Source organism: Primulina eburnea, chromosome 5 (assembly GCF_022965805.1).
Source record: "Primulina eburnea isolate SZY01 chromosome 5, ASM2296580v1, whole genome shotgun sequence".
Taxonomy (NCBI): Eukaryota; Viridiplantae; Streptophyta; class Magnoliopsida; order Lamiales; family Gesneriaceae; genus Primulina; species Primulina eburnea.
Window position 1 is genome coordinate 6,769,451 of NC_133105.1, and position 124,754 is coordinate 6,894,204.

The following is a 124,754-nucleotide window of genomic DNA, read 5'->3' on the forward strand; positions in this document are numbered from 1 at the left end:
TGTAACACGCAGATATAATTTGGTAAGAATCATAAATTGTTAAAAAAACAAGTTAAATTTGTATATTCAGAATGTACAATTGCCTGACCTCAAACGGCCTAGTGATTCAGTGGAAGATCTTCTAATATAAATAGAGCTGAGAGTGAATTCAAATTACTTTACTTGTACTGTTGTACCTTAATCCTTGGAATACATGCATGCTCCTTCCACAAATTGATTATACCACTAAACCTTGTGCATGTGGTCAGTTATCAATCAACAGTCGGACATTTTACTTCAAGAATCGCAAGTACACCAATCATAAAGGGAGTAGATGCACATATACAATTGAATAAAGTAAAAAGGTCAGCAAAACTAAACATTAGTCGAAACTCTGAGAAATATCACAGTGTTCAAGTTGATCCACGGGGTTCCTAGCATCACGAGTTCAACCATTTAGATGATTAAATAAACTAATTAGAGTAAAACCCATTAGAAATTAAGAAATCGAAAAGAAAATATTTAAAGCGGCTTGATTAATGTCAGAAGTCAATCAACCAAAATCAATGAGATCAAATTGAGCTCATTCATGGAGTTGAGGGTCAATAACCTTCAAATCAATAAATAAAGTGACTCTGTAGGCTCAATTAAAACATCTCAAACAATACAGGGTACACAGTACATGGACTTCAGTGGACCGCGACCAAGTACATAAATCTTAGTTAAAGAGGATTCTGTATGTAACAAAGTTGGATCAAAATTGTCATGTGATGATTGATTCGAGGGTAAGTAACAAGAAACTTATCATCACCTTAGTTTGTTTAAGAGACGATAGATACGCAGCCATGAAGGCCGCAATACCCTCCATTATATCTTCTTGACTAACTAAAACATAATCTTCTGAGTCTAAGTCAACATTTCCACCTTCCCAAAGATCATTTTCGCTGATCATGTCCCAGGAACTGCTTTCCTCTGCATCATATACAATGTAAACCCAAGTTACAGTCAAAATTATATTTGTAAAGGTGAAAAATAGATTAAGATCTCATCACCCTTCCACGAATCTTGTTCGTGTTATCATATAAAATCATTCTATTTCAATCCACTGGTCTGAAAAAGAACGTAAAAAACTGCCTACATGTGTCTGAGAAGCAATTTTTATTCATACCAGTCATATTTTGTGGATGCGACGCCTTTTCTAGTTTCTTGAGGAAATCAGGACATTCAAGTCTAGATTTCAACACATCATAAAACTGCAACAAACATTACACATTGTATGGATGGGAATCAAAATCAGAAAGCTAATTTAAAGAAGTCAATTTTCCAAGGATAAAAAAGATAATAACAATAATAAAAGAACCTGGATCAACAAGGAGAAGCAACACGGGTGTTTTTCGAATAAAAAATCTTTAAAATTTTATAAAACTACGAGTTCTGTTCCAACTAAATAAAAAATTCTCATGATCCGCTCTGCCCAAATCCACCAGTCATCAAACATGGCATAAACCTTACATTTTTCTCTTTTAATTATCCTAAAAATTGGAACTTTTTAAGGTCAGCATCACTATGTAGCTACATATGAATGAAAAACCCATACTACTTAAAGCAAGTCCCTTTACCTCCGGCGTGTCGGTGTCGCAGTAAGCAGGGTTAGAGGAGGTGCCTGTGGAGTCTTGAGGAACACTATCGAGCTCACAATCTTCCTCTCGCCCATCATCATCATCATCATCATCACAGCCAGAAGCGAGCTGTTGGATTGCAATCTGACATTGCTGAAGCACCATCTCAAGGGTTTTCCGCTTCACACGAACCCTATCCGAGTCCATAATTAATTTCGCAAATTATGAACAAATACACATCACAAAAGGCGAGTCTCGATTGAATCCGATCACTTTGTGCTATCCACTGTCTGAAATTTTCATCATAATGATTAATTAATTAATTAATCCAATCAATCAGTTTCTTTCTCCCCTTCAGCGTGTCGTCACAGGTTGGGTTTCCATGGAGACTCGGGAACGTCCGACATTCTCCCTGCTTCAATTAGGTTAAAAAACTTTTAAAAATTAATAATTTAACGTTCTTTAAAGTATTTTTTTTAATTTTTTTTTTCAGAAAAAAAAAATTAAATTTATAATTGATTTGACTTCTTATCATAATATGCGTAAAAAAAATTTAATATAAAAAATCATATTTGTTTCATTAATCAATTCAGATCATATAAAAAATCATATTTTTTAAAATTATTATTTTTTATTGTGAATATCGGTAGAGTTACCCGTCAGATAAAGATTCGTGAAGACATCTCATAAAAGACCTACTCTTTGTGTTTTAGTTACTTTATCTCACTACACACTTCAATCAAATTATTGAATTAAAATTCCAACACTATTTTAAAATTTTTATATTAATTAATTATTGAAAAACGACAAACTTTAACATTTTATCTCAAATTTAAGTAACCGAACCAAACATATATAATATATTATTTATTCAATACAATTCAACACCCTACTCCAACATTTTAATCACCACAATATTATTTTACACAAATTCAATGATAGAATTAAACGAAACCTTGAAGAGATGTCTCAACGTAAATAACGGACTTCGTCGAGACAATATGACGACCTCCCAAAAGCATTTTCTTTCTTAAATAAATACTCAGGTAGATTAATTTTACTGGTGTATCTGCTTTGACAAAAACTTATGTGAAACGATCTCACGAGTTATATTTTGTGAAACAGATCTCTTATTTGGATCATCCATGAAAATGAATACTTTTTAAGTTTTTATGCTAAGAGTATTACTTTTTATTGTGAATATCGATAAAGTTGACCCGTCTTATATATAAAAATTCGTGAAACCGTCTCACAAAAGACCTACTCATCTAATTTTAGGTGGTCAAATTTATCTTCAAAAGAAGCTAAATCAAGATAGTAGAGAAGCGACAATTCTTCCTGGAATTAAATTTTGTAAAGTCTTTTGATAAGTCGAGGAACAGTTAGCCAATAGGTATACCCAGTTTTACTATGTGAATAACACAAGAATATGCTTCCCCCCTTCGGTATTCTCTCAAATAGGTATACCCAGTTTTACTATGTGAATAACACAAGAATATGCTTCCCCCCTTCGGTATTCTCTCAAATCAATATTATATAAATATACTCACAAAAATTCATATTAAATCGTCTTACAAATCAATTTCAAGATACATACACAAAAAAATATTACTTTTTTTAATCTAATATATTATTTTTCACTACAAATATGAATCATATCGACTCATCACACATATTTAAAATATCCTGGAGACCGTCTCATATATAACATACTCATAGATATGATGAAATAAAACTTGATAACACAGTTTAATATCCTAATTCATATAATGAATATTTTTTTTTTTGGAAAAAAAAATTATTTTTAAAATTTTTTTATTAGAATACACACACAATTCTTCCCACATAAACGAAATTATACGTCAATATTATATTATTAACTACGAAATCTGTATACTAATTACTTTTAGTCCCCGAAATATGCCAAACTTTTTCCCCTAGAATACAGTATACTTTCATAAAAACAACTAAATAAATTATAATATAATAAATAGAAATGTACGTATAAATAATTTTATAAAAATAACTCTAATATTATTAGATTTCAAAATATAGAAACTACATTTTATGACAAAATTTAATATATGTACACGTGCCACAAGCCAAAGTTCCATGGTAAAAATGTAATACAATATTGCACAATTAACAACTCCAAAGACAGCTAATGTAATGTACAATTGTACATAACCTCACAGCATCCTCACATGTAAAATATGTGGGATTTTATTAATATATATATATACTAGTTTCTAAAACACTAAAAGCTTTACACGAAGGACTTACATCCACAATTAACTTCAGCAGTGTATTGCATGGCCTTTTAATTCACCCGTTTGCAACACCTGCTCAAAAGAAGTAACAAGTTCTTCATATGACCCTTGTCATATTATGTTCCGCAATTGTATTTAATCTCATCATGTTTAATGACCTATACGTTAATGTCATGTGTATCAAATCATTTTCTTGTTTTTTTTTTGGACAAGCAGAAACTCGCACAGGAGATAGGAATGAGGGAAAAAAAGGTGAAACATGTGGAAATACAAGCTAATCCATCACATTTGAATAATGGCCCGTAATATATATATACGCCAAACTCCATTCACAAACCAGCAATTAAAATTCAGTATTTACACAGATGTGGTTAAGCAAGATGAAAGAATATGTTGAGAATGAGTGATACTTCCCAAAGACAAAAAGCATACAAGCTTCATCCGAGATAAAAATCACTTGGGCTGTGTTCAGACGGAAATATTTGATATGGATGGAAATTTGAAAAATGGGTTTAAAATCACACTCATATGGGGTAATTACCATCACATATACATAAATTAACAAAGAGGTGAATTTGAAATTCACACAACATAAATCCATCAAAGCAATCATAAGATATATATATATGTATACAGAAAGTTTCTGTAGAAAATGCAGAAGAATAAAGGGTTTCTGATAGTTACTAACCAATGGAAGCGTAATTAGCTTTGTGTGCACTCAAATGGATGAAACCTTCCTTCAGCAAACTCATGCATGCGGAACCGCTCCAGGATTTCGAAAGGCCTGAAGTGGCATTGAAAAATGAATGAATGAATGAGGACCAGTATAAGCAGAACACATTTAACAACCAAATGACTCAGCAATAAACAGTGGACTAGCATACAAATGTATATTCACTGGACTTGCTCGATTGAGCTTAATGGACTTGTACACATCTATTGATTCACACCGAACGTAATGGATATTTTACCAGCAAACATAGACCTGAACTAAGAAAACAAAAGACTCTTCTTGAGCTGACAAACAGATTTAAACAAAACAGCTTTCTCAATCTAAGCTTTTACATCTTTTTAGTCTGGTTTTAGGAGACATTTATCGAGATTGGCAGAAATCAATTTTCCAGAACCACAACGAACTCAGTCTCTGTTTTGTGTAAAATCTAAGATGATGGAATTGCTGGTAATTTATGAAGCCCAAGTTGCCATTCTCAAGAAATTTCTACTTTGTGATCGCCAAAATTTTATGCATGATGACCAAGTGAAGGGGGAAAAACACCATATAACAAACTTTAACTATCAATTGGCAGTAGAAACAAATACAATTATCATGTAGCATAAAAGACGACAGCCACTCAAGTCATTTGTCAACAGAGTAAATATATTCATCAAACATACAAAATTGCTTCCCGAGTGCGACACAATCTGCGTTGATTTTCTTCCATGGCATCTAATACATTTGAAGTCTCTGGTCCTGCTGCTCCCCCAGCTACAATAGAAGGGACAGGAGAATTTGGAGTCCAGATCTGTGTAGTTACAATTGTGAATAAGCTACAATACTTTGAAGCTCTAATAAACGAAAATGATAAATTCCCACTCACCTTTATGGTGCTGTCAATTCCACTTGTTGCGATGACACAGTCATATGGATGGCATTGTATACAGTTCACAACTGTGCAGAAAAAGAGTTGCGGTATCAGAAAACCAGGAGAGGGTAACTGGAGCAGGGGTATATCATGCGCCCAGCATCAGAGAACTGACTTTGAACTCAATTGGCAGGTAAATGCTTGACCAGAGAAAGAATAACAGCAGGGAAGAATTGAGCATGATGATAGCAACAATAGTGTAGATTCTAATTAAAAACACTTCAATCTCATAAAAGACATGTATTCAAGGTCATTATTAAATGTGTACATTGTGCACCAGCATAAAAAATGTGATCCATTGATAGCAATAAACTCAAGCAACATAAACAAACTCTCAATTAACCAAGTCAATGCGTGCCATTACATCTTCCAATTAAATAACAAAATACCGAGATCACAGAAAAACTGGAAATCTTATGAAAGTTGGGAAAAATAATATCCTATGATCACTGTCAGAGGATCACAAACATAAGCAAATAGCCAACAATACTCCATACCCAAATTAGATATTGACCAAACATAGTGTTGTTATATCCACATCATAAGAGTCATATAAGCAAATAAATCTAATTTAAAACAAAAACAAAAAAAACAAAAAGAGAACTGAAGATTTAATGAAGTTTGCAAGACTCAACACACAGAAAACCATTTCTACATGAAAATCAAAGCTAGTCGATATCAAACGATTAGCGATTCATTTGCAATGATCTTGTAAAGCTAACAGATCTTGGTGGAGATGGGGACACTACCAGCTTCATCTCCACGCAGCATCTTTAATAATCGGCCAGATTTTTTTTCCCAAATAAACCATCTTCCGTCATCACTTCCACTGGCAACATATTCACCTGAATACAATTAATAAACAATCAATTTTGTCACTCAGATAACCAAAAATCACACTAGCAAATCCAAATATTCAGAAAGAATTTCACTTGAAGCACACCTAGTTTGGTTGAAGTACTTGTATCTAAATAGGGGCAGCTTTTAGCCCACCCATCTATCCTAAACAAGACATCCCAAGAAAGGAATATCGGTGCTCTGTCGGATGTTCAAATTATGTGAGAAGAGGAACATAAACCTTCACCATTTTACGAGCATAAATCTAGCAGAACCAGATTTTTTGAGAACTTAGCGAAGTATACCTGTTTGTTGGTTCTTTATTCTCACGACCAGCCACATCTAGTTCGACTGGTATGATTTTGTCCAAAGTTCCGACACACGTTGAATCAATTTACACTGTTTAATACAAGTTCAGCCAGAGAAATTTCTGTAAATTTCGTCCAAATCTTGTTTCAATTACTCATTATGTTTTCGGTCACATAAGAAGCAATAAGCAAATTTTAAGTACGATTATCTGCAATGCCCATTTGTCAAACAGTACGCTTGTCTATTTATTTAAATCAAACTTCAAACCACACAGTATTTTGGTGTGGTCATGAAATGCCATTACCAAATCAATGCATGTTACTATTAATTAGCTTCAAGAAGGGATTCCCAGTGTTCTTTGCTGTTATCCTTTCTTTAATCCTAGCCCAAACAGTTATGCAAAATTTGACAAATTCTGCTGCTTCTCTCAGGACCTCAAACCATGAACCCCCATCAATCATATACAGAATCAACTTTATTGTCATAAGCATACTCAATGGTGTCATAATATCTTCTTAGACACAAAAATAGCAAAAAATCTTTTATGATAACAAACAATTCCTTAAGAGAAAAGTAATTTACGTTAACAAACAACTCATTAAGAGAAAAGTAATTAATACTAAATAAAAGAATATTATCCTCCACCCATTAAATAAATACATCTACAATACAGAAACCAAAAAGGATTCTTCCATCACCACCCTCACCTAAAGTATCTTCTTAGACACAAGAATAGCAGAAGATCTTTTATGATAACAAACAATTCATTAAGAGAAAAGTAATTTACGATAACAAACAACTCATTAAGAGAAAAGTAATTAATACTAAATGAAAGAATATTATCCTCCAACCATTATAATAAATACATCTACAATACAAAAACCAAAAAGGATCCTTCCATCACCACCTCACCTAAGTTGCCTTTCATATATCAAGGTCACTACCTACATAGATTTATCTTCATCAATCCGATAATTAGGCACTACAAAAACTTACGCGGTAATAATATTTTATGGCAATATCTACTCCAACAAACTTTACCAAGAGTTGCGTATATTTTAAAAGAGAGGGTAGAATTCCACTGTTGTAACTTCTGCATTCCTAGTGGCTTGGTTAGAATGACAGAAAAATTAGAAGTATTATTAATTTTTTAATAGGAAACTAAACTTTATTATTAAAATAAAAATTTTACAATAGTAGCGGATGAGTAATCCGCAAAACGAATGCTGTTACAATTGAGAAAACACTACCACACTATCGTCATGACCATAAAAATTTTCAATCACTGAGTAAGTCTGAAATAGATAAATGATTAAACTCTGTCAGCTTAGTCGTCCAATTCGCAACTCTGAATTTGATCTTCTCCCAGACGTCATCCACGATCTCCGACAAGTCTGCAAATATTTTTTTTATTTCTCTCCAGCCAAATTGACCAAAAAGTGCAGCGTACCAAGTACCAAAATCTGTTAAATCTTCTCCCAGTTGGACGGCCCGACTCCATAATGAACATGTCTTGTGCCCTTCTCGAAAAGCCCATTCAAATCCCAACTCTTGAAACGCATTTGTCCAAATACCTCTCGGAAAAGAGCAATGCACCAATATATGGTCCTGATTCTCTTCTTGCTTCTGACATAAAGTGCACCATTGCGGGCATAAGACACAGACAGACAATCTTCTTTGCACTGATTCACAAATGGAGAGTTTTCCCAAAGCGACAATTCACGAGAAAACTTGAACCTTTTGTGGGATAGGTACTTTTCAGATATTATCATAATAAGGGAATCATGGGAAATTAGAAGTTGGAAAGAAAGAATCGTAGAAAGATCGAACAGAAAACAGACCTGAAGAGTCTCCCAACCAAACTCTTAAATCCCATGTGCCCAACTCTAACCTAACTGAGTATAAGACCCCTAAAAGATCAGCGAATTCACCTAGTTCGACCTCTTTTAAATCTCTTCTAAAACTCTCGTCCCATTGAAAGCTAGAATTGACTACACTAACGACAACATCTAAAAAGTTACGGATCGGTTAGTTAATTGAGGCGCATATCCCACCCCAAAAAACATCTTCCCAAAAACGAATGATATTACCCAATTTTAACACCACACCAACCAATTGATAAAAAGCCGGGTAAAAACGAGAAATAAATTTCCAAAGAATGTTGAATTCCTGGCCAACCCCACGTCCCACCCATTATCTTGAAGACCATAAATGCTTATTATAACTTTTTTCCACGTCTCCCTTCCCACCGAACCTCTCCACCACTATTTCCCTAGTAGTGTTCTGTTCCTCAAACAAATATTCCCCAATCCCAGTCCTCCCTTGTCCTTCGGTTTACAAACCTGATCCCACTCAACAACAAGGCAATGCGTGCCCCCATCTGCTTCATCACACAAGAAATCCTTTATCAATTTTTCCATCCTTTTTGCCACCCGGCTTGGCATTTTAAACATAGATATAAAGTAAGATGACATAGCGCTTAACACTGATTGACGTATCAAAGTAAGTCGACCCCCTTGATAGGAATGCCTTTTTTCAGCTTGATAGTTTTTTTGCCATTTTGGATATCACGGGTTCCCAAAAGTTAAAAGTCGTAGGATTACCTCCCAACGGAACCCCGAGATACTTAATCTGCCAAATATCTCTTTTGCACCTAGTAGCCGGTGCCAAACCATCGACTTTCTCTTCCGAAAAATTAATCCCAACACCACACTTTTTGCCAAATTAATTTTCAAGCCCGATTGCCCGAAGGAATTGAGTATTTCCACTAATGTCATCACATGCCTCTCTGACTGAACCAAAAACAAAGTATCATCCGCAAATTGGATATGTGAAATTTCCAAATTTCCTCTCCTTATTGTGAGTCATGTTACTTCATTCAATGCCTTGGCCTTGTCTACCAACCTCCCCAAACCATCAACAACTAAATTAACAAGGAAAAGGGATAATGGATCCCTTTGTCTAAGGCCTCTATCTCCCTTTTAAATTTTCCCCTTGGCGTTCCGTTAATGAAAATCGAGAAAGACACTTGAGACATGTACCCCATAATCCACCTCCTCCATATATCTCCAAACCATTTCTTTTGTAGCACATAATCTAGAAATCTCCAATCGACATTGTAATAAGCCTTTTCCAAATCAAATTTAAAGACCCAACCTTTCTTTTTTTTTTCCATCCATATTCATCAACAACTTCATTCGCAATGAGACAACAACCCAGAATATGTCTCCCTTTAATAAGAGCACACTGGTTTTCTGCTATTGTAGTTGCCAAAACTTTCTTCAGTCTATTAGTCAAGATTTTGGCCAATATCTTATACATGCTCGTTGTCAAACTAATTAGTCTAAAATCATTTACCTTAATCGGTTCTTGGTTCTTTGGAATTAGGCAAATATAGGTTTCGTTTGTTATGCCATAAACAACTCCTCCTTCAAAAAATTCAGCAAACACCTTCATTAGATAAGCTTTGACCGTATCCCAACTTTCTTGAAAGAAAGCCAATGTAAATCCGTCCAGCCCTAGAGCTTTGGATCCATCACTATCAAACACCACTCTTTTAATCTCTACCTCTGAAAATGGAATCTCCAACTCCCCCGCTTCAAGCCTATCTATAGGGCACCATTCCAACCCATCGAAACCCTCCATCCCCGTCCAATTTTCTATACAGATTCCTATAGAAGTTAATAATGTTCTCTTCAATCTGTCTCTCCTTCGTAACCACGGACCTGTCCTCCAACTCCACTTTATCTATCGTTGATTTGTTCTTTCTGTTGGTCATTAATGAATGGAAGAATTTTGAATTCTTATCCCCTTTCCTCAACCATTTCCACTTTCGCTCTTTGATTTTCAATTTGGAATCTTCTAAAAAACAGAATTCTCAGTTCACACCTTGCGGATCTTCTTTTCTCATTAAGAGTTTCTGACCAACCTCCCTTAGCCTCTAACTCATCCAACCGATTTATCTTATTGGCCAACTCCGTGTATATGACAACTCCTCCAAATACCTCTCTATTCCATTTGGAAACCTCCACTTTAATTCCTTTAAGTTTTTTCATAAACTTATACCCTTCCCACCCCTGAAAAACCCCATTATTCCACCATGATTGGACTAGATCTTTAAATTTATGGTGTAACAACCAACATTCTCAAATCTAAATGGAGCAGGACCCCACATCGACTTTGCGGTATCAAGCATCACTAACCAGTGGTCTTATGTAATTCTGGGCAACACCGTTTGTCTGAAATTGGGGAAAATGTCCCTCCAGCCCCTGGATATGAGGCATCAGTCTAATAGGCAACAAATCGGTTCGGCCCTAAAATTTGACCACGCGTAATTTGCGTTCAAAAGTGAAGGGTCATGAAGTCCCAATTCCATATCAATTTATCGAAACATAGCATGCTCGTGGTGTTTGAAAGGCTATTCATCTTTTCTCCTGTATTTCTGACCACATTAAAATCCCCTCCCAGACACCATTTGTCACCACAAATTGAGTTCAAGCCTGTTAATTCATCCAGAATAACTCTCTTTCGCTTGGCTTCACCGGTCCGTAGATGGCTGAAACCACCAATTTATCTCTTCATTCCAACAAATTTCAATCGACACCGAGATATCCCCTATCAAGTTATTACTGACCACCACCACTTTCGGATCCCGCATCACTAGTATACCCCCAGATCTTCCAACCGAAGCTACACAAACCCAATCAACAAATCTAGAATTCCACAAACTAGCCACAAATCGTTTATCCACCTGTTCTTTCTTAGTTTCCAAAATCACCATTATCTTCGGAGTTTCCTTACGTATGACAGCTCGAACTAGTTCTCTCCTTCTTGCTGCCCCTCCTCCCTTTATATTCCAAGAGCATATTTTCATGACAAAGAGTTGGAACCCATCGAAGTCGAACCTCTCTCATAGTTGATTCCACACTTTAATCTGTATAATTCTCTACTTAAAAGTCTCGTCGATTTCCTCACCCCATTCCAACAGTTTCCATCTCTACTCTCCCCCCGATCTCCTTTGCAACACATATTATTCTCCATCTCGACCCGTTTGGAAATTTCTCTCTCGGAACTCGACAAGAAATCTACCCTCGTTGTCCCTCCTCCTGATAGACCACTAGACAACCCCAATACTGAGAATGGCGCTGGTAAAATAGAATGGAGACTAAAAGAATGATTTAGAAATGAAGAATGAATGCCGGTTAGTACATGTCCCACATTAGGTTTCTCATTATCAGGTTGAAGTGGCTTAGTGATAAACATAAGCTCCTTCGACGGTGAGAACAGCCCTTTTAGTACCACAGTCTCTTCAACAGTCTTAATTGACTTCTCTGATTGGAAAGAAGCCTGACTATCGGGTTCTAATGTATCAAGCTCAATCTCCAGCAGATCATCTTGTGAATCATCAAACTCAATTTTTACTCAGTCATCTGAATCATGTATCCCCAACTTCTGGCCATCTTCCTTGATAAAGAGATCTGAATCTGTAATCCCATCATCATTGTGACCCGAAAAATTTCCTCCACCCTGTCACTTTTATGTCTTCTGCGATAGACCTTCCCATAAGTAGGCACTCGCTTATTATTGCTTGCAGCGCCCACCCTAATGTCTTGCTCGTTGGCATCAATTTTGTTCATTGAATGTATTGGTGAACGTCTGAATTTTGTTACTTCTTTTGGATGAATTTCCTCAATATCTTGAATACTTTTCCCCCAAAATGTGGTGCCACTGTCGCGCTCTTTTATGCTGAACGTTTCTGATGTTTTGAAGTTATTTCATTGTTCCCATTTCCAAATCTTTTCCTCCTGTCTTCCGTGCTCAATGGTTGATCTAGTTTGATTTTGATCTCCGAATCTTTCTTTCCTTTGACGGCTTATGACACCGCCTTTCTTATCTGTTTCCTATGAATATTTGTGTTACCCCAACCCGCCACGTTCCTCCTACCATTCACCACTACTTGTGCATATGTTAGCCATTCATACTGCTCATAAGTTGCAGGATCGATGGATTTTACCCGAATTCTAATCTCTATATTCTCCCTTCCAACGGAATCTGCATCCTGCTTTTTATAAACCCTCCATCAATGCCCTTCACCTTAATCTTGGCTGCTTCCAAATCACGGAACTGCAATGTCCGCATTGGTCCCCAATAATTTTAAAAGTATCTTTCTACCATAAATTCCAAGGTAGCCCACAAATCCTAATTCATTCGTTGCAACATTTGTCTACCCTATTTGTCGTATTAATATCCGGTCTCCACTCCTCGAAGTTCAAAGACACCCCACTATCGAAGAATCCTCTTTTCAGCTTTATATAGTATGAGAACTCATCCGAATTTGATGGCCACCATAGTGCTTTGTTGGCTTGAAACGGGAATAGTTTTACTGATTTATTTGTAGAGTTCCCAAGAACGGTTTGAATTAATTCCCAAGAAATATTTACCCTACTTTTGGTAACAATGACTGCTTCATGCCACTCCATGTTCGTTCTTAGTCTACCACTGTACTCCGTATTTTCAGCTGCCCTCGTTTAGACTCCCTCTCTATTGTTCTATCGTCTTGTTTCACTGTGTTTATTCTCAACGTGTTGGAACCGTGATGTAGAGTATATTGTTGAGTCCTTCTTTGATAACTCCCTGACAGCAACTTACCCAAGGTATTTGATATGATCTTCCATCCCCCTGAATTGTAACCGCTGGGCACAATTGTAATTTGCTTTATGCCCCTCGTACAGAATTTGTTCACCTCAACGAATCTTCCAAATTTGCTGTTAAATCTCTGTATTGAAGACCGCATTGCTTCCCCTATATCGATGGAAGTCCGAGCTTGAATAGGGGTTATCGACGAAGTCCTTGAATCTTAGGCTTATCCAACGTGCATCCTCACGGTCGAAGTCCAGCATGTAACTCGATTCTTACGTGTATTGCTAATTTCATGCTCCTCTTTCTTGATAGTGGACCACTAGTCCACTTTATGTAATGCAAAAAATGAATTTTTAATAAAATTATTAAGCTTCTTATAAAAAAAAAAGAGTGCGAAAGCACTAAGTACAGCAGAAAAAATCCCGTCTAAAAAAACGAAACTGTTGAGGCTTGAGCTTGACAAAAGTTTTCCGGCAATCGGCAATCGGGGCCGGGACAAGTGGTGAGGGTGTGGTCGACGATGATGGAGCTCATGGGGCACTGTTTGGGGAAGAGGGTTGGGCGCTGGAACAAAGGTTACACAAGGAAGAGAGCATTTTTTTTAAAAAAATTCTCTCTCTGGGGCTAATTTGAAAAATACCGCTTCTAGTTGTTCTTGTTCCATTAGAAGTATTACGAATTGTCCTGTAATGAAATTTGCATAAAAGAACGAAAGGAAGAACCGACAGAATAATAAGGTGCATCAAAAAAATTCTAAGAAATCTTCAGTTGTGTGTTTTACAACAGCCAGGCTTATTTGAGAGTTCACTCACATAAAGATTGAATAAAAGATATAAAAAAATACCTCTTCGACCAATAAAACTAGCTTGTTTTATGTCGGTGCCGATGTTACAGTGACCAATATATCTCTGCTTCATATCTGTTATGGTCTCGGGCTGCAATATGAAAAGGACAAGAAATTCTTACGCTAATGCAGAAAGTAATTAGCAGAAAGCAACAATGAAAAATCGTCAAACAGCCTCATAGAGTTAGTTTACTACTTTAGCGTCGAGTGTTTGTCATCCACACCAGAATTCGAACATGGAACCATAACAAATTGAAGTAAACAAACAGATCCACATTCAATTCTGCTTCTGGCAAAGAAATGGAAAGAAAGGGGTTATGGAGAAAGAAAATAGTCCCCCCTCCTGGTAATAGGACTTGAAAAATTTGGACTGCGAAGGACTTTGGGCATGCAACGTGGAGAAGAGAGCTCACAAAAATTTCAAATTCAGTGTGTATCAAAAATGGGACCATGGCTAAAATGAAAGAGGAGAGATACAGGCCATCACCAAACGAAGAAGCCTGAAGACAAGTCCGCAACCGAATAACAATAGCAACTACAAATCATAATAAAGAGCTAATAAAAGGAAAATAGCTAAACAATGAAGTGAAAGAAAGGTTCACAGTAGACTTGACACATTTATAGAGTTTGCTAAAAAAGCAATTGCATAACATGATACTTGATGAAAGAACAAAATTTTAAGGTAACGGAATAGACAAGAACCTGATATGGAACTTTATCATTTTCACTTGACAATTGGAGCGACCCACAAGTATCGTTAGGTCTTCCATTTTCCAAGGCTGTAGCATCTCTCCTGCGAATTCTTAAATTCAAGTTCCTATCAAGAATAGCAGAGTCAACACTATCTCCTCCTTCACCCGATATTGATGTTTCAAAATCCAATTCTAGTTCTTCATAGTCAGAGTCTTCTCTTTCTGGACCATCTAGTAAAGCACTGTCTGCTTCTGAATGGTAGATAATATCACTCAGAGAAAGTACTCTTCCAGATTGATATTCAGACTTCGACCCTCCATCGCCATGCATGTCAGCTTCAATTTCAACTATCAAGTCATGTCCATGGCATTGTGCAAAGATTAAGAAATAGTACTTATCCTTATATTATATTAGCTGGTTCACATAATCACACAATTTTATAATCTTCTTAGATTTGCTTCTGTGTATAAATAGTCTGAAAGGTGAATTTGCAAATCATAAGTTTAACATACTATTGACAGTTTAACATACTATTGACACATAAAATGGATTTGGAAACTATGATTACTGCTCATGAAAAGATAAGATTTGCTATTGCAGCATGGAATAGATACATCTAACACCTAATGGCGGGAGACATTAAAATTATATCGAGCGTAATGGCATCTATAGATACCATATATCATTCAGGCATGTACCAAATAATACTTGAACCAAAAAATGGATATTCAATAATGTGAATGACAGAAGAATTTGTCTATCCTAGCCTAGCATGCAGAGGGCCCATATATATACTCATGATAGAGAAGTAGAAAGCGTGAGAGATGTTCAGTTCAACATGTTATTACCAAAACAAAGCTTCAAGGTGAAACGAGAAATTCGTTGAGCATGATACTTTTTGTAGAACAAGATAGTTAAGCATGATTAAGATAGAATTATCAAAAAATAATCAAAATCAGAATATAACGCTTTTTAAGTGGGGAGATCAAAATTTAATGCGATTCCACTTTCATTTAAGCTAAATTAAATGACTAAAGTTCTCTCTTCTAGTGAAGAAGTCTGGATAGATATGAATCGCAAAAAGTCAAAAACATTAAAATCAGAACAAGAAAATGCATTTTAGAAGAATCGAAAGTTTCAGTAGGAGAAATGAAAATAAAATATAACAATAATAAAGAATGTAAATAGTCTTTCTTCTTTTTGTTGTAGCTTGCGTAAAACATGTGGCAAGTAAATATTTGTTTATATATATTTTTTTGAATTTTAAATATTTCAATCTAGATGCGATATGATCAAACCATCAAACACAAGTCACTTAACTAAAAGTATTAGATATGCACGATGCATATAATATCGTCATGGATGTCATTAAGAAGTCGATTTTTGTCAGGCACTTTTGAAGCTATGCAATAGCTTCCTTTATTTGTTGCACTGGGTTGCTGGGATTTCCCCTTAAATAGTTTTCTTGGTTGTCAATTCATATATTATTATTATTATTTGTGCATCCAGTGATGATACTCTAATTATGCCAAAAAGAGAAAATCCTAATATAGGGTCACTTTCAGGTTAGATGAGATTATATAAAATTGTTGATCTCATGTCTAGCTCATGATGACCCTGAAGGGACAATTACGATATTAAAAGGCAAAAAAGAGGAAAAAGGCAAACCTGCAGCGATGCTCTTCTTTATATTTTCCACCTTTTCCATGACTTCAAAATCTGATGGAGCTAGAGCTTGAGCTGCAATAGCAAAGTCCAAAGCTTGCTTGTGCTTGTTTAACTGCAATGCCAACAAACAGAGTCAGTAACACCAATAATAGAACTACAGAAATGAGTATTGTCTTCATATCTGCAGCAAAAACAAAGTGAGTGCTTTAGTTATATGATAGTCATATTCTACATGTACATCCCAAGGAGGGGTCCTGAACCACAGAATTGCACACCGGTCACCGGACATGTGAATTCTAGAACATTTAAATCAAGGACTCCGGAAAAAAAAAAATTTGCCTGAATATCACTCAGTTACCATGGTCAAGCCTTCAGCCATACAAATTAATGCCATAACTGAAGTAGGATCGATTTTCCGGGCTTGATAGCAGTCCCTGATAGCCATGTGCACATCATTTTTCCATCTCCGCTGCAACAAGGGAAAAATGGTCGATTTAATGGAAAACACAACTCTTGCATAAATCTAGACAGGAATTGAAAGATACATAGATCATTAAGACCTTGAGCAACAAGGATGCACGGATACACAAACATTCGAGCACAATAGTCGGCTCAATCTCAAGACCAAGAAAAGCTAAAACTTCATTACAAGCCTCAATTCCATAATAAAAATCCAATTCTCCTTTTAAAGTTCTCTGTGCAATCTGGATCAACTTCCTGCACTTTTTAATCTGTAAGCACATAATTAAATTAATCATCAGCAATAAAAAACCTGAGTGATAAATCAACTTGGAGTAGAAAAGGGTTCATACCTTTGCAGAAATCTTGCTTCTTACAGGAAAACCGTTCAGAGACATGCCCCATGCAGAGGAGTGTAAATCTGTTCCACCGTGTGGGGGATAAAAGCTGATAAGCTTTGTGACGTCTTCTGACGTGTACCTCATTGTACTCCCAGAAGCTGCTAAAAAAAAACTTTCCATGACTTCATGGTATGGTATGGTAGCTGTTATGCATTAACTTTTACAGATAATTTGACCATGCTCTCACTGCATTCATCTAAATACGATAACCTATCTCTTTCATCTAGGTATCAAGAGCTTCTAACTAATAACCAAAAGCCAATGAAGCAAAAATTGAAAACTCTACACCCATCATTAGATATTAGCAAACACCTAAATACCAGCATACGATATAAACTTTTTGCTGAGAAACATCCAATATTCCCATAAAACCCAGTCATGTCACATGAATGAAACAGTAACATCACCCCATGCTCTAAATATTTAGACAACAAACAGCATATAACTTGGCGAGGATGATGTAAAGAAAAGCACAATCTTATTTTATTCAATAACTGACAATTAAGCGTAAAAAACGTACCAAGATTTGCATCCATCAAGTACACATGCTCACCACTGTAACTAAGAAGAACCTCCTCACCATTAGGACTAAAAGCGACATGAGTAAGATGCAAGCTAAAATTACCCTGGAAAGAAAGAATAAATAATATAATAGCTACGAGACAGCTTCTGTTTCTAAAAGGACAGAGAATCTTGTACATAAACTGAAACAGATCAGGTATACAACACACACACTTGTACACAAAGACGCTCACAATAAATATCATATCGACTTAAGGAGTAAGGTAAAAGGTGTACCAAACCTATTATATTTTACCCCCTTTTTAAAGTTCACCACCCATTCTGTTGAAGTTAGAAGTAAGCTAAGATAAAACTGCTCATAGAAGAGAGCAAAAAAACCATCAGCATCGAAAGATGCGCGTTCAGGGAAAAAACCAATGCACTGCATCTTAAGAAATAGAATACTTGAAGTTATAGACTTGGAGAGTGACACTATATTGTTATAAGGATAATACAGTTCAGCAAAGAAGCTTTAAACACCAAATCTGCGCTCCCACTTTCACAATCTGCTCTAAGAATTTTGAAGTAAACTGTAAATGAATGAGGCTTTCAATATAGCTGACAATCATGACACACCTGTTTACTAATGGAAGCAATAACTACCAGATAAACAACAAAAATTACAATTGTTTTGAATTAGTTTACAGAGAACAGCAGCAATGATCTCAGGACAAATTGATATACTAACAAGGTCAGAAAGATGCATCGGGCAGAAGTAATTGACGCATGGTGGCGATGTCATCTTTTTTTGACTAGAAGACATTGGCGGTAGCATTCGTCTATCATACAAACGCACAAATGAATCACTGCAAGAATTTTGCAAGGATATTATTAGATTCAGTCAATACTCTTAACATGTATATAGCAAAATTAACTATGATCTACCTGCCGCCAACGAGAAGTAAATGAGGTCTAGCATAACTGATATCACAAGACTTCAACATAAGCACATGTTTGGGTGGATCTGCTAATGATTTTTTAGCTCCACAGCGCAAATCAAGCTGCAAACAAGAAGCACGAGGCCACGTCTTACAGAGTGTGGAAGAAAACACAGTTTACTTTTTACAGGAAACAAAAAGCCAAAACCATTACATTATGGCAGATGAATGTGTGCATGTGTCTGTTTGTTGGGTTCAGAAAAGGGGGTTGACATCCTAGAATACCTAAATCAGCTGGATAACATTGTAATAAAATAAAAAATGAGTGTTTGACCGCCCAGTTGCTAAAACACAATGCAAAAGATGACCAAGGAATTCCGTTTACTTCCCTGAAGCCCTTGCCAGCATAATACTCGATTATGTACATGCAACCTGGTGATACTCTATTACTAGCACTGTACCCAACTATCTCAAGTCTCCCATGAAAAACAACAGTCCAATGAGATCACATTGAGTGAAACAATTAATTCACCGGGTATCACTCCATGTCACCAGTTTCAACAAAAAATAGTCACAAGAATCATTTGTCCAAAACGGGATGATAATTTAAATATGTCCTTGTTATTATTCGCACATTCTCTCAGATTAGAGGAATCTTTTATAGCACCAGGACATTATAGGCTCCATTTAAAGCTTTGGGGCTATAATATCTCAGCTAATGCATTTGTGTCAACTTATTTAGTTCACATCTATGCTCTTAACAATAAATGTCGAGACCTAAGTTAATAGATGTCAAGGTATTAGCAGTGTGGGTCCTGAAAACTAAAATGCAGGGTCTTAATTATAAACCTTTGCCGTGGTGTGGCACAATACACAATTGATTTACAAGATGGATTTACAAGAGACAATGACACTATTTAGGATTTTGACAAAACTGAGACATGAATAAAGCAAAAGGATTTTTAGATAGGAGAAAGACGATGTAGTAGGATGCAGCAGAAATGTAAGAAGAGGAAAACATGACTTAAAACTTACAAGGACGTTACGACATTCTTGGTGAGAGGACCCAGCAGCAGGGCATGAAGCACATTCACGAAAATCATGTTGTCTCAGTGTCCCATCTTCACTGGCACTCCACACCACATTGGGATTCCCGGCTTCCACCTAAAAAACAAAATCAATAAATTTACAAGCACAGAAGCACAGCTCCCATTGAGTCAACATGGAATAACTTTAAAAGGAAAGAAGAGTTTACAGCTAATTTTTTAACCCTCCTTGTGTGACATTGAAAAAGTGCTAATGGGTTGATTCCACCACCATCCCGTTCTCTGCCCTTTAAACGAGATAAATTGAATAGTCGCACCTGTAATAGAATAGAATTCCTTCAGCAAAAAAATAAAAAATAAAAAGTTTAGTAATACGTGATAATCTACAATGAAATATTACCTCAGCATCCCCTGCCCCAGAAACAACCAATTCATCTGAAGTTTCGGGAACAAATTTTGTACAGAATATGTTAGCAGAATGGCCGGTGTCAATGGAGAGCAAAAGTTTTCGGCTTGAATAAGACCAAATATTAAGCTGCAGCGAATACAGAACACATTGTCAAATCAAGAGCTAGATAAATTATACGACAGTACATCACTAATAAGGCCCCCAAAGGAAGTCCTACCACAATAGGAAGAATAAAAGGAAATATTCCCACAGAAAAGCTGCCCGCAGAAAACTAAACAATCATGTTCAAAAATAACATATATGCTACGTCATACTCATATTATTGCCACTGAGAGAAGATAAATCATTAGAGACATTCATGTAACAGCTTGCTCGCTATATTTTTTTATCCTAACGATGACCAACAACTAAAAAATATAATAAACATGAAGGATAGATTAAATAAGCTTGAGTTAAACGTACTGAGATAAAAATCCCCCACGGTGGCAGTTTCTTTACAAAATCTACTACTTTCAGATGGTAAGATTGGATTCTGCCAAAGGAAAAAAAACCTTTTCGAGTAACAGTCCAAAGAATGTTCTTTGGATAGAAATGGCTAACCTTATCTTAGGTGAACATTGGGGATTGTTTAAAACTTTAATGCTGATGTTAGTGGATCCAAAACAATCACATGTGCAAGGCTGGTTCCACTTTTTTTTTGCATCAATTCAATTTTTTTGTGATTTCTCATCGTCTATAATGGGCATTTCTTGGAGATTTAATGATACTCGATCCAATGTAATAACTAATTTTGACTCTATATATTTGGTGGGAGTGTGCTAAACCTCACACAATTAGGGATTGGAAGTTTGTATGCTGCAGATTCAAGCTTTAAGATTTTCTTTTCATTTTGCAATCTAGTTTTGAGAATTACTATCCTTTGTAATCCAACTTCATATTTTAATAAATCTTAGTTTCGTATAAAAAAAAAGATTAACCACGCTGAGAAGTGTGGACATCGTCCAATCTAGGTCTTTAATAATGTTAGGTGATTATTTATATACTCTATAGTAGAATCATACTCGTGCATCATCAGATCCTGATACCAACAGCGAACCTTCTGAATTCCATGCCAAAGCATTTACACAACCACGGTGCCCCTGTCAAACAAAAAAAACACCCTTTATCTAACTATTCATAAAAAATTAACCACTACACTTGTATATTAAAGTACACATAACACAAACTGCTAAAATGTCTTAAAAGTGATGAAACAAATTCAAAACACATCAATGACATTTAAATACAATCAGCATTAGTATATGGCTATTCCAGCCAATAAACATGCAGTTTCAGAACTCAGAGCTCACACATCGAAACTCTACAGGTTTCACAAAATCATGAGTTCTTAAGAAATTATTTTGACCCATAGAATCGCATCAATATGAACCCCCAAATATATTTTGGGCCATAAGGAAATAAAACCTCTCGTATACATCAAAATTTTGAGGCTAACTATCAATAATAGCGACTACCTATAAAGCTCTCAAAGGATCAGCTAGCTAAAAGATACTCTTAAAATAGTAAGTAGTTTTTTTCTTAAATCATACTACTTGAGGTATTTGGCTGCTTGTTCGGTAGACTTGTATATTCAAAAAAGAAATTGAAAACTATTACTATTATTATGTCTAAGGCTATAAGCATAGCATAACAGAGACAAATGTTTGGTATCATGGTCTATTTAGTTTTTTTTCCTTTTTTTTATTTTTTTCATCAATTCAAATTGCCGTTCAGTCCCTCATTAATTTATACATTATGGTATGACCCCCATATAAATATAATCAATTCAAATTGCAGTATGACATTTCATTACTTTCAAAAATTATAACATTACCCATATTTGAATATAAATCAAATTAATGATATAAAAATTGTACAAGCTCGTAAAGCATGCGCCGGTGCACTAGTTTTAATTATGTTTGACTGATTTGACATGAAGCCAATAGAAATGACCTAATTAAAACAAACAATTCCGAGATCTATTTTTCAGTGGTAGTGCTTTTGTAAGCTCAAAGTAGAAGTTATACATCAAAGTAAATGTAGGTGCTGACATTCAGCGCACTCTTTACAAAGCATGCAGGTCGTAAGAAGTCATTGAGAGACAGCAGAAACAAGGAGTCATTTCCCAAGTAAGAACAAAATTTTCAGGGCTGTTTGGTATTCTGTTCAAGTTATAAGAAATTTTTATTGGCTGCGCCATTAGAAATTCATGTTGGTATCTGTTCCTCCCACTCAAAGCACCATAAACTAATTGACTCATTTTTCATAGATCAGATCAATGTCAAAAATATATAAGAAGAGTGTTCATAAATACCTCCAGTTCTCTTTCTAGTGACAGCCTTCGCAAGAGTGAGGAATGTGTTTGCACATCTTTATTAAAATCCTGGACATAAAATGGAGGAAGAGTAATCGCACTATATTCTCAGCCAAGTACCGTGGTTTAAAGAATCAAAACACCATGAATGTATCTAAAGATAGGTATTTGAGAGATTTCAAGTTTCAACATATATATTCTAGTTTATGTTCATTCAAACACCAGAACCACAAATTCACACCTTTCACAAATTCCAGATAACCTTCTTCGTAAGGGTTTCAAGTGCCAGTATGCTTGTTCTTTTCAACTACACATTCAGACTACTCTAATTCATAGGGTACTTATACTTAGTCTTAAATTTCCAAAGTGGAAAAAATATATTCCAAAACAGGAAAAAGTATCATAAATTCTGGCATTTCAGAAACCCCATTTTCTCTCGAGAAACTTTAACATTTCCAAAAAGAACTCAAAGGTTCTGGTTAATACATTTCCTTTCGCAACAGATTAACCAGCAAACCCCATTAGATGATAAAATCCCTTGTATCACTGAAACGAATTGATAATCAAATCTCGGCGAGAATTCAACAATCCTATAAAAGTCATAACTCATTAAAGCATATGAAACATATAAAGAATCGTATATTTGGAATAAATTGGTGACAAATACAGAGCACTTAGACCAGAGAATAATAAACAATGAACAGCAACGAATGTGAGATTAATAACAGAACAAACATGGTGAACCCCGATTGTTCGACTGTCGATGAAATTTGTGATGCTGCCGTCGTTAAAGCAGATTGATGACTCCATTCAACAGGCAAAAGAAACAAAAATCGCCGCTGGTTTATCGTCAATTTACCCTCTTCATCAAGCCTTCGTATATTTTTTCTCCACAGTGAAAACACACACTACTCCACGCTACGCTACGTTAATGGGAGAATAATAGGCCGATCGTGTATATATATGTTGGCAGAAATGGAACACGTGTCGTCCTCTAGGTGTCTCACGTGTGAGCAGTGATTGGGCTACTAATAACGGGCTTCTGTTTGGGCTTCTGCTCATGGGCCCAAATGCAAAGAAAGGGTTTTCAAAATCAAATTGGTATTTGACGAAATTTTATGTCATTTGGGTTTAACTAAATAATTTTTTTACAAAATTAAAGAGAATTTATGAGATTTGATTATGGAGAAAATACAATTTATTTTTAATATTAACTTTATATATCCACATCATAATTTTTTTAAAAAAAAACATTAATAAAATATGATATTTATGAAATCCTGTAAAGTAAAGTCACTCGTTTTATTATAATATTTTGAGAAACTTTTGTACAAATCAAATAAAATCTTTTTATACTCAAAAGTTTTATGAGTTATTAAAAATCTTATTTTTAATATTAAAAGTTTAATTCATCAAACATTTGGTCGAAACCTCAAACTTTTTTATTTATTTCTCGAAAACATTATTTAATAACATTATGGATTTTTTTTATACTTTCTAAAAATATTTTTTCCCTCTATATCAGAATAAAGATATAAATGTTTACATAAATGTTTATTAATAAACAAGATATAAAAAAAAAGTGATATACATGTCAAATAATATTATTTTAACTGTAAAACTAAATTCTTAAATAATATTTTAAGTTTTTTGTCAAATTCCAATTCAAAACTCATTTTCTGTTGATACAAACATTTGTTCAACAATCTATTTGTATACATGTTATCAAAAGTGCTAGATTATGATATCATGTGCAATGGTCTCAGATATATATATTTCACGGATAGATCGATTCACTCATACTTAAAGTAGAAACTAATATTTTTGATATAAAAAGAATACTTTTAATTCGAATCATTATATACTACACGATATCTTTTAAATATAAAAGTAATATTTTTAATTCAAATCAGTATATATTACAATGTATTTTTTAATAACATAACTAACAAAAAAATGATATATTTACAGTGAAAAATAATATTGTTGACATATAAACCAATAATTTTCATGGATCGAGTACTTTTACTCAAATTAACATATATTACACAATATTTATCCATAATATAACTAACAAAAATTACATTTTTGAAGTGAAAAATAATAATTTAGACATAAAAAATAATATTTTTAATGGATCGAATTGGTTCAGAGATCAGTTCCACAAAGTTGACCCTCGAGACATTGGATTGGAAAAAATATAAAATACATTATACAAAATTTTTAATATGTATGTGTATGTATGTACACACGAAGAGACATACAATGCATGGAAATGGTTGCTAGTACTATAATTTAGAGTAGATATATCGTGAGACAAGTCAATTCTACTCATTTTTAAAATAAAAAGTAATAATTTTAATTGATGACTCAAATAGAATATATGTTTCACAAAATTGACTCATGAGACCATGTCACGTGATTTTTTTTGTATCATTAATTATCAATATTTGAAATAATTATTTTGATTATTTTACGGAATGTGAATAAACCTTTTTTTCTTGTATTGAATAAAATTACAAAAAATTAGTTTGTAAATAACTATTGCCAATTGATCTCCCATATTCTCAAATTCTTTAACTTCTCATCATAGTTCTTTATTTTTCATATAAAAATCTGATTAATTATGTTTAATTATAATTGTAATTAATAATTAGAAAAATCATAAAGCAATTGATTAGATTGAAAATCATTTGAGTGCAAATGACCATGCATATAGATTGTTGATACGTGGTTTTTTTTTTTCTTTTCTGTGAAACAATTTATGACACAATTAATGCATTTGTAATAACCCGGTCCAATTTCAATATGAATACACGCATCATAGTACAACATGCAAAAATAGAAGCATTGAGTTAGGATCAAATCATAGGATTCTAATCATCCGATGGAACACATTCATTATCGACAACTATTCAAATTTAAGTCTCATGTTCAAATTTAAGCTTCAAGATGCCAGTGGTCGAACTAACATAATTCCGTCGTTTTGACTCATCTCCTTACATTCCGTGGTCGAAATTCAACAAAGGGGTTCTCGACAAATTTATTGATGGACCCAAGCTAGAACTACACGACTTAAACAGCCTACCCAAATCATGTTGACAGGTTATGCTGGTGAAAGTATACCATGACAAGTTGGCAGTAAACATAACATGTAGAATCAACAGTTTCGTGCTTAAAACCATCGTGCTCATACATAAGCTTCAACATGCCAGTTGGTTATCACTAAAAGCAGGAAAAAGACTGTTTCCGTGTTTATAAATATAAGAAAGCTGTACACGAGAACCAAATTTTGCCTCTAAACGAGCGTGAAAGGTGAACCTGACCCATATGAACTCATATAAGACACTTGCCCACCATCTTTGTTATCTGAATTTTGTTATCACATCAGATAATTCTCCATAATGCAGAAAGCATGCTGGAAGAAGATTCAAAATGTAAGCATGAATCATCTAGAGTAGGTTCTTGGAGGAACTCTTGATTGAACTTTATCATCTACTGGGAAGCTTTCTGATTTTCCCCGGTCTAGATTTGGGAACACTTCCAATTTTGTTCCCCTATCATTTTGGTCATCGGACTTGTGGGATGATTCAAAGTTCTCCAGTTCTTGTATTTTTTCCAAGGATTGTTCTTTAGAGTTTTGATGCGACTGGCGATTCTCTGATCCTCCACTATGTCCAAGGTTTTGGATGGGCTGAGATGAATTCTCACCTTTGTCTAAATTTCGGAGCTCAGTTGCAATCTGTGAGCGTCGTTCCTTTAAGAAATTAAGTCGGTTTGTCAGCTTTGATAGAGCAGAAGTGGTAGAATTAGCACCCTATCACACAAACATGAATACATTTTAATAAGCAACTCGGATATAAGCTCGAAGTGCCGATAACATTGTTAATAAAACAAAATCAATGAAGAGAAAAGATTCATTTAGTGTTAAATCATTCAATGTTATAAGAAGATCCCGCTGTCCGCCATCTTCTGTTCGATAGAAATAGGCGAACCAAAAATCACATACACGAATACTAATAGGACCATAGAGATGCATGTTTAAATGAAACACAAAATTCAACTTAATCAAAACTAGAACTTTAACTACCTCATACTTCAGAATCAAAATTATATTATCCAAAATAGACATACTTTATAGTGTTTTAAAACCCGGAAGCCTGAGCAAATTCATCTGTCACCATTCTTTTTCTTTTTCTTTTTCGTTTAAACAAAAAAGCAAACATCACGATCAAAACCTACAAACAACTCAACTAATGACTCTAAAATCTGAATAGGACCATAGAGATGCATGTTCACATGCGACACAAAAATCAATTTAATCACAGTAGTTTAATCAGACATTCTGATTCAGAAAATATTATCCAAACTAGACAAATGTAAAAGTGTTTGAAATTTATAAATCCTGATTTTTTTTCTGTTTTTCGTTTAAAAAAATTTAAAAATTAGAATAAAACTCTTTGAACAGTCAACTGATTATGTTAAATACTATCGCATAAGTTTTGATTTTGTTCCCCAGAAAAAAATGTGAAGACCGAAAAGATACCATAGAAACTTCAATGAACGAGAAAAGGACAAGAGGAATTTTTTTCCCTTATTTGGTTATAAAAAAAATAATAAAAATGTGAGAGATACTTGGCTATTTCATATATTCAGTAGATTCAAAATGTTTTTCAGATCATTACTCCATAGACTCCTAGACAAAAGCGAAATTTAATGACAAGACAATCTAACTAATATTATAAAATAAATAACATGCATGAAATAAGCAGTAAAAAGAAAAAAGAAAAGAAATTGTACCTCACCCCTCGGATTAGACTTTCTAGAACTGGTCGTACCGGGTGTATTTGTGCCTAACTCTGTGTTGGATGACAAATTCAAAGCTCCAGTGGCTTTCGGATTTCGAAAGGAGTCTGTTTGCTGGGGCAGATGCAATGATTTTCTCGTGGAAAATGGAGAGTCTAATTTCCTGTCTTTGTATCCGTCTGGCTTCTCCAAATTGTACTCATGCTGTACATAAGAAAAAAATTTATGACATTTTTTTAGATTTTCTTCATAAGAATCCTCGCAAACATCACCAAATAAAGATAATAATAATCTACATTGTGCTGGGTAACTGGTGTATCAATAGAAGATTTTATAGCTTTTTTTAATAGGAGAGACAAAAGATTTATCATAGCTTTTCTATTGGAGAGATTAATTAAGAACATCAATTTATCTTAAAAACTCAATATTACATCACAAGAACAATCAACAATCACAAGTACAACTCACTGTAATAAGAGAAAATCTAATTTCAGTACCAGTCAAACTTAAATTTACATGTCTATACTATGGGATCAATGTTAAGCAACGACAGTTCATGCCACTGTGAAAGTTGCATACCTTACTTCTTGAAAAATTATCTGGCGCACCGGAGATAGTTAAGGCTCCAATATCTATCTGTTTCTTCTTTCGGCTGCAAGACAATAAAAAGGAAAAAAAGCTTGCATCTTTATAATTCAAAAGAAAAAACAGCTGTTCTATAGAAATAAATAAATAAACCTTGTTCAACAGTTGTCCAATAACCAATGAAGAGGATTTGATGGTTACTCCTTAATTTGTGCAGCTGTGCTAGTTGTTTTGATCAATAATAACATCTAACAATCTTGAACACGTAATTTATGATTGTCATGTAATGTGATTTATGATATAGGACAACAGCAAACAAAGAAACTTGTCTATTACCTAAGAAAAGGGAGTAGAGCTTGGGACAGGACGCAGGCTGCCCTTTTTTTAGTTATGGACATAAAAAAATGTTTGGTATGTCTGATGATGTTTCCGGCTTCCTTTGAAAATTTGGTTTTGAAAATGTGTTTCCAAAGTTGAACTGGGGAATGTAATGCATGTTTGTTTGGTCATGTATTATGAAGAAAACAGTTTTCATGCAGATATCAAGTCGTATTAGAATTTGTTGGATTATGTAATTTTTTCATAGTAAGCGACATTTCATGTTATTTCTCAACAAGTATTCAGTATTTTCTATTCGACGTTTAAATTGGGAAATGATGCTTACACAAATAGATTATGCAAGACTTCAATATTTATATTGATCTACTCGATTAAGCCAGTTTGAATGATGATTTTTACCTGACTGTTGGGCTTATTTAATTACTTTCAGATACAAATATTTGGCTGCTTCCGATAGGAGAAATGAAGGGTGTTTCAAACATGATTAGTGTCTTTTAGAAACATAATTGCACGTGCACCTTCAAGGAAGTGTTTATTTTTACATTTGGCAATACCATTTTGTCGAGGTATATCATTACAAGTAGATGGATGATGAATGCATTTTTGTTTGAAAGTGGCCTAATCTGTGTTTCCTATGTGCCAACCACTCAACAGATTGCTGATGTACTTACCAAAGGCTTACACAAAAACAATTTGAATCCTCTAGTAAGCAAGCTAGTTATGGAAGATATCTATAGCCAGCTTGAGGTAGAGTTGGAGCGTTGGAAGATATGATATTTTATTCTAAATATTTTATAGGATTATGTGTATCAATAGAAATAGATTTCTGATTGAATTAGTTTCCTAGATCATTTCTTTTACAGTTGGTAGTTTCCTAGAATAGTTTTCTTGTGTTATTATATGATTGTACCTTGTATCATTTCTTTTTAATAGAACAAAAATAATTATCATCCTATATTCTCTAATAGTTGTATTGAACGAAGGAGTGGTGTCAGAAAGGACGGATGCAAAAAGGCCAACAGGAAACAATCTGGCACAAGTAATGAGGGAGAGCAAAAGTATTACTTACAATTTTGATTGATCATTTGGACTTTGATTGAGCTGATTCCCTACATCATACCCGATTCTAGAGTTTTGTTCACGCTGTTGAATAAGATGCAGTTCAAGATCAGCAGCCTTCTGCTTTAAACTAAATACTTCTGCCTCTGTTCGAGCAATTTCATCCAGCTCTGTCTTAATCTACGGTAATTCAAAGTTGATTACTTACGGATTTCGGTAAAAGTATTTATCAACACGAAGAGGCACTTAACCTTTTCATTAGCAATGGATGGAACAGAATGAGGTTGTTGGGATATTCTGAGTCCAGCTTCAAGCGCTGTCCTCAGCTCTAACTCCTTCTTTAACTGCTCTTGTAGCCTTGCCACCTACAATGCAATTCCCTTGAGTCCTTACTGTGTAATAAGGCTAAGGAACCACAAATGTTTTACAAGTACAATGACAAGTGTATAACAATCATTTTCGGCAAGATTAATACAGGGAAAGAGAGAGGATAAGCTCAAAATAGTCACTCGACCTGATGCAGTCCATTATAAACATTTGGAAGTGCAAAGTGATGCTTGTTAAAAATCAGATAATAAAAAGGAGATGTAATAGTATTTTGTAAATACAGGCGCTACAAGAACTAGTAAACCAACGGATTCTCCATAACTGTGTGTTCTAGAAAACGTGCTAAAAATTGCAGTATGATGCCTGAAGAAAATAAAATTTATATTCAGCACACAAGGAAAAGGGCAACATCTTGAAGAGCAAAACCCAGGTTTCATGCAATAACATTGTGAACATACTCGGTGTATCTATGTCAAAAAAGATGAGGTAGGGCAAGAAGAATAAATTTATAAATCTTTGTGCAGAAATTACATCTTTCTCAAGAGCTAAACGACGTTCATGTAAATCACGCTTCCACTTCTCCAGGGCATCCTGCAGATGCAAGTTTGCCATTTCCTGTAACATATAAGATGTGTGCGAAGAACAATTTCAAAGATAGCTCAATCCTGAAACCGAATTGAGTAAGAATGCTTCAAGAGAGAAGACAACTAAAATTTTACCTCCTTAGAGATCTTGTTCTGCAAATCTGATTTCATGGACTCAAGCTTTCGTATTTCAGCCCTAACAATGACAAGGTAGTGTGAGCATCAATTTGAATAAATTCCCATCAATGCTAGGAAACTGTTGCAGTAGTGCCTGACAGTAGAAAAAGTGCATATGATGCATGTGATTCAATTGTCATCTTGCTATAAAGTTTTATGTACCTCATACCTCAAATGGAAGGTCTGGCATGGACCCCAATCAGTCTTTCAAGAAGAATAAAGGGATGTATCTCAAGTAAAAAAGAGATACAGAGCAATTCTAGTCGAGCGTGCATGTTAGTTATACTATTCTACTATAGCTAGTCTGCTAGTGACATCTAAATTTTAAGCAACTCAGGATTCCAGGATTTATGTCCTGGTACAATAATTTGGAAGCATCATATGAAGGAGATGGCAGATCGGTTTTCTCTGATAAATAGAGTCAAGAAGAAAGAATATGGTTCCAAAACTACAACTACCAGTTCTAATCAACTGTATGCTCGAATAGGAGTATAATGATCCAATAATATTTGCAGGAAAGACAATATAAAATTTTTAAATAACAGTTAAAAGAAAGGGTGTTGATTAAAAGATAACCCAGAATTTTTCGGATAGAATTGTTAATTTATCTTGTTCATGCTGTATAACTTTATGATTGAGTAATTCAGTTAATAAACTTCAATTTTAATTTGAATTCAATTATTTAATATTTATTGAATTATGAGAGAAAGAAAACCCTTCAATAGAAAATATTGGTCGAAGCAGAAGTCAGGTTATTCCAGTAAGTTATGAATGTTGTGCTTCTATCTTACAAACTTTGTTTTTTTGATGAGAAACATAATTATTATTAATAAATTTTCTTCATGGAAATAAATTTGATTTTGACAGATTGAAAGAAATGACCAAAGAAATTTAAACCAAAGAAATGACCAAAGAAATAAATTTGATTTTGACAGTATCATTGGTTTTTATTCGTGGAGTCTCTCATGGTCTGCATTAATCTTACCTGAAATGACCAAAGAAATTTAAACCACAAGGATATCGTCTTCAAAATAGAACCAACAAATTTTGAATTTAACTTTGAGATTAAATCTCCAGAAACATGAATAAAACAAGTCTAGTGAAAAAAATTCAATCAGATCATAAAAACAGTCAGTCCAGTTCACATGGTTGCACAAGGACTCCCGAACTTACTGCCTTTGGAAATGGTTAAGAAGGATAGTGCAATAAATCAGTGATGAAATGGTAACACCACTACATGTAAATTGAGAGGATCGTGGTTTATAGAAACTGAAAGGACACATGGATGTGCTTAATTTAGTTATTGATTGAGGATGAACCTATGACTTACTCATCTTCAAAAGGAATGTCGATAGACTCCATGGAAAGGTTCTTCTTTCCCTGAACCCAAATTCATGAAGTTAGTTTTGCTAAACATTCCCAAATCATAAAATGCAGCAATGAGATGTGAATTTAAAAATTAACAAGGGCAGGATCAATGAACCAAAATTTGAATGGCCGGTGATACAAAAACTAGATAATTTTGGGTGTGGCTGATAAAGGTAGCTGTAAAACGTATCCAGACTTAGTTTCATCATATATGCGGACCAAAGAAGCACTGGTTTACTCACAGGCGTGCGTCCCCAAACAGCAGGTCGTCGTACGCTCCGAACTGGTTCATGTGATGGTTTAGAAGAGTCTTGGAACATTGATGATTCACTAGGATAAGCACCTAATATTTCATTGGAGTCATTGAGTTGCATTTTGGCATCATCATGACAATGGTTTTGAACATCATCAATTTTCTCTATGCAACCATGTTGAAACAATTCATTCTGAGAAGAACTGAATGCATATTTTGGACTGGATTTAAGAACATCAACCACTTGATGAGACTCGGACCCTGAGCTGTGACCTCCAGAGATCTGCATCTTTAGATATTTGTCATTAGATTTGTTGAATCTAACTGATAGAGCATAAGAAAAGATATCGAGAAAAAAATAACAAAGTAACACAGAAAGAAACTGTAGCACCAAAAAACATTTCAAATTGATACTGGAATTAAGCCTAACAAGGGAAGAGATTGCAATGATGAAAACTAGGATATTGAAAAAATGACAAATACATTTAATAAAAACAACATGAACAAAATTAACTTATATCTTTGAAATTGAGACGGTCAGGCAAAACCTGAAATACCACAAGGTCATTACATTTATGAGAACTCGAGCATGTACACCAAGGAAGAGAAGTTCACAAATAACTGGACACAAAATGATAATGGAAGATGTCAACGTAAAGCAACAAAAGAGACATAGAAAAGAAGTTCCACTATTTTTGCGTAGGCAAAATTCATCACCTCAGAGAGACAAGAGGCAGATTTAATGCTGGCTTAAATGGTTGAATTTGTGGCTATCTATTAGATGTGGTTACTTATTAATAAAAGGTGGAGATGGATGTTAACTAAGTATTACCTTTTTGTGATATTCATTTTCAGAGGTGTCGCTACTAGTTTCACTTAATTCATTCTCAAAGTCTTCGTCCGAATCTGCACGGGAGTCTTCAGTTGCATCATCATCCCCATCATCGTCAAAGCTATCTTCATCATCATCTGTAATTTCCTCGCTCTCACTACCACTCTCTTCAGAATCAGTATAGGGTTCAGGGGTTACAGAACATTCCTGCAAAAGTTCTGTGTTATAACTCGTAATAACTTACAAACACAAAAGAATTCTATAAAAAGATAGTTCACTACTTCATTCCATATGCATAATTTAATTTGTAAAAGACTGGTCACTTTTAAACCTTCTATTGATGGAGAGTAATGCCACAGGCTGTTGTAGGGATTTTGGTGCAGAATATGTGTCAAAACTTGGATCCAGAGGGGCATACAATATAGATTTAAACAACCTCAAATCAAGGTAGTTTTGCAATAACTGTTTACTCCATCTCAGGCTTCTTTCTCCACAGAATATTGTACAGCAAACAATCCCTTTTGACCAATATTTCTTGTGTAAAATTTAAGTATATGAAAATGAGGCAAGTGATGTTTCAAAACAACTGAAATAACTGAAGTGTAGTTTAAAGATCTCATGAAACTAAACAGTAAACAGTCGTTTGGTTCGATGGTTTCAGCAGTGGCAGCTGTGGAATTCCAAAGGTGAGAAAATTATTACCCAACCCAATTCGATCTCTCAGGCTAACACCACGTCAATTTCGACCAAACTATATGAGATGAATGTCAGATGCAAATTATCTGAACTTTCTGCCATGTCTACGGATTGAAAAATGACTCAAATGTTAAGGAATGACTAGATGTTTGGATAACTGATCAGCTGAAGAGACTCTATAATGTTTGACTTTGGCACCAACGGGCAACAAGTAGATTGTTATAGTATAAACTATTATGGTCAAACTATGTACCTTAAGGGCCCTTGAAGTAACTTGTTACTTTAAGAATTGTTGTGTCATGTGGATACCATTCATAGTGAGACTAATACCATGAATTTCTGGTGTCACCTGTACTTGAACTTCTGCTATCCTTTTTAGAACACAAACGCTAAGCAAAATTTCAATGTGATAACAAAAATGAACAAGCACAAATAGACTCACGCAAAATTTAATGAAAAATTTCACAGAGAGTGGCAGCATCAATATTTCCACATTCAATATGCCAGAGGCAAACACAGCACGATGACGACATAACAAGGAAAATAACCATAGCATACCCCAAATATATTATCGTATTCCTCGAGTAATGTAATAACAATGGTCTGTGCATGATTAGCTGCAGCAGCTGCTTGCAAAAGTTGGACAGAACCATCACCGCCCACATCAAAATCATTTTCTAGCTCACAATCACCAGCAAGAAGGGGACGAAGAAGTAAGGGAGCCATGCAAGCTGCTACAGCTGATGTGCTCATTCTGTTCACAGCCTTGTTAGAAGCCACCTTTTGCATCATCATAAGAATTCTGACACAGAAGTGACAAAGCAGTGTGAAATGCAGAATATTTATGAAATATTGATGAGATAGTAAGCAATATTTCATGTTATTTCTCAACAAGTATTCGGTATTTTCTATTCAACTGAAAAGGTGAATATAATAATCCAACAATATGGCTTAGAAGAAAGCACATCTAGCACTAAATACAACCATTACCAATCAATAATCATCATAAAAAAAATAATAAACTGAAAGAATCAGAAGCAACACTAGAATTAAATAAAAAGGAAGCAACATTTAGCACTGAATAAAAAATACGATACGTCAAACATGCATAAACCAGTATCATTACAAATCAGAAAATTAAAATAGACATAATTGTAGGTCATTTTGGATTACCTTTGTAACAAGCGACGATTGGGCTCCGGAAATGTTTCACATATTGCTGAACGCACAACATTTACTCTCATCCCTCGCTCAGTTCCTAGTCATCATAATAACGTGGAAGAATTATTATTAATGTATCTATGCTGTGGTACTTTCCACATGCAACAACATTCAAAATTCCTGTTTCTTTGATAAAAAAATACTCTCAGAATTCCAATTTGAATGTACATTTGGAATTTGCCACCAAATTTAACTGAAAATTGATGAACAAAAAAAATTGTCCTTCTGTATTGAAATCACAATAAGGCTAATTATTGTTAGTTATAAAACCAAGGAACATTGTGACTAATTCTAAAACCAAATAAATAATCCGTAGATTTTCAAGGTCGAGAATTAGTCAAATGGTCCAACTAGACGAGCGATTTTTCTACTACGCAATTCACACTGGAGAGCCATATAATAAACCAAATTCAGTAATTTGTTTCACGGGTGCATTGTACGATTATATCCCAATGTTTCAAATTTAAAGAAATCAAGCCTGAAATGGAACTTTGGAACAAAGCTGGATTTTAGGGAATAAAGTGTCTGTTATATTTTGAAGTAGAGTATTATATAATAATAGAGTTTTTATAAAAGTATTTCTATTCATAGAATGCTCTCTTCATGAAACAAATGCTGCTTTTGAAAAGTCCGCAATTTCAAAACTCAAAGATATCTCAGTTTTGCGAGTATATTTCACTAGCAAATTGGAGAAATGAGTCTGCCATGCAATCTTTGAATGGGAAAACATTTGATTAGAAAAATTAATCTTCCATAACAAGATATACACAAATTTTCATTCAAAAAATATTTCTTGTCTATTCTAGTACTCAGATTCAACATACAAGGATAAAAAAGAGAACAACATAACAAACTTACGGCATGCTTCAAGGAGGGCCTTGCAGCAAGATGCGGGAACTGGTGATGAAGGTAACTCTCGAATAATGTACTGGCAATAGACCATTAAAACAAATTATTCACTAAAACATTATATAAAGATCTTTAAAACAGGTCATATTTTTAAGAAAATACCTTAACACAGTCAGCAATAACATGTGGATCCTCGTCCGAAGAAAACTCACATTTCCCTGAATTTTGTTTAAAGTTATATCACTGACTATTGAAAATAAATCCTTATGCAGCATATTTTAACCAAATAAATTGAATGTTTGTAAATCCAAATCCAATATAAGATATTGAATAAACACCCCAACATATCTTAGTCTTAGACTATTAAATATGTGAGATGTCTGGTGCTTATTAATGTTGTGCCCCTTCATGTGTAGGTCATGCTCTTTTGATAAAGTCTAAACATATAGAAATCTCTTTTATGTATAGTAATTGTTGCTTTGTCATTCACATAATATACTCGGAAAGAAAATGTATGAACCATATTTTTGCAAATAGCATTTTACGGTAAACAATCAAAACTATACAATAAAACAAACCTTTTTCAAACTCTCTTATTCGACGCTCCACATCGTCTACATCAGCAGCTTGCCTCAAGATGCCTTCTGCTTTAACGGCTGTCAAAAAACCATAAAAAATAAGGACCAAACAAACCAGAAAAGTCATAAAGTGGTGTTACATGTATGAGTTGTAGTGACAAATAAACACCACAAAAACAAACAAATAATTTAAGCTAGAGATGTAAAAAAGTTGAGAATAGACACCATGCTAAGCGAGGAAGAGGATCAGACCTATATTCAATACAAGAAGAACCATAGATATTCTATACAAAAGAGAGGAGTAAAGACATTCCATCAGCAGACAAATCCCAGAAAAATTTATCGTAGAATGCAAAAAAGAAAGGAAAAAAAGAAGGCACGATGTTAGTATGTTCAAGGGAAATCACTTTTACATATGCATCCTAATATCTATTTGACACTACGAGTTTCATGCAAACTAGTGGGCGACAGACTCCTCAACAGATGACAAAGTATAGCTTACCTTGGCTCACTCGAAAACAAAAGAAGATGGCAATTATTGCATCTTTCCAACACTATTGGGCCGGCTCTTATGATCATTCAATTGATATTTGTTAAAAGATAACAGCCGCAAAATACACCATAGTGAAGGACACATCCCTAGGAGATCCAAATAATAATTTATAATACAAAGTTGACAACATAGTACTATTCTCAAATGTATATTAAGACCATCGCATTGAGCTGACTAGGTCTATATTCCATGATTCGGCAGAGAACGAATAAAGTAGATTTAATTTGAACGATCTACAGAAATTCACAATCGTGTAGTGAAATTTCTAGAGGAATGTTATATTCAAAAACGAATCTCACTCTTTCTTTTTCTCCCAATAACATATACAATTTTTTCAAAACTTTGAACCTGTTTATTTGGTGGTATTCATGTGGAAACACTGGTCAAGAAGCATATCAAGAATACGCATTTATCCCATTAGAGCTCATTTGCGGAATAAAAAAAAAGTGAGAGGCTTACCATTTTCCTCGACAAATCGAAGAGCTTTTTCCAAAAAGGATGGAGTGCCATCTATATCTTCTAGAGCAAGTAAAATTGGTCGACCGATGACCAAGGATTTAACCTGTCTATCTTTAGCTACAAAAAAAGTAAGAGACAGAGAAAAAAGATCACTTATTGTTGAATATGGTGTTTATTAATAGTTAGGATTCTCAATCTCCTGTTATTAGAATATTATCATGTTAAATTAGAAGTAGATTATGGTAGGGCTAATGTTAGACTTATAAACTAGGTTGTATTCTTCATTCTAAATATCTATGTGAAAATAAGTTCTCTTCAATATATTCTATTTGGTATAAGAGATCCGAAAAAACCCTAGCCATGATCATGTTCGGCAGTATGACATCTTCAAGTAAGAATGCGCCACCTACTGCCTCAACCATTCCAGACGTTCTGCACATTTCCTCCATTATGTGTCATAAATTAACCGGCCACAACTATCTCCAATGGTCTTAGTCCATCAAGATGTTCATTTGCGGCAAGGGAAATGAGGATTATCTATCAGGTGCCTCGAAGTGTCCAGCCACTGATGACAAGACATTCAAGACCTAGAATGCCGAGAACAACACGATCACTTCTTGGCTTATTAATTCAGTGAAACCCGAGATAGGCGGGAATTTTTTACTCTACAGTACGGCCAAGGATATATAAAAAGCCGTCCGCGAGATGTATTCATCTCAAAAGAATACATCTGAATTATTTCGAGTTGAAGGATTGCTCACGTTCTGCGTCAAGGTGAAGATAATGTCACCACCTACTTTAACGCACTCACTCGACTTTGGCAGATTACAAAAATTCCACCAGGAAACGAACAGTGGGTTGCAAGTGGATCTTTACAGTTAAACATAAGGTAGACTGCAACATTGAATGGTGCAAAGCACAACTAGTTGTGAAAAGGGTACACTCAGTCATATGGAATTGATTGTAAGAAGACATTTGCGCCTGTTACCATGCTTAACACCATCAGACTGCTATGCTCAGTTGCGGCAAACCTCGATTGGCCTTTATTCCAACTAGATGTCAAAAACACTTTTCTGAACGGTGATATTGAAAAAAGGTCTACACGGATATACCTCCAGGTTTATGCATAAAGCAATGAAGAATAAAATGTGCATGCTTAGAAAATCTTTGTATGGGCTAAAAATATCATCTTGAGCATGATTTCATCGGTCTACAAATGTTTTGACTAACGACAGATATTTCTAGAATCGGTTTGATCACACCTTGTTTGTTAAAAATTATGATGGAAAAGGTAATTTTCTCATTGTTTATGTGGATAAAATTGTACTCACCGGAAATCATGAGAGAAAAATGAATTAGATAAAATGAATACTTTCAAAAAAATTTGAAATTAAGGACCTTGGACTTCTTAAAAATATTCTGGGCATGGAAGTGACAAGATCATCATGTAAGATCTCAATTTCTCAGAGAAAGTATTATCTGGATCTATTGAATGAAACCGGGATGTTAGGTTTCAAACCAACTGACACCCCAATGGACCCGAATGTCAAGATATGAACAACTGAAGATCGTGCCCCTACTGACAAGGGAATATATCAACGCTTGGTGGGTAAACTCATATATCTTTCTCACTCTCGACTTGATATTGGTTTGTCGTGGGTGTGATCAAACTGTGGAACACATAGAAACAATATATCACGTACTTAGATATCTAAAAGAAACCTCTTGTACGGTCTGCTCTTTAGAAAAACAACTATAAGGAATGTACAAAATTTACAGTTATGCATATTGGACTGGTTGTCCAATTGACATACGATCTACTTTTGGGTATTGCTCTTTTATTTGGGGAAATCTTGTGACCTAGAAAGTAGAAAACAACAAGTTGTAGCTCGCAGTTGTGCAGAAGCAGAATATCGTGCTTTGTCCAATTTTCTGAAGGAGTGTGGATTAAAATACTGCTCAACGAATTGAGATTGGAAGACAATCATTCAATAGAATTGATATATGATAATAAGATAGCCATACAAATAGCCAGACATCTAGTGCATCATGATAGAACCATACTTGTTGAGATATACAGACGGACACTTCATAAGTGAAAAGATTGAGAATAAAATAATTGATCTTCATTACGTTCCGTCTCACTTGCAGATTGCAGATATCTTGACAAAATCTCTTGATCGGCCTATCCTTTGAAGAGTTGAAGTCCAAGCTGGGCATGATAAACATATACCACTCAGCTTGAGAGAGAGTGTGTTGAATATTCTGTTTATTAATAGCTAAGATTTTCAAATTTGTATTATTAAAACTTTATAAGTTAAATAGGATTAGATTACTTTCCATATGGTAGAGCTAATGTTAGACTTATAAATTAAGTTGTATTCTTCATTCTAAATATCTATAAGAATAATAAGTTCTCTTCGGTATATTATCTATGTATTTTTCTACTTTTATATTAGTTTCATTATAAGGAAAAAGCTAACAAAATGTGAAACACTTAAAAAATCAAATGCTGAGTGCTACTACATATTTTCTTGTAACCGCACCACATCCCTTACCGGATAAAAAAAATGACGAGAAAATGCAAGTTAAGAGAGGTAAAAGGAAATAATCCCTCCATATTTGGAAAATTTCGAGCTTCTGAGGAGAAAGAATCATTAGCTAAAAATACAGAGAAATATGAACTTTTCTTTATTCTTCATCTGTCAAAAGAAATACAGTGTAGGAACATGTTCCTAAGGATGCATCACATGTTGTAGCTGACTAAATAACAAAAAGTAGTAGTGAGTAGTTTGATTGTACTTGACCTAATGACCTAACTAGACATTTGTGATGATATGAATGAAAAAAAATCTATTTCACTGTGTGGTCAAATTTTCAAAGCAGCAAAAATCTTACATTGTTCTGAAGAAGCATCAGCTGCATTGGGCTGATCATTCTTGAGTTTACCATTTGGCCCAGTAACAAGAGCCGCACTAGGTGCATTTTTAAGAGCTTCTTCAAGAGCATCCTTCCACTCGTGCAGATCTTCCAGTGTCTCTGCCTGTGTTACAAGAAATTAAGGAAATGGAAACAATAACAAGCTTAGATATACTTTGTTTTACTTCTGGAGTTTCCGAAGGTGCTTTTTTTTAAAAAAAAATATTTGTTTGAAATTATAATGGGTACGGAAATGTAAGTTTGGTTTTGTTTTTTTTTTTAAAAATATATTTACTTTAGCGGTCAAATATCGTAAATTTTGTCCGAATGATTGATTTTAATGAGATTTTGAGTATTTTAAAATTTTATATTATATTTATTGTGCTATATAATATAAAAATTTTGCATTTTTAGTGAGAAGTGAAATTTGAATTAGAAGATATGAAAATAAATTTAAAGAAAATAAAACAATAATAAGATCGCAATTTTGTTATTTTTTTAAAAAATATGAATTTTTAAAAAAAATTGTGTGATCAAGACAAGACAGTCGCACTAGATATAATGAACATTAACATCACAAATCACCATGCAAAGAATAACCGTGTCGCAAGTAGGAGTATATGATGGAAAACCACAACGAAGAGGGTTATTACAACACCTCAAAGTGTGTGACCGTGGCAGAATCCCACAAAATAGCTATTATAACAAACACTAATATCCTGAAGTCACCTCCCAAAATATAACCATGTTGCAAGTTGTAGTGTAAAATAACTCGAGCCGGCTTGATTCAAGCCGGATCAAGCTAAGGATGTTTTAGGTCAATCTCAAAAATTGCAGTGCATGAGGCTTGCAAGCTCAACATTATTGCTTAAATATGTTCAAATATTAGTAATATAATAAAAAATTAAAATTCTACGATATATCTACATTAATTGATATCGATTGCCATTAATGAGGTCAAGGTCACAACTAAACTCATGATTTAAGCTCAATAACATGTTCATGAACAAATTTTCAAGATATAATATGAGATTAAGAGCCAGCTAATTAGCTGAACTCAAGTCTAATTTTCTGTAACCGAGCTTGTGAAATTTCACAGAGTCGATCATTTACACCTATTGTCACAAGTCATAATTTCGATTTTAAATGTGTAGAATTCCAGTGAAAAACAAAGCATGGAGCTTTTTGATAAAGCTCAACACAAAAGACAAACAGATGAGGACAACTAATTCCAAAACTTTGGTCACACAAAGAAAAATAAACAGGATTTCACCTTGAGTGTGAACGCTCGTCCATCGCGTCCATCAGGGAAGAGTACGGTGAGCAATTTCTTATCTTCTTTGACAACAACACTGAGAGTGGGATCAAAAAGTCAACATCCAGTCTAACCATTAATATAGTAGGAAGACACAGATGATAAACAGCCAGACACACAAGACTCTAACATCTATGTATAAAGTGCCAACCTGCCTGAACTATTTAGATCAATCCCTCCAAGGGTTAAGTTGACTTCACTCCCTTTCTGAGGGACCACATTCTGAAAAAAAGTTATTTAACATTTGCAATTTGGATAAAAACTGTAAACATGGCATTAAATGTGAATTAAATATAAGCCATAAAAATACACTCCGTCAACAAATCAGCTTCTATTATTGTGAAATTCAAACTTCTTCATGAACAGTAGCGTATGAATTTACTAAATATGATGATACATCAATAAAAGTATTCAGGCCATCACACAGTAAAACATTAATATTGATAAATGAAACAGCAAAATATAAGACCTCATACTACAGCCACTACGTGCGTAGAGAAGCATCAGAATAAGTTCAATTTCACTCAAAACTTTCACAGAAATCTGGTTGAGCAGCTGTGTGTTAAAATATAAGAAATTTTGGACAAAAGTGGCAACTTACTGGATCACTTCTGAAGAAGACCAAGGACGTTTGAGTTAAAATAAACCACCTTTTCTTCCATGATGTCCATCCAATACCTATTAATGGCGCAAAAACATTAGGAAGAAACTGTTTGCTCTGACAAATGATGTATCGTTTTACACAAATTTGACACTAAACAATAATAGCACGGTGATTAGTATAACATTGCACAACAAGAATTTTTAGTTTAAAGATCTCATGTCCTCCGGAAAGAAGTATGTATTATTTTTTCTTGTCTGGATTTTTTTAAATGTCAATCCGCAAAAGCAAATTTCGAGGGTGCAATGAAGGGGCCACTAACTGTTGATGTATGGAAAATAGGAACTTATATTTGTGTATGGAACAAAATTGAATACCAAATTAATCTGTCAGATGAATGGGAAGCCAAGCAATTAGGCTTATGTTATTAAAAGAACTTGCTATGGATAGAAAAAAAAATGCACTGCTATCTACATAGTTGTAATGAATGTACATTTAGGCCATGATTGGTTCGAAGGATGAGGAATGATAATTAAATGACTGATAAAAAATTTCAAGATTAGGAAATGTAATATATGGTGATAAAATAGTATTTATGTTTCACACGTTTTTTTTGGATGAGATAAATTAAGGATTGTTCTATATTATGCCTAAAATACCCTTGGAATGCCCTGGATTTTTGTGGATGGAAAAGGGTATTTGTGGAATATATCATCATGATAAAATGGATAAAATTTAAATTATTGTTAATACCAAGTGGGTAGGTGAGTTTATTTTCCAACTTTTAATACCACATAATCATGGACTTGTTTAACAAAACGAGTTTGATAAAAACCAACGAAACAATGGTTACAACACTAAATCATCCCCCACAGACAATTAGTTTATTAACAAGCCAATAAAATGTCAGCAACTATCAGATGTCAAAATAGAAATGTTCTAGGAGGCCATTGTTGATGAAAATAAACACCTGGCATATATTATGACTATTTGATCGGTACCAACTACTTGACTGGATTTTAAGCATGGAATGGACAGAGAAAACTTATTCACGGGACATAGGGCAAAAATAATCAAAACAAACATCAGATTACATTTGCCACCATGCTGATGTATAAATTTACCAAACATATCAGAAGGCTTGACATTTGACATGTGCAGGTTGATGTACCTACAACATAGTGCTTTGAGCAACTCTAAATGAGCTCATTCTGTATCGTAATCAAGTTTTATTTAGTGAATTTTTTTATGGGGCATTATTTGGATATAACAACAAATTGTTAGTACCAGTGAACGGTATAAGTAACACATAAAAATAAGCCACGATAAACAAATCATAAATCTAAAAAAGAATTACATGAAACACGTGAAAATCACTGTTTCATTCAAGCTTCTAGACGCACAAACATACTGCATACTGTATGTTATCATGGATGAAACCCTGTGTACCCAAATTCACCATCAAACAGCCCAATTTAGTGACTTGGATTCAGCAAATTACATTTCAAGTCCCTTAAACGATAGGAAGTAAAGAAGCATGTTTATATATTGCCATCTGTTTTCCAGAAAAGGAAAAGGACCAAATCAAGTGGCAAACAGACCTTTTGAGGACAAAAAAAGTGGGCCACTCTTATAGACCTGCAGCATGATATGAATATAAAGCTTGGATCAGCTGTCTATTACAATAATGGTGTCAACGTAAATTTAAAAATCTTATAAATAAAAATTAGGTCAAACAAAAAGTATGATAATTAGGGAACATTGGAAGCAATGCCTAAGAGAATTCAATAAAGACTGTTGTCTTGACTCTTTGATACGAGACACATCTGTAAGGCACCGTAACATCAAAAAGTAAAATCTTCTCTCGTCCTCAGCAAACTCTTTCTAAATTACATGGTTAACCCTGAGCGACTGGCCTCTCAATTCTGGTACGTATGGCAACTAACGTAGCCTATAAATTTGTCCAGACAATCTAAATCAGTTCTCATGCAATTTAACTACCATATTTACCGCCTAAATATTTCCAGATATGTTACTTTTTCATTATAACTCATGTTTCTACCAAAATTGAATCTAGCGTGTCCATACACAATTCAAATGCTTGGATGTTTTCCACTTATCTTTGCAAGTTTACCGTTTCAAACTACCATAAGAAGCTGAAATATCTTGAAACCCGTGGCCCCACACATTCCACGCAAAAACACACCAGGCAAATAAAATTGCGTGGTACCCTCTTTGAGGTACCATAACATCCCACTTCTAAAATATGTGGACAAGCATCGGAACCCACAAATTTTTTATACCGTACTTTATAAACAAATGTACCTTATTGCCACCGTGAAAAGCGGGGCTCGGAGGTGCAGGTGGTGGAGATGGCTCGTTATTGCCACCTTCCCCCTGAAACAGAGCGCAAGGTTCCCATATTACAAAACGCAAATTACGTTAGTTATACTAAATTGGAGTGATCATGCAATGATATATCATCGAGTACCTACCTGAGATGAATCTGCAATTACGTTTGTCATTTCCTGATCACGAAAGAATCACATTACAAAAGTAGCAGTGTCCCATTGGAAGGACCCTGCCAAAAATGTATCATCGAAACATTTATCAGATCCAAACCCAAGAAAAACGAACTCAAATCCGTCAAGGATCAAACAAAACAAGGGGAAAAAAAAGATTTACCTTTCTTGCATACAATATGATCAAATCAATATTTTACGAAATGGGCAGCATGAAAATCAAGAATGCTGGAGAATAATTCAAGATCACGTGTGTTGGGGGGGGGGGAGAGAGAGAGCATTGGGCATGTAAAATTGACGCATATTTTTGGATGGAGTTTGTTTGTAGAGAAGGGACCGAAGATACAACGGAAAGCCGAGGGTCAAGCATGGGGATAGTGAAGAAGCGGGTCTCTTTCCTTGTGCTTATATTGCATTTGTTACACGTTTGAATCTTCATCGCGTGCCATTTATGTCAATGTAATAATTGCTGCAATCTCAATCGATATATAAACGAGGGTTCGCAAGAATTTTTATTTATTTGAAGTAACTTTTTTCAACAGATTATAAAAATAATAAAAGTTCAAAGTTAATATATGCTAAAATTCGATTTTTGAAGAAAAAATATTTATAAAAGAATGTTTACGAACTTGATTTTTAGTAATATGACAATAATATCTTTAAATTATATAACATTTATCGAGAAAATAAAGAATAATAAGCGAATTTTGTTCTAATTCGATAAAAAAGAAATAAAGATTGATATCCAAAAAGATAATTTTGGTCATATGAAATTTAACTTTTAAAACTCGATTCAAATATAAAAACTCATCTCAAACTCTACTTAAACAAAAACTCAATCCAAAGTCAACTCAAACTCTAACGTAAATGAAAAAATCAACCCAAACTCGTCTCAGTGATGAAAAATTACACTCAAACTCGATCAAGTGATGAAAAACTCAATTCAGTGATAAAAACTCGACCTTAACTCAAACCAAATACAAAAACTCGACCCTTGGTTCGAGTCTCAACCAGTTTCAAATAAGTTGATGTCAATTTCTTTTCATTCTTTTAAAAAATAAGAGTGAAAAAGACTAAAATACTTTTAACTCCAATCTTTTTCACTCAATTAGAAAAGTCATGATTCCTTGGATTCAAGTAAAGTGGTGGAGAGACATATATATGACATCAATTCCTTTTAATTATCTAAATTTCGGCACGTTTCTATTGCTCTCACACAACCAGGGGCGGAGGCACACTATATTAGCCCGGGTGGCCCAATTTTTTTTACAAAAATTTATATGTAAATTTTGTATAATTTTCGAATAATATGATATTAGCCCGGGTAGATCAATTTAAAATATTAAAAGATTGTAGAGATTAAAATTCTAATCCGGGCGGAGCCATGTTTCTGGCTCTGCCACTGCTGACACAACCCCGTTTGTTGACTTGGAAAGACGGAAAAAAAACCCGTTACTCACACTATGGAGATGTAGTTATATAATCATTAGTACATTTGATATCAAAATTAATTTATCTTGCTATAATATGAAGTTTGAAAATTTATATAAAATTAATAAAACTTTTAAAAAACAAATGATAATATTTTTATAAATGCAAAAAATATTTAAAAAAATTATGAAAATTATAAAATAAAAATATAAATATATATAACTGGAATTTTATGAATTTCATCGAATTCTTAAAAAAATTATATAAAAAAACTTAAAAATTTAAAAATCTCTAAGAATATTTATAAAAAAAATATGCATGAATAAAAAAAATTTAGTTAAAGAAATGAGTATATTTAAACTAATTTTTCATCATAGATTTTTTATATATTCTATTAAAAATAAATCGATATCATTTTATACACTTGAAAATAACATAATAAACTCTTCTTTTACATATAATATAATATCGATCGACTTTTAATTTTGTAAGGTATATTGCAAAATGAAAAGTTAATATAGAACACTCTACAAAATGTGCTATTATAAGGGAGAATATGTTGATAATTAGAGCCAGTGTCATATTTCAAATTTGAATATTTGAATCGAACTTAAAAAAATAGGTTCTCAATAATAGGCCGTTGTTTTTCATTAAAAAAATATTTTTAAAACATATCATGATCGTCATATTTATTTGGATCATTTTTCAACTAATAATCACATGGTATTGTTCATGAACATTTAGAAGCAAACTAGCTCTCTTAATTTACATTTATATGTTAAAACATTTTTTTTATAATATTAGCAATATCTTTTTCATTCATAATAAAATATCAATTACACTTCCATCAAGTTAAAGGTTTGTTTCAACCTGCCGGGGCAATGAACGGCCCGAATCATTCCACATGAGTGATCTGGGCCCACCTCCAATGAAAAAAAAAATGATTCGAAAAAATCCGAGCCGTTGGATCGACCCTTGCGGACAGGTAAGTGTCGAGTTAACCCAAGTTAACAATTGTCTCTCTGAACATTGTACTATTGCCACTAAAATATTTATCAATATTTATACTTCTCTGTCTTCTTTTTTTTCTTGCAATCCAAAAAATATTTTGATGACATTAATTATAGATTATATCTAAAAAAAGTTACATTCTTGTAATTAAAAATCATATATCTTATAAATTTGTAATGCATTTCTATATTAATATGTGTGTTTCATTTTTATAATTTTATAGTTCATTTTAATAAACTTGCCAAATTTATAACAAAAATACCCGATCCATAAATTGTTCAAAGAACAATTTAGGAGATTTGGCATTTCATTAAATAAACATTGCTTATCCTATTAAAAATCATCATTTTTTAAGCATAATCTACACAGCACAGCATAAATACAATGAATTTAGCAAACACAACATTCATTTAGGAATTCTTGCTGCCAAGTTTTAATGATTAAACCTTAAAAGTAAATTACCTAAATCACCGATTAAAATAACTTGCACGAAATAGGAGCAATACAAGCAATTTCAAAATTTTCAATTCTTCATCCATAACATTTCGCATAGCAATATAATCTGCAAAATTGACAAAAAAAGAGAGAAATGTCATGGATGAAGAACATCCTTTTATGTGGACCGAGTATGTGTAAATATTTAGTTAATTTGTAGGGATGTAATAATTGTTTTTATTTGAAGAGTTATCGAATCGTAGTGTTCGAATTGTTGCATAATTTAAAAAAGATTTAACTTACATTTTTTTTTACTAATTATTATTTATAATAAAACGAAAAACAACTCGGTCTCATAATTAGTATCAGATCCGAAGTATTCGATCCTTCGTATCTAATTGGACAGGCGCATCGCATATTTTCAAAGTTACATATAATGAGTCCTTCCTCCTCGTTTTCTTGTTTCAGATTGGTGTTCAATGTTATTTTATATCTCAATAATAAAAATACCAAAAAACTACTTAATTAAATTGTTTTGGCATACATTTTCTTGTAGTATCTTTTATGGTTTTATTGCAATCTTACAACTCAAAAATATAGAAATGAGTTCCGAACTTGCAAATTGGAATTTAGATCACAAAGAGAACTAATATCAGTGCAAAACGAGAACAAGAACCCAAAAAATAAAAATAAAAATTGAAACCTGGGCACAAAAAATAAGCAGAAACAATGCAATTCCAAACAATATTTTATACCCTTTTGACGTTACTTGTTTAAACTCACATTGAATAATGCATCTTTCAATTTACAAAGTTCATAAATAACGGTAACTTGTACACGAGTAACATGACATCTTATTGCTTGAGAACATATCTTCACAATATTCCAACAACACCTTTTATCCGGACGTAACATGAGAGATGTTACCGATTGTCTGTATTAATGAGGTGCAGAGGGAGGAGATTGTTGTGCATCTTTCAGATTTTTCACCGCACTATCGTAGTTAAAGAATCCCATGAACCAGAACTCGTAATTATCGACATAAATTATTTGGATGTACTTTTCGGCTTGATTTAATTTGTTAGTTGAAGAATTAACCGTTTTCAGATCATTCAATGGTATAATCACCTGATTCATAAATCATAAGATAAGAATAAGTGAGATTCTGACAAAAAAAAAAAAAAAGAACACGTGAGATTCTTGTGGAATGATTAAACTGTTACATGCAAAAATCAATCTTTGGAAACTCAAGTGACGGTCAAACATGGTTATGTAAGATAACCAGATACCATGTAAAGATCGATCTCAATCAACCAAGACCTACGATCAATGATAGAACGCAATAACTTTGACAAATGTTCAACATTTTTGTAGAAAACAAGAGCATGCTGCACCAAGAATGAAAATTACAGAAAATAGCAAGTTGGTGCTATTTTTCAGAAATATAGCCCATAAATTTATCTTACTTCAGGTAGTCAAACAGAAAAACAGGGATATGGAACCACATTGAATTCAAACTTTAAAGGTTCAAAGACAAACAAGCAGCATATGCAAATTCGAAATTGAAACATTTCAAAGAAAAACCATTTATTGTTACAATTTTATGAAACTAATGACATAATTTGACAGTATTTGCATTTCAAAATGGTAGAATTACAAATAAAAGGCATATGTGTCATAAAAAGTCACTTTGAAAGCTCACAAAGGAAACAAACAAGAGTTAAAATCCATTAATATGGGGTGGAGGCAGTACCATCCAATTCACTTTTGCATATAGTACAATTGGAGATGATCAAGTTTCTGCAGCTGTCTTATTTCATGGGATCACAAATACATCAATGGATATTCAATGATTATTTTAGTGATTCCAGGACAATCAGATAAATGAAAAAATGGTAAGATATAACGTTACTAATATTTTTAAAAACGCAAATAACACTTATTTCATTATTTTTAATTTTTTATAATCAGAAAACTAATTGTTCCTATAATATCCATGATTCAGAAAACATTTTACAATTTTATTTAAAAATACCAATTTTAGCTTTTCGTTTTAAGGAAAAAAGAACAAATTTAAACATAAATTAAACACCCACTTTTTAGCATTACTCCGATGGTTCCAATGGAAGATATAAACTTTTTATTAGAAAATAAGATAATGGGAACTTGAACAAATCAGATAGATTACATAATATAAGTTATGTATCCATTCATATTCAAGTTTTTAATTTAAGATCCCAATTAAAATTACACGTGGCATAATTTTTCTTTCAGCTTAGACTATTTAACTTTAAAAAGTGGAATAAAACAATAAGTTATATATCCTCACTTCTGACTCGAAATTTAGAACCGAAAAAAAGACGACGATTTCCATTCAGTAATTTGAAATTTTTAACACAATAAGCACAAAATTTATTCCAAACTAGTGAAAATGGAATCAAGAAAAATAAAATATACTCCGCAAGTGTGAAGGAGAGAAGATTCTCTTTCAAAGAAGATTACAATTATTCCCTTCCTCCTGTTTTTTGAGACAAAAACTTAGAAGGAATTTTTGAGAAGACTACCCGAAGACACTCCCTTTAAAGTAATAGATAGCAAGGTTTATAAATACAACACAAATTTAATACATGAGATAGTTATAAATACAACACAAATTTAATACACGAGATAGTTTCAAAGATGATTCTTATTCCTTGATCAAACAGGCATCTAGTGTCACCAAAGCCGCGATCGTTGATGGAAAAAAAGTTTAAATTCACCTTGTTGATGAAGGAAACACGTTCTTGAACTACTTTTACTCGTACATCTCATCAACGTTGCACTCCCCCAAGAAAACCTTGATGCTTCTTGGTGAACCGCAACTGCCTTCAACAATGAGAGCTCTGTCATTTGCAGCCATGTGCGCGATAATCTTATAGATCATTTCAATCTGTCACCGAGAAGTAAAAAAGAATCATCATTAAATTAAATTATACAATGAAGTAGAATAAAGGAATCACTCAAATCCAACAGCATGTAGAATACTTACATCATCAGAGGCATGACAGAGTTCAGCTATTTCTTCCAGAGTTAATGGTTCAACTGGTTCTTTACAGCTGAGAGAATGAACAAAATTTGAGAAAATATCAGGGTCTAGAAGGATAACAGAGTGAACAAGAAAAACAGAATCTTTTTGGACACTTGGGTTCAGAAGAACTAAATGTGACTCGTTAAGGAGGCAACCTGATCATTGTCTGAATTGAAAAAAGGCAAGTGTTTTCATTAGCATTTGGTTATGAAGTGGCTAATAAATTTGAAGGGTTTTCCACCCCACCAGGCTTAGTCTTCAAGGTTTGGACCTTTCTCTAGTGCTTATGCTCAACATTTGAAAAAGATAGGACCAGCTGGAATCCCATGTTTTGCAATTTATTTATCTACGATTTTGCAGTTTGTCCTTTTGGATCCAACATCCATATGTTCTCTAGCAAAAACATTGTAAGCATACCTAGCATTATTCAGTACCACAAGAACACGCTTTTGAAGAGCTAAAACTTCTCCTGCTGCCTTCTTCCCAGCTTCCACCCCTGCAGACATGTCACAAGTAGTAAGACAATTTATGAACCCACAAAATAGTTAGTAAAGGTACAAAAAAATCAAGAATTAACGACTCATGATATCCATTCATAATAAATGATAAAAATTTAAACCAACTCGGTGTCAAAGGCAAGAATTAGCTTCATCAAATTTTAGTTGATCATCGAGGGTGATTATGGAAATTTTACCTGGTTGATGATATGCATTAATATTGACCAGTGACGCATAAATCCCAACTGCTCGTTCGTAGAGTGCTACTAGAGCTCCAACAGACCTAGGAGTCACTTCTTGCACGGTTACTGTGATAGACTCCCGATCGTTGGAATATAAGGCAGATCTTGTTCCCTATATACCAAATCTCGAATGTATTCAAAGAAGATACGAGACATTGCAGCACATGCTAAAGAACAATAACCAGATCACTGTAAGGAAATACTCTTCATCTTGCATTTCCATTTTGAGAGCAAATATAAGAAAAATCAGTGAAACTGATAAAAAGCTTGACATCTTCCTAAAAATACAAGGCTATCATAGAAATTATTGCAAACCATTCAACAAAAAAATTTGACCCGAAATGCGGCAAACTGACTGAAAAGTACGAAGTATCCTTCCCTCGATTGAAAGTTAAACCAAAGAAATCATAGGTGGACACTTACCTGTAAAAATCCAAACAGGTAGTCACCGCAGGTGACCCCTGGCTCAAGCTCCCAATCATGACCTGGTGGCCTGTCTCTTAGAACTTCAATGAATGTTACAAAAAAGTTGTGGACACCATCTCTGAGCTGTTGAATGTAACTGGAGAAGAGAGAGGAAGGAATAATGAGATTTTCAAGCATCAGCAGCAGTTAAAATCTGTTCATGCTCATCATGATCCAGTAAGAGTTAATGACACATACGCGTGTTGGTCAGTGCTCCCTTTGTTTCCATAGACAGTTATCCCTTGATTTACCTTCAAACAAACCAAGAATTACACAAATGATGCATTAAAAAAAATATAAAATCACAGTGATTAGAAAATAGAAGACTAAACCAAATCTGCGTATCTTGCCATCTAAGCTTTTATGATTCAAATAAAGGCATGAAAACTCCAGAGAAGAGTTTCTAGGCCGTTTTATATTTAAAATTAAATTGCAAATACTTTCAACTTCTTCAAAGCACAATGGAGCAGTGATTGTACTTCACTACATGCATAAGTTTATACAACACAACACATCACTAATAATCACACTGAGAATACTAATAGATTTCTTGGACTAGTATTTCACCTGTATGTTTGGGAATATGGTCATACTTGATTTTTTTCCAGAAATCAACTAACTGTTGAATATGGCTTTTGCAATTAACTCACATATGTGTGCATTGGATGATTGTACTTGGATTTTTCAAGCTCAACTCATATTGAAACTCCTCATGGTATGTCTGTCTTAAGGGATAAAATTATTTTTAAAGAAATGGCCGAAATGACAAAGATAAGTTTGTAAAACTCATCATTAGTTACAAGCAATCAATTTTTTTTGTACTGACCTCGAGGTGGAGAGTGAACACCGTAAGTTTGCACCAGAATAGTGAAATATTTCAAAGTCAATTTATGACTTCCATTTTCATGTTAATAAGACAACCAGGGGAATATGTGATAAAGATTAAGTTCAAATACCTCAATAAAGTTAATAAAACCACACAGGTTGCTTCAATCTCTCGTCACTATCTGGGTTTAAATAATCATATTATATATTCAGGTTGAAGAAAGGAAGTTCTCATGTAAAGTTTCATAGCATACCCTGTTACCATCAAGATCAAATTCTTTTCCAAGAGATTCCATGACTAGCTGCTGCAAATAACGACTGAACAATAATAGACTGTCCTTGTAAGGAAGGACGACCATATCCTGAAGCGGCAATGAAGTCAAGTTCATTATTTGCTGCCGGCAAAGTAACAACATATACAACCAATGTTTATAAGTTGACCACTCTAAAAAATCTCAAACCTTAGATCCTACTCCATCAGTAGCCCAGTACCAACATAACGCTAGAAGTGCTGCTGGATTATTCCTAACCTGAACAATATAGGATGAAAAGGGTCGAGTCATGTGATACTCGTTATGTTGTAAATTTCAAGAGGTAACATAAATCGAAAAAAAACACCACTATGTGTGACAACATTTGCATCAGAAACTTGCCAAATGCACCACTATGTGTGACAACATTTATGCATCAGAAACTTTCCAAATGCCAAATGCCAAACGATTGCAAAAACCTAGTAAGCTGTAATAGGGAAGAAAGACAGTAATTGAGCAAGTTGCCATATAAATGAACTTTAAAGGAAGAACACTCTATATCTGGGACCTGCCTAAGTACATGTACAAGATATCCGACGATCATAATCCTTAAGAATAACTAGGCACCACATTTTCCAAGAGAGGTGAAATGATAGTCTTACCAGTGTGGTCCTATTAGCTTCATCCATCAATGCTGCTCCGGCAAGCATTTCTTTGATATCAATTCCCTGCGAGTGACAATGATGGAAATGCAGATGAAACTATTTAGTTTGAAGAAGATTTCCATTGGGCAAAAGGAGTATAAGCTTATCAATTGAATATTAACAAACCTGAAGTGCAGCTGCAAGTAAACCAACAGCAGACATTTCGGATGTTCTACCTCCCACCCAGTCAAACATAGGAAATCTTGCTAACCAGCCTTCAATCCGAGCTGTGTTATCGAGCAATGAGTTCTCCTGAGTAATTGCAACTCCCTGTCGACAACAGTCGCGAACATCAGAATAGTTAAATCGTAACAAAACTCAGTAATTTGAACTCACAAAAATAGATGTCATCGATAACAAAAAAAAATTAAAAAGAAAGATCTGTGAGCCGACAAAGGAACAAATTCTGTTACTTTATTAGCATGATAGGCTACTGATACTTGGAACTCTGAAAAGTGCATGAAAAAATAATGGTAAAAGATAAACCTGAGACTAAAACCTGTTTTGAAAAATCCAGGCCAGCTTCACGGAAGGCTTTCTGAACCTCAAGTAGACCATTTCTTGTTTCGGGAGTGCCTCCACTCTAAAAGATGAATGGAATGAGGCAGGTTAGCAGAATACAGACAGTGCTAACCAGGAAAGCAAGTTGACAAGTGGAAAGATAGGTGATACCTTTGAAACCACAATGACAAGTGTTGATGCTAGCTCAGAGCCAAGTTGCGCGATTTGATGATCGATTCCAGCTGGATCTGTGTTGTCAATGAATCTTATCTGCAAATGATATGATTACTCTAAATTAGGAAGTCATAACATATGACAGAAACAACCAAAATCTACCATAAAGGAATTTCAATGAGTCTAAGAAACCAGTCAAACCCCAGGGTTCTTAGAGATGCTGCTGATTGGTGAACTCCCACTAAATCATCTATCCACTGAATGTGGTAAACACGGAGAACTTTAAAGAGATGTAGACATGTAGTATAAGAGGGCATCCCAGAAAGAGAACAAAATAAAACCAAAGCACTTCCTCAGTAAAACTTTAACACGAGATAATTCATCATGTTGAAAATTGAAATTCCAAGAAGTTGACAGCAATGAGAACGAGAAGAGTTTTTTTTTTGATTGAAAACTAGATATATTTTATTAATCTGATGTTACATCAGTTGCACGGATAAGTAATCCGCAGCAACGTTACAATAGGAGTAACTTAACCCAAACTCTACAACATCATTACAATAACATAACCTCAATAGGCACAAATCTTATGACATAAGCGCACTGAATTCACAAACAAACGAATTTCCAGTCCCTAATTAAATCCGAGATGCTTAAATGACTGAACTCTTTCAAGTTTGTTGTCCAAGATGCGATTCTGAATTTTATTTTATCCCATACTTGATCGACGGACTCCGAGACATCATCAAACATTCTTCTGTTCCTTTCCAACCATATGGACCAAAATATGTAGTGAATTATCAAATACCGGAAGTTGCTGAAATGTTAGTGTATGTGAGACACAAAATCCGGATAAAAAAGATCTTTTGCTTGCCTCGGAGCGACCCAATGATATCCCAGCTCTTGTATAACTCTCGACCAAATAACACTAGAGAATGAGCAATGCAGAAGTATATGATCCTGATTCTCCTCGTTGTCCCGGCATAAGCAACACCATTGCGGGCTTAAAGCACAATTCTTCCACCTTCTTTGCACTGAGTCGGTCGTAGGAAGCTTCCCCAAGGCCACGATCCACGAGAAAATCTTAATCTTTTGCGAGACATTTACTTTCCAGATATTTTCATAAACGCCGAATGAATGGAAATTTGAAAGAGGGAAGAATGAGTTATAAAAGGAACTAACAGAAAACGACCCTGAAGGATCCCCCAACCAGACTCTAAGATCCTCACTCCCCATCTACAATCCGACACTCTCTAAGACACCCAACAAATCAGTGAAATCCCCCAACTCACCCTCAGTAAGATCTCGCCTAAACCTCACATCCCAAATGATAGAAGAACTACCCCCACTATTGACAACTGCTATGAAGTGACAGATAGGTTGATTGGAAGAAATGCAAACACGAAACAAAGACGAAAATCTAATCTTGAACGAGACCCCACCCTCCCAAATATCCTCCCAAAAGCGAATGAGATTACCCTGCTTAGGCACCACCCTAGTAAGTTCATGAAAAGCCAAGTAAGATAGAGAAATGAACTTCCAAAGACTTCTGAATGTCGCTTTGTCCGCCAACCACAAATCCCGCCCGTTTTCCTGAATCCCGTAGATGCTCTTAATAACTTTCTTCCACAGCGCCCCCCTTTCCACCGAACCTCTCCACCACCATTTCCCAAGAAGAGCCTTATTCCTGAGATGTATATCCCAAAGTCCTAAACCGCCTTTATCTTTTGGTTTACACACCTGCTTCCCACCTACCACATGGCAATGTTTTTCCCCGTCGTCACCATCCCACAAAAAATCCCTCATCATTTTTTCCATCATTGTAGCCACCCTATTCGGAACTTTGAAAAGTGACATGAAATAAGATGGCATCGCACAAATCACGGCCTTTATTAAGATTAGGCGCCCCCCCCTTGAGAGGAATGATTTGTTCCAACTTGCTAATTTCTTGGACATTTTCGAGAGTACAGGTTCGCAAAATTCCATTTTTGTGGGGTTACTTCCCAACGGTACCCCAAGATACTTAATAGGCCAACTGTCTTTTTTGCACCCAATGGATAACTCCAAATCATCGACATTCTCTTCCGTACAATTCAATCCCAACACCACACTTTTTCCAAAATTAATCTTCAATCCTGAATTGTCGCCAAACTGTTTGATTATGTCCACTAATGCCAACACATCGTTTTTAGATTTTGCGAAGAAGAGAGTATCATCCGCAAATTATAAATGCGAGATTTCCAATTTTTCTTTTCCTACTTCAAGCCCCTTTACTTCATTATCTGCCTTTGCCTTGTCAACCATCCTTCCCAACCCGTAGACAACTATATCGAATAGAAACGGTGATAATTGATCTCCTTGTCTTAATCCTCTCTCCCCTTTTATTTTTCCACACGGTTTCCCATTAATTAACATTGAGAAATATACATTAGAAATACACCCCCTGATCCACCTCCTCTATCTATCGCCAAAGCCTTTCTTGTGAAGCACATAGTCTAGAAATCGCCAGTCAACGTTGTCATGTGCCTTTCCCAAATCGATTTTAAGCACCCAACCTTCCTTTTTTTCCGTCGGTATTCTTCCACTCAAAGTGAATATTTTATACTCAATCTTAATCGATTCTTCCCAGAATACAGACTTGGAGCCAGGTAAACCATACTTCCGGTTCCTATTGAAGTTCGAATTCATATCAGAACCGAAACTAAGAATTTATAGCGCTTGAAAACAAGAAGCGCAACGGATTCGGAGCGACTAGGAGATTCAGTTGAACATTGTTAAAGAGCAAACCGAGGAGGAAAAAGAGAGAGATGAAAATAAAGATGAAGATAATGGCCGGCGTACGGCCGATGGAGCCGACCGATAATTAGAAGCGGTCGCCGGAGAAGGAAAGACGATCGGAGTTGAATGGAAAAGGGGTGAGAACGAAAAAACGATAAGCAAACAAGGAAGAGAGCATTTTCAAAAAATTCTCTCTCTAGGGCTTTTTTCTTTTTTGTCGAGAACGAGAAAAGTTCAAAGAGCAAGCAAGCTCTTTGCACCAGAAGAAAACAAAGGGCCCAATAACATTTGGCTCTGATGCATAAATAAGGTCAGCTGATGAATCCTTCACAGTTTGTACATCAGTTTGGTTAATTTTTGGTTGTCCAAATGAGCAATGATAATTTTACTACATCAAACAAGCATGTTTCGAATAGCATAGTTTATGCATAAAATTGAATATGTCATTGTAATCTATGCTGATTAATATTTAGGTTTCGACATAAGAATGACTTTCGCATTCAGAAAATTCTGATAAATCTTACAAAATGAATGCCAGTGGCTTAAGTAATGACTAGAAATTTTTACACTCAACGAGAGATTCCAAAACTCATAATAAAAATATTAAAACATGTAACACATTTCAAAAGGTTGGTTATAAGGGGATCACATGATCAAAAGAAAAAAAAAATCAGAGTCAGGTTGACAGTAAGGAGAGAGTGAGAAAAATTGCAATTTGATATTTGAGAGAAACCGCGGTGACACTAGTGAACCATTAAGTTCTAAAAATCTCATGCACCTTTAACACTTGTTAAATTAGGTAGGTTCTCACACTAACACTTCTCAAATCTCATGGATCTCCCAAAATAAGAGACAAAGAGCCTAGTTGGCTCGGGTTATAAATTATTTAAAGCCTCATAAGCAGTTTAAGAACTTATAAGAAATTTATAGAATTTTTTAAAAAGTTCCGATGTTCTAAATGTAAGTAAAATACTTTGAATATAGTTAAATCCATCAGCTTATTTTTAAGATCGTATAAGTTTTATTCATTACAAGTAAAATAGCCTCAATGTCTATCTTACTACCCCAAGCATCTCTACTACCCATATTTGATTTGTTCATCTTACCTCTCGATTTTCCACTTTATTTGATCACTTATTTTTATCCAAACATTTTTAGAGCTTAATCTTAAGATACGAATTACGATGTAAGAGCTAATAAGTTAATTAAACATCTTATAAGTTTTACATACCCGCATAAGATATCATTAACTGAAAAACTATACAGAAATAACTGCTTAAGATAAGCTAATAAGACTCTAAATTTCAGTATAAGTACATTTACTTATACTTTTTTACGATGTGATCTTCATAAAAAAACATGCATATTTCTTCACATGTTCTAATTATGACTCTTCTAGAAGGGAAATGCATTTTAAATAATACTATATCATCGTACTAGAACAAGAATATATGATTAATGTGGGTAAAGAGTTTAATCAATATTTGATATACAATGCACAAAAAAATATATGCTTTTAAGTACCTTAAGAGGAGGATTGTCAGGAGCCAATGCCTCTGCAACAAATTGAGGTCCAAGAGCTGAACCACCAATCCCAATAGAAAGAATTTGAGTAAAAGTACCTTTCTGAGGAGGCCTAATCTGCGGTAGAAATGACGTGATCTCAGATTAAAGAACAAGGTGAGGAAGAAAGGATAGTCTAGCAAGGATAAAAGATCCTAGGGTATAATAAAGGATCGATATAGACACAATTTATAAATAAATTATATCTAAAGAGCAGGTGAATTTTATTCAACGTTATGGCTCCATATTAGCTGAGGAAATAAATAAAAAATTTCTTTCCATAAAATCGAAGTGTCACAATCCAAGTGATACTGTTATACTGCAAAAAGGTAAGGAAGAGAATGGAAAGGAAATAAAATTTTATAACCTTCGTTGTTTGGGAGATTTTAATTTAATGGAAGGAGTAGAAAGGAAACTGTATCAAAGATTTAGAGTAAAATTTTCCATCCAAACGTTTTCTCTTCCCTTCTTTCTCCTCCAACTTCAAAACTAATAAACCAAACTAATCCAAATTTGCTCGATAGATATTCAACGAAGCTAAAGCTCTCAGTGTTACACCCATTGGATAATTCAAAACAGCCAGTAGTTTACCATTTATAACAAGATTTAAACATGAGCTTATCACTAAAACAGAGAAAGGCGTTTAAAAACCCAAAGCTTGAGCAGCTGATTGTCCTGCTCAATAAGATACTATACCCCTAAAAAGAAAGCAGCTATAACGAAAAAAAATGAAGGAAGATCAAGTGTTGACGACTACAAGAAATAAAAGATATAGAACATTTAGAAAAGATTCAACAATCAAGAGAAACACTTATTTGATTCTGTGAAGGACGTAAAATCAAAAATTAAACTAACCTTACCGCTGATGACTTTCTCAGCGAAATCACGGGTCTTGTCCAAAGTCTTTTCAATCTGCTGAGTCAAGAAAATTTTGGGTGCCAGCTTTGGATTCCTCAACCAATAATGACCCACCATTCTACCCTCATCTGGGTTGGCAATGGAACCCTTCTCAAGCTCCTTCATATCTTTGAACGCCTTCTGCAATCGGGGCTCCATTTCCTGGAAGAATTCATCCGTGAATCCAACTCGACTGACGTCCAGGTACAGACCCAGCTCCTTGTGCTGGTAAAGCCAATCGGCATACCTTTTCCACAGCTCCCGAGGATCCTTCTCCAGCCGGGGATTCTTCTGTATAGCCGATTTTGGCGACGACACAACGTCGTTACCTGATGAGTTTGAGACAGTCGTCGGAGGAATCTCACGCGCCACCCGTTGCGGCCTGAAACGCTCCATCCTGTCAACAAACGGACATCGCACAACAGATGGGTTCTGAAACGATGATCTCCAAGAGCAAAATGTGGTTTTTTTATGGCTCAATTTCAAAGAGAAACCTGAGACTGAAGAAGCCATTGAAATGGTGGCAGTGCCGATGAATACTAAGCACACACTAACAGGGCTGAAGGGTATTTATATTGCTTGAATTTTGCGTATAATTTTTACATTAAACTACTATACATCAATCAAATTCGGGAATCGACGCATTTTTATATGAATTTTAAAATTGGAAATGGGAATTTTGTGGCAATATTTTTGTAAGTATATTTGTTACCATGAAGATGGAGGAATACACCATAGGTTGATTGGTTGGCGATGGTTGCATGCTTACTACCGGAATATCGGCCTATTTAGTAAAATAATTTTGGTGAATTTTTTTTTTAAAATATAATTTTTTATATATATTTAAAAATACTCAAATATATTTGGAAAAAAAAGTCATTTATTAAAAATAAAATTTGACTAAGATTATCTTCCAAATATCCCTCAAATTCCTCCATATTATTTGAGTTTCAAAATGCTATAAAATTATTAAAAAAATGGAAATAACTAAGCATTGGAGTTTATTTAAACAAAATTAGCTTTGAAATGTCTCTCAATCTTATCTCAAAATACAATGTCTCATTCCCGTTAATTGTTATAATATCTTCTTTAAATTTAAAATATGATATATCAAAATCTTAACCCAAGCAGATATACAAATAATGTACAGAAGAATTTGATATATATATATATATATATATATATATATATATACTCATAAAATAGAGTACATCGGTATATTATTATAGTAATTTGAATTAATTCGCTTGATTATTTAATATTAACGTGACATAAAAAAAATTAATTAAATGGAGTAGCATTTTAAATCATAGAGATAATAAATTAGGAAGGTCAAACCCCCCCTCAAACATTGCAATTTAAATTAGGATGGTCACCCCACTCACCTGGCCTTTCTCGACGCAGAGGCAAGGTAACACCCAAAAAGTCTCACCCCATGTGATTTTTAAAAATAAGTTAGGGTTGAGCTTGGCTTAATTAGCTTTAACTCAATTCGTACGTAATTTGATATGATAACTTCATTTAAAAATGACATGCAGCCTGACTTGTAATAACGTAGACAAATAAATGACTGCTCGAAAAATTACATATAATCACATTTACGAAACAAAATTGAACATGTACTAATTTGTAGCATGTTCACTTTGATTAACTTAGAAACATGTGAAGTCAAAGAAATTTACTAAGAAAACTAGTAAAAAACAAAGGGATGTTCGATTTCAGATAATGTCATTTTAACTAATAGGGAAGCAGTTGATTTTTATGAACTGTCTACGCTTAATCCGAAAAGTAGATCGCTATATGTAACAGAACTAGACAAAACCTGAGGCCATTGGCCAGAAATGTGTGCATTAGTTTATCCATAAAAATGTAATTTATCCCATCAATATTAGTGATAAGGCAACAATACAAATACAAGGATATCATACATATACATCTATGCAAGTATTTTTTAAAACTGTTATACCCCTAGTATATTTTCTATAAGAACCAGCCTTATTCAGACCAACCGCCATCACTGCCATCTCCTGTTCTCTGCCATCTTCGGATGGAGCGCCGAGATAAAGTTGACATATTATGCAGTTGACACCAGATGCCAAGGTATCTGACACTGGAATCAGAAGATGTCTATCAAACAGGATGATATTCCATGGCTACAACAACTTTATTCAAAACTGCATGATACCCACCACCTCCTTTCCATCTCAGAATACAAAACATAACAAACAAACCATGTTCGAACAACAAAACCCTCACCGCTCAACCGTGTGGTTCATGTTTGTACGGTTCGTTGTGGATCAGTCAGCTTCTTCGTTTCAGAACAGACAATATTTCTTGTCCATACATATGCTTCCATCCCTTTGTTTATCACCTTTAAAATTCATTACTTCTACGCAAGAGCTGCAAAGCATGGAATACCTTTAATTAGCATCAGACAAAAATGAAAAAAACCGACAATAGTTTGTCAGCAAGATTGTGCATACATAAGATCAAGTTTTTAATCTCTTATAAAAAGGCAACTGACAGTACATACCTCTAAACAAGGATGATTTCCGTAGTTTGAGTGCAGTGGCTAAACTTCATTTGTCGAATAAGTTTTTAACTGTCATGAGGCCGATGCTTTGTATTTGGTATTTCTATGATCTCTACTTTTACGAAGCTGCTGATTTTCAATGGAATACACAAGAAGACTCCCATCTCTGGTACCGGCTAGAAAGCATTCTTCAGGGGTCACAGTCAGCGAACTAATCAATTTTCCCATTCCAGTATATTTTTGTAGTATTTCAAGGGAGTTCATAGAGCGTACAACAATCTGCCCCTGGTCTCCCGCAGAAACAAGAAATTCACCACATTTACTCAGCTCAAGACAGCTAAGCCGGCCATTAGATTCAACAGAAGAAATGTGCCTTCCATTAATAGAGTAGAGGTGTAAACTAAGATCATCATCTGCATACAGGACTACCAGACCATGATGAGACACAACAAGCTTGGATAAAGGGCTGCCACAAGGATGACGAAGAGATCTTACATATCTACCTTCTCGTAAAGTATGAAAAATGCAGGTTCCATCTTTTGAACCACTTATCACTAGATCAAGCTCTGCACTTGCATGTATGCATGTTATGACGTCGTCATGTCCACCAAGAATATGAAATGGAGTATCTGCAATAACACAGTCTTTCCAAGGAATTTGTGTCTGTGTATTTCGAGATCTTCTTTCTAGGCCTCTGGTTCGAAGAACTTCCCACACCATAACAGTGGTATCATAGCTTCCAGTAGCTAGCATGCTTCCGTCAGCTGTCACTGCAAAACGAAGGGAGTATAGTGAGATGATGCTATCAAATTTTGGACAAAACTAAGAAATAACATAGGTAACAACAGAGACAAACATTATGACGACAATGAAGAAAAGACTAAAACCACATTATCTATTACCAAACTCAAAATTATTCACCCATGCTAGATACTAATTCGACGCTTTTAGATGGATGCCATAAAAATGCCAAGCAAGCCACAGATGAAGTCAATTTAACTGCTCGGAGCATGCTGAACATAGTTATTTGGGACGCAACACACACCAGTTTGGGCAAATAGCAATTGAAGGCCACCTTATTGCATTATCTCCGAGGTTGGTAGCTTACCCTGATTTGCTGTCCATGAGAATACTTGAATTTTTTTTGGAACCGGAACCTTCCAAAATTTGATTGAAAAGTGGAAAAATCGGAAACCGACTAGGAGGAAAAAAAGACTCGAAGAAAGATTTGACCGAAAAAATCCAAGAAGAATCCCCTCTCCACACTCGGAAATCGTCTACCCCTTGGATCAACCCAATCACTTCCTCAATTACTTGATCCTCCCATCTTCCATCATCCCCACCATCTAGCTTCTCTTCTTCCATCCTCCAAATATCCTTCTTTAAAATCCCATTCATCTTGTAGACTAACTAATCATCTTTTTTTGTTTGATTATCTCCCGTTATAAACAATCTCAAACTTCTGCCCACCTTCCTACTTTCCACTCCACTATCAGAACATTGTGCCACTTCCACCTCCTCCTTTTGCACTGAATTGATAGTCCATCTTCTAAAATCCGCAGCCCTTTTTGGACAGTCTTTCAAGAATCTTAACTTGTCGACCTCCAAACAACAGTTCTGACCCTCTTTTTTTTTGAGTTGGAACAATATTATATTATAATGATATCAAGGTTTACAAAAGCGGATAAATAATCCGCAACTAATTAAATAGAGTACACTATGACACTGCAATTATCAAGACCATATAATTCCAATCCCTGACTAAATCCGAGAGACAATGATGTTTATACTCAGACATTACAACCAACCAACTTGCAACCCTGAATTTGATTGCTTCCCATACTTCGTCCGGCAGCACCGTCTTGTCTTCAATTATTCTTTTATTTCTTTCCAACCATATGGACCAAAATGTGCAATGAACAATCACCAACCAGAATCTCGCATGTTGTCTCCCTACTTGCCAATTCGGTTGCATTGAAAACATCTCTTTTGCCTTACAAGGAAAGCTCCACAGAAAGCCCAGCTGATGTAAGATCTTTAGCTAAATGCTATACGAAAATGAACAATGCAGTAACAAGTGATCCTGATTTTCCTCTCCCGGCAAAGACAACACCAATTCGGGCTTAAGGCGCAGTCCGGCCATCTTTTTTTGCACAGATTCACAAGTCTGTAATTTCCCCAATGCCACTATCCACGAGAACACTTGGACCTTTGTAGGTACAGGTACCTCCCAGATGCTGTGTACGAAAGAAAAAGACTGGAATTGGTGAATTGTGAAGAAAGAGTTATAGAAAGATCTCACAGAAAACAAACCCGATGAATCCCCCAACCACACCCTAAAGTCCCCCACTCCCAGCTGAATCCTCACCGTATCTAAGACCCCTAACAAACAAGCAAACTCAATTACTTCTGTATCATTAAAATTCCTTCTAAAAGTTAAGTCCCACTCCCAGATGTTGTGTACATCAGAGGGGTGTTGGGGATTATAGGAGGTGGGTGGGGGAGTCTTAGGGTTTGTTTTCTGTTAGTTCATTCTATAATTCTTTCTTCGCACTTGCGACGCCTATGCCTTTCTCTTTTGTTCGATATATTTGGCAAGTAACTGTACCATCAAAGGTCCAAGTTTTTTCGTGGATAGTGGCGCTGGAAAAACTACAAACTTGTGACTCGATGCAACGTAGGTGGCCTGGCTGCTACCTTCGGCCGAACTGGTGCTGTCTTTGCAGGGAGAACGAAGAGGATCAGGACCATCTACAACTGCACTGCTCATTCTCTTACAGCATATGGCTACATGTGATCAACGAACTGGGATTCATGTGGTCATTTCCCAAGAAGGCGAAAGATATGTTCTACTTTGAACCGGTTTGGCATGCAGGGAGAAAACATTTAAAATTCTGGTACATGATTGTTCATTGTGTTTTTTGGTCAATTTGGAAGGAGAGGAACTCAAGAATTTTTGAAGACAAACAGGAGCAGATTCCTCAAGTTTGGGAAAGGATAAAGTTCTTGGTCGCTATTTGGGCTACTGTGCTCAATGATTATAAAGATCTTCGTATAGCGGATTTGGTTAGGGATTGGAATTATGTATTGATGTGATAATGTGGGTTTAATTTTGTACTATTCTGTTTAAACTTGCGGATTGCTTATCCGTCTTATGTAATTTTTATTATTTAATCAATAAAATTATGTTTCCTCTCAAAAAAAAAAAAATAATATTCCCAATTTCATATCAAATCAAATGAGGAGACATTGTTGAAATCCTTGTGGTTTCCAATCCACGTAGCCATGTTGATCCTAATTTTTTCCCAACATTGATCTGCATTTGCTTCAATATCTTCAAAGATTCGTCGATTTCTTTCTAACCACACCGTCCAACAAATGCAGTGCACCACAGTTTGCCAAAAAATTCTTCCTCTAATACCATTCGGCTGTCCTAAATCCAAGTTGAATAGGTCTTTTGTTGACTTTGGTGTGACCCAAACCAATCGTAGCTCTTGCAAAGCTCTAGCCCACAAAGATAAAGAGAACAGACAATGTATGAGTAAATGATCTTGCGTCTCCGATTCGATTCTGCATAAAACACACCAATTGGGACTTATCATAATACCCGGGCATCTTTGTTGAATCATCTCCGAGGTCGGTAGCTTACCCAGAGCGGCCGTCCAAGAAAAAATCTGGATTTTGATTGGGACTGGATGTTTCCAAATAGCGTGGAATAGATTAAACGGTGGGAAAAGAGCATCTGGGAAAAAAGATGCATAGACGATTTGGTTAGGTGGAGTGGGGACTCGTCAGGTACTTTTTCAGTCAGTTCTTTCTATGCCTTTAAACGAGACTCCCCCCACCCACTCATCCTCCCAAAAACGAATGATGTTGCCCTCTTTGAACACTACTCGAACCAACTGATGAAAAGCTGGGAAAGATCGAGAAATGCATTTCCAAAGACTTCTGAAAGTCGATTTCTCCGCCTGCCCCAAATCCCATCCATTATCATGAAAATCAAAAATACTGCTGATAACCTTTTTCCAAAGTGTTTCTTTTTACACCGAGCCTCTCCACCACTATTTTCCAAGTAATGCTTTGTTCCGTAAGCGAATATTTCCCAACCCCACCCCTCCCCTATCCTTTGGTTTGCACACTTGCTTCCACCCTACAATATGACAATGTTTCTCCCCATCGGCCCCATCCCACAGAAAGTTCCTCATAATTTTTTCCATCTTAAATGCCACATGATTAGGCACTCTAAATAATTACATAAAGTAAGATGGCATGGCACACAAAATTGCCTTTATCAAAGTAAGCCGACCCCCTCGAAAGAAACGACTTTTTCCAGCTTGCCAATTTTTTTACCATCTTGGAGATCACCAGTTCCCAAAATACCATTGCCCTCGGGTTTCCTCCCAATGGAATCCCCAAATACTTAATCGGCCATTTTCCTTTCTTACATCCAATTGCATTTGCCAATTCCTCAATTTCATCATCTGATCTGTTAAATCCCATCAATTCACTTTTTTCCCAATTTATCCGTAATCCTGAAATACGGCCGAAGGTATTGAAAATCTTCACGACAGCCAACAAATGTTCATGTGATTTCGCAAAGAATAAAGTGTCGTCCGCAAATTGAATATGCGAAACGTGAATTTTATGTTTACCAACCCCGAGTCACTGTACAATCCCATCCTTTTTTGCCTTGTCAATCATCCTCCCCAACCCATCTACAACGAAATTGAAAAGAAAAGGAGATAATGGATCTCCCTGTCTAATTCCTCTTTCCCCCTTGATTTTTCCTCGTGGTTTTCCATTAATGAATATCGAGAAAGATACACTTGAAACGCACCCCATTATCCACTTCCGCCATCTCTCTCCGAATCCCTTTTTCCTTAACACATACTCCAAAAATTTCCAGTCAACATTATCATAAGCCTTTTCCAAATCCACTTTAAACACCCACCTCTCTTTTTTATTTTTCCGATACACCTCGACAACCTCATTTGCAATAAGACAGCAGTCAAGAATCTGTCTTCCCTTAATAAAGGCACTTTGATTATTCGCAATTGTGAAGCTCGTGACTTTCTTCAGTCTATTAGCCAAAACCTTCGCTAATATCTTATATAAGCTCGTGATCAAGCTAATAGGTCTGAAGTCGCTGATCCTGGTCACATCTTTTTTCTTCGGGATTAGGCAAATGTAAGTTTCATTAGTAATACTTTAACAATCCCACTGTCGAAGAATTCAGCAAAAACTTTCTTTACATCATCTTTTACCGTATTCCAATTGTGTTGGAAAAATGCCATTGTGAAACCGTCTGGACATGGGGCTTTGGCACCATCGCTTTCGAACACAGCTTTTTTGACCTCTTTCTCCGAAAATGGCAACTCCAACCCCTCTGCTTGCGTTAATCCTATTTCCCCCCATTCCAAACCATGTAATTGCCCCCTTCACCGTCTAACTCCCTTTCCGCCCCATCCGATTTCCTATACAAATTCCGATAGAATCTTATGATTTCCTTCTCGATTAGTGTATCCTCAGTGACTACAGACCCATCCTCCAATTCCACTTTGTCTATCATTGCTTTATTCCTTCTGTTAGTCAGCAAAGAATGGAAGAATCTCGAGTTATGATCCCCTTTCTTCATCCATTTCAGTTTCGCTCGTTGACTATCCATTTGAGCTCTTCGTATTATCAATTTTTCCAATTCACATCTTAACTTCTTCCTCTCTTCTTGAAAAATTTCAGCCCACGATCCGTTTACTTCTAGTTCATCCAAATGCATAATCTTAAAGCTTAACTCTTTAATTATGTTGCCCACTTCTCCCCATTCCTCTCTGTTCCATTTCAAAACCTCTTCTTTGATCCTTTTCATTTTTTTCATAAATTTGTAGCCTTCCCACCCGCTAGTATTACCATTATTCCACCATGTATTAATCAACTCCTTGAATTTATGATGAGACAACCAAACATTCTCAAATCTAAACGGAGCCGGACCCTACCTCAACTTAGCCGTGTCAAATATCACCGGGCAATGATCCGAAGTAATCTTTGGTAGAACCGTTTGTCTAAATGTTGGAAATATTTCAGTCCAACCTCTTGTGATCGACAACAGATTGGTTCCACCCTAAGATTAGACCAAGTAAATTTTGCATTAAGAAGTGGTGGATCAATAAGGAGTATTTCATCTATTAAGCAGTCGAAGCATTTCATACTCGTGGTGAGAGATAGGCTATTCAGCTTTTCCCCAGTGTTTCTGACCACATTAAAATCCCCACCCAAACACCACCTATCCCCACAAATCAAGTGCAGTCCGGCTAATTCATCCCAAAAAAATTCCCTATTTCTCGACTTGACCGGTCCACGATGGCCGAGAACCACACCAGCTAGATTTTTCTTGCCAACGTATCTCAACTGAGACTGAAAACTCTCCTATCAAATTATTAACGACTTCCACAATTCTGGCATCCTACATTACTACAATACCCCCCGCACTTCCCACCGACGGTAGGCAAACCCATTCAACAAATCTCGGTTTCCACACACTGGCAATAAAGCTTCTGTCTATCCTTTCTCTTTTGGTTTCCAAGAGTACCACAATATCAGGATTTTCTTGACGTATGAAGCTCTGTTCCCCGATTTATCCACCTCTTTTGTCTTCTTTATATTTTTTAAGTATTATTCACAAACACCACCACCCATCAATGAGACACGCACTACCATGATTTAGTTTCTCAGCAGAAAATTTTGAAGCACGATTAACTTCCATTATCTCATCCTTAAAACCACAATAACTCCCTCCTCGGTGCTATGGTTCTGATTCTTGAAATTTTTCGCTTCTATCTCAACAACATCAGAATTTAACACATTTCCACCATCAATGACAATGGGTCCTTTCGCTCTCCCCCAATCAGCCATCACTCTGGCTCCATTAATCAAAACCTGGACATAAGATCTTTTTTCATAGATGTCGTACACTGATATATTGACCGAATCGACAACCATACGGACACTCATTGGGCCACGTCGTGTTACAATCTGCATGAACCTATTACCGAAGCCACCAGCAAATCATCTCATCCCTTTTATTTGGTTCATAGTGATTGGGTGTCTTCTAGAATCAACAAAATGTCCACACTTGAGTAAAATGGGTTTTCTCATTCAGGATAAATCAAAAGTGAGGGAAATATTTGAAAACTTCCAACAAAATGGTTCAGACACAATTTCGGTCAAAAATTCAGGTCCTTAAAATAGATAATAGTAGAGAATACTATCATAACATCTACGTTCACATCTTTTAAATAATGGTACTGTATAAAAGCTCGTGCATTGAGACTCCTCAGCAAAATAAAATTGCAGAGAATAAAAACAGACACTCGATGGAAGTTGGACGATCACTCATGATAGCTTCAAACGTTCCCACAAAATTCTGCATTGAAGCTATACTCGCAGCAGCCTTCTTGATCAACCAAATTCCCTCTAGGATCCTCAGTTTTAAAGCCACATGTCAAATTCTCCTCGCTGCATGGATGCCCACCCAAATAATCTCATCTATCCTGGTCAAAGTATTTGGTTGTATAGTCCCAATGCAGTAAACTTGATCCAAAAGCAACTAAATGCATCTTCATAGGGTTCTCGCCAAACAAGAAAGGGTACAAGCTCTCCAACAACCAAGAAATTCTACATTTCCATGGGTGTCACCTTCTTCGAATATCAGTCCTCTTACCCCAAAACTGAAATTCAGGTGGATAACTCATCTATTGATGAAATATCATTTTTGGAAAACTTTTTTTTTATAAGAAACAAATTAAATCAATAAAAGATTCTAATTACAAAATGCGGACAAGAGGTCCACACGTGATAAAGTAAAATATTATACTCCAACCCCTATATAAATCTGAAACCGAAAATAGTTTAAACTCCACATGCTTGAAGATCCAGTATGGGACTCTAAATTTTATCTTGTCCCACCGATCTTCAAGGAGTCTTCTTGGTTATCAAAATCCTCTCCAAACCAAACTAACCACCAGCCACCAGATACAACGAACTACTATAACCAGAAAATTCTAAGTATGCAATTTCTTGTCTATAGTAGATTGACACTTGATCTTAATAATGTGATAACAAGGCAAGGCTGTCATAAGTATTGTGAAGAACCCAATTCAACATGATAGAACTAATCACGTGGAAATAAATTGTTAGTCTATCAAGAGGATCAGACTTAAATACACTTCTTCAAGTCATCAAACAACAAACATTCTAATTATCTACCACTCAAGGGGGAGTGTGAAAATAAAAGAGATTATAATTTGTAATTAACTGTCAAGATTAGTGGATTATATTAGGATAGATTTCTATTTTTACGAATTGAGATAACATTTTCTAATCAGTTTTGTTTCTGTAGTTCCTGGTTATTGTGATTGCAAAATTTATGGCTTAGATCAGGGATCAGATTTGTATATATAGGCTCACTTTGCATTCATAATATAGAAAAAATGAAATAATATTTCTATATAATATAATACAGAATTTCTCACTTACGTAGACTTTCCAAATTTAATGGGTTCCCCAAACAAAGTCAGAAAATTCTACACACAAATAAACCAAAAGTCATATTTTCTTGGAGATTACCCAAATATCCTGATTATTTTAGCCTGTAAACTAAAATCATAACTTTGAAAACCATGAGATTCAATACAAACAGATATTCTAATCAGTGTTTACACAATGAGCAAAGGCAAGTTACTAGAAGATTGCAAATGCTGTTGGACTGTTTTAACTTTTATATGAAGGAAACAAATAATCATCCCCATATATAGCATCTGACGACCAAATGGGCCATGTGGCAGACACTCATTCAATATGTTAATTCTGGTTTTGCAATATTGGGTTCAAGTGACACAAGATTTGAGAAGAAATGAACTTAAATGAAATCCTATCACATTTTTCTTGCAACACAATATGGGAGTGGAGATATACTAATGCCAAAATGGCATTGGTATTTCTTGCAATGAAGTTTACCTGCAATGCAGCTGACGACGTCTTTATGATGCCTAATACTCTGCACCATTGTTCCATCACCGAGGGTCGTGACCTGAAAACTATTTTCCCAGGTGCCACATGTTATCAGAAAGTTCTCAGATGGTGTTTGCAATGCTGCAAAGCATTGTGGTCCAAGCTCAATGTTTTCAGCCAGATGACTCCCAATTTTACAAGGTGAGAGTACATCTGCACCAATCCCAAAGAAAGGATCCTACAGTATTATACTATAAATTAACAAAAATCTAACAGACAATAATATAAAGTTCTAGTAACATGGATCAACAGTGCACCTGAGAGCCAGAGAAAGTGAAGTTCCCACCGGACTGCAGTTGAGTCGTTAACCACATCTTAACGGTCATTGTGAGGTTTTGGTTCACAAAGACAACGTTTGAGTCCAACACATTAACATACAATACTGCTGAAGGAGAATTGCTAGCAATCGAGATGACAGAAGTTAAATTAATAGAACCAGGAGCATATTTCAGAGGATGGAAAATTGGAATTGGCGGCCCTCTTCTAGGATGTTTCTTGCGGAAAAGTTGAATTGGTGTCTGGCCAAAATTAGCAATCTGGTCTTCAATTGCTGATCTTTGCAATTCATCCTCCATGTCTTCCAAGTTAACAGCACCTTCATAAGTCAAATAATAAAATACATTTGCAGCCTGTACACAAGAATCACAAAGATCAGTGTTATTAAAACTTTAAAGTGTTCACATACATTCAAGGAAAAAATATTTCCTTATACCTCAACAGCTGGTTTTCCCCGTTGTTTATAACCGAACACCAAATCAATCCAGTGGTGAAGATTTGAACTAACATATTCACTTTCAAGGGCCTCTCTGTTTTTATTAATAAATTCTTCTGGTGAACCCTGAAAATGAATTTAATTGCATCATTAATGATTTCTTTAAATCATGGTGTTGAACATAAACTTTTTATTCAAAGCTACATTTTTCACTGGGAGTTCAAAGAAATGGCATTGAATAATAAAGATGTTGAATCTAAATTCAGTATATCTCACTAGCAAATACTAATGCATAACCAGAAAATAACAAGAACATTTGATTAATTATAGCAAAAACCTGTGATCCAGAGCCTCCACACTAACAGAGCAATATGGATATAAGAAAAAATTGATAAATATGCTTATGCAAATTAAATATGATGAAGATGTATGCAAATTAAAATACCTTCGCCCAGGGTGGGAGGGAAACATCACCGATCGGTTCCCCGTCTTGTTTCACTCCGAAATGGTATGAGTTTGAATTTATTAGGAATTCGGGCATGTAAAAAAATTCAGGAATCAATTCCTTCACATCACTAGTATTTGAAAGACAGTTTTTATAAGTCCCTTCAATGCTTTGGAAAAGCCGGTCTGCATGGTCGAATTTACTGCCCTGGTTGAACATAGAGCGCATGGAAAACCTTCAGATAATATGGAAGATATATCAAGACAGAAAGCAACTAAGCTAGGACAATAATAGAGGAAACAAACTCAAGAAACAGTAAAAAGCCTGCTGTTAGATAGTTAAGAAAAAGAAAGCTATCTTCATTGCCAACTACAGAAACAAATTCCTTAAGTAATTAAAATTCTAGCACAAGCATAAACATACAAGTAAACCATAATGTTAAAATACCTGTAAATTACGATGGAGAGCGGTAAATGGCTCTAATCTAAGTAGGTAAAAAAGTACAATTCCCATGCTTGAGTAATGTGAACCGTAATAGAAACTGTATAAGAACAGGAATCACCAATTCAGAGTAGAACAAATGGACAATTAGATTAATTTTGAACACCAGAGTTGTGAAGCATCGCGAAACATGGATGCAAGTTACCTGGGTATATCAGGATCAGAGAAGTTACAATACCTATCTTCAAAAACCTGAGTACGTGAGAGAAAAGAAGTGAAACACAAAATTTACTTAAGGAAGTGCATCGGAATGAGAAATATTAATCAACCTCAAACCGCTTAGGATCAAGAGCTCCAACAGGCTTTGATAAATCTCTGAAAGTCGCTGACTTCTTGAGATCAAGAATCTCAGATACATAATCTGCTATAATCCAAGGAAGCACGGGATATTGGGTTAAATCATTATATGACCTTCCTGATAGAGTATTGAGAATCATCAGATATTCAAAGTTGGTAATTTCTCTTCTCCTCCAGTTCTCTCTGGCAGTTTCAGCCATTTCTTGAGCCAGGTGTCTATCAACAAATGAAATTACTTCTGTTTTGTCTCTATGCCCTTTTAGTAACACATATTCGTTTCTGGTAGCTACAATCAAGCTTCCAATATCTTTTGATTCCTTTTGGGATGCAAAATTCAAAAATATTGGTGCGGCAGAGTTCACAAAAAAGATCTCTATTGCTGTGTATCTCAGCAAATATCGAGTCCAATGGACAGCTTTAATCTACAGCCAGGGAAAATAGGTAAAAGGTATAACCAGAAAATCCTTTTAAATAACAAATATACAGAAATCAACAAAAATTATAGTACCTTAGATATATTCCACCATCGATGCCGTTTAATACTTTTATGTCCCTTTTGTGTGTTGTTTCCGTCGATTGATGTAATCTTCTTTTTTGCAATTTGTCTTTCAGAACTTAGATCTGAATGCAAGGGCAAATTTAGATACTTCTCTTTCTGCAATCCTCCAAATTGTTCGGGCTTGCTTGCATCGAAATTACTGGAAGAACGATAAGTTTGAAGAACAGATCCTCCTGAACCTTCCACCAAAAACTCACCAAAGAAATGTAAGAAATTCTTCATAATTTCCAAGTGTCCAGCTAATTTTCTCTTCGGTGTTACAAGAACACATGGGACAGACATGAGAACCTGCAAGCACATTAAAGAAGAAGTAAAAATCATATGCTTTATGCTCAGTACCTATGTTTATTTTTGTACCTCACTGTTCTCGGATTCTGCCAGCAAAATAGAACCTTTTCTATCTCGTACAACCTCCTTATCACCACTTTCTTTCGGTACCTCTGGATACTGAGGCTCAGATTGATTCCCAATCTCTAAGATCTTTCCGCTACTAGACTGATTCTCATTTTCATTTGGATCAGAAGAACCCTCATCTGTAATTCTTTGAATACCTTTTAGGGAAAATTTCTTTATTTTCTCCAAAGTGAGAGCCTCAAAACCAAAATTTTCATCATTACAGGAAGGAACTGCAGCATCACTAGGTACTGCAGAGGATGGGTGGCAAAGTTTGTCATTAAAATGATAATTCCTTCTTAGCTTTTGCCTACGACGCCAGGCATCTTCGGTTTTATCAAGTTTCCAATGTAAAACCGTGTTACTCGGGAAAGGATTAGCAGACCACGGACCCCTTTCATCAATCAGCAAACGAAATGTATGGATCCACTTTTCCTGTTGAAGTAGCGACTCAAAATATTAAGTATACTTGTTGAAAGCTGATAGAAAAAGCAGGGTGGCAAAGTTAACTAGCCAAGGGTGATCTGAATAAACTTACAGCAACAATTTGCTGCTCCTCATCCAAAGTGCGCTGGAACAGTGATCTTCTGCTGTCATCTGAAGGAATAATGGTATTTATAGTACTCTGAATCAGATCCTCAAAAGCCTTCTTTTGGTTAGAATCCGTGATACTAATTTCTTCCATTTTATTTCGTAGTTCATCTAGGCGAGATGATTGGTCAGCTGTCCCAGTCTTTATGTATTTGATTTCATCAGAAACCTGAACAATGCACCGTACAATCAAGAAGCCAGAGAACGATACTATTAGAAAGTATTAATTAATTTTTTCCTTAACACGTTAACTACAATGGAAAATATAAGATAACTGTATTAATAATTTTACTCAGAAACAATTTTGCAACAGCGAAGTGAGAAGATCATTTGAGTAAGCTCCAGCTACAACCAAAGCCACTTTCATCCTCAGAATTATTCAATGGCAAGGCAAAAATGACTGGCTCAACATGAGTCCACAAACCTCCGTCCAATTTAAGAAATTTACATCTTATTTCATGTTTTTATTAATGTCTGATAAAAAAAATATTGTACAGAATATAAGATTAAAAAAAGATAGAATTACAAAAAATGAGAAACAAACCGCACTAAGTAGTCGATCCTTTTGGATGAAACTGAATACAGTGTTTCCTTCCTTCAAATTACTTCCTAAATCAGATAAATCATCACTACCCATGATACTTGTTGCAAGCATTGCCTTCCCACTGTTGATTGTTTCTGCTAACAATCTATAAATGACATGAAAGCGTGCTCCATCATCATGCATCCCATACTGGGACCTAACAGCAAACAAGGCCCTATGCACAAAGTTAACTGATCATCAAGTCTGTGCAGTACATTTTAAATAGAAATATTATTAAATATAACCCAGATATAATAAATAAATATATTGGAATCCCAGAAACATTTATACAAAACTTATTGGCAAAAATTGGGAAAGAACAGTTACCAAATAAAAAGCTGAAGTCTATTCTTGCTTTGCTCGTTGTCAGCAGTCAACAGGAAAGGGAGAATAGGAATAACCCGTTGCACACATTGTGATGCTCTCTCAAGGGATGATCTACAAATGTATAGGATCGTAAGACGGTAAACAAGTCTTGAGCATCTCTCACTCCTCAATAACATAGCCTTATCAACACTTCTGTTCTGCTTTCCAACAAGCGCACTACTAATTCCCCCTGACACAACTGCGGCCATCTCTGCAGTAGGGATGTTCAAAGATTCTACCAACCCACGAGCTCTTTGGCCTAATGATGGCACCATAAGTGACGAAGATCTCGGCAACAGCGTGCTAGGTGCCTTGCCGATCAATTCCCTTATAATGATCCAAATGTTGTCATACATATTCCACCACTCATCAGCAAATTTTTCATCTTTGTCAGGCAGCATCAATGGCCGAAGAATCCTATATAAATGAAGGATACAATGTTAAAAAGAACGACTAAAGTGACAGATGATAATGATTCTAGTCAAGTTCTTCATGTGTAAATATTCAAAATTAAGTTTGTGGTACCCAGATAAGTTTTCAGCAGGTTCTCCCAGCAGTGCCTCAAATAAAACAGGGTTGAAATCCATGCTGTTTTCTAGTTCCAACAAGTTGGGAGAAAACTTGGAGCTGCTGACAGGAAACTGATAGAGAAGTATAAATTTTTAGTTTGACTACCCAAACAAATAAATTTCCAGTTGCAAAGAAGTAGCAAATACACATTCAAAAATCTATTTCAACGGCCCAAATCGAATAGGACTTTAATCTTTGATGAAATAAAATATCAAGGCCAGTGAAAATTGTTCTCACTCATGTTTGATCGGTGATAAAGTTTGTTGTTTCCTATGCGCATTCGTTTTGTCATTACGATTCGTAACTCCAAATCAATAACAGTAAATAAGGTGGAGCAAAAATATCGAGCTATCCCTCACTACAAGTTCATCTCATACAAACCGAAGAAAGAGACTATAAACATCAACAGGTGGAATATCAAGAAATTCACCAGAATAAAACTTAAGCTGAGAAGCAAAGGTAGAATTTTTTTATGTTGAGAGAGGTTTCTTCTAATAATTTTTTGAGATAAAATTTGGGTGATCTTTTCTTAAGTTTTTTTTATAGGAAACTAAAATTTATTATAATAATAGATGTCTACAATAAAGCAGATGAGCAATCCGCACGTTACAAGGGAAATGAATACAACGCTAAGAACTTATAATCATGACCATACAAATTTCCAATCCCTAAGTCTGAGATACATAGATGTTTATACTCGGGAAACTTTGTCGTCCAACTCGCGACTCTGAATTTTATGTGCTCCTTAAGTTGATTTGAATTTAAAAAAGGTGACTTGAAATGTGGACGGACGTGTATTAAAAAGGTAGAAAGTTGAACAGATAAGAAGACCTATTAGAGAAGAAAAATTTATCTAAAAAACAAACCATATCCTCATACCAAACGATCGTTTTCTAATATCCGGCATGAAATGGAATATTAAAGCATTGCTGTTAAGCAAATCCACTAGAGTAGGAAATTGGCTGCACTCATTTCCCTTTCCCCAAAATCCAACAGTATCCAAAGAACAGAGGGTTGAACACAAAAAGAAACTCAATCTCAAATACCAAGTGTATATGAAACAGGAAAAAGTACATAGAAACTAGCTCAAAACCTTAAATCCAGAAAAATGACAACATACAAAACACACTTCTGATTTACTGATTCAAGAGATCGAGAATAAATAGCCAAGAAATCAATAATGACGAAATTTTGAGACAGATGAGAACAAAAGATGATGCAACTTTAAGGTGAGTCATGTACCGGAAGCCAATAATCTATTTCAGAAAGGAGCTTTTCATCAATCAGTTTTAGAAGGTATAAAGTGTTATCCCGACTGGGCTGGGAGACAAAAATATTTTCTTCAGCAGACAAGTTTATTAGTTGCTGGATCAAGCCCTCATATAGATCACGAAGAAAAGATTGATAAGAGCTACCACCCTGCAGAACCGAGACTTCGATGAAATTCGTATGCAAATGTTTCAAAACAATATCATATATTATGTAGGAAGACTAGATCATACTTGTTCAGTTTGAAATATTAGGAAATCGGCAGTCTCCTCTAAATTTTGCCAGCCTCCCTTAATAGAACGCATATAATAACAAAGAACATGAATATACACATTCTTCACGAAGTTTTGCTCGACCATCTCAGGGTCATTATAAATTTGCCTTTTGACTTTGTAATTCTTTATCACGTCAAGCTTTGTAGAAGCAATCAACCATGTATTCCATCCGTTTTCCTGCACGAAAAGTTCAGTAAATCAAATCGATGAATTTCTGTTTGGCACCACCCACAATTTGCATACCATCATAGCTTCAATGTTTGAAGGATTTGAATCTAGAAGATCCAGTAGATCTCCCATAATTTTCATTCTCAAAGTGGCATCCTCACAACCTGACAAAAATCTGAAAATAAGGGATAGAGCCTGGGGAAGGACAAACTGAGAATTATGTTTACTACTGCTTTGCCGATCAAACTGATTATGCTTCTGCAACACCTGCACACACAATCCTTATTATCTATGAATTCTGCAGCATGTAAGCATTAACATGTTTCAAGCTGACCCTATGGAAATAAGATACTGAACCTGTTTTGGGCTAGCACCACCAAGAAGAACATCAAAAAGTGTCGCACAGAGAATCTCAGTTTGAGGAAAATCAAAAAGCCTGTCAGATATTATGGGAAAGATAGGTTGCATATCTAAGCTCATTTTCTTGTGACCTTCAGAAACAGATTTAGACCTTCCAATTGCAATGTTAAAAAACTTGGGCCCTTTCTTCTCTATTGGAAGATCCACGAGAAGTCTTCCAATGAATTGTAAGCCGAGTAATCTAACAGGCTCCATATCCCTGCATGTCAAACGCAGAAAAAGATAAAATCAGAACCACCAAACTTTCAATACTGAATTGAAAAGGAAACAGTGAAAAAATGGGAAGCCAAATTCAAGTAAACTTATTCTTCACCCTGAGAAAATAGAGGGGGGAGGGAGAAAGAGAGGGTTCTCAAGGGTCTGAGTCATTACTCTCAACGGTTTGAGTCATTAGGTTTTGTACATCTGCAGTTAAATACAGGTGGTGAGTTATTATGGATAGCGTTGTTTAGAATACTGTACTGGTGAGTCCCAGAGGAAGATTTGGTTTGAACTAATAATTTTGTCAGGAAAAAATGGTTGCATCAGTTCACTCAACCAAGACAGATCCAACGGATGATAAAGAAAAACAGTATTAATTCTTTTTATGTTTATATCAGGGGAAATTTATTTGACATCCAGTCACCTTCTCAAGTGCAGATGTTACAAGTGGAGACAGAGGCAGTGAAGGGTCTGATGTGAGGCATGGCAAATAAAAAATCGCTTCCAGGGATGGCAGTCATTGAATATCATGCTCCATGGTATTGCTTTCATACTTCACTTGATCTGGAAAGCGTTGAGATAAGTAATAGGGTCACTACTGCAATAGCAGTGGAGTGTGTTGGATTCACTTTTGAGGATAGAAAAGTGGAGCTAATAACTCGTGATTAGGCAGATGAAGGTGGCATCATAGTACGAAGGGGAGCAGCAGAAAAGGAAATGGAGTCAAAAGAGATCGTGATGGTTGTGATCCAAGATTGGAAGGGGAGATTGGCCAATAATGTTAAGAAAGGTGAAAGAGGAAGTGAAATTGGTGATTCCATTGGGAGAGGTGACGAATGGTGGTGGGGTGGGATGGGATGGGATGGAGTGGGGACGAATGTTCAGAGCTGAGGAGTGTAAACACAGGAGATTATGTTTTTCATAATTCTTCGTGGTGTAGCCGGTGTCATGGATGGGATATAAAGAATTTTGCAAATTAATTAACAAATTTGCTGTCAATTGCCAATGTCAGAGCTTCGGAGTGGAGGTCAGAAAGAATAACTCAAGATCAAGGAGTTGGATAATCAAACAGGAAGGACTCATGCAAAGTTGGTAGAAAACAAAAATTCATGATAAAAAATACTATATCAATGCGCAAGTATTCTGAACCTCTTGAAAAAATTAATGCTTGTTGTTAAATAAATTATTCGAAGTGTGCGTTATCTTTAGAAAGGATCAGTTTGATTGTAGGAGATGAAGTCAAAACCTCGGGGATTTTTTCATTAAAATCATTGTACAAATCTTTCTTTCCAGATAGTGTTTTCCCTACTTCCCCTGTATCACGTTTTTTGGGAAACACTGATCCCATCCAAGGTCCAAGTGTTCTCGTGGAAACTAGTGATGGGGAAATTACAAACTTGTGAAATGACGCAAAGAAGGTGGCTTGGATGTTCTCTTTGTCCAAATTTGTGGGTTACGATGGCATGAGGTATAGACTAAGGACCAAATTTTTATTCATTGCCATTTTTCGAGCTATCTTTGGTTCAATGCATTGGAGGAGTTGGGTCTGGTTTGGGTGACTCCGAGATCAATGAAGGATTTATTTGCAGCACATCTAGGACGGGCACTAGGTAGGAGGGATAAAAAAAATCGACGGCGTTTTTCATTGTATTTGTTGGTCAGTTTGGTTGGAGAGAATTAGAGGATTTTTTACAATCTAGAAGAACATTCTGGAAGAATGCTTGAGAGGATAAAGTTTCGGGATCCTAGTTGGATCGGGAAACTAAGAAAAATATTGGGATTATGTGTATTGCTAGTCATTAGAGTTCTCACGCTACTCTAAAACTAGGCTAGTGGACTACTAGTCCACTGTTGTACTAATTTTAACCAAAATTATTAATAAATTTGCGTTTCTTATAAAAAAAAATATTGCGCGGGCCACTTGTCTGCTTTTAGTAATTATTAGTTTTAATTAATATAATATCATTTCTTATCAGAAGAAATAAAATAAAATATTCGAGAGAAGCTGAACATGAACACAGTATCATTCTAATGTGGAATAAAACATTTCTGCCAAGCTCCAATGTATCTGTCATATGATTATACGACCAATATCTAAGAAAAACATGTCCTGCAATTTAGTATCAAAAGAAAAATCACCAATTCCTTTCTTTTGAAGTTTTTTATGCAATCAGCAACAATGAGAAAAAATTCAGAGGCTCTTCCTCCAAAATCAAATGCAAATTTTTTAAAAAAATGAAGTGCTATTTTTAGCACTAATCTTTTTTTTTTAAATAAGAAACTAGATATTATTAATAATTGAAGTGTTACAAAGCAAGCGGATGAGTAATCCGCACGAAGACTAATCTCAACCTGTAGCGATTCTCAAGAGGCTATTTGTGCTTTCAAGATTAGCACAAAAATCATCACCCATTAAAGTGAATATCACCCATGAATAAAGATAAATTACCTCCACAGAAGATTGGCAAAAATGTGACAACCACCAACTAAATTCACTTGTTCTAGAAAGGAAACAAGCAGTTGTTTCTGGGAAACAGCACGTATTATCATGTTTAATATATCTTCAACACATTCCATATCCTGACAGGTTTCAAAAAATGCCACGAACGCTTTTATATCGGATGCTGTTACTTGCTCCCTGCTCATCCAAAAAGACCAACAGAAGACAAAATAGGCTTTGTAAACAGAACATATCAACAAAACAACAAGAGTAACACTGAAACTTTTTGATTTGACGATACGTTTATGATACAGTAGGTTAAAAGACAACATACCTGAGACTCATCTCACCAAGACTTAACAAAAGCAAACGAATTTTACGTGTTTCTTCTCTGCTGAGCTTCTCTTCAACCTGATCAACTAAGACATGGGCAATCAGCTTGCTTCCCACAGCAAGATTGCGTTCCACATTTTCTGAGTAGAACTGTCGAATAATATCAAGCACGCGAGGAAGCCTACACACTCTCTTAAGCAACCTTGGATCATCATCAAATTGTTGGATAAGAAACATATACAGTTCTCTCTGCACTTTGTACACTGTGCCGACCCAAATATAAGGGTTAAGAAAGATACAAGAAATAGCATCTTTCACCAGCAATTCTGACATGCCTAGAGTGAATAATACATCATTAGACATGCAACACGCTGCATAATAGCAGTTTACACCACCAAAACAACAAATAGTATAACCAGACAAGCACTCTAAACTTTATTAAGCATGTGTCCTTAGTCCTTACCATCATTAACAACAACGTTAAACAAATGTTTCAATGCTGAAAGAGTTTCCAAATTTAGCTGTTCAGGTGGAACTGATCTTAGCAAAAATCCCAGTACCGAAAATCCAGAAAGAAGAAACATCTGCTGTTGGTTGGATAAATCATCATCCATAATAGATGCTATAAGCTTGATGGTTTTCGCAGTCAAACAACATTTAATAGATGTCAGCGACATCTCTCCAACTCGATCATTCCCATTGTAATCATACAAATCAAATTGCGTTAAAAGAGGAAAAAACACAGACACGCCGCCAACACAATAAACTATCTGCTGCAGCAGCCGTCGAGAGCATAGCTGTGTGCCAATTGATACTGTTGCTTCAAAGAACTTATCAAGCACATGATCTGGAGTTGGAGTAACATTAAACAATGCCCTGCCATTACTTGCCTAAAAAATTATGCTTGAGTCACAGGGTTAAACAAAAACAAAACACTCCAAAAGTTCACGGGAAAAGAGAGAACCTGCGCATTAAGGCCAAAGATAATTTTTGATGCAAGGACATCTTTTGAATCAAAAACTCCAGCCGTCGACTTATTGACATGTGCTGAAATTTCATTATCATGGAAGTAATACATATAACTCGGTCCTAAAGAATAGATGCTCTGCACATGTTCAGAAGAGATAGCATCACTGAACAAGTACGTGGGACCAATCTGACCGAGAAATGGACGAGAATCTTTGACAAAGTGTATGATGTTTTCCTCGAACATAGGAAAAACATGTTTTGTGCCAATTGTGCATCTAGTTAATGGTTCACTGATTTTTGCATATCTGCAATACCAAGATGAAATTTTAAAAGCCAGAAGTAGCTCCCTGGACATAAACATAAACATTACACCCTCAATAAGCTCTAATATATCAAAACACCTGCACTTTTCAGAGGACAAGAGAACCCCATCCAAATAACATTTCAGTTGGCTGCCACTTGAAAATGCTCTACCAACAGAATGTACTAAAGACAAGAAGTGCCAATTCTTTTCGACAAACTTGATGTCCATTGAGACACACTGTTGTTTCTGGTTAATTGCCTGAAAGCACAGAAGCTGTCATAATTACAGCATAGAAGTGATATAAACCATTGTCGAATTTCAACGGATACGATCATTAATAGTGTGACATTCACTAATAAATCAACACAAACAATGCAAAAATTAAAAAGTAAAATTCTGAGCTAACCTCATATATTAACTTGTCCTTCACAAGGACAGAATAGCACCCTCGTCCATTTTCTGTAAGGAAACTGAAGAGCCCCATTGCATCATTTTGAGGAAAGCTTTCTACGCGAAGCCAACATGTAAATGAAAATCCCTTGTTTACAGGCCATTGAACTGGTGTTTTGATTACAATGCCCTGAATGCAGGGTCGCGCGATAAACCAGTCAACCACTCCGACCCCAAGTACAGATAAAGGTAGGATTTGATAAGTTGAAAAACTACTTGAATAAAATTTCAACTTAAAGTATCTGCAGCAATCCTTATCTCAAACATGTTCCCAAATCCCAAGAGATCCACGTTGGTCAGAATATAACTGAAGCAACACTTCGTACAACATCACTATAATGTTCCTAGTTTTTTTTTATACGAAACTAAAATTTATTAAAATAAGATGATGGATTACAAAGGATAGTAATCCTCAGAACATGACTACATCATTAAAATATAGTTTATAAAATAAAATCAGCAGAAAACAAACTTCCAATCCCTAACTAAATACGCAATAAGTAGATGATTATACTCCTATAATGTTCCTAGTTAATCAAACAAACTATGAAATGAAAGTATAAACCATCAATAGGGGTAAAGTAGGGTCTTTCCTTTCACAAGGATGTAAAGATTTTTAGTCAAATGTCGAGTGTCAACCCTGCACGCCCAGTAAACGTAACTTTCAAAGATAATTTTTACGAGTCTACAGAACATGGTAATTGATATCAAATAGTAGGCCATATGCAGCAAAGCTGTCAAAGTGTTAAAACTCACCGAATCAATCCCATTAAGATCAAAGAAAGCTGTTGGCCCTTTTTCCTTTAGCATAACTAACATGCTGGTTAACAGTAATGAAGAGTGCTGCCGAGGCCCAAGATAATCACTACGAAGCAGTGCAAATATTTTTCGAATATCCTTTCCAGATATGCTATGTCCACCGATCACCTGAATTAGATGGGCAATGTTCCAAACCATAGTTTCACCAGTTTCTTGTGAAAACCAGTTCAAAAGGAAGTTAAGCATTCCTGCCCTAACACATGAAGCTCGATTAGATAAAGAGTCCCTTAGCAGATGGAGAAACACGCCGAGCCCATGCTGCTTCAATGAGTCACTGCTCTGCCCAATATCAAATTGACAATAAGGCACTAGTTCAAATCAACTTTACATCTTTATATGCATAAATGGTAAAAGAAAGATAAGCTTCAAAGAAAATATTATCTAAGCTCAGGACAAACCAACCTTTTGAAGAATACTGAAATAGAGCAGGATCACATCTTCATTCTGAGTAAGAAAGGAGAGAACAACAAAAGAAATGTGCCAATTACAAATCAAACACTAATATGTTGTCACCATGATCGTACATATCTAAACAAACTAATTTATCTCAACCGATTACCTTTATAACATAGTTTACTTTTAGATCAAACTTTCCATCAACAAGCATGTCAAGCAGTGAATTCAAAAGCACGTCACTAGGCTGCCACCGACAGAACTCCAACAGCAAACTCTGAAATGTCTGATAACCCTTGCCAACCAGTGCTCTAAAAGCAACCTTAAATTTGAAATTAATCCAGGGATAAGAATTGAAAAAAATATCATGCGTTGTTTGCGCACCGACAATTATTTCTAATTATACAATACATCCTCATGACACATCACATAGACAGCTGAAAGAATGTATAGGAAACATTAAACGCACATTGAAATGCCAATGTTTAACAATTCACATAAAACAGAAAGAAAGTTAGACATTACAAATTCTTGGTTCCTAAACCAGGAATTTCCCAACAGGTGAATACCCATCAAGAAGGAAGTATTCACCTGCCAAGAAGGAAGTAGAACTGTTACGAGGGTCAAGTTTCTGTTCACAGTTCACCATAGCCACATCATATCTGAAAGAGGCTGCTGGAACATATGGTGCAAGAGGCGTGATATACTACACGATAACAGCTGGTATTAAAACACTTACAGACACTCTTTCCTATACGGCTCTTCCATCTTAATCCTCTCTCGCATAGAGAATATGTTACCGCATACCTGGCTCGAGTAGGCGAAGAGGTAGAAGATCTTTTACCTTCATTCACATTATTCTGGAGGTGAAACCGAGTGTATTTTCCCAGAAGTATAATAGATTTCTAGATATGAAAATTAAAAAGTAAAAGCTACAATTAAGCTCGTTGTTCATCTTTTTCTAGATGATTAACTTTTTCTAGATGATTAAACTTGACCACAGAAAGTTGAAGGGCTGCGCCAGGACATCTAACTGCATCATTAATATTGTAATACCCGTCTAGATTGCATATGTTTTTGCACATTATATTTTTAGCTAATTGACTCTTCTGAGATAACTACAAAAGGCAATGAACCCAGGTCTAAACCCATTCAAATGGGTCGCAGGTAGGGTTAAAACCCGGTCAACGAGTCTAGAAGCGGGTTCGGGGTGGGTAACGGGGTTAGGTGGACCCGCCATATGTATTATTAAAAATCATATATATTTTTCATATTATATATTAATAAACGGCGAAACGCCTTAGATCCTAATCTATGTAGTACGAGTACTCCTAAATTTTTCCCTTAGATCCGTGTCGTATTTGATACGATACCCATGCAACATAGATCCTAACATATTTCGCAATAGTCGTCTTTCAGTCTTTATTTTGCCTCACAGACACAAGGAGATTTTGATTTTCTTCTCTCGTCCAGCTAAACCCAACGTCGCATTTGGGCTATAAAAAAAATAGAATAAGCCTATTGATAAGTTACCCATGAAAAAAATGGCCGAGGAACACAAACTTCTTTCTTGTAGGGATGGTCTCTAAGCTAAAGCCGACTTGTTTCTCTAGATCTTTGGTAAGTAAGTTATACTAAAAAATGTTCACTTTTTCCCCATCTCTGAAACGAATTTTTAAAAAATTTATAACGTTTTTTTGACTCATAAATTTTGTCAAAGGACTTCAAATGTAAATTGAACAATAGGAAAAGATTTATTTATTGTTTTTAACATGCGATTGTAGTTTTAAATCTAAAGCAGATTCATTTCTTTAACATTTACATGCCATCATAATCACTGTAATATGCTTATGCGAAACAGTGTAAAAATTTGTAATATGCCTATGTGAGGCATTCAGCATTAAATCTCGTCTATTCTTGAAGAACATAAAGCTATGTTTGGTTTTATTTATGTCGATACTCATCATGATTTAGATTGTGCATATATAAGGCGTTGATCAATGAAAACTGAGCAACAAGTAAATGTGGGAATCGACATGTTAAAGTGGAGTTTTAGCATCTGGTGGGGAAGAAACTCGGTCGATTCTTGTGCCACAGCATGCTCTGCAGAAATCTCGAACCTTGACCAAGTTTCAGCGGTGATTTAGCTTCAAATTCCAAATTTTGTAAAGGTATATAGGTAGTCCTTGCCTTGGGAGTTTCGAAATTAAACAAATATAGAAGTTTCTTTTCATTCTGAAGTAGATATAAAATGAAACTGGTTGAATTTTATTTTTCAAAGATTTATGATGAAATAACACAATTTAAGGTAGATGAGATTAAGAAAAATTGTTGCGATATATTGGTGAATTACCAATCAACGACTGAAACTAAGGAAAATAGCTTGAGCGCAAGAAGTTTAGTGGCTGCGGTATCATCTGTAAGAAAAACATGACAAATATTAAAAGAAGTAGCGTGTACAAATTGAAATTGGCGACGGCCAAGAAAATTTAGATGCGTACACGATTTTTTTTACTCTCGGCTCCCGACTTTTCTCGTTGATGGTAGGAGAAACGCCTATAAATAGAGGCGGTTGAGGTCCCTAAGCATACAATCTCATACAGAATAATACACCATCTATAGAGAGATTAGAGTATTTAGAAGGCTTCAATCGGAGGAAAATCAGAAGACTTAAAGATGATTCAATGGCTTGAGGTAACGCTCGATTTAGCTTCCGCATTTTTGTTTATCATGTTTATATACGTGCAGAAACATGATTTTTAGAGAAAATTACTAACATCATCATCTTATGTTTTTGGTCATGTTGTGAATGTCACTTTACAAAAGTATGACCAATTTGTGGCTTTAAGTTCAGATCCTATTACCTTGAATTCCAAAACTTCAGAGTTGGATACATATTTAGGAGAGAGTGGTTTGCCAAAAACCGAAAATTTTGACATTATAAGTTGGTTGAGGACACGTGGAGTCAATATCCCAACTTACAAAAAATGGCAAGAGACATTTTAGTCATCCCATTTCAACAGTCGCATTTGAGCCAGCTTTTAGTAGCGGAAGATAAGTCAGTCCTCATCTTATTAGGATTCATCTAGCTACTTTGGAGGCATTGATGTGTGCTCGTCGTTGGTTTTGGAATGAAGTGAAAGGTACTTTTTAATTATATTTTATATTACTACGTTTAACAAAATTTACACAATTTTTTTTCTTCTTTCAGGGACTACAACTGAGAATAATTTATTAGATTGTCCAACAATCCTTGACGAAGAAGAAGATGATCACGAGGAACATATTGCTACCACTAAGACATTTTCCATTTTATTTTGTTGTTTCTGGTTGTAACTTTAGGATTGAAGTAATTTTATTGATTACAAAACCACGAGGAGAATCGGGATCATTTACTTGTACATTGTTCTTTTTCAAGAGGAATATGGACAAAGGTGATGCAAGAGCTGAGATTTTATTGGATCTTTCCGAGAAGGGTAGGAGACATGTTCATTATTGAGCCCGGAATTCTAGCAGGGACAAGAGTAAAGAGATTCTGGTATCTGATCGTTCACTTCACTTTTTGGACAATCTAGATCGAGAAAAAAAACAGAATATTCAACGACTCGTCGGTCTCCGTCGATGAAGTATGGGAGATGATCAAATTCAGGGTTGCAACGACGACAACGAAGATCACAGAGTTCAATCATCTTTCTATTTCAGATGTTGTTACGGATTGGAAGTTTGTATGGTCTTGACGATAGTGTGTATTAGTTTCTTTGAATTTGTGGATTGCTCATCCGCTTTTATGTAACACTTTCATTATTATTATATAAAAGTATTGTTTCCTATCAACAAAAAAAAATGCATAACTTATAATTGTGATTTTCTTTTATTATGGATTATTGAATTATCTTTCTTTTGAGAATGTAATAAATTGTTAGGATGTGATTTTAATAATGTTATAAATTGCTTAGTATGAGATTTGCGGTTAATATATTTTGTTTATTGTGTTTGCACATTTATTGTTCTTTCTATAATCCAGTTTAAATGTTGTCATTCATAATTACAGAAAAAACAATAAATGTGCAAATGCAATAAGGTTTCACCCGCCAGGTTTTGAGGCGGGGTGAGGCCGGGCGGGCCTAAAAATATGACATGGTGGACCCGACCAGTTTCTTGTTGGCGGTGCCGATATCAGGTTTGGCCAAACCTTCGCCGTTGCCATCATCCCTAGAGATAACATGAATCCTCATTTCTTCATTCCTTTTCTTAAAATGCATTATTGGAATTTCCACACAATCAACAACCTATTTAGCATTGCAACACCAAAATCCATAACTTATTTGTTGCAATGCTCTGGATTTGACGATTATCCAACACAAGTCTTTCAAGCATACTTAGGTCCCTACTACTCGAACGTACCCCAATAAACTTATCAGAGGTCACCATCTCATAATTGCCCCAAGTTAAGCACGCATAACTTTGAAATTTTTAAGTTAAGAGCACCCGAAAAGAAGATGCAAATTGTTAATATCAGTAGATCCTATTAAATCTTTTAATGTCACTCATTGTGGCGTGAGATCGGCTCATTTATGCTCCTCAAGGCTCATACATTGGAGGAGCTCCCACCTTTCAGGTACTAACCACACATATTGTGGACCACATCCTACCATAAGAATTTTGGCTCTGGATGTCACAAAAATTAATGTTTGGAATTTATCTCCTCATTTGTTTTTTCGGAAAAACGAATATAATTGTTGCCTATCTATCAGAAAACTGATTGTTAGTAATGATGACATTCAACGTTTATTTATTTGATGCAGCATAATTCACCGACACATATTATATCCTTTAGTCAATGGAACAACTGTTAAAGGCGAGCGCCACTCGCCACCAGGTGAACCCTCTGCGCTTGGCCATATACTCAGGCACAACGGTTTACTAAAGCGAGCCAAGGTTTAACAATTGTTAAAGCAAGCGCCTCTCGCCAACCCAGGCACAACGTTTTCCCTTTAAACTCATCATTATGAGAGGGAAGCTCTTGCTGAATTTCTTGATTTGTAAACAAGATTGAGCTCATTGACTTATTTGTACTGCAGCAGGAAATTTACTAAATTTTCTTTTCAGTTGATTCATGACTTGGATTAACCAAGAAAATTGCTTGGATTTATTTGATATGTTATTTTTTTTTTGTTGATTCATGACTTGTTGAATTATGGGTCACCTAAAACTTGTTATTTACATTAAAAAATTGGCGTCATATCCAGATTCTTTTTTTAATATAGGAAACTATTTTCATTAGAATAAATAAAGATTACATATTATGTGCGGATGAGAATTCCGCAGCACAGTAACAAGACTACTAACATAAGGAACATCTCAAAGAGAGCAACATACAATACTCACGACCATCAAAATTCCAATTCCTCACTAAATCTGAAACACTTAAATGATTGAATTGATCCAAGGTGATCGTCCACGATGTGACCCTAAATTTTATTTTCTCCCATAATTGATCGATAGACTCCGACACATCCAGAAAAATTCTGCTATTCATTTCCAACCAAATGGACCAAAAAATGCAATGAATTATCATAGCCCAGAAGATTCTGAATTTGTTCGCGAACGGACACCCTGAGTTGACATGAATAGGTTTTTAGCTTGCCTTGGGGTAGCCCATTGAATTCCCAGTTCTTCTAACACTTTGAACCAAATTCCTCTCGCAAAGGAACAATGTAAAAGTAAATGATCTTTGATTCTCTTCATGATTTCGGCATAAACAACACCACTGCGGTCTCCAAACACACTACTTCCACCTTCTCTGGACTGATTCACATGTAGGCAACTTACCCAAGGCCACGATCCACGAGAAAATCCTAATCTTTTGTGGGACATTAATTTACCAAATGTTATTAAAAAAACTGAATACGGGGAAATTAGTAGAAGGGAAGAAAGAATCGTAAAAAGATCTAACAGTGAACAAACATGAAGCATCCCCCAAGGCCCCAACCACACTCTACAATCCTCGATACCCGACTGCAATTTGACACTCTCTAGTACTCCTAACAAATTAATGAACTCAAAATAATTCTCCCTCAGTAAGATCTCTCCTGAATCTCACATTCCAAATTAAAGAAAAACTACCCCCGCTATTGACGACTTCTACGAAATGACGTATAGGTTTATTAGTAGAAATGGAAATACAAAACAAAGACGGAAAACGGAATTTAAACGAAGACTCTCCCTCCCAAACATCCTCCCAAAAGCGAATGATATTTCCTTGTTTTGGCACTCCCCTAACTAGTTGATGAAAATCCTGGTAAGACCGAGATATACACTTTCAAGGACTTCTGAATGTCGCCTTCTCCGCCAACCCCAAGTCCCACCCGTTATCCTGATCCATAGATGCTCTTAATAACTTTTTTCCACGACGACTCCCTTTCCACTGAACATCTCCACCACCATTTACCAAGAAGAGCCTTATTCCTGAGAATAACATTTCCCAATCCCAAGCCACCTTTGTCCTTGGGTTTGCATACCTGCTTCCATCCTACCACATGGCAATGATTCTCCCCATCACCACCATCGCACAAAAAATCCCTCATCATTTTTTCCATCCTATTTGGCACCCTAATGGCACCTTGAACATTGACATGAAATAAGATGGCATCGCACAAATCACAGCGTTTATCAAGGTAAATCGGCCTCCCCTTGACAAGAAAGACTTTTTCCAAGTTGCTAATTTCTTATACATTTTCGAAAGAACGGGTTCCCAAAAATCCATCTTTGTGGGATTACCTCCCAATGGTAACCCAAGATACTTAATAGGCCACCTTTCTTTTTTGCACCCAAAAGTTGTTGCCATAGCCTCTACTTCCTCTTCCAAACAATTCAATCCCAACGCGCCACTTTTTCCCAAATTAATTTTCAACCCAGAATTTGTTCCAAACAGTTTTAGTATGTCCACTATCGCCAACACATCGTGTCTTGATTTTGCGAAGAACAAATTGTCATCCACAAACTGTAAATGCGTTATTTCTATTATATCTTTCCCTACTTCGAGTCCCCTAAGTGCATTGACTGCCCTTGCCTTGTCCACCATCCTCCCCAACACATCGACAACTAAATTGAATAGGAATGGTGATATTGGATCCCCTTGTCGTAATCATCTCTCTCCTTTTATTTTCCCACACGGTCTACCATTAATAAATACTGAAAAAGAGACATTAGAAACACATCCTCTTATCCACCTCCTCCATCTATGACCGAATCCTTTTTTATGCATCACGAAATCTAGAAATCGACAATCGGCATTGTCATAAGCCTTTTCCAAGTCAATTTTGAGTACCCATCCCTTCTTTTTTTTCCGGCGATATTCTTCCACAATTTCATTCGCGATGAGGCAACAATCCAGTATCTGTCTTCCTTTAATAAAAGCACATTGGTTCTCCGCAACAGTTTCACACGACTTTCTTCATTCGGCTAATCAAGACCTTAGCCAATATCTTATATAAACACGTAATCAAGCTGATTGGGCTGAAATCGTTGATCCGTCGAGCATCTTTTTTCTTCGAGATAAGACATATGTAAGTTTCATTTGTGATTCCATTGACAATCCCATCTTCAAAAAATTCAGCAAACACCTTTAGCAAATCCGCTCTGATCGTATCCCAATTTTTCTGAAAGAAAGCCATTGTGAAACCATCCGGTCCCGGAGCTTTGTTACCATAGCAATCAAAAATTGCTTTTTTAATCTCTTCCTCCTCGAATGGTTTTTCCAACTCGTCTGCATCTACCCTCTGTATAGGACCCCAATCCATCCCGCTGAGTCCCCTCCCTACCTCTTCAAAATTCCCCCCGTCACTATCCGATTTCTTGAACAATTCCCCATAAAATTTTAAAATTTCTTGTTCAATTTGATTTTTCTCCACGACCACTCTTCCATCGTCCAATACCACTTTGTCCAGATTCAATATATTCTTAGAAAGTCTCCATGGATAATTTATTAATTTTCTTTTAATCCAGATTCAATATGCTCTTAGAAAATCTCAATGGATTAAAAAAAATTATCGAGATATCATCTCCTTACCCGACGGGATCCCGAACATTTGGGTCCCAACATTTGTCGAATACAGAGTCGGTTTTTATCGGGACGGGGATTTGGTACGAGGGTTATAGGACGGGTCTCTACACGACACCACCCCTAATGTTTTCAACATCTTGTAGGTTTGAAGACAGTCAGACAAGATAATGAATTGCTCAAGTTTTCGGAAAATATACAGGTTCTTCTTTCTTGAATCAGAAAAAATGTACATTAATTTTATCGATATATTGTATATAATGGGACTTCCAGTAGATGGAGGACAATGACAGGTTGTGAAGTCAAAGGTTCAAAAACATGCCTCAAGTACCTAGGAAAATATGGGTGTCATGAGTCAAGCAGTAATGTAAAGCTAACATGGTTAAGAGACAATTTTGAGAAGCTGCGTGATAATCCTACCGAGGAGGTAATGGATCAATAATCCTAGCACCTTCTAGACATGTTCGGGACATTCTTATTTCCAGAAGAAGTGGAGGTAACATTTAAGTCATCTTTCTCCTGCTCTTGAAAAATTAAGTGAAGTGACGTCTCTTTATTTTTAAACTAAGATCATCAGATTAATATTGAATAAGTATCAGAATAGTATTTTCAATTGAGAACCTCTCATTTTAGTTGGCATTCAACATCGGAACCATGTTAGCTTTACATTAACGCATGGCCCATGACACCCTATCTTTTCCTAGATATTTGAGATATATTTATGATCTTTCGACCTCACAACTTATCACAGGTCTTCCAGCTACCGGAAGTCCCATTATGTATAATATATCAATCAAACTAAAGTATACTTTTTCTTATCCAAGAAAGAAGAACTCGTCCTAGCATTTTCCAAAAACTTGAGCAATTCATTATCTTATTTGACCGTCTCCAAATCCACAAGAAGTTGAAAGCATGTCCATTTTATTCTTTTAACAACTTATGCGTGTGGATTCTATTGACTAAAGGTAGCCATATGTGTAAATGACTTATGCAACATCAAATCAAATCAAGAAATCACGAATGCAAACATTACAAACAGACAGTTTTTTGATATCACAATAAATGTTTAAGTCGTTCTGAAAAAAATGGGATAATTGCTAGCAATTATATTGTGACACCTAGAGCCGAAATTCTCAGGGTGGGACATGGTCTACAATGGGTGATTAATATCTGAAAGGTGAGAACCCCACCAATGACTAGGAGACAGGGAGCATTAATGAACCAATCCACATCAGAATGAAATATAAAAGATTTGATAGGTATTACTCATATCAACAAGGCGCATTTTCTTTTCGGAGCTTGGAACTTGAAAACTACAAAGTTAAGCATGCTCGAAATGGGACAATTCTGAAATGGGTGGCCCCTTGTGAAGTTCTCAGGTTACGCATGAATGAATACATAAGCGAAAGATGTTGGTACAGAAGGGATAATCGTCGAATCCAGAGCGTTACATTTGAAATCTCATGTGTATCGGTAATTGGAGAAATCTTAGGCCAATATGCAATCCTACGAGCAAAGGGAGCTCAATAACCTATTGGTTGTGCTATGAAGGTCGGATCCCTAGTCAACTTGAACTGGAAAGTGCAACTTTCTCGCTCCAGATTGTTGGTCTTACAGAACATTTCCCTCAAAGACTGACATCAAGTTGGTAAACGTTTAATATGAAAGAGACAAGAAAATGAAAGGAATTTACTCATGGGATACGTATATTTGATAAGAAAAAGATAATAGAAAACTGACTTACAATATATGAAATAAATATCTGAGTTAAACAGAATTTACAGCTTTATACATAATTTAAAAGTAAAAACAGAAACAGGTACCTTAGACGCATCGTTCTTTGAAAGCAAGGAAGTCAGTGTTTGAATGACATTCAAAACCAGATTCTCTCCATTCTCCCCATCCAGATTTCCATTTAACAAAGACACAACATGCAAAAAACATCCACCCTCGCGAAACAAAGCTTGGTAATTCTGGCATCAAATTAGCAGCCATATAAAGTTAAGTAAATTGTGAACTTCTAAAATATATTGAATTTTTTTTTAAATAGAAGAATAATTTCAATACCTCTGCATCTTCTAGAAGCATCTCTCTCATTCCGACCAACAGATCGATCGACAAATCCGCAAAATTCCTAACTCGGTCCTTCAAATGTGTGAATGTCTCTAGGTACTTTGAGCAAATAAATAATTTTGATCTCTGGTCCTCCTCAGAAACTGCAACAATCTGCCAAACGGAAGAAACATTTCAGTCCGGAAAGGAAAAAAGTGGTGCCTGTCCATTTACATTTTCCTGTGATAAATTTAGAAATTACAGAACATAAGGAATTAACTGATTGTGGTACCTTCATAAGATCGAGAACATACTTGAGCATATGATTTCTGAGACCTTCTTCCCAGAACAAGTCAAACATACAGTTAATACATGTATAACTGTGCAAAATGGAAATTTTTGCATCATCTGATGTTGAGAAGTATTCGGCAAAGATATCCATAAGCATATTCATGCTTTTTGGCCAATTCTGAGTCAACCCAAGAGAATAAGACATTTCTTGGCTTTGACCAGAAGTCATAACCATGTTAGTGGTTTCAACATAAGGACTTGCACTGCAGGGTCTTTTAATGTCATGTGCCTGAACACATGCAATTTGGAGTATTCGAGGAATCGCATCAAGCGCCTTGAACGAAGAAACAGTTTTCTCAGCTGAAAGCTGCAATATATGAAGCAGGCTCTTTGCGAAAACAGCAGCAAGCTCAAGATTGCAGGCAGATTGTTCAAGGGCATCCAGCAAAACAGCACATTCAGGCTATAATCAATAATCATCAAATGAGTGGCCATAGAGGGAAAATGAAGAACAAAGAGGGAAATGTGGAGCACACACAAAGGAACAACTAAAAACCATAGCAGTTCATTGCTAAAAAAAATTTTATCATATCAGTTCTGTTACACTAGTGCATTGATGGTGTCTGCTGGAATCGTACCACCTACGGGAATGTGGTCTAGTTGTTTGGTCCAAAGAATATGAGAGTAAACTCATTTAACGAACCCAAATATAAGCTCAATATATATGTCCATGCTCGAGCACAATTCAAACATTTGTTCTCAAGCTTGATTAACCTCACAAACACATAACCCCGACAAGCTCAAATGAGCAGCTGATAGCAAAAAACATAAATTTAAAACAAAAGGAAAAAGAAATAAGAAGAGAGAATAATACACTTTCTTCGGGGTTCATCAAAAGAGAAATTTTCAGGTGGTACAAAAATTGGTCCAAGTCTCATGGTTCAACTCATACACAGAGGCTTCCGAAGGATATTGAGTTCCTTGAATTTAAGCCAAACTCAATCAGGCTCAAACAAGCTTATGTCAAATTATACGCTTTCAACAACTCCCCCAATCCCTCCTACCGCACGTAAGGCTTTTATTTCCACGAATATCTCAATAATGCATCGCAGAATATGCACACACACACATGTATGTGTGTGTGTACTCTTATAAACGAAGAAACACTAGAATATATTAGGTGAGTAATATGGAGAAAAAAATTACAAATTCAAGGCAAACTGTCAAAATAAAAGCGTGATTTCTGAAAACTTTATCAACCAAAAAATATGCACAGGTTGAAAGTTATTGGCATGACACCCTGAGTTTCCGGTGAAATTCTTTCAAGCTAACTTTAGAAACAAAAAATTCTATTAAGATCAGCCAGAACAGAACTTGTTTGATGAAAGCCAGCAATAGAGAACATCTCGTATGTCACACGCATAAAAGGGAAGATGAACCAACCAAGTTATGGGAACTCCCACTTAAACATGCCGCAAATTCCACGAACGAAATCACTTCAATTTGGAAAATTTCAACCTCACTGGTGTTTTCTCTTCCCTCATCAGAACTGGAACCACCATATCTTTCTTCGCCCACTAAAAGAATCTCCTTCCTATGCCAATTCTCCCCAAGAATTTCTACGGGAGCGGGACCAAAGTAAAAAAAATTCTCAGAGAAGATGAAGTCCCACACTCCCTCCATTCTAAATACATCAATCAATGAAGGTGAGGAAACAAGAACTTTTCTGAATGTAGAGAGAACACAATGCTGCAACGTGTAGGCAAAAATCCTGAGAAAGGAAGCACAGAAAGTAGCAAAATTAAGAATGGATGTAAGAGATTGGCAATGATGATAAAACTTTCATGACTATACAACTATTTATTGTGCCACCGGGCATGAGGGCAAACTTTTGAATTAAGTTTTTCAATACGACACATATTGAAATCCATAACAGATATTAGAACCAACAGACCAAATATTCAAGACCTCTAGAGCACAAAACCCCATATATTTTATAAAAATGGTTTTTGATAGCCTTCATTGCATATGCGGAACCAACTTGCATGTGTATACATTGGATATTAGTTTTGCACATATATTTCCTAATTTTCCGGCTAATACATGCAGGGGTGCATTAAAATATAAAACTAATCCTGATGCCATCTCCTATAAGCTCAAAGTTTTGGGACAAGCATCTAAACTTAAAGAAAATATAAACAATCAGGAAGTTGACCAATCAACCTTAAGTGGCTAGGCATTTCATTTTTATCTGAACAAGCCTTGATACACTGGAAAACTGTAAGAAGCACCCTCGTGAACCATTTTACAGCAAGTTCTGCATAAACTCCAGTAACCAATATGGAATTTTTGCTGATAGTTGGTTGAATAAAGCATAATTCGGTTTCTTTAGCTTCAAGAAGTACATGGCAAAACGATGCGCTCAACCTGGAAGTGTAATCTTCCCAATGTGCTAAGAAGGATGGATCTGATAAAAATGCACGAGAGACCTCAGCCTTAGAAACTTTTGGAGCACTTGTTCCTTTTTCTTGAAATTCATTATCTCTAACTGACAAATTACTTTGTATGTATTCTTGAATCATAAATGCGAGAGAACAAAAGCTATTTGCAAACTTGTGCACTCTTCCGTTCTCATATAGAAACTGCAAGTTGTTGAAATTTCCAAAGCTACAAGTTAGTTAAAGAAAGCAGTACTTTTAGCATTAAACATTTAAAGATTTCCACAGTCCATAGTCTTGGACTATGCATATGCAAATGAAACCTAATATAAGTCAAAAATTTTATTTTTATTTCTAGGTTAATTTAGGTGACAAAGAACTGAATGAGATGTCCAAAGCAAAATAATCACAAAGTAGTGCATCCATGACCATGAGTTGTTCTAGTCCTCTTTATGAGAACCAAGTATGCAACAGTATACGCTTAAAGGATACACAGCTTCCCTGAGAACCTCCAACGAGAGAACATGGTGATCAAAAATAACCTGCAAAGGACTTTTGATGCTGCAGCAAGAGAAGCGAAAACCAAAGGCCAAGTAAGGAATTTGAGGAATATTCGCAAGAAATCAGGATGGTTACTTTTTCAACACCTAAAATATCAGGACATCATCATTTTCATTAAATACTATCAAGCATTACATCCACAACCACAAATCACAATAGAAGAAAGTTTATCGCCAATCTTATTATTTGGGGAGAGGTTATTTTTCCCCTTTTATACTGTTGTTTGTTGAAAAGGTGCAACAAAGAATTGGCCTTATTCAGTTATTTATATAAATCAAACACTGTGTCTTGTTAATTATTCTGTGAATAAGCAGAAAGGTTGGCGCTGAATTTTTGCTTTTCACGGAATTCTACAGAATTACAGTCAAACTCTATTTTAGTAAAATAAAATGAAAGATTTTCTGAATACATGTCAAAGAGAGCAAAAAGAGACATGTACTCATTTTTTTTAGAAAAAACAAGAGGCACATAAGCTCATCATGTTGCATTAGTAGTTGCACTGAAATTCAAAAAACAATTCAAGCCTCTCATCGGATCCAAATTACTTGCACTACTATCCCTGAGTTGTTATGAATCGTACCCTTGGGATATAACAAGGCAAACACACAAATTGATAGCTAACAGTGATAACGGGTACCCAACCCATTTGGGTTGGTATGGAAATGCTAAAATGGGTATTAAGTCGTGTATGAATATTAAATTTTGTACCCGCCTAGTGTATATATTTATGTCAATATATATTGGGACATGTCCCGAGGATATGAGTTGTTTGTATTTTTGTTTGGTTGTAGTTTTGTGTGGGCATAGTTTATACTCTAATGTGTGTACAAGATATTTTATATTATACTATTTTAATAGTTATAGTTGTTATATTGTGAGCTCATTATGAAGAAAATTTAACTCGTTCTTCCCTCTCTCATTAATTTACTCTAATCGAATTGCATGTTAATAACGATTAGAAGTCACGAGCCCCACACTATATGGTATCAGAGTATAACTGAGAATGCTCTGATTTGTGCTATTGGTTTTTGTTATCTTACGTGATTTTATTGACTTGTGAGGTTGATATTTTACTCTTGTAGATGTCTACAAGAAAGACAGCACGAGGAAATGGCAAGACTCCAATTTCTGAAACTGCTCCAAGCAATGGTACTGACAAAATGGTTGGACAATTCGAAGGAATGTTCATGGATACGATTATGGCTCGATTCCAGAATCTTAAGCCACTGAAGTTCTGTGGCACTAAGAGTACTGAAAAAACAAAGGTCTATCTGTAAAAGATCGAGCACTCGTTAATATTATGGAATATTCTAAATCTCGGAGACTGAAACTTGTACTTTATCAATTAAAAGATCGTGCACAGTCTTGGTGGGAAGCCGCTGAGATTGGACTGAAGGAGGCCGGTGTTGAAGTCATATGGGATGTCTTCAGGACCTAGTTTCTTGAGCAATATTCCCTTCCATCTTATTATACTACCCAAGACAATGAATTCAATAGTCTGCGGCAGGGGATCATAGAATAAGCTTTGAACTTTTCTTCATGGCTGAAGTATGTGTCTCATGTAGCGGCAAACTCGAAAGTTAAATATAATAGGATCATGAATGTTTTACATCTTGTTATCTATACATTTGTTGTTTCTGATTTGCCTACTAGCTACGCAAAGGTGGTTGAAAGAGCCAAGGCGGCTGAATATTGATTAAGACGAGGAGGTCTTCAGTACTTTCCTCTACCCCAAGTTTTAGCACAAAACCCTGCCTTGCGTCCTACAGGAAAAAAGTTTAAAAATACAAGATCTAATGCTTCTTCATCATCTTCTGGTTCCAGTGGATCCCAACGAGGGAGTTTCTATATTGATTCTTATTGTAACCACAGCGAAGGGAAGCATACTATTGAACAGTATTGAGGCATGTTTGGTAAATGTCATAATTGTGGGCAGGAAGACCATTTTTCACGTGTTATGTCCGAACCGGGTATGGAATATTTTCAACCCCAGACAGGATTTCGAGGTGTCCCTAGTATTATGAGACATGCAATTCTCATTCTCTCTTTTCAACAATCAAACTTTCCACGATATCGAGGACCTAGTAGTCTGACTATCCAAGGCCTTCCCCAAGTCAGAGTGTATGACATGGCTGAAGATCAGGTAAATGAAGCTCCTGGTGGTGGTGTTGTGGGTATTTGCACACTTTGTGATTTTCCTGCACATGTCTAGTTTTATACAAGAACATCTCACTCATTCGTATCTCATGCATTTATTGCATCCCATGATGTTATGTATACTTCATCATATGATACTATATCAACAGCCACGCCAAAAGATTATTATATCTGAACCAGTTGTGCATCCTTGTGTAACGATCTACGAGGATGATGTATTATTTCTGAATCTGATTGTCCTTCCAATACACGACTTTGATTGTATCATTGGTATGAATATCATATCAAACAATCAAGCTACTGTTGATTGTTTTCATAGAGTGGTTCCTTGATATTTTCTCTGGAAATGTCTAAGCTTTTAATAGTGGGGACGAATGTTTTCTTATTTATGTAATTATGTTGTAGATGTGTCTAAGAAAAAACCATATTTATCTGATAATTTGTGTGGCTAAGGAGTTTACGATGTATTTCGCGATGAGATTACCCTTTTTCCTCTTCATCGAGAAGTAGCATTTAATATTGATCTTGTACCGAGTCCTAATCGCACAGAACCTATAGAATTTAAATAATTGAAAAAACAATTACGTAATCTTCTTTTTTTTATAAGAAACTATTTTTTTTATAAGAGACATATAATATTAATGATGAAAAGTGGTTTGGTACAAAAGGCGGATAAGACATCCGCTAACTCAGAAGAAAACTCATACGAAAGATTAAAAGCAAGTACAACACATCTTAAACGAGAACAAAATTCCAGTCCCTGTAAACTTGAGAGACACTCAGATGTTTGTAGTCTTTCTGAATCTTCACCCAACATGCAACTCTAAATTTGACTTTGTCTCATAGTTCTTCAACCACCACCTCCTTATCTTCAAAAATTCGTTTATTCTTTTCCATCCAAATGGACCAAAAAATGCAATGGACGATGGTGAACCAGAATCGCAAGTGTTTCCTTCCATTATGCAAGCTCGGTTCGACTGTGTACATATCCTTAGCCTTATCCGGTATAGCCCACACCAGTTCCAGCTCCTTAAAAGCTTTGGTCCAAATCTGTGTAGAGAAAGCACAATGAAGGAGATGATATTGGCTCTCTTCATTGCTGCGGCACAGACTACAGCAATGCGGACTTAACGCATTAGTTGTCCATCTTCTCTGCAACACATCAAAAGTCTGCAATTTTTCCAACGCCACAATCCACGAGAATACTTGAATCCTTGGCGGGACAGGTATTTTCCAAATATTCAAAAAATAAGGGAAAGGTGAAATATTACTCGAAGAGTAAAAAGAGTTGTAAAACGATTTAACCGAAAACCTCCCCGAGGAATCTCCCACCCAAATTCTATAATCGTCTACCCCCGTCTCCAACCGAACATCGTTTAATACCCCTAATAGCTCACTGAATTGAGCATCTTCTTCCTCATACATATTCCTCCTGAAACGTATGTCCCACTGTGGAACACTCATCCCCTCCCTACTGACGTTCTCAACAAAACATGAGATAGGTTTGTTAGTAAGACTAGAAATCACAAACAATGAAGGAAATCGAATAAGAAAAGGAACCCCCCCCACCCACTCATCTTCCCAAAAACGAATAATATTCCCCTCTTTAAGAACTCCCCTAACCAATCGTTGAAAAGCCGGAAACGATCTAGAAATACCTTTCCACGGGCTTTTGAAAGTAGAATTTCCAGCTAGACCCAAACCCCATCCATTATCTTGCGTACCATAAATCCCAGTAATAACTTTCTTCCACATAGTCACCATGTCCACTGATCCTCTCCACCACCACTTGCCGAGGAGTGCTTTATTTCTTAGACGAATATTTCCCACTCCCAAACCCCCACTGGTTAACGGTTTGCACACGGCACACCTGATCCCAATTCACCACATGACAATGCTTCTCGCCATCCGGTCCATCCCACAAGAAGTTTCTCATCAATCTTTCCATTATTATCCCCACCTTATTCGGAACTCTGAATATAGACATAAAGTAAGAAGGCAATGCGCTCAATACCGCCTTAATTAGTGTTAGTCTCCCGCCCCTAGATAGAAAAGATTTTTTCCAGTTTGCTAGTCTCCTTTTCATATTCGAAATGACTGGATCCCAGAACTCCATCTTCAAAGGATTGCCTCCCAATGGGACACCTAGATATTTAAGTGGGAAGTTACCTTTCTTACAGCCGATGGTGGTAGCCATTGCATCTGTTTCCACATCATCCATGAGTAAGCCCACCACCATACTTTTATCCATGTTGATCTTTAGACCCGAGAGCATGCAGAATTTTTTTAGTATGTCAACAATTTCCAGCAAATCATGTTTAGACTTTGCGAAAAATAACGTGTCATCAGCAAATTGCAGGTGAGAAATCTGAACTTTTTGTCTTCCTACTTCGAATCCTCTAACTTTTTCATCCACCTTACCCTTATCGATCATTCTTCCCAAGACATCTACAACCAAATTGAAAAGAAGAGGTGAAAGTGGATCCCCTTGTCTAAGCCCCCTCTCTCCTTTGATTTTACCCCTTGGCCTTCCGTTAATAAAAATCAAGTAGGAAACGCTGGAAACACACCCCAATATCCACTTCCTCCATCTGATTCCAAAGCCTTTTTTCATCAATACACAATCTAAAAACTTCCCGTCAACATAATCGCATGCCTTTTCCAAATCCACTTTGAACATCCATCGACTCTTCTTCGTTCTTCGATAAAATTCTACCACCTCATTAGCAATCAAGCAGCAGTCCAATATTTGTCTTCCCGTAATGAACGCACTTTGGTTCTCCGCGATTGTGGAATTAATGACCCTTTTCAATCTAATCGTCAAAACCTTAGATAAGATTTTATATAAGCTCGTAATCAAGCTAATCGGTCTGAAACCTTTTATTCTCATCGGTTCTTTTTTTTTCGGAATAAGGCAAATATAAGTTTCGTTTGTAACACCATTAACAATTCCGCTTTTGAAAAAATCAGCAAAGACTCTCATTAAATCATCTTTGACCGTGTCCCAATTATGTTGATAGAAAGCCATTGTGAATCCATCTGGACTCGGAGCCTTGCATCTATCACTCTCGAAGACCATCTTTTTGATCTCTTCCTCCGAAAAAGGTGCCTCCAACTCTTGTGATTGACTGAAATCTATTGCACACCAATCTAGACCTCTTAATTCTTCGGCCTCAGCTTCGAATTCTCGCTGCCCCCCTGCTCCAGTCATATACAAGCTGCAATAGAAATTCAGAATCTCATCTTCAATGTTTCTGTCCTCAGTGACTCTTGAGCCATCTTCCAATTCCACAATGTCAATCAGAGCTTTGTTCCTTCTGTCACTGAGTAAAGAGTGAAAAAATTTAGAGTTTTGATCCCTTTCTCTCATCCACTTGAGTTTCCCTTTTTGACATTGCATTTGTGTTCTTCTTAACGTGTGCAATTCCAACTTGACTTTTAATTTTTTTCTTTCATCTTTCAACGCCTCAGACCACCTACCCGCTGCCTCTAATTCGCCCAGCCTATGAATGTCACTAGTCAGCTCCTTTATCTTAAAACCCACATCTCCAAAAACCTCTTTGTTCCACTTCGATACGTCCGCTTTCATTCTTTTCAGTTTTGACATGAATTTATACCCCTCCCACCCTTGATATATTCCATCATTCTTTTTTTGATAAGAAACTATTTTCATTAGAATAGAAATTTGGATTACAAAGTATAGTAATCCTAAGAACTAAATACAAATACGGAATTAAAGCAGAGTTCCTAAATCAACAACAAACATAATTCCAATCTCTAATCACATCTGCAATAAATAAATGATTAAACTCCAGTAACGTTGTTGTCCACGTACGTCGCGACCCTGAATCTGATCTTTGCCCATAACTCGTCGAGAGACTCCGCCGAATCCACAAACAATCTACTGTTCCTCTCCAACCAAATAGACCAAAAGATGCAATGCACGATCAAGAGCCAGAATCTGGTATTCCTTCTTCCGTCTGCCATAGGCGTCTCCATGATAAGTAAGTCCCGAGCCTTTCTGGGAAATGTCCATGATATATTCCATCATTCCACCATTCCCTGACCATCTCTTTGAACTTGGAATGTGTCAACCACGCATTTTCGAACCTGAAAGGTGTTGGTCCCTAGCGCAAAGTACAAGTGTCAAAAGAAACCGGATTGTGAACAGAAGTGATTCTCGGCAGGACTTTTTGTCTGTAATTCTTGAAAATATCTTTCCACCCCTTAGTGATTAGAAATCTGTCAAGACGGCAACAAATCGGTTGAGTCCTAAAGTTGGTCCATGTGTACTTGGCATTCAGGAGTGGTGGATCGATTAGATGTAGTCCCTCAATCAAACTATCAAAGCATCTCATACTCGTAGTTCTGGAAAGGCTATTAAATTTTTCACTCGTATTCCTAACCACATTGAAGTCTCCTCCTAAACACCACTTGTCACCGCAAATCGAGTGCAAACCCGCTATTTCATCCCAGATATTTTCTCTTTCCCTCGGATTAACTGGACCGTAAATCGCGGAGAACCACCATTTAATTTCCTCACTTGCACAAATTTCGATCGAAACCGAGAATTCACCAATAAAATTACCACCCACTACCACAGCCCTAGGATCCCACAAAACTAGAAAGCCCCCCGCTCTTCCCACTGACGGTAAGCATACCCAATCCACAAATCTCGATTTCCAAATGCTAGTTATAAATTGCCTATCCACCCGATCTCTTTTTGTTTCCAGTAATACAACAACCTCTGGTTTCTCAGTTCGTATTACACTCTTTATTAATTCTCTCCTAGTTGCTGCCCCTCCACCTCGTATGTTCCATGATAGTATTTTCATAACGAAACTTTGTAACCCTTGGAAGTAGAACCTCGCTCATAGTTGATACCACAATATAACCTCTGTAGTTCTCTGCTCAAGTTCCCCACCGTCTTTTTAATCCTTTCCTCACGAATTTCACTTGAATGTGTCGCCTCATTACTACCTCCACACTTACCTCTATAACCCGTCGATTCCATGACAAGGATTTCTTTTTCGTAACCCGGCTTTTCATCGATCTTAAGATCCCCCCCTCCTAAAAAACTACTATGCAGCCCCAAAGATGAAAAGGACGCAGGAAGAAGACACTGAAGCTTAAAAGAGTGATTGAAAAAAGATGATTGAATTCCAGAGAATACATGTCCCACGATCCACGAGAAAATCTTTATCTTATGTGGGACAGGAACTTTCTAAATATTTGTGTAAGAACTGAGTAATGGAAAATTAGAAGTAGGAAAGAAGGAATCGTAGAAAGATCTGACAGAAAAAATCCCCGAAACGTCACCCAACCACACTCTAGAATCTTGAATTCCCTCCTGCAAACTGACACTATCTAACCCTTAATCTTCAGGGTTCGAACTTAAGCTAAGTTAATTTCCAAATCACAAACAGGTTCAGATACCTCGAATCAGTAACTTCAAAGGGAGGTATATTTATGTGTTCTCATATAAATATATATTCATTCTCCTTGATGGTTATGAATAAAAAATTGTTTGAATCCAAAGTTGTGAAATAATCCGAGTTGAATTAGGTTAAAAATAAGTGGAATTTTTATCATACTGATTCGATTTTGTTTTGGTTTTGACACAATTACAAGTAGAAATTCAGCCTATAATTGAAGTAATCTAAAATTTTGAGCTTGAATTGATAGTATGCATGTATCCTATGAATTACTTGGTCTTGACATAATGAAGAGTTCTTTTAATAAACTAATAATATCACAAAAAATAAATAAATAAATAAATAATAACAAGGGAAGAAAACAAATATGAACTGGTATGCTCGGTTTTAGGGAGTTAATAATTATTGTAGTGAATCATCTCTTTGTGGTAAAATTTCGTTGCAAAAGATCGAATATTACTAACAAGAAAATAGTATTGAATTGTAGATTGTGTTGATCAATATTTTGTATTAAAACCACACAAAGAAACAAAAGGAAGAAATAAGAAATGTTAAGAGAGAGTAATATAAGACAGATATATGTATCATTTGATATATGCTTAACTAAATTATGTTCTTATATGCCTTATTTGAACTATGTGGCATACATGACAAACAGAATCGGTAGATCGATGTATAAAATAAATATCGATGCACGACATATACGTTTAGCTATGATCTTTGGATACCTTGATATCATTAGATTTTGATTGATTCAGAGGTTAGAACACAATACTATGACTGGCATTATGTGGCCCGTAAAGATATAGCCATACGAGACACCCATGATTGATACTTGATAGGTCGAGATTTGGGATTGATGGCGTCTTGTCTTGTCGAGGCTATCATATAGAAATTCCCTTATACTTGCCTAAGGCTTGTTTGTTTGCTCAAACTTTGATGATTTGACAGTGATTCGATTGATTTTGATATACGCTCAATGGATGGGTGAATGACATGATACCATCACAACACGCATGCATTGCATATCATATATCATTTTACATATACATATCATATATCATTTTGCATATATTGTCGTATTTATCATGGTTGTTCCATATAGAGCGTTTGCTCACTCTCAAGGAGAGTTGTTATTGTCTTTGTTGTGGATAACGGCAGGTTCCGAAGGTTATCAGAAGACCATAGAAGGTACTTCTGGAGGGAGTCACATTTGAGTAGAGATGTTTGAGACGTACATCCCAGTTATATTCATGTCTATATATATATATACATATATATATATATATATATATATACTTGGGCATGACCCGATAATATGAGTTGTTTGTATCTTTATTTGGTGTAGTTTTGTGTGGACATACTTTATATTGTGATGGAGTAGAAGATAATCCATATTATACTATTTTCAAGAATAGTCAAGGTTGTCATATTTTGGACTTATTATGAGGAAAATTTTAACTTTTTTTTATGTTGTCATTAATCAACTCTAATCGAATTACATGTTAATAACTATTACGAGTTACGAGCCTCTCATATTGTCTGTCGGGTAGGGTATGGATTTAACTTTTAACAGGTCATGGCGGGTATGGGTCTTCCAAAATTTTAACGGGTCGGGTCTTGGGTCCGGGTCTTGGGTCCTAGTGGACCTGACCCATTGCCATTACCTACCAATAATTGCAAGAAGACCTCATCACTAGAGTAAACCATAATGAATAAATTTATGTTAGCAATATTTGTTCTTTGTCAGCTTCATGACAATGGACTGACAAATGAATTTACTAACAGTGAGTTATCTGCTTTCGTTTATAAAAATAGATAATGATAAATAAAAAAACCTCAACTGCAAAATAAAACTGCATGAGTTTATGCTATAAATTTTGGCTGGCAAAGTTCCAACAGTTGGTACTGTCGCAATAAGGAAACCCAAAAGCATGAGACGTAATGGTAAGCATGTGCTTCAAAACATCCAAAAAGATTACCTCCCATCAGGTCTTGATGAATTAACTACCAAACTGTCTATCGACGGAACTCCTAATCCATCCAAAATAACTTCCAAACCTCCGATGCTTCGAAAATGATTTTGACCACGTGGATTATTAGCCAAAGCAGATCGAAGAGCCCTGAGAGTCAAGAACTGAAGGGACATATCTATCCATTGTTCCTTCATATTCAATCTCCTCATCACGCGCATTATCTCTGATATAGATTAGAAGTGTGAATATACTCTTTTTTTTATCAGAAACTATGATTTAATATATTATAAAAAGTTGTTACAAGTACATAAAACATGAAATACGAATCAGAAAAGATATGCAGAAAAGCAATTGATTAGGAACAGCATATATTAGGGCAAACTGCAACATGAATAAACAAAAGAGTCTTTGCACTCGGTTGAAGCAGTTTTTTTTTTTTTTGAACGGAAACATTAATTTATTATAAAGATAATACCTAATACAACAGCGGATAAGCAATCCGCACAACAGTGTTGAAACCCAAGTTTGACACCTAATATTATACTTGTTCTAATATTCTCGTACGGAACTGCCTTGTTAGTCAAAAGTTTCAACTACTCATACTCTTGTAAACCTAATAAACATAATAATGTTAAAATATATATATATATATATATATATATATTCAAAATTGGAGACGTATGGAGTAGTTTCTGGGAGGTTGGTCTCACTTGTATCTTAGTAATATATAAAGTTATTATCATCAACATATGACATTCCAAAAGACACAAACATCGTGCAAATGAAAAAGAAGAATGCAACATCCTTAGATTTACAACAAACTTTGAGCCGAAAAATTTCACGAAAACAGTGTCTAGATCAACCAGGGACTGTGAACCAAAGCAAAAAATGGATAGCAAAAACAAATATGATGAATATAAGCACATAAGACAGACAAAAGATTCAAGAAACAAATTTATTCAAATTTTAATATTCAAAGGCCCAATGTTAGGCAGAAACAAATTATTCGAATTTTAATATTCAACAGCCCCATGTCAGGCACAGTCACAATAAGACCTCTGTCATTTGAATAATTGCATAGGCATCTACTACAAGTGGTATTAACTTTATGGAACATGCTAGTCGGTGAGGTACAAAAGGGCCACCATTTCAGATGAGGCTGTCAGCATGGTATAGGGACCAATTAATAGAGAATCAAAGCCAGAGAGAATAATTTGCAAAATTACACCCAAATCAATCGATAGAACACCTTTTTTTTAAGAATAACACTATAAGCGAGAAACATTATTCAAATACTTGGAATTCTGGCCCAACTCCCAAATTCTTCAGAACAGAAATAGGTTTTATTTGTTAAGAGGAGAAGTGGGTTGACAGGTATAAATACTCCCCATTTACAGTGCTGGCTTATTCTAAATTCTTTCTTTCAGAAGTTTGTCGTTGATGTGGTGTGGCAAGAAAATATCAGCGTTCCAGCTTATGTATACAGACTTCACTAAGCTAAACAATGTAGCTTGTTTGTATATCTAATTCCTAATTCTTGTTGTTCCCATTTCAGCATGCTGTAAAAGAATTGGCAACCAATACAGATCATAATCCTCAAAATTCAGTTGACATTGAGCAAATTTCAGTTAATTGGACGAGCTGGAAAACAATTCGGATGCCTAAAGAGTATGCCACACCTGATAACCAATTAAGACCACCAGCCTCCATCACTGATATCACTGTTGTTTGGTGCCAAAATAAGATAGTTTCCGCATGCGGAGATTTTAAAACAGTAGAAGGGTTTGGTGACATTTCACCAACCCTTGAACCTGATTCCATGTTGGTGCTCTCTAACTGCACTGCTTCATCCATTATAGGATGTATATCAACAAAATTGCAAATGACAGATACCACATAAACAAGAATCTTCTGCAAAATTCCAGCATTATCTACAACGGAACTTGACAAAATTTCATCCACTGAAAGTGCACTGGTAATAGTCCTGAGGACAACGACAGCAGCTGGGAAAAATAAGCAATGAGTAAGCCTTAAGCAAGTTATATGTCAAAACTCAAAGTTTCTCCAATTTCTCCAAGAATGAAAGCAACCAAAACAGATGCTAAAACTTCGAATTGTTTAAGATGACAACAATAGCGTCGTGAAAGGAATACTTCATCTGGATTAAGATTCAACATATTCATCCACATGATTCTCTAAAATTTGATTGAGAGGTTTAAGATTAATTTTTAAAAAAAAAATTGTTCATTTCATTTAATAACATCAGCTGAAACTTATAAAAAGTAAGAGAAAAATAGACAACAAATGAACTAATCAATGGAATTTATGCAGCTACAAATCAGGAATTTATTAATTAAACAAATAAAGATGTGATTAACTTTCCAAATACGAAGAAAATATTTTTTTTGATAGGAAACGATTAAATATTATTAATAATAAAGTAAAAGGAGTACATCAGTGGACTAGTAGTCCACTGTCATAACGTCTCGCAACCCAATTAAAACAAGATTTCAAATATTTCCGCTCAAATTGGAGCATATATGCAATTATTCCAATCTTGCATGTTAGTTTTTTAACAACAGCACTCACTGACCGAAAGAAGCCGGATAAATCCTAGAAATAAATTTCTAGGGACTCGTAAAGGTTGCACTCCTCGCAAGATTTTCCCCAGACCCGCATCCCACTCAATATCCTGTAACTCGTATTTGCTACGACAATCTTCTTCCATAACAACTCTCTCTCTCTCTCTCTCAGGAGAATATCCACCACCATTTTCCCAGTAACGCCCTGTTCTCCAAACAAATGTTACCAATACTCAGGCCCCCTCGCTCATTTGGTCTACAAACTTGGTCCCAAGCGACCAAATGATTTGGTCTACAAACTTGGTCCCAAGCGACCAAATGACAATGTTGATCCCCGTCCGATCTATCCCACAAACAATCCCCTCATGATCCATGGCTTCCCCTGCTCCCCGGGGAATCCTAAATAAAGACATGAAGTACATAGAAAAGCATTAAGCAGAGCTAAGATCAAAGTCAATCTACTCCCTCTAAACAGAAATGCTTTCTTCCAACTTGTTAACTTCTTGGACATCTTGGAAAGAACTGGCTCCAAAAAACGACTTTTAATAGGTTCCCGCCTAATGGAACCCCCAAATATCTAATGGGCCAAGACTCTCTCCCATAACCAATATCATTAGCTAAACCTTTTTTTTTTATAGGAAACAAAATATTAATTTAAGTGATTAAAAAGATTACAAAAGTCATCGATTATAGCAGATGACCTTCCTAATTACACATTATATCACACTAGTGATCAAGTGATACACAAAATCCCATTGTCGAATCAAATCAAAAACCGATACATTTCTAAACTCCTTGTTAATTCCAATCCAGGTGGCGACATTAAGCTTGATTTTCTCCCAGCATTTGTTGACGTCTGTTTCTTTGTCTTCAAAGATTCTCTGGTTTCTCTCCAACCAAATTGTCCAGCATATACATTGAACCACAACTCGCCAAAATTTTCCTCCTCTCTTGCCTGTTGTCCGTCCCAAATCCATGAAGAATAAGTCTTTGGTTGATTTTGGCGTAACCCAAAACAACCGCAACTCCTGCAAAGCTTTAATCCATAAAGAAGTCGAAAGTGGACAGTGAATGAACATGTGATCCTGAGACTCTGAGTCGTTTCTGCATAGAACACACCAATTTGGACACAACGCAAGCCCGGGGCATCTTTTTTGAATCATCTCCGATGTCGGTAGCTTACCTAGAGTTGTTGACCAAGAAAAAAACTGAATCTTACTAGGAACAGGAACTCTCCAGATTGCATCAAAGAGTTGAAATTTTGGATGAAGGTTGGAATAGAAAAATGAGTCATAGAAAGAACTAACAGAGAACAAACCCGACGAGTCCCCTCTCCACTGAATAAAATCATCCACCCCCTCGACTAATCTAACCGGCTCTAAAACTTCTAATAACTGTGTGAGCTGATCAATCTCCACGTCTCTCACTCCCCTCCTAAAGTGAAAATCCCAAGAGTGGTCGCTATTTGAGCCCTCGAAATGAGCATAAGAAGAGATGGGCAAGTTGTGACAAGAAGAAAGCTGAAATAAAGCAGGAAAACAAAACTTGAAAGAAGAGTCGCCCACCCAATTGTCCTCCCAAAATCTAACCTTATTCCTTCCTCTCACCTTTTTTAAAATCAAGTTATTAAAAGTTGGGTGTATCCGAGAAATAAATTTCCATGGGCATCGGTATGTTACATTTCTTGCCAAACCCGCATCCCAACCGTTTTCTTGTAACCCATATTTGCTCACAATAATTTTTTTCCACAATGTGCCCTCTTCTCGAAAAAATCTCCACCACCACTTCCCAAGCAATGCTGTATTTTTGAAACTGATTTTAGAAATCCCCAATCCACCTCTTTCCTTTGGTTTGCAAACTTGATCCCATGCGGCCAAATGAAAATGACTCTCTCCATCCATCCCGTCCCATAAAAAATCCCTTGATATCTTATCCAGCGATGCCTCAACAGATTTTGGAACCTTGAATAATGACATGTAATAAACGGGCATGGAATTCAAAACCGAAAGTATCAAAGTTAATCTACCCCCTTTTGACAAAAATGCTTTCTTCCATGTGGCCAATTTTCTGGACATTTTAGCAACCACCGGCTGCCAGAATGTTGCTTTCAAAGGATTACCTCCCAAAGGTACACCCAAATAAGTAATAGGCCATGACTCTGTACCACATCCCACAAGTCTTGCCAACCTTTCGACTTGGTCACTTTCACGGTTAATTCCCAACAGTGCACTCTTTTCCCAATTGATTTTTAAACCCGAAATATCACAAAATGAACGCACCACTTGTGCCAAGAAAGTTATGTGTTCGTCGTTCTTTGCGAAAAATAGCGTGTCATCCGCAAACTGGATATGAGATATCTCAACCATTTCTTTGCCAACCTCTATCCCCTTTAAAAGTTGTGATTCCTTAGCTTTGTCTATCAATCTTCCCAACACTTACTCTTCTTCGCAGTTAAGCCCCAATAAGGCACTTTTTCCAGATTGACCTTTAACTGTGACATTTAATAAAATGAGTGCAAACTCTCCACCAAAAATCTCAAATGGCTATCATTCTTCACAAAGAAGTATTATCCGCAAACTGGATATGGGAGATCTGTACCCTCTCTCTGCCTACTTCCAAACCCTGGATAAGGTTGATTGCCTTTGCCATGACGACCAATCTGCCAAACACATCAGCGACCAAATTAAAAAGGAATGGGGAATTCCTTTTTCACCCTTAAATTTTACCCTAGGCCTACCATTAATAAGTATCAAGAAAGACACACTCGAAAGGCAACCCTTGATCCATTTTCTCCAATGCTCAACAAATCCTTCTTAATATGACAAAATCCAATAACTCCAATCAACATCGTTATAAGCCTTCTCAAAATCAACTTCACAAACCCATCCACTCCTTTTCTTCCACCTAAATTCCTCCACCAACTTGTTTGCCAGAAGGCGACAATTTAGAATTAATATATCTTCGACAAAAGCACTTTGAGTGTCTGTTATTGTGAAGGGCATTACTTTCTTTAATCTCAGGGAGAACACTTTAGCAATTATCTTATAAAGGCCGAGACCAAACTGATTGGACGATCATATTTTATTTTAACATATTCTTGTTTCTTAGGGATCAAAGTTCAAACATATGTATGTTTCACTAGTGATGCCATTTTTTTTTTTTTTTGATAGGAAACTATGAATTTATTAGATTAATATTAGTTGAGATTACAATTCCCGTGGATGAGCAATCCACAGTCCAACCACCGATTGACTAACTAGAACAAACTCATACGTACATAAAACACCAATCCCTAACTAAATCAGATAACAATAAATGTCGAAACACCGACACAGTAGTTGTCCATTTGGCAACCCTGAATCTTAATTTCTCCCATAGTTCGTCGATCGAGTCTCCTTTGTCGTTGAAAATTCTGTTATTGCGCTCTATCCATGTTGTCCAAAATGTGCAATGTACGATGATGTACCAGAAAGTCCTTTTTCCCCTTCCGTTGAGTAAACCGTTTTCCATTACGAACAAATCTCTAGAAAGTGCCGGGAAAACCCACTCGAATCCCAGGTGCTGCATAACCTTACTCCAGATTCCCCTCGTGAAAGAACAGTGTAGCAGCAGATGTTCTTGATCCTCCTCACTTTGCTTGCATAAGCAGCACCATTGTGGACTTATAGAATTACTTGGTTGTCTCTTCTGTATCCTGTCACAAGTTTGCAATCTGCCGAGGGTCCACTATCCAAGAGAAAACCTTTACCTTTTGTGGGATCGGTACTTTCTATATGTTAGTGAAATAAGGGAATGACAAAGTATTAGGACTGTTAAAGAAAGAATAGTACAGAGAACTGACAGAAAAGGACGCCCGATGAATCCCCTAACCAAACCCTGACATCGACAGAACCCACACTCAAAGAAGCTGACTCTAAGAGACCTACAAGGGAAGTGAACTCACCCAACTCAACATCATTCAACCCTCTTCTAAACCTCACTAGTGATGCCATTGATAACACCCCCTCAAAAAATTCATTGAAAACCTTCAAGAAATCCTTTTTTATTATGTCCTAACGCACCTGGTAGACTACAATTGTGAAACCATCTGAGCCCGGGGTTTTTGCCTCATCACTCTCTAAAACTGCTCTCTTAATGTCCTCCTCTGAAAAAGGTCTCTCAAGCTCTATCCTAGAATCTCTATCAATAGTGCTCCATTCTATGCCTTCTATACCCCAACCCTCGTCATCGGTCTTACCGAACAAATTTCTGAAGAAATCTTTCAGAAGAATCTCAATCTGCTCACCATCTTAAATCACCAACCCATCAGATGTTCCAATTTATTGATAATTGACCTACTCTTATGCTGATTAACGGATGTAAGAATTTTGTATTACATCTCCCTCACTCATCCTTCTGACCTTTGCCTTTTGGCCTATCCATTTGGTTTTTTTTTTCCAAAAACAATCTTCTAGGGCACATTTGGCTTTCCTTCTCTCATTTGCTAAAAGAACATACCTTTGTCCCTTGCCTCCTTCTCGTCCAACTGACGATCTTCCACTGCTATACAAGACTGATTCCTTAACCAAGGATCACGAAGTTGAGCCTTTTATTGTGGGTTGCAAGAATGGCAGTGGAAGTAATCATACATGTTCCATTTAGTTTGGCTAAGGCGATATGTATTGCTAGACTATATGAAACACACGCTAGGGAACCTCGCCTTAATGTGATATCTACTGTCTCATCCCCAGACCAATATGTCAGAAGGTTAAACTACTCAAAAATAGAAGTGCGTCAAGCAAAGGGCTTATGTTATAAATGCAATTAATTGTACGTAACCCGGCCACTCATGTAAGAAATTATTTTGGATTGAGGGTGTGGATGAATGAGATGTTATCAGAAGAGGATTCAAAGGACAAATCGGAAGAGGATCCCGAGATTTCTATCCATGCCATTACAGGCACTCATGGCGCACAAAAGATGCAAATAAAATGGTCCATTCTATGCCACTCCCTACTGATTCTAACTGACTCATGGAGTACACATTGCTTCTTGGATCAATCGGCGGCGGTCCAAAAGCCTACCTCAACTAATCTGTAACCCATCAGATAATATTATAGTTGTAAAAGGCAAGCGCCCCTTGGCCTATCCACCAGGCGAGATCGTTGCACCTGGGTATGCACCTAGGCGCAAAGGTTTACTCGGGCGAGCCCAGGCGTGCCGTAAGCTTTTCTTGTGTGCGCCTGAGGAAAGTCATATATTTTCCCTTTAAAAACAATTAATTGAGGTTTTATTTCCTAAAATATTCAAAAATTGCATACATAGATAGATAGCAGCCATAAACTAGGATCTAAATTTTCGATCAGCCTTAAACTAGAATCTAAATTGATTGACATGACAAATTAGTGGAGAAATTACTTACATTTATTATCTTATGTAGAGCGGATTTCTTACCCGCTTATTGTATTGTAATTTCATTTTGATATTAATATAATATGTTTCCTATCAAAAAAAAAATTGTCATATAATAGTAGTAAATAAATATATGTTTCTAAAACATTAGTAGTGTCTTGCTTCGATGAGGCGCGCACCTCGCCTTGTGCCTGAGGCTCAAGGACCCCTTTACGCCTTTAACAACTATGAATAATATTAGATATCATGTGCTGCATTTGATTTAAATCTTTTGTCAAATGAAAAATGTAGATTAATCAACAACAAATATAGTAACCAATTGTACAGTTTGATTGTTTTCTATAATAAATGGAACACTGATTTAAGGTTGGGTGGAGTAAAATTCCCCAGATTATATCATCAAACTCAGAGTTTGCACACTCCAACGTTGCAATAGGTGGGAACAGCCAGCATAATGAATAATGTCTTATTTACTTAACATATTGTGTTATTCATTCAAACCTGAAACGGCATAGCATGATGCAAAAGTTCTGGAGAAAAAAAACACTTGAGAAAATAAGATCTTTAAAAATGCCACATTCACTAATTTCCATCTTTGACAAAAATAAACTGGCAATAAGAAACAAACTTGATGCAAATTTTGACAGTAAAATAAAGGAATTCTTGAATTCGTTCGAACACAGAGAATTTACCTTTCATCAATGCTGTGAGCTTTTGAATCCCAGAATGATACCCAAAAACTTTGCAGTTATAAATTGACAGTGTCACGACAGTCAAAGCATCTAACACCAACCATGATTCACTTGTCATGTTCACGCATGTCGAAATGCTTAGTTGGTCTGCAGTTAATCGCGTGTAAATTTCAAATAAGAGCTTTTAGAACAAAAAGTAGAAAGATATCAAATCCAACCAATCAAAATAATGACATTTTGAGAAAAACCCTACCAAACAATTTAAAAACCAAAAATTAATCAAAATAAGAAGATATATAGTTTTGGGAAAATTTAAAGTTCCATTTGAGAAATAATAGAGGTTATTTTACAGATTACAAATTGCCTGCAAATTTATTTATTTTTAAATTTTTAATAGGTAGCGATATTATATTAAATAATTAAAAGCTTTTAATTACAAAAAACGGACAAGTGGTCCGCAAACTAGAAAAAAGCACGTAACATATAAAATTATATTGATCTGAAACAGTTTATGAACCTAGAGAAGAAAGCGAAAGTGAGCAGCAAGGGAGACGTAGACAACAATTTTATAAGGCAATAAGGAATGACACAATATATAATCATAGTTCCTTATCTGTTGCAATATTTACTTGTGACAAAGCAACTTGTCGATTTGCATGTACAGCATAAAAGATAGGAAATGTTTAGCATACAGAAGTGAAACTAAACTGAAAAAACGAGAACACTGGAAAGACTAGTATGCGTGGATAATTACTTTAAGAAGTTCTACCATAATTTGATCCCATTTAGCATCCAAAGCTCTTCTGTATTACTTAAAATTATTGACTAAAAACAATCCTGCTGAAAATTGATTTTCTGGTAACTTCTAATTGAGTGCATGGAAGATTACAAGTGCAATTTCCATCAGGGCCTACTTCAAAAAGTAACAGAAAGAAGAATCCCATTTTTCATGGAGTACGAGAAAACAAGAGGTAAATGTTGATGGGAATGAAATCTTTTAACTCAGCGGCATCAACATAGTGTGTGGACTTCTTGTCCGCTTTTTGGTTTCCTATTAAAAAAAACATACTTTCAATCGCAGTAAAGTAGATTGTGACCAACTTACTGTCGGCAAGCAATATCGTAATTTGGGAAAGTTCTTCTATCAACGTCAATATAATTTCAATAGGATGGCCAAAGTAACATCCAACCACCACATCACCAATCCTTTGAGAGGAATCAACAGGTGGAGAATTGTGAGCTTGTCCAGGAGGTTGCCCGAAATTGATTGGTCTCCAGTTCCGGAATACGATCAAGAATTGCTTGAGAAAAATATGGAATAACTTCCTCTTTTCCACCTGAGCATGAGCAAAAAAAAGGGCATAACCATATAGACAAGCCTTTGCATCACATTTTCACTGGCAAGGATGGATTATTTCCAGGATTACGAGAGAGATTTGTAGCCACAAAATATTTCTTTGGTTCTTCCAAAGAATGAACAATATCTTTCATGAAAGGACAGTTATCCATTCTGAAAATGGTTAAACTACATTTCCAAGATATATCCATAATATATCAGTAGTTTGAAATACTAAAAAATAACATGTTGGATATGCTGAGGACTGAAGATCAATCGAAGGTTATAAAATCATGTTTCCAATCAAAAAAAAAAAAAAAGATCAATCAAAGGTTAGATTGTATGTAGAGCTACAGAGTACTGGTACCATAAACCTTCTACTGATATCAACATAATTTGGCACACCAGCCCTGATCGTGAAGCTATCGCATGATCCCCCACAGGAAGCTTTCTATCCCTTTTAACATTAGTTACATCACAGTATGTAGGTCTTAATATGACAAAATAGAATAAAACAGTTGATAAAGATTTTAGGCCTTGAAAAAGAAGATGGCTTCACTTAAGTAAAACATATCCACGGACCACGACAACAAAAATGCACAAAAAGAAAACAATGTGTGATATTCAAAAACAGCTACTACATAACTATCAAATAGAAAGTAACAACGTCATCATCACAATCATCTCTATACACCATACCTCATTAACAGCTTTTGCATAGTTTATCCAAAGCACCTTCAATATTGCCTCGTCACCAGCCTCACTAGTGAAAGCAAAGCATAGGCCAAAAAACAAATACGTTCATTGTAAGTTAATGCTATGAATAATAAGCTTGTCAAGGATGCAAAAAAAAACAAACAAATTCCAGTTACCCTATGAACCATCTATCCCCTAATCCCCACCTATAGTTTTAGGGGATAGATGTAAAAGTAAATATTTACAAATTAAAGTAAAATCAAAACTTTTTAGATAGAATGTGATTCAACCACTATCTTAATATTTCTCATTATTCTATATAATCATGATTATTTATTCAAAACCTTGGCAAAACTTTACTTAATTCCCAACAATGTCCCACATATTAAGAATAATCTGACCTAAAAGGATCTGAAACTGGAAATATGGATTTGATAAACAGGATCTTAATATGAACTTAATGATTGGTTCCAAAACAATTCCACAGAAAGTTTGTACATCAACAAAGTTAAGGCAAAATCATATCTCCTTGGCCGAACCAAACCAAAAAGAAATTTAAAATACCTCTCAACATAAGATTTTGGAAAAAGAAAGCAATGAATCCCTGCCTTACGATCCAAAAAACTCATTAAAAAATTCCAGACTAGTAAAGAGGACCAGTAGAAAGATTCAACCATTCAAATGAACTAGGAGAAAATGTGCTCTTTGTCCCAATTGGTGCGTGTTGTGTCGTAAGGATGTGGAAACACAATATCATATGCTCATTCATTGTAAGTTCACTCATGCTTGTGGATTAAGGCTTTGGAAGAAATGAGAATGGTTTTGGGTCGTACCGAAAACAACTCAAGATTTGTTTACTACGGATCTTGGAAATATGCTTGGCAAAACAGGTAAAAAAAATTGGAGAGTGGTGATCCATGGAATTTGTTAGGCAATTTGGTTAGAGAGGAACAGAAGAATTTTTGAAGATTTGGAAGACAGCACGGAAGAATGTTGGGAAAAAATCAAGTTCACAATAGCAAACTGGATTCGAGCGGATAAAGAGTTTCAGGGCTTATCTATATTTGATCTTTTAAGAGATTGATCTTATGTGTATTGTTAAATGAATGATTTTTTATTTCGTGGCAGTGGACCACTAGTCCACTTCTTGTAATGTAAACAATCATATATTAATAATATTATGTTTCTTATCAAAAAAACTAGGAGAAAAAAGCATATTTGCAAAAATTATACAAGATCTTGAACCCTCTGGCCACCAGGCTTAACCCAGACCAGTATTTCCACTCTCTTTTAGCGAAGTAGGAGAAAAAAGCATATTTGCAAAAATTATACAAGATCTTGAACCCTCTGGCCACCAGGCTTAACCCAGACCAGTATTTCCACAGTCTTCTAGTGCTCAAGTAATATTTCTGGCATGAGAGGCTCAGAAGTCAAACCCAAGCTAAGTGAAAAATGAAACATTAGGCCTAACTTTCAGGCAAAACCAATTTTAGATACAATTAGGGTAAAATGATTCGTCATGTAACTTTCTCAAGCAAAAACTAAATCTATACAATAAATGGCTCATACTTAACATATTGAAAATAAAGATAACTGCAAATTAAACTCAGCCATCAAGAAACTTAAATCAGTTAACACACATACAGCTAACAAAGTGCGAGGTAGAAATGACTTGATTGTGAGACAACTTTTCTCTCTTAAATACATGAGCAGCTTATGCCCCAACAAGGATACCAAGGACTCCATATCCACCGTTAAATATTTCATTTGTCTTTTTGTTCCATTTTTTCAGCTCAGGTGAAAAAATTAAAAATTGACAAAGTGATTACGAGCTTATTGATACAGCATAAAAAAAATAACAAAAGGAACCGTAACAAAAATAAGTACCTGAAACAGATTGTCGTGGTAGGGGGAGAAAACCTCCCCGATGGTAAGCTTGAACTATATTCCCCACTTTGGCCACTTGAAGTCCTCCGAATAAGGTCAGCTACACCCTTGACTATGTTCATGACTCTGTCACACCACCCAAATACTATGGCCACGTTTGAATACTTAGTGACCAATTATTGCGATCTACCATGGCTTTTTCAATATCCAAGAACCTCTGTACAACTAACAAGGGAGAAAAATTAAAAACATATAAGCACTGATACTGCATTGAGCCATGATCCAGAGCAAAATTTGCATAAAATGGAGGATAAAAAAGTAGAATCGAGGAGAACAATTTTCCCTTCCTCGCCAACTCATTAAATGAACCCGGGAAAAAACATAGATTATTATAGTTGAAACCAAGTCCAGTATACATTCATCATTCGGGTGTAAATTTACCAAATTAAACAAACAGCGGTCAGAGTTAATCCAATAAAGGTATACATCGAAATTTTACTGCAAAATCATTTCTCCGGGATCTTTTTAACGATGGCGGCAAGTGGATAAATAACAGCAATCACTCACTAAATGATTCGGGATGAAGAAATGATACGTACCTTGCTGGTTCAAAGCGCTCAGCGGAACCCTAACGCCAGAGGTTTGGGGAATTAAGATCTGAAAATGAGGATTTTCTTAGAAAGCTTCAAAAATTGTTAAGCTTATATTAACGTTAATTACTAGTTAATCACTATCTAAATCAAATTGGAGTGCAGTCAAAAAGTCAACTTTAAATAAAACAGAGAAAATATATTATAATATTTCTACTATATCTGAATAAGTTGCACTTTTATTAAATAATTTTTTATGAAATAAAAAGGGTAAAATTCATTAAGAGGAAATTAAGAAAAAAGTAGCCGATTTTTTTTTATAAGGAAAAAATTTATCGGATTTTGATAAACTAGACATTTAGGCATAGTTTTTGGTTCATGGGATAAGGGAGGGATTGATAAATAATCCTCCTTATCCCATGTTTGGTACATTTTTAAAAAGCTCATGATAATATCATGGGTCCTTGATAAATAATTTTTTAGAAGGATAAAATATCACTTCTATTAGGTGTGATAATTTTTATTTAAGGATAAAATATACTACAAATGACTTAATTACCCTCAATTTATAAATGATTGTTATAAATATATGCTAGTAGGTATAAATTAAAATCAAATAAATACTTTTATTTATTTATTTTTATATATTAAATAATATGATAATTATATAAATGAATTCGAGATAATTATATAAATAATTTTTATAAATCTTAATAAAAGTATTAGTATCACCCGATTAACATTAAAAATTGATATTTGATTTGACTCACAAAATCAAGGACTCAATTATCATATTATATAATATATAAAATTCGGTAAAAATAAATAAATCATGCAAGCACTATCTACGTAACAAATAAAAAATATGAACTTAAGCAACAACTTTGAAATTATAAAATTTATTATGATAAGGTTGATTTTGTCATTATAATCTAATATATAAATTTAATCACTCTTATTAAAATCATACCAAACATTAAATATAGTATCCTACATCTTATTTATCCTTAACTTATCCTTATATTCAGGGACGGATCCAGGAATAAGAGTTGGGGTGGGCTTGAACTCAATATGATAAGTTATATATTATTAAAAAAAAGTACATTATATCGTTCAACGAAGTTGTGCCTTACGGGATTTTAAAACATAAAATTCATCAATAATAGAATTTACATCAATATGTTTAGCTAAATCTCGTTCAATATAGAGTGTCAAACAATCGGCAAGAAAGTCATCCTCCATTTTATTGCGAAGTGCCGTCTTCACATGCTTCATTGCTGAAAAAGCCCGTTCAATAGTGGCAGTAGACACAGATAATGTCAAAACAAGATGAATCAATCTAGTCAACATAACATAAACACTTGACCGTCCACTCTCGGTCAATTGCTGACACAACTCAACAAGTGTAGAAACCTTTAAATTCTGCATCACATCGAGTTTATAAATGTATCAATTCATACTTCAAAACAACAATTTCTTGATCTGTGAAATCTCCAGGATAAAACTTCTTCGCAAGCTTGCAAATATCATCACTGTTAAATGAGTCAAATGAATTTTTAGGATCTAAAGCTATACTAAGAGAAAGAAGTTTCACCGATGACTCATTGAACCGAGTATTTAACTACATCAAAATGAAATCTATTGCTGCATTATAAACATCAAAGTGGTAATGATGTTCTATTGAATAAACCGTCGCTAATTAAAACCGCCGATCCACTTTTTTTTATTTTTTAATAATGTAGCGACGGTTTTAGCAATAACCGTCGCTAATAATTGCGACGGTTTTTGATAAAACTGTCGCCGATCCACATCGGCGACAGGTTTACTAAAACCGTCGCAAAAGTAGCGACGGTTATCAAAAACCGTCGCTAAAACCGTCGCTAAATAAAAAAAATGGGCTGGGCTACAGCCCAGTATAGCCCTAGCGTAGATCCGTCTCTGCTTATATTATATATCACATGCTTATCCTATCATATGTACCAAACTATGCCTTAATTTAAATGATGGAGATTTTTAAGATGAATAAATCATTTATAGAAATTTTTAAATATGAAATATTTTAATTGTTTTAAAATAAAATATGTATAAAGTGTGTGATTTAATAGTATAGATATTTTTGGAAAATGATATTTTATAAAATTCTAAAAATTTTGGAGTAAATTATACCAATTTTTTTTATTCAAATAAATTATACCAATTTAATATGATAATAAAAAACAATTTGTTTGGTCCATAACCCAAGTCCCTTTAAATGAATTTTTTTCAATTTTATAGAAATTTTACTTGGTGGAATTAAATCAAAACAAATTACACGGACTTTGTTAATAAAAATTTTATTTTGAAATTCAATTTTCCACAAACACTTCTTATGGCAGTTGAAATGTGGAAAATTATGCAAAACTCAAATAACTTATATATACTTCCAGCTAGACTGTATAAGATTCAAAAAACGATAAGTAAATAAGTTGAAGGTCAATTTCATCGAGTAAGAAAGTCTGGATTTGTTTTTGAAAATTCGAAAACTAATCTTTTATATCTCTACTTCTTCTTGGATACGAAAGATTTTACTATGAGGGTTTGGTCAAAAAATAACTTTTACATACCTGCTTCAGCCGATATTAACCTTAACCAACTCAACCTCCTTGTATCTCAACGAAAAAGCTATCAATATGTTCATAAACAAACTATTGACATTTTACAGATATTTAATCTTCTATTAGCTTGATATAACAAATAATAAAGTGAATAAACACAAGATGTTTCTAAATGATCGAATAAGAAATATTCAGTGTATGCTTGGAGTATTTTGATGTGTACCTTGAAAGAGCGATCGGAAACTTGAATGTTTTCAAAATGATTCTTGCAAAGGATCGATGAATTCAATAGACAAGTAGTCTTCAGTGTCGAATGAATTAGTTTATAAATACCTGACATTTCTAGCGTTAACATTTTTTAAAATGGTCCACAAATGAACTATTAGGTGAAATGGATGCAGAATCATGTATCCTTGTCTAATTTCCAAAAATAGAATTAGACAATAATTGTTCTTTGACACTAGCTAAATTCAGCAAGCGAATATTTTTTGAGTTTGTTTGATGAGAAAGAAAAACTTTAATAGACTTTATCTTTATCTTGAAACATTCTCGATGAAACTATGAATAGTTGAACTGATGTACAATCTTTGTCTACAGTTGATTGGTAGATATGATAAGATAGCTTAAAATGCAGTTCGATTAGTTCATTTGATTATGCAGCAAGACTTGAAAATTTGAACAACAAATCTCTTAGAAAAGTTTGAGAATTGAGACCGTCCGGATGGATTGACTTAATGAAATTCATCTAACAACTAACTAACCACCCAGACAACTCTAACAACTAGTATTTATTTGTTATCACCAAAGCATAAAAATAATTTTAACTTTAAATTTATTTGTTTGTTTTAAAGTTTTAGACTAATTATTTCTCTAGCTTGATCAACATATCCAGGCAAATTTTTTTTAAAAAAAATCTATTTTATTGTGAATAAAGTTTTTCATCAAAATAATTTTTCATCATATTTTCTAGGGAAAATTGCAATAAAGTTTATATGACACAATATAAAATCAACTTAAACAAAAATAAAGAAAAATGAAAAAAGATTCCTCTCTATTTGAAGTATCGTGACTCGTGAGTTCTTCTGTTATATCAATTATGTTGTATGACTTATATGTGAATATTTATGTATTGTCGATAATCCAAATTAAAGTGATCAACTAGAGTTTTGGTTAATGAGCTTTAATGTATCTAATATGTTGTGGGTCTTTAATGTATATAGACAAAAGTGTAATTTTGTTTTATGATGGCCAAAACTGAAATATCAGAAGATAATAATTATCAACAATATATATATATAATGGTTATAATCCCTAGATCGTGCATTTTCAAGTTCCATATCTCTAAACCTCATTATAAGATTTAGATATAGTGAGAAATTAAAGGGCTCTCCAAAAAGAAAAACGTGCATATCTAGAAGATCAACTACTCGTTCTAAATGATTAATGATTATGCCTTCAGATATGCTTATGATAAAATATATTGGTTAAATTATTGATGATATAACATGATGGAATCTGGGATTTCATATGGTTATTCTCCAACAATTTGTATCAAAGACACTTGTGTTAAATCATTAAGGAGGGTGTATTATCTTGGAAATTTAATTACTTTTATTGACTTTTGCAGAGTGTAAAAGTCTAGATGTATTGAACATAGACTTTTATAAACTCTATAAAAGTTTTGTGGTATCCAAATTAGATTTGAAAAGAGTCTTAAAAAGTATAGTGGTATTCAAACTTGACTTTTAAGAATCTATAAAAATCTATAGGTATCCAATATTTCCATGGATTTACAATGATTCTAATATAATTCTCTATGTACAAACCTTAAGACTCTAGGTACAACTATAAAAACTCAAAAAATGTCT

General features: G+C 35.4%; 5 protein-coding genes across 17 annotated transcripts in view; all 5 read right to left on the reverse strand.

The window, feature by feature from the left end:
* Positions 1–2,024, reverse strand: part of LOC140832774 (uncharacterized) — a 3,466-nt gene extending 1,442 nt beyond the window's left edge. The window contains exons 1-3 of the mRNA XM_073196947.1: positions 1,599–2,024; positions 1,148–1,232; positions 791–951 (exon numbers count right to left, since the gene is read on the reverse strand). Coding sequence (XP_073053048.1) covers positions 791–951; positions 1,148–1,232; positions 1,599–1,805 — 453 coding nt within the window. The 5' untranslated portion in view covers positions 1,806–2,024. The remainder of the gene's footprint in view (positions 1–790; positions 952–1,147; positions 1,233–1,598) is intronic.
* Positions 2,025–3,870: 1,846 nt separating this feature from the next.
* On the reverse strand, positions 3,871–23,528 carry LOC140832775 (protein ALTERED SEED GERMINATION 2). Of its 3 annotated transcripts, none has more exons than XM_073196949.1 (20): positions 23,344–23,528; positions 22,609–22,677; positions 21,317–21,394; positions 20,247–20,381; positions 20,056–20,163; positions 19,836–19,964; positions 18,808–18,923; positions 18,611–18,728; positions 17,882–17,987; positions 17,314–17,459; positions 17,062–17,232; positions 16,860–16,970; positions 16,502–16,613; positions 14,843–15,180; positions 14,141–14,231; positions 6,261–6,356; positions 5,467–5,537; positions 5,264–5,391; positions 4,557–4,652; positions 3,871–3,940 (listed from the first exon to the last, which is right to left on the reverse strand). In XM_073196949.1, exons 1-19 carry the CDS (start codon positions 23,416–23,418, stop codon positions 4,571–4,573), a joined length of 2,280 nt encoding a protein of 759 aa, XP_073053050.1. In that variant the 5' UTR covers positions 23,419–23,528; the 3' UTR covers positions 3,871–3,940; positions 4,557–4,570. The 3 variants fall into 3 exon arrangements, with proteins under 3 accessions (XP_073053050.1, XP_073053051.1, XP_073053049.1); XM_073196950.1 differs by having other exon boundaries at positions 14,843–15,168; positions 17,314–17,462; XM_073196948.1 differs by having other exon boundaries at positions 17,314–17,462.
* A 2,025-nt stretch (positions 23,529–25,553) lies between these two features.
* Positions 25,554–45,084, reverse strand: LOC140832776 (rho GTPase-activating protein REN1-like). Of its 4 annotated transcripts, none has more exons than XM_073196954.1 (24): positions 44,815–45,084; positions 44,625–44,710; positions 44,455–44,526; positions 43,731–43,767; positions 42,130–42,206; positions 41,680–41,750; positions 41,487–41,565; positions 40,193–40,337; positions 37,295–37,411; positions 36,283–36,360; positions 35,867–35,922; positions 35,714–35,783; positions 34,808–34,892; positions 34,193–34,436; positions 32,939–33,145; positions 32,096–32,395; positions 31,816–31,865; positions 30,444–30,504; positions 30,256–30,339; positions 29,649–29,762; positions 29,408–29,577; positions 27,994–28,066; positions 27,409–27,618; positions 25,554–26,365 (listed from the first exon to the last, which is right to left on the reverse strand). In XM_073196954.1, exons 2-24 carry the CDS (start codon positions 44,652–44,654, stop codon positions 26,057–26,059), a joined length of 2,739 nt encoding a protein of 912 aa, XP_073053055.1. In that variant the 5' UTR covers positions 44,655–44,710; positions 44,815–45,084; the 3' UTR covers positions 25,554–26,056. The 4 variants fall into 4 exon arrangements, with proteins under 4 accessions (XP_073053055.1, XP_073053056.1, XP_073053053.1 ...); XM_073196952.1 differs by having other exon boundaries at positions 25,558–26,425; positions 44,815–45,082; XM_073196953.1 differs by having other exon boundaries at positions 25,560–26,425; positions 32,096–32,389; positions 44,815–45,081.
* A 4,876-nt stretch (positions 45,085–49,960) lies between these two features.
* Positions 49,961–60,207, reverse strand: LOC140832777 (glucose-6-phosphate isomerase 1, chloroplastic-like). Of its 2 annotated transcripts, none has more exons than XM_073196956.1 (14): positions 59,451–60,207; positions 58,557–58,673; positions 54,252–54,350; positions 54,079–54,162; positions 53,706–53,849; positions 53,538–53,603; positions 53,086–53,154; positions 52,879–53,019; positions 51,998–52,050; positions 51,758–51,896; positions 51,290–51,446; positions 51,013–51,091; positions 50,557–50,623; positions 49,961–50,457 (listed from the first exon to the last, which is right to left on the reverse strand). In XM_073196956.1, exons 1-14 carry the CDS (start codon positions 60,003–60,005, stop codon positions 50,323–50,325), a joined length of 1,905 nt encoding a protein of 634 aa, XP_073053057.1. In that variant the 5' UTR covers positions 60,006–60,207; the 3' UTR covers positions 49,961–50,322. The 2 variants fall into 2 exon arrangements, with proteins under 2 accessions (XP_073053057.1, XP_073053058.1); XM_073196957.1 differs by having other exon boundaries at positions 52,879–52,986; positions 59,451–60,203.
* Positions 60,208–61,229: 1,022 nt separating this feature from the next.
* LOC140832778 (BEACH domain-containing protein B) lies at positions 61,230–120,391 on the reverse strand. Of its 7 annotated transcripts, none has more exons than XM_073196962.1 (42): positions 120,302–120,391; positions 119,703–119,927; positions 117,819–117,882; positions 116,889–117,120; positions 115,784–115,930; positions 108,798–109,121; positions 107,125–107,341; positions 97,482–97,550; positions 96,775–97,218; positions 95,995–96,322; positions 94,553–95,014; positions 94,276–94,434; positions 94,032–94,181; positions 84,313–84,468; positions 84,156–84,197; positions 83,691–84,032; positions 82,891–83,064; positions 82,582–82,742; positions 82,176–82,485; positions 81,675–82,101; positions 81,213–81,546; positions 80,888–81,076; positions 78,175–78,436; positions 77,893–78,084; positions 77,608–77,826; positions 77,348–77,524; positions 76,061–76,176; positions 75,497–75,952; positions 75,131–75,344; positions 74,534–74,755; positions 73,960–74,430; positions 73,552–73,890; positions 73,016–73,465; positions 72,892–72,938; positions 72,693–72,786; positions 72,246–72,452; positions 71,801–71,926; positions 71,346–71,717; positions 71,035–71,266; positions 62,026–62,795; positions 61,749–61,892; positions 61,231–61,602 (listed from the first exon to the last, which is right to left on the reverse strand). In XM_073196962.1, the coding sequence occupies exons 2-40, from the start codon at positions 119,822–119,824 to the stop codon at positions 62,098–62,100; spliced, it is 9,747 nt and encodes a 3,248-aa protein (XP_073053063.1). In that variant the 5' UTR covers positions 119,825–119,927; positions 120,302–120,391; the 3' UTR covers positions 61,231–61,602; positions 61,749–61,892; positions 62,026–62,097. The 7 variants fall into 7 exon arrangements, with proteins under 7 accessions (XP_073053065.1, XP_073053063.1, XP_073053064.1 ...); XM_073196963.1 differs by having other exon boundaries at positions 61,231–61,666; XM_073196964.1 differs by having other exon boundaries at positions 61,230–61,881.
* Between the last annotated feature and the right edge of the window lie 4,363 nt (positions 120,392–124,754).

Bases quoted from the DNA above. Each gene is read 5' to 3' on its own strand.
- LOC140832775 (XM_073196948.1), bottom strand. From the start codon at position 23,418: ATGGAGTCATCAATCTGCTTTAACGACGGCAGCATCACAAATTTCATC. The intron at 22,678-23,343 runs GTTTGTTCTGTT...TTTTATGTCCAG, and splicing joins GAACAATCGGGGTTCACCAT to GATTTTAATAAAGATGTGCA. The intron at 18,729-18,807 runs GTAGATCATAGT...AAATTCTTGCAG, and splicing joins TTACTTCTCGTTGGCGGCAG to TGATTCATTTGTGCGTTTGT.
- LOC140832776 (XM_073196952.1), bottom strand. From the start codon at position 44,654: ATGACAAACGTAATTGCAGATTCATCTCAG. The intron at 34,893-35,713 runs GTAAGTTTGTTA...TATGATGACTAG, and splicing joins GGCCCTCCTTGAAGCATGCC to GAACTGAGCGAGGGATGAGA. The intron at 32,396-32,938 runs GTAATACTTAGT...AAATATCTAAAG, and splicing joins AAAATGAATATCACAAAAAG to ATGCAGATCTCTGGAGGTCA.
- LOC140832777 (XM_073196956.1), bottom strand. From the start codon at position 60,005: ATGGCTTCTTCAGTCTCAGGTTTCTCTTTGAAATTGAGCCATAAAAAA. The intron at 54,163-54,251 runs GTATCACCTATC...TTCATCTTTTAG, and splicing joins TTGTCATTGTGGTTTCAAAG to AGTGGAGGCACTCCCGAAAC. The intron at 50,624-51,012 runs GTATGCTTACAA...TCATTCTCTCAG, and splicing joins GTGGTACTGAATAATGCTAG to CTGTAAAGAACCAGTTGAAC.
- LOC140832778 (XM_073196964.1), bottom strand. From the start codon at position 119,824: ATGAACATAGTCAAGGGTGTAGCTGACCTTATTCGGAGGACTTCAAGT. The intron at 78,085-78,174 runs GTTCAGTATCTT...TTGTGTGTGCAG, and splicing joins GTGGTGCTAGCCCAAAACAG to GTGTTGCAGAAGCATAATCA. The intron at 77,525-77,607 runs GTATGATCTAGT...TCGGTTCTGCAG, and splicing joins TAATATTTCAAACTGAACAA to GGTGGTAGCTCTTATCAATC.